Source organism: Accipiter gentilis, chromosome 19 (genome assembly GCF_929443795.1).
Source record: "Accipiter gentilis chromosome 19, bAccGen1.1, whole genome shotgun sequence".
NCBI classification, from domain to species: domain Eukaryota; kingdom Metazoa; phylum Chordata; class Aves; order Accipitriformes; family Accipitridae; genus Astur; species Astur gentilis.
The window spans coordinates 1281535-1424778 of NC_064898.1; the positions used below are offsets into that span (position 1 = coordinate 1281535).

Here is a 143244-nt window from a genome sequence, read left to right on the forward strand (position 1 = left end):
ACAATGGCTCTACCTTCAAAGGAATTTCTGGGCAGTGATTCTGCTGCAGAGAAAGGTGGGAAAAGTTGCAATTAATAATATTGCTGTTTTCAACAGTTTCAACATCATAGCATATATTATTTCCCAGTCAGCATGTTGGCATTCATGAAACATCCATAGGTACTTAGCTCTGCCTAATTTGGACACTACAGTATGTTTCCACTAGTAAAATGAACATGACAAAGCACTTGCTCAGGCCCTCCGGCAAGTTGGCACTGCATGGTGTGCAACCAGGCCAGTAAACTCACCACCTGCCAAAACTGAGTGACCTTGTGCTAGATGCCACATAGGTGGCAGAGACCCAGGCATAGAATGTACCTCTCAGAGCTTTGAAGTTACCCCTACACCTCTCTAGCATGTCATATAGGCCACACACCCCCTCATCTGCCCCACACAGTGGATAACTTCAGACCCACAGATGCTCTCAAGTGGGCAGTTATTGAGCACACTGTGTCTTAGCATGCTGCCTCTGGATGCTCACATTCCCAAAGCTCCTACTGCTTTAAGTTTTTGTTACTTATATCCATACCTGACAGCCTCCTGTGCTTTCTCAGGCTTGCCTTCTTGGTTGGGGCCAACAAAATTGTTAGTCAGCAGATGCTCCACAACACATGCATCCCACACCTGGTTCTGGGACTCGGCAATGAACCAAAGAAAACTGCTGTTGAGGCCCAGACCTCCATGCCAAGGCCAGTAGCAACAAGGAGGGTCCAAGACTGCTACACATTACCTCTTAAGAGAGGGGAGGTCTAAGGTCTAAAAGACTAACACCCATTGGCAAGACTACATTGTGCTATGGGTGGGATGACCAGTAATGAATGAAGAACCTCCCCATACAGAGGGCCACCTTTGAAACTCTCCATGGAGAATTGGCCCTGGATATCCAGCCTGAGACCATCACAATCCATCAGCCCATCCCAATGGAGAAAAAGATTGTCATTCTTCCCTCTTTAGAGCCTCACTACCCCAACTCTTGCCAAATACTGGGTAACCAAATTAGTTTCAGAAAGCTTCCAACATGCAGGAAGGTGTATGAGATTGCTAAGGCTATCAGCTACATCACCTGTACATGACTACTATGTAGCAGCAACACTTGACATTTACGTTGGCATTTACTTTGGCATAAGTAATAGGACAAAGATGCACTGAACAAGTAACTTCTTAAATTGAGTGTCCTGAAAGACAGTGTCATGGGAAAAGTAAAATGTGAGAGCCAAAAGCCTTAAAGCAACCGAGGTTTCAGAGGGGCAATTTGGTCATAGTGAGACACAGGGCAGGCCAGCCAGGCCTGGCAAAAAACAAAGGAGATGATCCTGGGCTGCCAAGATGCTATAGAAGAAGTTGAATAAAATCTATGATAGCAAATAATCAATTGGTCAGTGACTCTCTTACAAATCACCTCACTGATTTATTTGTCCTCCATTTCTACTGGAACAGCAAACTGTCTTCCAGAGACAATGCTGCGTCATGCAGCTGTTTCTCCTCTGTCGGAGCTTGTAGTGAACAAGCTCCACATACAGCACATCAAAGTATACATTTAATCTGGTAGAATTCAAGCTATGAGAAATTTACAGGTCATTTTACAGTGTTCCTCACAAACATATTACAGAAAAGGGTCTCTGCCTTTTCTTGTCACAATATATATCACCCTTCATGCTGACAGAGACAGATGAGTTTGTTCTGCACCATCTTACAGTACTGTGAAGAATTTAGAAGAGTCCACGTTGTTTTTTCCGAACTTTAGTTCACCAAGACAAATTGAAAACGGAAGGCTGACAAATCCCAACACATAGTCAAAAGGATTTCCTTTGCTACAGACTATTGACAAATGTGCAAACCCATCACATTGCATTCTCCTGCAAATATCAGTATCAGAGCTGCTCAGACACATAACAACTTCCATTGTTCAAATTTATCAAGTTCTCTAAGGGTGAGATTTCTAAAAGAATAATTAAGCCAAATATCAGGAAAGAATCTTAGTTGTTCTGGGTAAATACATGACTGCATACGTGAAACTTTAAATTATTGACTTTTTCAAAAACTTAGGGAAGGAGGGAGGGTTCACCCTATGAAAAATGTTAAAAAACAAATACTAGCAGACATGTCAAACCTCTCACACCCAGTTTAACACTCAATCTTCTGGCTCTGCCATGGTCCCTTCAGTTTTTGTTTTTGCAGCTTCACTACTCCAGACCCCCACATGTCAGATGTCACATGTCACCCTGACCTGGGATTTGTTGACTACTGGTCTGGCAAATTGGCTGCTGGGCTGGTACAATGGCAGGGAAGCCAGGAGCACGATCCCACTGCATGGCCCAGCAAAGCCGGGAGCATGATCCACTACGTAGCCTCCTAGAGCCATGCACTCTTCACTGTCAGCCCTTCCCTGCGGCACCCCCAGCACACATACCATAGAGCGCACCTACTCCAAATGCAGGGGTGCGTCCCTCCTGTGATGCTACATGCACAGCAAGGAGCTGGTGCTGCTGTCGCTCACCCCCACTTGCGGGCACACATCCATAATACAAGCCGACATCAATCTGACAAATGAATCCTGTGTGTCTGAAGTCTGGTCACTTGAGAGAGATGGTTTAGAAATTTTAGACGCTGATCTCATAGCAAACAATGCCAAAGGAATGAGTGTGACTACCAGTCTCAGGATGAACACTAATTTCTCATGTGTTCAGGTTTCCCTTTCTTGTCACAAGGTGGAGCTAGCTATCTCAGGCTTATAATCAATACACCACGAAAAAGAACGTCTCCTTTCTTACACCAGAAGCAATACCAAGCTCCCCTGTCTGCCATCCCCTGGCTTTGATATATACTGATGTGGTCAGTGTAATGAAGCCTTTGTAGAGGTTTGCCATGAGTCTTGTGGCTCCCTTTTGCTTTAGCATGCATGAATTTTACAAAAAGGATACTATTAAAGAGCAGAATAAAATAATGTTAATAAAGTATTGATCATGTGCTAAGTTTTATTCATTCATAACAAGATGAAATAAGTCCTTCTAACCAGCAAGTAAAGAGCAGAAGTCCCGGGGTGTCAAGACTGGGTGTCAAGCCGTGAAATGTTATGACAAAGACCTTGCCCATCCTTTGGATTACAAGCCACTACCATTGTAACCCATTCCCTCAAAATGCGGCTGAGGAGGTTACATGACTGGAATTAACCCTTGTTCTACAGAACAAAGAAATGTCCCTTATACCTGTCTCTGATCTTCTTTAAGTAGACACTTAAAGCTTCAACAGCAATTAAATAGAAACTTAGAGTTATAAGGATTAAAAAAACATATTGGTTGATTATTTTGTCATTGCTAAATCAAGCGATATAATTTTATAATAACCATGGATCTGCCAAATAGGCCTACTTCACCAGCATTAAATACAATTGATTATTTAATATTAACTGAATAATATATATAACATCTTTTAAATCTCTAAAATTTAGAAGCCTCTGACAAAATTTTCACTTCTGGCAACTTCTTAAGAGATATCTTCCTAGCTGATTTTTAACCATCTACCTTAGCAGTACAGCCCTGACCTCTAGTGGGTTGAGTGAAACAGTCACTGCAGTCAGGATAACATGCTAATTTGGTTTCATAAATAATTTTATTTAAAGCTGCAAAATGTAGAAGTTCCAGCAAAGCCATAAAATCAGCCAAGGGCTAGCTGTTTTATTAAACAAATGAAAATTAATTACAGGCCAACAGCAGTACCGTGTTTGCCTTATACCAACGTCCATCTGACTGATGAGGTGTTTATAACATTCAGCAGATGAATGCTCATTCCCATTGGGAGCTCTATATTAAGTACACTTCATTATTAGTCTCTTAGCTATCTGCATAGTTTGGTTGACTTATCTTATTTTAGTCAACTTACATTTTGCCCAAGAGATATCTATTATTGGATTCAGGAAAACAAATAAGTCAGGTTAGGGATAAGTACATTGCGAATTTTTTTATAACCTAAGAATATCTCATTGCTGCGAAGACTTATGAACCCCTATTACATTCAGTGAAAACTTAACACTTCCATGATACACTCCAGACTTCAAAAATTAGGGGTCTTAGGTTTCCTGTTATTTTTGTCCTACAGTGAAAATTAAATCCAGAGCTCTGAAAATATCGCTGCAATGATTTTCCAATGAAATATGAGAGGCTTCCACATGAAGACTGCAGAAAATACGCAAGACACAATATTCAATGTAGCTGTCTTCATCCAGAAGGCCAAAAAAAGACAAAAAGTGATGGGAATGAGGGCTGTCGCAAATTCCTGACACAGGGTAAATGATGTATGGACGGTCTTAACAGGAGAGCTGCAGTTAACTCTGCTATGCTCCTCCCCATATATCCTACAGCCTCCAGCACAGAAGTGCTAATGAAAGCACTCATACAGTTGCTTCTCTTAGTCACATTATATATCTACATTAATGTAAATAATGTTGTTCTGATTTACCATGAACTAAGCAAAAGGGAATCAGACCAACCTAGACAGACAGAACATAACAAGGATATCATTACTGGAATAAAATACAATAAAAAAATAAAACAAAGATACCACTTACAAAGAGTCACAAATGTGCTGCACTTTCACATCATCTGTATATGTTCAAAATCCAAAGATGCAGATATGTCTTCCAGACTCTGAGTACTGCAAGAGAAGACCAACAAATCTTATTAAGTCTGGAAAACTCAGCCAAAGCAGGTCATCCAAAAATTAATTATGTAGAACTGGTACATTGCTTATTTATTACAGAAGCGGCTCAATAAAAGATGCATTTTCTAATCTTTGAAGAAGAAAACATCCTTTTACTACCATTATTATAGATTAATTAACTCAATATCCACATCAACTTTGTTCATAATAGAAGTACATATATATATTTATATTTTTTTTGCCAAATGAAGAACAATTTGACAAAAATTTCTAGGGATTTCTGAGGCTGTTCTAAATTTTGTTATGTTGAGATTCTTGCATTCAGACATCATTGCCTTAGAGGATCCCATTTTATTTTTCCAGTATGGTTTGCCATGGCAACTTCACTGTTTAGTAAAGCCAAGTTGACTGCTATGATCTGTCATGTTGTACTAACTGGTACTGGACAAATTCTCTCCCCTGAAACACTCAAAATGTAAGAGATGGTTTAAAGGCAATCCTCCCTTTATATGCTAGCATGCTACAGTCCATTACACAAGCTTGGCATCATAGACTCATACTTAAATTTTCAGCTGTATCTGTATTTCCCTAAGTTCTCCTTGAAGTGCCCTCAGTGCATACTTGAGCATAAAGCGAGAATCTTTTTCACATAATGATAAGGTTTTTACAAAAATGGGCAGGAAAACGTGACATTGGCTATATCAACTAAGCCTTTGGATAGGAGGTCTTATGAAATGTGTAGCTCTCCTGCAGCTACTTGAGTCACCATTTCTCTGCGGTGAATCCCTCTGGGACTTAAAGGCATTTGGCACACTGGCACAGAGCTGCTCTCAAAGGCATCACCACACGAGCCAGCTGAATGCCTGCTCAGGTGGGCACTGTGCAGTGACAGAATGTGCAGACAACTAAGGGCTGGCATCATGGTCACCATCTAGACCGTGGCAACAAGAACACATTAGTGTGTAGTAGGTCTCTCAAAGGGGATGATGATGTTGCTGGGCAGAAAGGGGTTGCCTGCCCGTCCCAAGTGAAATGTAACAAGAGTTCAGAAACACAAGAACTTGCTGCAGATTGCCACTCTGGTGATGAGCCAACACACCACAACATTGCTCTAGGCATCAGATTAAGACGAGATGAAATGAGATTCAATTTATGCCTGTATTTTGCCATGTTCAACTCTGCCTAATCCTATTAAAATACAGAAAGTTACAGACTTAAGCAGAATTCAAAAAAATATAATTAATCCTTTCAAAACAAAGCCTAGCTAACAATGTAGCACTCTCACATTCCCAGTGTTCTTCAGATCACAGAAAAAAGTGACCAAAAAAGGCTTCCATCATGACAATTATGTTCTGATAACTTTTATAGTTACTGGGTAATGTAAAGCAGATGGTATACAACACAGAACTATTATAGAAAAAATCAGGTTGAAAGGCAGTCCAACTGCCTGCTCAAAGGTGGGCTAGCTCAAAGTTGGTATAATGTAGCTGCACAACTGCTGTACCATACATCTGTTAGGTGCCTGGATGAGTCCAGGAAGACCTGCCACCTGCTCCTGGAGCAGATGGTATTCTGGCCATCTCTTCTCTGGTGTTCGGGAACAACGTGGGTTCCTACCAAACCATTAAAATAGCTTTTCACATGCTGAAATTAGGTGCCCATCTTGTTTATCCCCACAGCTGAAGAATATTGATCCCATCAGAGGTTTTTATTGTATGTACTGAGAACCTCTGAGAGACTCTAGGCATCATCAGCAATTACGATTTCCAACATTTTGGCTATGCTCTGAGTGTGAGACACAGAAGGGCTGAGAAGAAACCAGTGCTGAAACCAAAACAGTGTCAGCACCAACAAGTTGGAGCACCTGGGTGGTCCTACAGGAAGAACTCCACTCTTTGGCTAGAGCTCCCTGTGTCTAAATTTCCTTGAGTTTTCAAGTCACCCCTTGTTAGGATATGCCAGCACCACAAGGTTAACAAAGGCATTGAAGGGTAGTGTTAGGGGTAGTCTTTCGTATAGGACTGGCTGCTGAATCACAGGGTAGCGCATTTGCTCATTGCTATAATCAAATAAACGGTGATTCAGCCAGAAGTGCTAGGAAGGCCTGGGAATAACAGGCAACCAGTCAGGTAAGTGCTGTGCCCAGGGACAGTATGTGCAATGTGTAGTGTAGATGTGCCTGGGAGAGCTTGGACATACTTGGACGCAGAGTATGGATACCGGGAGTGCATCCCAACCAGGAACCCTCCTGCCAGGACACCCATAGAAGCAACCTAACACAGCACTGTAGGCATCTCATGTGAACCCAGCAGTAATTTACTTTAGTTGACCCTCCCGTCCATGCTGAGGGACGATAAATTGAAAATATTTTTTTCCCCCAATTCTTATTCTTTTAGGAATACAAATCCTACTTTAAACTGTTTTTCTAACATGATGAAGTTTCAATCCTTTATCACAAAGATATTTTATCAAGTAATCCTGATGTTTGTTAATCTGTAACAACATATTATTTAATTTTGCTTGCAGACAGATCTGATCATTGTTAGACAAGTATCTGCCAAAAACAATACAGGCATTATTTAACCTCTCTGGAGGGAAAGGTCACGGTAAATTTCTTCTCAAGCTGCCTCCAATCCCTTTGCTGTTTACTATGTAATTCAAAGAAATTTCCAATATGTACTATGCTGTAGCCATTTTATTTGATTTTACAGAAAATTGAACATTCCAGCAAAACAAACAAGCAAGCAAGCAAACTCCCCCAAAACAGGCAGTCATTTTTTCACTTTACGAACAGCAGGCTTTTAACGCACTTTTAAAATTAGCTTTTATCACTTCAAACTGATGGTTGTTTGCACAATGATCTGGTGAATCACCTAGCAGCTCTAGCAAGTTACCCAGAAGCAGCTGCTAAACCACTCACAATAATCTATGACAGGGAAAAGAGGCTTAAGTGCTCCTGGCATCATTCTTCAGAATAATTCCTGTATACTTCAACTGGGCATTATGAAAACACAAGAGCATTATGGCTGAGTAAAACTTACATTCAGCCACTGCACTTACACGAAGCAAAGCTCCCCCAGCCAAGCGTCCACCGTGGCTTTCCCGAGTAATCCTCCTCTACCGCCGAACCGCTCTCACACTACCCACCACCCAACCTCTCCTCTCTGCCCTCGCAGAAACCGGTTTCCAGAACGCCGGGCGTCACACACCAAAAATCATCAGCTATCCTTACGGCGTAACCCTGAGACGCAGGGAAACCTATTCAGGCCCCCACGACGCCGTTCAACCTTCGGCTGGCAGAGGTACCCAGGCACTTTACTACCACTAAACCCTACGGACTCCTCGGCTCCGCATCCCATCCCATCCCGTCCCGCCTCAGCCGCCTCAGCCCCCTCAGCGCCCAACGGCTCCCTCGGGCGCGAGCGGGGCCCGCCCTCCCGTCTCCATAGCGACACCGCCGGCCGCTTCCCGCCCTCAACCCGCCCCGCCCCGCCGCGGCCGCGCTTGTCCCCGCCCCTTCCGGCACGGAAGCGGCGGGGCGGAAGCGGCCGCGGTGGGCCGAGGCGGGGGCGGATGAGGCGGGCGGCGGGGCGGCAGGGCCCCCGCGGGAGGCCGACAGGTAACGGCGCTCGGGCATCGCGGCTCTCCGGCATCGCGGCTCTCCGCCGCCCGCGCCGGGGTCAGGGGGCGGTTGGTCGGGTGGCGGCGGGCCGCGGCCGGGGCTGGGCCGCGGGAGCTGGGGGCTCGGCCTGCGCCCTTCGGCCCGGTCGCGGCGCGGCCTTGCGGCCCGGCCCGGCCCTTTCCGGTGGGGCGGCTCCGTCCGGTCGCTCTCCGCCCTGGCAGGTTAGGCCCGCGGAGGTGCGGCTGGCCCGGCTGTCGGCGGGGCCGGGGCGGATCGCGGGCCGCCCGTCCCCCGCGGGGCTCGCACCAGCGCCTCGCTCGCGGCCGAGCCGGGCGCTCTCGGTGTGCCGCTCCCGGGACCCGGCTGCAGCGGCGGCGGCGGAGGGGCTGCCCGGGAAGCAGCCGGCGCCTCGGGAGGCAGGGACGGGGACACCGACACCACCACCACCACCCCCCCACCCCCTCCCCCGGCCCGGGCCATCCCGTGCGGGCTGCTTTTCGCCCCCCGCCTCACCGTGGGCCAGAAGGCAGCAGGTCTCAGCCTTGAGGGGAGCTCCGAGTCGTCCTCCGTGGGGGTTTTGTTGTTGTTTTTCTTCTGTTGGAATCGGTTCCCCGCTGGAACAGCCGAGTAAGGCTCAGGGAGGCGTGAGGGAGCAGGCGTATGTCGTCTGAAATCTAGGAAGGTGTTTGCCGAAACCAAGGCTGATGCGGAATGTAATATTCCTGCAACTTAAAGTTATGTGTCGTGGAGTTTAAGTGAACGCTTCAAGTGTAGTGAGGCACTGTAATGTTCCGTTGTGAAAGTAAAACCGACTTAAATTTTCACGTCTCTTCATTGGGAATGATAGGAAGAACAGGGTTTAAAGATTGGGGGGCTTGAGCTGGTGTTTTCTTCGTGCAACTGTCTAGCTGAATTTAAAAATGAAATGGCATAGGGACACAGTAGCTGAGGGCAAGGACATCTAAGGAAGGTGCTAGTGCCGTGCAAATTTTATTCAGTTCGTACTTGACAGCCTACTGTGAGTCAGTATTAAACTGATATCCTAAAATAGTGCTAGAAGGCGCTGCTAGTGGAGGTGGTGTCTGTGGAGCAATATCTTCATAAAAGCAAAACAAAAAACCTAGTAGGGTATGCTAAATATTCTGGCTGCTTGCAATTAAATGTTCTAGCCTTCCGTGCATTTGTGGATGTGATATTTGGGGTGTCTGGGTAGACTGCTGCAACAGAGAAGAGTACTTGGCTATATAATTTCAATTATATGCTTATTGTTGCTTTAATACAAATAATGTAAAACGGTTGTGCATAGTAGTAGTCGTTAGAATAGGAACCTCTGCACTTACACTGAATGGAACTTTTTTGTTTCTACTTTTGGAGGAAAAGACACTATGAAAATGAGATTTAAGTACAATTAACCACTGAAAATGTCGTATTTAAATAAAATGCTTATTTAGTTTCTTAGTAATTTTTTTTCTCCTTGATTTTTTCAGTACCCCAAGTGTGACCATAAAATATGATTCTTTGCCTGCTGCATGAAACTTCTTAAGTACTTCTTTTGCCATTTGGTCACTGGCTTCAACTACAATGGTAAGTTATGATTCAGAGAACGTATTTTCAGATCCTTTTGCTCTAGTCTGCTAACTGTTTGGCTGATGAGGAGAATGCCATTAATGTTTTGCATTTTCTTAAAAAAATAAAATAAAATTTTGCTTGTCACTCCTGAGTTCTGATATTTCTTTTCAGGGATGTCTTCCTTTGTAGCTTGTGAGTACTTCTAAACACTTAGTCACTGTCCAGTGCATGGTAGGAATTATCATATAAAGCTAGTGGTGTGTTTTCAGTCAGGACTGGTGTTAGGCAGTTGGGTACGTATAAATCCTGCTTCCGTGTAGTATTCCTCTATTCACAGGTGATAATATTGCCATGGATTTTTACCTAATGTCAAGCAGTCAGTGACTGAAATCATACAATTATCCACTTGACTTATATAGAAAGCATGAGTATTTGACATTTTCATATAAACACCTAGACACCTGAAAATTTAAGTGTTCTTTAGTGGCAGGCTCTAATGAGTAATAGCACATCGTTAAGTGCCTTTGTTTTTTTTCAAGAACAGGTAAGGAACTGTAGGTGAACGGTAAAAGGCCTGAGGCTTTTTTGCTGTATACTTCTTTGTTGTTACTGTAGTATGTTTTTCTCCCCTGAATTCTATTGTAATGTATGAAATAACTGGTACTGCCATGTATTGGACACGGCTCATGTGCCTTCTGTTCCTTGAGATTTGAGTAAAGGTATTTGCTTTCATGAACAGCTGATAGGGATGGGTTAAACTGAGGAAACAACACAAATATGTATGTGGGAAGAAGTACCTATTTCAAATGTTTCTAAGCTTTACCGAAGAGTGGAGGATTCTCCAAAACACTTCTGTATTTTAAGAGAGTGGCCTATTTAAAAGGTTCTGGCTGTGGAGATTACATGTAAGTTGTTTTTTTAAGTAACAGGTTTTTTTACTGTTATTAGAGCTTGTCACCAATACATTCTTAAGGCCTTTATCCACCTGCCACTGAAGTGAATGCATTAGTTCTCTTCACTTACCTGGAGTTGAATCAAGCCCTAGGTGTTCTCCTATAGGACTTCAGTTCTTAGTATTGTGTTCTCTCTCCTCCCTGCCCCAAATCAGTTTCATTGTCTGGTTCGTTTAGCAGCTGCACATTATTCTCGGACAAAGTAGGTGTCACAGCTAAAGTAAGTGCCAGAGAAGGAAAGTTAGGGGCCAAGGGAGACTTTCTCCTTTTTTTGGCACTGGTGCTTGTTTATTCTCGTTGTCAAATACTTGTCAAATTTTAGTCCAAGAACTCTATTCTTATCGATGAAGCTCTTTGCTCTTCTTGATATACATGTATATGAACCGCAGGTATACTGAAGTGAAAGACATTGCAAGGAGCTAAATCCATTAAAGTAAATGCTATTGAGTATACTATGCTATGGGATATAGAGAAGCTTTTGCAGATCCTGGTGTGTCATCTTAGGTTTGGGCACACTTCTTAGCCTGCCTTGGAGGAAATCTGGAGCGGAGGCTGTATTTGCTTCTTAGGCACCTAACAGTATGACATGAAAACTCTTCTCAAATTGTATTGTGCGCAGAGGTAATAACATTATGAGCACAAGGTCTTCATTTCCATTTTGTAGAAAAATAACTGTACTAATACTTAGGCACCAGCTTCTGAAAGTTAAATGTTTTCCTCCTGGACAACTGTTCAGGGGTACTTTGGCCTAATCTTTAGTTGAATTAGTAGCCAACTTAAGAAAGGAAACCAGATTTTCTACTTGTAATTTCTAATTGTTTTGGTTAGTATTTGTTGCTGCTTTTGTTGGGTGTAATTTCTATTCCTACTTTTAATTCTAATTGCCTTTTTTTGTTCTAAGACTTCATAATTTAGCCAAAACCTTGCAAGTGTAGACACTTGGTAGTGGGATTAATTACTGTTCATGCAGTTACATCAGGTTTCGGCTGCTAAGTTTAGTATGTGCGAAAGAATGTTTGAGCCCATCTTCTAACTATAAATTCATATCAGTAGTAATATCTGTGGCGTTTTTTATGTATGAGGATGTTTAAACAGTTAATGTAATTTCTAAAAAACTCTTTGTAATTCTTGCAGCAACAAGCTTTAGAACTGGCATTGGATCGTGCAGAGGTAAGGAGTAGACAAGTTATTTGTTTGCATATAATATATTTGTCTCACAGTTAAAAAATAACAGTTGTATTTTTATATTTCTTCCAAAAGGCATGTTATGTAAATATATATGTGTGTATATAAATAATCACCCATACATATAACACTGTTTTTGCAAAATTCTCACTGAAATTGCTGTGTCACGTATTTGTCTCTTACACATTGTACTGAGAGCATCATCAGGTGCAACAATGATAGACTATGCAGGACTTCAGTTTTCCCCTTTTAAACCGGAAAATCTGTGTGCTGTGAAATAAGCAGAGCTGTACAGAGACAGCTGGTGGAAATACGACAAAATCCTGTTTGTATTTTTAAGGGTAGCCCAGTTAGAACAAAGAGGCAAGTGCCTTCATGTTCATGTTCTTTCATATTGACATCTGATATAATGGTTAACTTGAACCCTTGTGTAGGAAATACGTGTTTCTGTGGGAGAACCTCTTTTCATTGAAATTCTGAACTAAGCTGTTAATCAACATAGTTCAGCCAAACAATAGAGGTTTGGAAAAACCTTGTTAAAATATAAGCTACATTTAATGTAGGGTGATACCTTTCTTCTTCCTTTTAAATTCAAATATATAATATACATGTATTGTTTTCTCTATAGAGCTGTGTATTATAAATACAAGTGTAAATGCAAGAGACAAGAGGAAAATTAAACTTCCTGAAGTTGGTTTTGTCAGAGTACTTGCTTTGTAAATGTTGTTGAGCCAGTATGCATGAATTTGATTGTATCTTAGCATGTTAACTTCAGTATGTTACCATGTTAACTTCAGTAGTGTTAACTAAATATAGTAGTGTCACTACTACGGTAGTGTTATTTACTACTGTAATTAAAAAACATGAATGTGAAATCAGGACTTTGCATGCAACTCGTGCCATAGCCATGAAGTGCTGTGTTTTGCAGCTAGATTGAGCTGTGTCCTTGTTGATGACTGTAACATACACCAGATCATGTTTAATATACTTTTGAAACAGTCATATACCATAACTGTTAATTGCTTTCTGTATACATAGAACACTGGTAATGGTCTGAAGTTGCATGATAGCTAGAACTAAATTTCTTTGTAATATATGGGTTTTTTTGGCTTACTTTTCTCTTCTAGTATATCATTGAAAGTGCCCGTCAGAGACCTCCCAAAAGAAAATATTTATCCAGTGGAAGGTAGTAAGAATTTCAGTATTTAGTTTTTAAATAGCATTTCTTTGATTTAATTTTGGTTACATTTTAAGCTTTTTTTAATTTCAGAAAATCTGTATTTCAAAAACTCTATGATTTATATATAGAAGAATGTGAAAAAGAGCCTGAGATAAAGGTAAGTGGAAATTGCTGAGAAGCTTTTCATTGCTGTCTAAACAGGCAGGCTCAGAAAATACTTTTTAATTTCACTTAATTCCTTTGTTAAAAAAAGAATAGACTCTGGTTACTGTAGTAGTTACATAAGGCTAAGACTACAGGAGAAATTATTATTAGGATCTTTGTGGACTAAACTGTGTAATTTAATAACATCAACTTAGTTCAGTTCGAATTAAAAACAAGGTGATGGGAGGGCCAGTGACTACCTGGTAGCCCTAAATCTGTTTCTAAAGGTGGTAAAAGTAGAATGCTGGCAGAGGTTTGCAAAGACTGTGCTCTTGAGATACTTTTCTATATATGAAAAAAGAGAATTTCAAAAGAATGGTCTAGAATGGAGATGTGTATATAACAAGTTTATTAGATAACAGTACTATTAAAATAACTGAGTGATATAATATGAATAATAAGGCCTAGACTGCCTTGAGTGACCTGTTCATTCTGACTTCATCTTGTGTCACTGAAGTCAATTGTGGTCAAGTTCAGGGCCAGTGTCAATGCCATGTGTGTTGTTGGCAGTATCACTGTTTCAGAATCAATTGCTTAGCATGACTGCCATGAGGAAAAAAAACAGAATTTTTTTAGAATCTGTGCTTTGTTGTAAATTCAGATTTATTTCTCGGATAACTGATGAACTGCTAAGATGTTTTGTGGTATTTTTTCATAAAGTTATCAAAGAAGCTTAAGCAGGCTTAGCAACAATAAATCTAAGGTGTAAGAGGGTCAAGCTACTTTGCAAAACTGTGAATATGAAATGGAATGAGAAGAACAAGCTGTGGAATCTGCTGTATTCCTGCTTCCCAGGGAAGTAAAAACCAATAAGATGACAAATGGCAATGAGATATTAGTTACTGAGCACCTGTAATTTTTTGGTGATTCTGATGTAGTTGGTTTTATTTAGCATATGATGCTGATTCAAATCACAAACGTGAGTAAGGTGTTAAGCAAATTACAGGCTTGAAAAGATTAAAACATCAGTAGTGAATGGGTAACTAAATATTTGAGCAGGGAGAAGATGGGCTTGCTAGACTGGAATCTGGAAAAAAAAAAATAGGATTTTAATGCAATTAGGTGTTGCTAAAGTAGAAGGCACTCAGCAAACTTACCCCACTATAACAAAATTAAAGTAGTGAAGAGAGTTATCACAGTGGATGAAGTGGATTATTGCTGTTCTAGATTTGAGTAAAAATTTAAGTTCTTTATTGAAGGAATGGAAGCTTATTATGATAGAAAAATTTGTATTTAGAGCCCGTATTCACTGAGCTAAGATGTGGATAGTTAATAGCTCTCTTGGCCGTATGTTATGGATTGTAATTATTGAAAATTGGAAGCTCAAAGATCGAGGTGCAAAGGTTAGAAGATAATGCTATTGTGAAACTTCATACATGAGCATAGGACTGTTTATTTGTCTCTTAATTTGCACAATAAAGCTGAAGAAGGAAATAGTATTTTGACTAGAATTTGGCCATTGACTTGAATGTAGCTTTTAAAGGTTTTAGTGTACAGAACTGTCAAAGTTTCTATTCCAGTATTGCAACATTTTGATGGTACAAGTTGTAATTATGTTGTCCACTCAGAAGCAATTTTTAAATCGACAATATTATTTTTCAGTCTTAACTTGCTCCCTTTATCTTGGCTCTTGTAATACTGTGTCTTTCCCATGTTCTGGTTTTCTGCCCTGCATTTACTTGGTCACTCATATCCTTGTTCTTGGTGTTCATAGCGAATACCAGATTTTCCACAGTAATTCATGAAGTACTAGTTAATTACTTGTCCTCTATTAGTCCAGTCTGCCCAGCTTCATTACTTCTCAGTGTCTCTTCTATTTGTGCATATGCACAAATAGAGAGAGAACCGAGTATGCTGAAGTGATGTTCTAGAGCAATTTGTTTCATTTGGACTCTAGGGTGCAGTATTCCTCTACCTAAAAGTTGAAAGACATAAAAATCAAAACAATAATTTTGGAAGCAGTGTTAAACATGAATGTGGAAACAGACCTGGTCTGCAGGCTGGAAGTTCTATGCTAGGCAGGTAAATCTGAGGAGCTCCACTAAAAAAAAAAAAATAAATTAAAAATTAAAAACCACTTATCAGTTGCCTATTCTCAGTTGGTGCCTTCTGACAACTGCACACAGTAGCATCATTGTGCAAGCATGAAAACATGTCAGAGTAATGAAAGTCATTTGAGTTCTGTGTTGGACTATTGCCAAAATAATAAAGGACGTAGAAGCACTTTCACAATGAAGTAGCAGATAAGAGGTACACTGGTAGCTGTGGGGAATGAGTAATTATGATACATGAATAAACTAAATAGTGCCAAATAACAGGGGGGGGGGGGGGGTGGTGTTTGTTTTGGTTGGGGTTTTTTGGTCCTTGATAAATCTTTAATGGTGATGCATGATGTACAGGGTTGGATGTATTTGGGAAATTGTATAAAATGTCGTACTGCATGCATCTTTCTGTTCTTGAAGAAAACGTAACTAACTTGCGTGTGTAAGCTGAGGAAGCAATGGACTGTAAGAAGGCACTTTAAAGCAAAGCTAACCTCATTAGGGTGAAACAAGCAGGCTTTGCTCAGACTACAGTATTCCCTGAAGTTTTATCTCAACGACTTACCTTAGGTGTGGCTTATGAAACTGAAATGTTTTCTTGCCTCCACTACAGGGGCTGCATGGCCCTTGTATTTGAGCTGCATTAATACTAGTCTCTATTAGAATGGCAGCCTAAAGATTGACACAGCCAATTACATCCCAGTAGAAGTATACTTAGTTATGAGTTGCAGTCTTCTCTCAGGATCTGATTTCGGTTCAGCTAGGTCACAGAAATCTTTAGGCTTCAGTTTATTCCTTGTATTTTTGTGATCAAAAAATGATGCTTCCTCAAGTTGTCTTATTGAGTTGCATTTTATTTTGCAGTCAATATGTACAAAACTCTGCTTTGCTTTTTCTGCTTCCTGAAAGAACAATGCTTAGCATCGTTCATGAAGTTGATTTTCAAATAGTTAATAGCTCTGTTGAAGTTGAGACAAAATTGTACCTTCCAACGTACGTCTTTTATGCATTTGTAAAGTGGTGCTGGGATTAATGAAACATGTCCAAAGTCAAGGGGAGAGCCTGGGGTGGTTGTTTTGGATTTCCATTTCACAGAGATATACTAAATAGCTACAAAAACTTTTTTTTATGGAGGTGATCTGTTTATTTTAAGTTTTTTTTACTAACTTTTCAGTCATAAAGGTAAGTGGGAAAATTCATCTAAGGTGCTACAGTGAGGGACAAGAAAAGCAGTCACAGTAAAGATAAAATCATTGTTTTGTGTAACACCAGTGCACCATTGGAGTAGATATTAAAATCAACTTTTCACTCATAGCCAAGGACGGAGGAGTAACAAACAGCATAAAATCACTACTTCAGTCTTGTTAGGCAGGAGGGCTCAGTATTCTTTATTCAATGGTAGCCGTCAGAAGTCACTGGAATTGAAAAGAAGCACCCGTGCCTTCTCTGTGCTGCTGCCCAGCCATCACGCAGTCACTGCGGTGCGTGTTCAGGAGGGGAGAGACCTGCTTTGCTGTGGGTGAAGTTGGAGAGGGCTAGGAGTTTTAGCTGATGAAACAGAGCAGTATAACTGGCCTGGTTGCTTGGTATCTGAACTGTGGCAATACACTGCAATGGACGCTTAAGAAATGTAATACACCTCAGGCCGCTCTTTGATCTTTAAAACCTTTCCAGCAAGACCAGAGCTAATGCTTAATACCAGCTCCGAGCTAGTACCTCTAATAGCTAGCTCAAACGAGAAAGCTGATTTTTGTAGTCATAAAAAATCTTCATGCTTAGTGAAATGTTTGTACTTAAAATGCTAATTTACTCCAGTGTCTTGCAGAGGCTTTATATTTTAACATGTGCTTAGAATATGTCTTAAGAAGTTCAGGTCATATGAATGCAGTGTCAGACATGTTCTTATGTCTGTTTGATCGTCCTCTCTGCTTTCCTTTACGTGTCTTCCCCCCTCAACATCCTAACCTCCAAAAAAATGAAACAAGCAAAAAAACCAAACAACCCCAAGCTGTAACTGGCTATTATTGAACAAAACCTAAAAATTAAAAAATAAAACTAACATGTCCTTCGCCAAATAAATTTAAATTAGTGATGTGATTAACTCAATTTAATTACATTTACAGTTGAATTACCATTATGTATTTTGCTTGTGAGGTGTTTAAGGAGCAGACACCTTCCATAAAATAAATCTCATGGCTATTTCTTGAATGCATAGACAAATTTATGGGGGGAAAAAAGACGAATTATTTATTTAGAAATACTCTGAGTGGTTACTAGTTAGTATCAATTATTCAGTACCTGTATTTTGGATCAAACAATGCCCTTAACTGAATGATCCCTTTTCTTCAGCTCATGAAAATAGTAAAGTTGAATTAGAAATGTTAACAGTATTATTAGTAACAACTTCTAGAAGCGGTATTGATTCTGTCCCAGTGATAGGGGAATGGAATTTTTTTTAATTGCCTTCTTTTTTTTATTTTTAAATATAACTTTAGTATCAATAATTAATTTCTTAACAAAACCTGATGATCCTTTTTTAAGTCAACTCTTACAGAATTCTCATATTTCTTTCTGTCCTAATGCCATTGCATAACTAAATACAAAAGCATTAATCTATCCAACACTGGGGGGGGGGGGGGGGGGGAATACAAAAACTTTTCCATCAAAAGATGACAATATCTCAGGTTTTAGGAGAAAAGATGTCAGAGTAGTTGAGTGTTGACTTTGCTCTCGAATGGTATTTACTGTACCTCAGGCTACTTCATACTGTGTCTAAGTGAAAGCCCCGTAGCTATCTCCCCTCCTCGGTGATGTGTCTGCAGACTGAAGCAGTGCACGTGCAGTCTCCTGTTTCGGGGGAGATGTTGGCGAAGGTTAATAGGAGCTTTAACTGAAGAACGTTTCGCATACAGGCTGTATCTCCAGAGTCCTGTATGAGGAATTGGCTTTCCTGAGCAGTCTCTACCTCTGTTGTTGCCATGATGTGTTTTCCCCCAATCTCCCCTGCTCTGCCAGTTCTTTCCCTGTTAATTCTCCAGGATTTATGTCCTACTTTGTCCTTTTCTTTGTGTCAGTTTCCACAATGTCTAAACTGTAAAAGCCAGTAAGATGTAGTCGTCATCATTTGTGATGCATGGGGAAGAGTTAACTTTGGGCAATGGTTCTAAAACTGCACAGGAGGAGATGGAAGAGATTTTCCTCCTTTTTCTCTGCATACCTGTTAAAATGATCTGTTGGTTTATATTGCTGTGGGATTTGGGGTTTTGGTTTTGATCCTTTTTCTTGTGGTTTGTTCCCCTATAAGTAATCATTCTGCTTTCTATCTTATATCTCCGGAAAGACAGATTTGTTCAGAAAGAGATAGCTCACCACAACTTAGGTGTATGTGAAATGAGTAGTAGGCAGGCTTAGTAGAGCGCTAGGGTTAACTTCTAATGAATGGCTCATCCGGACCTGGTATTCAGCTATGAAATCTAGCCTCCAACCAGAAGGTGTAAAATTATCTGACATTTAGAACTCATTGTTTTAAGTTCTAAGGGGCCTTTAAAAATGTTTAGATTTGCAGTATGTTTACGGGGTCTTTGAAACATACTAATTAATTTTAAAAATCTGTTCTATGTGGAAAAGATCATTCTTACAGTAAAATAAGGGAATAGTCTCTGCAGCTGCTGGATCACATTTCAGCAAATACAGACAAGGCAATGTAATTAAGAAAACTTCCAAATGCTGTAATTCAATATTTTACTTCTGGAAATAAATAAATAAATATCTGTTTCTGGTAGGAATATTTGAAAGTACTAAATATTTTATTGTTGTTGTCAAACAATGTGTGGTGTATAAATGATGCTTATAGAAATGACACAAATAGTAATGCACTATAGTTTTACAACATTGTAGATCAGGGTCGTTCTTGTTAACTGTGTTGTCTGTGGACTTATAATTCAAGGGGGTTTTTAATTTAAATGACTGGGGTTTTTTTAATCTGTGTGTATAAGTATGTATAATAGTACATACTGTATATACTCTGCTGAATACAGCCCAATTAAATTTAACTGGGCTCGTTTAGATATATACTTCAACATTAATCTAAATAGTACTCATATTCTAGCAATTGTTTTTATTTCTACTGATTACTTGATAGTATTATGTTCATGAGCAATGTTTACTTTTAAAGCAGAAGCTGAGGCGAAATGTGAATTTACTTGAGAAGCTGGTTATGCAGGAGACGTTGTCATGTCTGGTAGTGAACCTCTATCCGGGAAATGAGGGTTATTCACTTATGCTCAGGGGAAAAAATGGTTCAGGTAATATTTTTGCTCTTTAATTTTTAACAATACTCAGAATGCTCTATAGTTAGAATGTGTTGTTGCTTACATTTAACTGTTTTACTTCTAATATCCCTTGTGGAAAAAAAACCAAAATAAAAAACCCAAACAACTGTACTTGAACTAAATAATTACATAAAGCTGTGAGGTGCTCAGAAATGCCTCTAACAATGCAGCATAAATCAGTAAATGGGAGTCTTTTCAATAACCTTCCATTCTCCTATTTCCACTTAGCGTCCTGAGTTGCTTATCTGTGTTTCTCTTGCTTCAGGTTCCTTCTCTCAAATTGTTTCTTTCACTGCTTCCTAAACCTAGGTCTGACTAAAAGCATCTGTGTTCCAGTTTGGTTGCACCTTCATGCCACTGGTACTATTACGTGCAATAAGAACATACAGTACATTAGCTGGGAGCAAAAATTTTGTCCCATTGAGCTAATAAGGCATGTTGCCTTTTGGCACAATAAGAGCAAAATCAAGCTCTGGGAACAGAAATGGATGTAAAAATGAAAATGATGCAAAAAATTTGACTGTTTGTGTAGGTTTCCACCGGCCCTGCTTTTTCCTGTGGCAAACTTGTTTTAGATTTCACATGGTTAAAGTTTGAACTTTAAAGGGAAAAGAAAAGCAATGTGTTTTGTTTAAATTCAGATTCTGAGACCATTCGGCTGCCTTATGAGGAAGGAGAGCTGCTTGAATATTTGGATGCAGAGGAACTACCACCTATTTTGGTTGATCTTTTAGAAAAATCTCAGGTTTGAAAGTTTCGTTTTCAAAAAGAACTTATGTTTTGTACCCAGATAGGCCTTGATTTTTTGATTGCTTCACATATGTGATTCCAACCACAAGACGTAAAACACTTGTGCATTCGGAACTGTAATATTTAATGTTCCAAATAAATATTTTATTGATACATAGGGAAAAAAAATGGGAGAGAAAGGGATAGAAGAGAGATTGTTATGGTTAAGGCTACCAAACAACTTCAGCTCTGCAAAATGTCCTTTGTTCTTTGTCATTATGAAATATTTGGCATGGGAATTTCTTAAAACTGCATTGCTGGCATATGAAAACACTACATTTGAAGCCTGTATTTTAGGTATGTCTAGGTATGTAGTAAAGAACACTGGTCTGATGAAATTAGTGATTAGTTTTATTCATAATGTCACTGAATTTTATATGATATATAACAGACTCCTTTTTGGAGGCAGGTGCTGAGGCAGATTGGTAACTATTTATTTAAAAGTTGGTTCTTTTGTTTCAACTAGGTTAATATTTTTCATTGTGGATGTGTCATAGCAGAAATACGTGACTATAGGCAGTCTGGTAACATGAAATCTCCAACATACCAAAGCAAGCACATTCTTTTGCGTCCTACAATGCAGGTAAGAAGTATTTTAAGTCATTCCTCAGTGTTATGGTAGTTCCTGGACTGGATATGAACTACTACTTAACATATGTTGTTAAGATATCTTATTGTTTAAGTTGAAAGCTAATTACCATTATGTCATCTTCTTCAGACTTTAATTTGTGATGTGCATTCTATAACAAGTGACAACCACAAATGGACACAGGTGGGTTAGCAGTTATTTTAAAACTTTACAGTGATGTGGTAAATGCACAATAAAATAAAATGTATTTGAATTATTGCTTAATAAAATCTGATCAACAAAACTGATTATATATTAATTCAGACTGACAGTGATGTTCATAGTGGTGCATGGTACATTTTCCAGAGAGCTGCTAAATCAACTTGGTAATAACATCTACCAACAAGATGCCATAGAAAACAATAGAATTTGCTAAAAGTTTTGTAGAATCAGACCTTAATTTTTGGTAATGCAGAGTGACAGTATTGGAGTTACTCTAACTAGTTTACCTCACTTCATTCATCTTCAGCATACAGCCCCAGAACAGCAGTTGGAGTCTAATGACACAACTGTTCCTCTAACATTATTTTGCTATTGATACTGTTACAGTAAAGAGAATCCTAAGTAACTACGGTTGTACATTTATAGTTAGTTAGTTAAGTGCTGAATAGTATGGTTTGCTCAGTGTGCTTGTGTTTATTTCAGAGCCACAATCGTGCTCAAATCCATTTCAAATTGTAATCTAAAGTCCCAGGTAGATCATCTTTATGGCACTGATTACCAGTCCATCAGTATAAATCACTGACAGAAAATGGATTTCATTGCTACTAATACTGTGTTTAAAACAAACAAACAAAGAAAATACAAACAAAAAACCAGAACATGCCCCCTACTTTTCAGAAGGATTTCTTTTTCTATTGGAGGACCCACCCAAATCTCTGTAAATCATAATAACAGTTAGTGATACTTAACTGTTGAATATTTTCTTTTGTTGACTATCCACACGCAATTTTTTCAGTTTTCTTTAAGATATTGTGCACATATACATAGGTATGTATCAACTTAATTAGTGTAAAACTCTTTATATTTTTACACTTATTAATAGCTGTGTATATTACAGGAGGACAAACTCCTACTTGAGAGCCAACTTATTCTGGCTACAGCAGAGCCTTTGTGTCTTGATCCTTCGATAGCAGTGACCTGTACTACAAACAGACTCCTGTACAACAAGCAGAAGATGAATACTCGCCCCATGAAACGGTAGTTTTCACTATGAAGCATGTTGAGACTTTCTTTGAAATTTTATGAAGTGTTTCAAAGAAAAATATAAGTAATGCTTTATGTGAAAATTTTGCTTCTCGTATGTAAAATCTACTTAAATATTAGGAATATAAGGAACAGTCAAGAAATTATATCCTATTTTTAAGTGCTCAATATTTTACTATATTTCAATTAGTAGTAGATACTGTAATAGGCTTATTTTTGTATATCAGAAGAATATGTATATAATTCTCTTAATACGTTATATTGCAGTTTTGATTTTGTCTTTTTTTGGCATAATTCATATGTAAGCTGAGTCAGATGGCGGCTCAGTAATGTAAAAAATATAAATGGGTATGTTGCATATTGGTCTCTGATTTTTTTAAAAGCTATGTACAAGTTTAACCCTGAATGAGGAAATCAAGGGAATTATTTATATGCTTGTTGTTCAGGACAAACAGAAGTGTAAGCATATTAGAATCTTACAAAACTTAAAAGTAATGCGGAATGCACTACATACAAAACATTGAAATTGTTTCACTTCTGTGCATGGTGGTTCACTTTTTCCACAAAAGCATGAGATGGTTCATGTTTGTTCCACGAAAAGAGTTGCACTTGCTATGTAGAATGAAAATGTACTAATGGTCTGTCAGAATTACTGAAATATTTAAAATTAGATTTGCTTTGAAATACTATGATAATATACAACCAGTGGTAATGTCTAAAAAAACTATAAATAGTGAAATTGATCAAGTTGTCCTTAACATTAGAGCTTGGTGGTCAAAAAAACATTCCACTAGAAAAATAGGCAAAGGTGTTAAATGAATGTCCAGAACAGCATTGATGTACCAATGGGTTTGGCATGAGATGAAGAATAGAGGGTAGTTACTGTGTTTAGAACTTCATAGTTACGGAAGCAGTACCCAGATCTTTTGACAGAACTGGAATCTGTGATAACATACAAATATTTTAAGCTTGGCAACTTCTCACTTACTTGATTTGACAATGTACTTCAATTATGCATTTCAAAAATAACCCCATTCTTAGTGCTGAACAGAATCTAGTATTTTTTTTAAAAAAATACAAAATCGAGAGTTTGAGTTGTACAGTGTAATCCAGCATAGCAATTTTAAATTAATATTTCAGATGCTGTTTTTCAGCCTCAGGGTAAGTAGCATTTCCCTGCGTATTTTTGTGTTCATACACAGGCAGTGGGGAATTCCATTTTGATGATTTTACAAGCTTATCTGTCATTTTACCATAGGTGCTTCAAAAGGTACTCAAGGTCGTCTCTGAACAGACAGCAGGAAGTAGCTCACTATTCAACTCCACCTCAGCTCAGACTACTTGACTACTTACAGAAAAGAAAGGAGAGGAAAGGAGCCCAGCAGTATGACCTCAAAATTTCTAAAGCTGGAAATGTAAGTGTTCTGAGACATAGGTGGGTATACTTCTAACTACCCGTTTAAAACATTTAAAACATTAATACTGCTTTTTCATCTTCCAGTGCGTAGATATGTGGAAACAGAACCCTTGCTACTTGACTGCACCTTCTGAAGTGGATGTAAGTCCAGTTGTTTCCATTAGAAATTATTAGCAATTGTATTGAACATTGTATTGTATGACTAAAGAGTATCCAGTATCAAAGAATGACCTTTAAAAAATGGGAGTGACTTTAAAATTTGAAATTATTTTTCTGTCCTGTAAGGTATAAACACAAGCTAAACCACATTGGAATACATTGCAGTTGTAACATGATAGTTTGGATGAGATAAATGGTGCGAACAGACCCTTAGTATTGTTCATCTGTGGGTTCAGTGAGCGCATATCTATTTGAAGTTGTCTGATAATATAAAAAATAGAAAAAGAAATGAGGTAAAGAAATTGTTTAAAAATTAGTCGCTTCTCAACTTGGTAGAAATTCCTCTTTTTTGACATGTTATGATACTATGGGACATATTATTTTCAGTAGTTTAATTTTTTATACAGAGAATTCTAGCTGAGAATTCTTCTGATCACTCTGTGCATTCTTCTCTCAGGGACAGTCACATTCTTGGTTTATGGCACTGCCAAAACACGCACTACTAGCATACAGAAGGGACTTGGTAGACTAGACAAGATTGTAGCTTTGGACTTAATAGGGCTGGGAAGAGTGCACATTATACATGAAATGGTGATGCTGTAAGTTTGTACAAACCTCTCTCTTTGCCCTTCAACGGTGTTGTACCTGACCTAATCAGAGTCTTTAGGAGTTACTGGTATTGTGAAATTTCTTAATGATTCCACGTTGCAGGCAGTGATTTCAATCTGTAGTCTTAAGCCATGTTTCACACTTTTTGTTAAGGTTAACATAGCAAATATGGTGTAACAGAATAAATGGGAAGTTCTGGAGGTTATCCAGTTTACTTTTCCTGAATGCATAACACAAAGAGGGGACAGTATACAAAGTATCAGGCTATCCTTGTCTGTTTGTTGCACTTACTTTTTAAGACTGTCATGTTAGCCACTGTTAAAAAAAGAAGCTGTACTAGATTGACTTTAACTCTGGCCCAATATGACTACTGTTCTTTCTTTTCTGATACCTCCATGTTCTTTAAGGTGGAAAAATATGCCAAAGTGGAAAAGTCTATCAAGCCTGATGACTCTCAACCAACTGTCTGGCCAGCACATGTGAGTAGTTTAGACCTTTGGCCAAACTTCTCTGTCTCTAGTTAAAATGCCTCTTATTTCAACAAAATCAGAGGAATGTAAGAATAAGCTTCCCTCCCCCAGTTTAATTAATCTTCCACGTGTTATATAGACACAGAAAGATTACCACAGATACTTGTAATTTCATACAGTGCAGCATGCATGTGATCAGTCTTGTAATTTCCTTGGGTTTTTCAGAAATAAAAGGAGAAGCAACTTTAATCTCCCAAGTAACATGTGCTGTTACTGTATAGTAAAAAAAGCATAATAATTTACAGGAAGCAGTGCCCCACTCAAGAGATTGCTTTCTTAATCAGATACTCAGATTGATGGAAAAGAGCTTCTGTTAAAATAAAAATGTTAAATTTGGAAAGAGATTAAGTAATATTAAATACCTCTTACAAAAAGCTCTTTCTGCAATGTTTAAGTTGAACCTTAAGATTTTTGGAACAAATTACATGATTTAGTAAGAAGTAGTCATTTGATATAATTAGCTATAAATAAATTCATCAACTCTTTGTATTGGAGGCAAGATACTATCTTTATTAACAGCATCTATCATGATGTCTTTGTAGTTATTAGCAAAAGTAATATTTTCCCATAGAACTTAATCTTCATCTCTAACATTTTACTTGGAATGTGGGTTTTTTTGCATTGTCATAACTTATTTAAAAATGTTTCTATATATGTTTACCCAGTGTGCCTTTCCATATGTAGCATAATTGTTTAGGGTTTGCAAAATTTTTGTATTTTTAAGAGGAGATAAACTCTTTTTCCTCTCGTCCCTTTAGATAACTTCCTCTCAAATCACTTTCATTTTAGATAATGCACTGCTTGTTAGAGAGTGTTACTTACCTTTCTTATAAAGCGTTTCTTGCTGTATTGTATAGAACTGGCATATTTTACTAGCTGTTTCTGTTATCACTTGTTTAATACTTAATTAGTTATTTTCTTCTTTTTAGGAAATAAAAGATGATTACGTGTTTGAATGTGAAGTTGGTAATCAGCTTCAAAAAACAAAACTGACCATTTTTCAGTCTCTTGGCAATCCCTTGTACTATGGTAAAATTCAGACACTCAAAGGTGATGAGGAAAATGACAACCTATTAACTCCATCACAGTAAGTTACATGTTCTTTTAAACTGTACTGTGATCTGATAGATGAAGGAAGACAAACATTACCTATCATTTTCAATCATAAAAATACTCTATAGCTAGAATTCAGATTTAAGAGCTCTGTGTGAAAAATTCAGCTAATGAACCTAACAATTTTTTAACAAAAAAACCCAAACCAAAATGTGTTCAAGCAACTGTATCTTAAATATGCTTTTATGCTAAATCTGCATGTTCTTTTACATTAAAGATATATTGGGGCGGGGGGGGGGGGGGGGGGACGACAAAAAAATGCAACCCACTCAAATTGTGGAGAAACCGTGTAACATGGTTAGCACTCTTTTTCAGTATTACTTATAATTTTGATTGTTCTCAAAATTTGCCTGATGCTGTGAAAACCTAAGACTTGATTATGTTATGTTTACCCTTATGCAGAGAAATTTAGGCTAAATAAACAATGAAGAAAAACATGAGCTCCTAAGAAGCTTCATAATTTTGAATTGTTTTGAATCTGCTGTTGTTGGCTGTGGTTCTACAAAGATCCTCTGTTCTTGGCTCTCTTTGTTGTGTGTACTAGATTCTTTGCATGGAGGAACCTGTGCAGCAGAGTAGACGCAATAAATTTAAGGCAAGAAGCAGTGAGCCTGAGCAAACTTTAGTTCTGTTAATGAAAGTTATTTTTATTGTCTAGTATATAATTCCTATCTTATTTTTTATTAAAATCTTAAAGTCGTCTTAATACTTAGCATGTTTTATCCCTAGACTGAGCTATATACTGGGGTTTTTTCCATCCTGTCATGGTTCAACCCCAGCTGGCAACTAAGCACCACACTCTCTCTCTCCCTGCCCCCCTGCGGTGGGATCAGGGAGAGAATGGGAAGGGTAAAAGTGAGAAAACTTGTGGGCTGAGATAAAGACAGCTTAATAGGTAAAGCAAAAGCTGCGCATGCAAGCAAAGCAAACCAAGGAATTCATTCCCCACTTCCCATGGGCAGGCGGGTATTCAGCCATCTCCAGGAAAGCAGGGCTCCGTCATGTCTAACGGTGACTTGGGAAGACAAACGCCATCGCTCCAAACGTTCCCCCCCTTCCTTCTTCCCTCAGTTTCATACACTGAGCATGACGTCCTATGGTCTGGAATATCCCTCGGGTCAGTGGGGGTCAGCTGTCCTGGCTGTGTGTCCCTGTCCCCCCTAACTCCTTGTGCCCCCCCCCAGCCTCCTCGCTGGTGGGGTGGGTGAGGAGCAGAAAAGCCCTTGGCTCTGTGTAAGCCCTGCTCAGCAGGAACAAAAACATCCCTCTGTTATCAACACTGTTTTCAGCACAAATCCAAACCACAGCCCCATACTAGCTACTGTGGAGAGAATTTACTCCAGTCAAAACCAACACATTCTTAGTACTGATCTTCCTTAGAACAGCAGTGCTAGCTTACAGTTGTGTAATAAGGCTGGAAACTAAAAGGATTTATAGGTGTTAGATTCCTGGTGTTTTTTGGAAATCACTGCTCTAGTCTATTATTTTTAAGACATTGCCAGTTAAAGTTCATCAAAGTTTGGATACTTCCTCAAGTATGTCATGTGAAGTGAAAGGTGCAGAAGATATTTTTGTTGTTCTGCTGCAAAATAAAACAATGATATTTTTTTTGAGCTAGAGAATCAGAGGTCTGTAGTGTTTACAAAAAAAAAAATCACTGAAGTAATAAGTTTGCAAGCCACAGGTATTACGCAAAAGAGAAATGCTTATTTAGGAGTTCTGGAAAATCATGAGGGATCAGAATTTGCGTAAGTGAAATCAAGCAATGGAAACTAAGTGTTTCTTAAAATATTACAGATAGGGCTGGTTATGACACTTAAGTTTATATTTCAGTGTTAGCATATTGATACGTTGATTTATATGTAACTTTTCTCTTGTACTTTTTACAGTAGCAATTCTGTAGCAGTTACTTCCATTTTTTGAAAGTACAAAATGCAAAACTTCCATATTCTGCCTCTTAATTTGTAGGTAATTTACTCTTAAAGGAGACCATATTAGACTATGTGTGTATATTTTATATATAGTTATGAAGCCAAGTTTGTATTTCAAGTACTAAATAATACCCAGTCTGTTAAATGGATATGGTATCTCTTATTTTCAGCAGGTCTGAAAAAAGAGCAGCATTGACATTCGTTCAAAGTTTTGTGATTATAAAAACATGTTCTTTTAGTCCAATTAATGACTGAAAATGTATTATACGTTTTACATTTTAGGTTCCTTATTGGTTCGAAGACTGATGCTGAAAGGTAAATTAATATAGTATGTACATCCATTTGGCTTGATGTCAAATAATGAATTTTGTTCCTTTTAGCCATTATGACTGCTAATGTTATGGATACAGGTGCAGAACAGATGAGGAAAATAAGAGGAATTAATCATCATAACAAGAATTAAGATATAGAGTGCAGTTTCTATATTTAACAAGCAAGGAAGAATAGAGGAAAGCAAGTATGTCAATACAGTTTATCCCACTATCTAAATTGGAAGTGTGTTGTTTCAGTTATTTGCACAATTTTTCTTGATTACACAGGTAGTAATAAAATTCCGAGAACACTTAGCAGGAATTTCATCTTGACATTTTGTATGGTAAATTGGCAATCACAGAAATTGTTCATTTGAACTTTAACTGTAATCTAGGACTTAGGTATATGCAACTTATTTTTGTGTGTTGTGCATTACTTGATTCAGCTTTCTCAGAGAAGCAAGTAACAAAACAGTTTTCCAGTATATTTTAGTTGTAGAATGATTATGAGTAGCGATTCTGGGATGACTGTAAGTATTTCTCCAGATATTTGTCAATGCACATCACATTAGATAGCTGTGTTTCTATGAAGGTTTTGTGCCTTTGTAGGAGACTTTGAGGTGATGTACATGCCATAGCTCTTACTCAACTACACCCTCTTCTTATGTGCCTGGCAGAGAGATGAGTCCCTGATTTGGTCAAAAATCAGTAATAATGTTCTTTGTTCTGATAGATAACTTTGATCAAGCAAGTCTTTGCTTATATTCTCTCCTGCCTCCTTCGTGTTGATAGAGACTTCTGCTGTTTGTGCTGTAAGCTGAATTGGGGGATTGCTTGGCTGAAAACTAAAATATCAGTAATGCAGGGGTCTAGTTTTTAACTGGGATTGATGTCCTGATCGTGTTTCTTGCTGGGTTGCACAAATCCTTCTATCAGAATAAGCAGTTGGGTTTCAGGGACTAGGACAAGAAGAAACAGCAGAGGAGGAAGGAGGGCAGGACCACCTTTTTGATTACGTAGCGTTTTAATACCGATTTCACTGTAACTTTAAGGCAGTGTAATTGCTGAAAAAAGTACACTCTTTCCTCTGCCATGTATCCTGGGGCCCTTGCTTATGTCTGCATTAGTCATGTAACAGCATGTTTAATTAGTGCTGCACCAAAATAAAGTGTAGATCAATGCATTTAGGTGTAAGCTAATCGAAATGTTCTAGCAGTTTTTCATTGAGGATCGGTCTGCTTGAGTTTAAGTGACAACAGGTCTTCAGCTTGATTTTCAAGTCTGCAAGGTCACTTTGTATATTCTGCTCATGTTTGTGAAGTATTCCCTCAACTTAGTTCTCTCAGATTAGTCGACGTGTAGTATTTGATTTGGAAGAACAGTATTTTAAAATTGTTTGCCTGATGCTATTGATCCTTTAAATTCCTGGATACATCACTGCTCATTAGTCTTACAGAATAAGACCTGGCTGTCCTGGTGCTCAAAGAGTGATGACTTTTTGCTGTGATGACTGGTTTTTGGATGTACATTCGGTATGGACCGCTTAGTTCAGCCCTTGCTTTCAGAGTCCTCATCTGACATAGACCTCAAGTTAAAGGAAGGTCGACTGTTCCACAGAGGACACAGCTTTAGAAAAGATTTTGGACCCCTGTGAAGGGAATGGGATTCCCATTGACTGACATCCCAAAGAACTGCAGTTGCTTTTGGGAAGGGAACTGTTCTGTCTACTGTTTGGCACATTCCCCCAAAAGTGTTTCTTAAACTTGTTTCTTAAACTGTATTTTGTATTAGAAAAAGACAGTGGTTAAAAGAGAAGTTAAACAGGAATAAATCTAAGAAGAGACTGGGAACATAAAGTAGAAAGATATATAGAGATATAGATATGTTTTATATATGTGCGCCTCTATTTTATATAGATACATACTTATGTATGAAATACATGACTGTAACGTATACAATTATGTGTTTACACATACGTATCTACTTTAGAAGTTCAAAGTTGTTAATCTCTTTATGTCCTCATTGTTTGTTTCAGAGTGGTGAACCAGTATCAGGAGTTAGTACAAAGTGAAGCTAAATGTCCTGTGAAAATGTTTCATAATTCAGGTGGATCAGTCAATCTTAGTCATCTTTCTCCAGGGAAGGAAATGGAAGTGAGTTTGTTGAGCCATACGTTTTTTTATTTGCACTTGATTATTGAATTATTAGAAGAATTTTTGCTCTCCACATTTAAAAGTAAAATAACCTAAAAATTTCTGAATGAATTTTTAAATGCTTTATTGTCATAATCATTCAATGTGAGTATATTGGAAAAGTTAGAGGAAAGCCCTTTTGTTTTCATTGTTCAAATGTTGTGTATTTTAGCCATGTCTCTTCCCCCTGCTATGTATAGTTTAGTTAGCTCCAAGGTTGTTTCGTAGCATTTTCCCCTGTTCAGATGAACCTTTCACAGAGCAGTACAGTACAATGCAGCTATGCATTTTATTTTACAGGTCAGTAAACATAGAAGCAGATGTAGTAGCTGAACTTCTTTTACTGTTAGACATTATTAAAATTATTTTCTCTTTAATTTGAAGAGGAAATCTTTTAAAAAAAAAAAAAAAACACAAAACAAACAAAACCAAATCCACACCAAAAAAACACCACCAAAAACTTTAAAGTGCCTATGTTTGCATGCACACATCCAGCAGAAATGCCTGCATTGCCAAGTTCTCATGCCTGTTGGCATTGCCTGCTTGTTTCTTCTGGCTTTGTTGGTCAGATTCAGTACTCAGTGTTGACCTGTATTTAGGCCTCAACTGGCAAATTAATTTTGTATCCATTGGGCTGTTTCCTGTGCCACATCTTTCCCCTAAATACTTACTGTTAAACTGCAACAACGCTGTTCTGAAAGAAGTAGTTCTTGGTATCTGCCAGAAGAACAGCATGCAGAGGCCAGCAGTTGCAGAAAGCAATATGCACGTATCTGTAGGTGTGTATAGATGTGCAGATATATGCATGCACATGCATGTATATATATGTGTGTGTGTGTGTATGTATAAAAATTGTAGAATAACTTCAGGTGGGAGGGTACTTCTGGAAGTCATCTTGTCTGGCTGTCCAAGCCCCCACTGAAAGCTGGATGAAAGTTACTCAGGTTACTGTATTTAATGATCTAGTCCCCTTCTGAATGGGGCATTAGTCTTTATTTTCAGAATGATGAAAGCAGATTTTAATAGTAGAAGAGAAAGGCAGCCCTCAGTTTTCTTCAAAAGTTTCTTTTTTATAAGCAAGCAATTAGAAGCATGTAGGGGGTGTGCCTCTTATTACTGAGAATCAGTGGAAGCTCCGCTCTCCAAGAAGGTTGATTTCAGCATAATCCTGAATGCTCTGATTTGTTAGTCCATGCACATCTGATTTTGGCTCCAGCATTGAAGTATTCCATTCACTATATTGACAGCCTCATTTTCTAGTTTCAGCAGTTTGTGGACTGTATGTTTTAAGCGTTACTTTCATTTATAGGATACCTGCTTTGTAGGTAAAAAGATATAGACTATAACTGTAAATGTGTTTCACTGTTGAGTCTTTTGATGGTGTCAGCTATTGGAATTATGGATTTAGGGTATGTTGTGAGTGGCTGAGAACTACAGACTTGATTAGCTGAAGTTAATTTGTGTTCAAACAGCCTGATAAGTCAGCTATAACAAACAAGAAGGGAGCACCTTTCCTCTAAAAAGATTAGTGACGTTCTGATCCCACTGCCGTCAATGGGAAAATGTGTATTGATTTCTGTGCATTCAGGATTTTCCTGAATGTATATAAATTCCTATTCCCAGAACCAGGAAATCTGATCCTGTTCTTTAAATCCATCTTGGTTGGAAATGGCAGATATATACAGATGGTAAATGAATGAAACTATGTAATTTTTCAAGATCAAATTGTCCTTTTATTTAAAGTGCATCTGTCACTCTTGCATTCGTGAAAATTACAGAGAAGGATGTCACAATTGTGGAGACAAGTGAAACGCCTTAAATTTTTTAAATTTTTTTCTTGGTTTAAATTTTACCAGCGTTTGCAAGCTGCTGCTTGATGGTTGATGGATTTTATTTATCTCAAGAGAGTTGGTCATAGGTTATGTTTTTAAAATAAATAAATAAAAATCTGAAATGTTTGAAGATAACTTTGTAACAGTCTTGAAGTCTAATACAAATTAATTGAATTGTCTTTTCTGTCAAATATGTGGAAGCTCACATTATTGCTGTGGTAGTGTTAACTTCTCTTTCCTCCTAGCAGCCAGAAAGTATATCAGGCTCTGTTCAGTCTTCAGTATTGGGGAAAGGTGTAAAACACCGACCTCCTCCAATCAAATTACCTTCAAGTTCAGGAAGTAGCTCTTCAGGTAATTATTTATTGACTCAGGTGTCTCCTTTTTATGTGTTCTGCCTGTTGTAAAATTATATGATATCCCTTTAGTAAGGATTTAATTTAAAAAAAAAACAACTCAGTATCTTATATGTGAAGAGTATTTTTTTATTTCTGATTATATTGTTCACAAAATTGTATCCTAACAAATATTCAAGTTAACATGTACTCACAGAACAATAATGTATTTTAATTATGTTCTTTCAGGTAATATTTTTAGTCCACAACAGTCAAGTGGCCATCTAAAATCCCCAACTCCTCCTCCTCCTTCCTCTAAGCCTCCTGGTCTTTCTCGGAAACAATCTATGGATCTTAATCAAGTTAGCATGCTCTCTCCAGCTGCCATGTCTCCTGCGAGCTCTTCACAAAGTGAGTCACGACCTAAATTCTCCATTAAATCTTAGGCTTTTGCATAAATGCTTCCCGAGATAAACTTCTTAACCTGTGGAATGATGAAACTTAAGTGTATAGTGTACCCTAAATTGTATAAGTTGTGCAGCTCTAGGCAGGTCTCTTGTTCACTGTATGTATTTTATGTTTATTGTAACTGTGTTCGTTTTTTCTGTATATATGTATGCACCCTCTGTGTATACGTTTTAATACCTTTTATGCAATTAGTATGATCTCCTCATTTCTGAAAGGCTGGTAGATGATGTGATGAGATAAAATTCCAAAGTGTAGATTTTTTTCCTCCAGTGTAAAAACAGTATGTTAGATCAGTTTGCCTTTACATAATTTAAGCATCTGGTTTTTTAAATGTTATAGGAGCTGGTGCAGTTGTATCTCTATGTATGTATATAATCTGATCAGTCCCAAGGTGGTGATACAATAAACGATAAGATGATTTTTTTAAAACACTCCTACACTGTTTTACAAATCATTGCTGATTGCAAGTGTGGTGGTGATGCTGGTGATGATAGCAGCATATTCTCAGGTGTTAATGTAAATTTCAATAATAAGTGTCATCCTAGTTTAAGTATTTTCATTAACACTGACAGGATCATTGTAATCATAGCTATAGACCATAAACATTTTTAAAAATATGTATGCGTCTTGAGACATGTCGTGAACAGATTTGTACAAAGAGAAGTCATAGCTGCAGTTTTTCATTTTTTATGAATAATTGTATACTGCACATTCCAGTATCCTGCACAGTGTTATGCTTTTTGCATTAAATAATTTAAAATCTGGATAGCTCAAAAGGTGTAACTTTTCTGCCTTCTTGTTTTGCACAAAGAAAAAAAGAAAACTTATAAAAGTTTTCTTCTAACATATTTACTGTGTTTTTATGTTAGTGCTATGAATTGTGTAAATCTGCTGCACACAGTTGTTACTTTAAGGGTCTGGTCACAACAGCTGGACATCCACATTTATTTCCTTTCTTTCTGCAGGACATGAAAGCTAAAAAAAAAAAAAGAAAAACAAAGAAACACCTCAAGCTTTTGGGGGTTTCTGTTTTGTTTTTCTATTGATGACTGTGCTTACTGCATCCACAACAAATATAGCTATACATGCTACATTTAAGCAGAAGGAATTACACAGTAACTTTTAAAGATGCAGTATTATCCTCTGGTTCTCAAATACTAAAAAAAATATTTTTATTTGATCAAAATTTGGCAAGTGGGAGCTTAGCTATCTGAAATTTAGATTAACCTCATCATTATTGAGATAGTATGTGTTCTTTGTTGAATCTGTTGTTTTCCATGATATGTTTTTAACACAATGCTATTGTGCAGGCAGTGCATATAGACTATATGTTTAACATTTTAGGGAAAACATTAATTAGGTTAAACTGGTCACTAAGAAATTGTTTTACTCTGATTTAAGTATTGCCCAATGGAGTTGTGACTCTATGATAAATTATGGAAGGACTTAATGGAGGATACAAACCGGTGTATGGCTTAAGGAGTTAACCATGGAGAATGGGTTTTCTGTGTGATTATACTGCATCCTTAACGAGGACCGTGTGCTGCAGCACTCGTGTCTTGTAGAAATTAACACTTGCAGCCTAAAAAATGGAACAAATTGTCAGTGCTAAATAAGATTCCATTAACCTTATTATACCAAAAGGACTGGCCTTTTATAACAAACTAGCACTTTTTATTTTTCTCAATGAGCAGGGTCTGGAACTCCTAAACCATCTACTCCTACTCCAACCAACACCCCTTCATCGACCCCACACCCTCCTGATGCTCAGAGCTCAACTCCTATTACCCCTTCTGCCACCCCTACTCCCCAAGATTCAGGCTTCACCCCTCAGCCCACTTTGTTAACCCCGTTTGCTCAGCAGCAAATGTCTCTGAGCCAGGCACTGCCTGTAATGACTATTCCTCTTTCCACCATGGTAACATCCGTTACTACAGGAACAACCTCCACCCAGGTCATGGCAAACCCTGCAGGACTTAACTTCATCAATGTAGTGGGCTCTGTGTGGTAAGTTTTTTTTGTTGTGATGGTTTCTTAATTTGCCCTGGGTGGGTTGGTCGTTGGGGCGGGGCGGTGGGGAGAGTGGGAGTGCTACGGGACTGTCCAGCATCCATTAGGATAGATATTTTTCAGGATCTGCAATACAAAAAGATCATTCACTTTGTAATTATGAAGTGAAGAGCCACTAGAAACTACCTGTATTTCTCAAATATAAGGCACCTGCTATCAGAATATTGAAAAGGTCTATTACGAAAGACCTCTATTGCTTTCAGCTTTTTGGATGCAGACAGTTTAATTTCATAAGGCTTAACATCAGTTTAAGTGATTTCTGAGGTTCTGCCCTTTAAGTTTGAAAACATTTTTTGTTAATCAGAGAGGAGGTGGAATATCATATGCAGAACACTCTAAGTGAAAAATGGAAAGAGATTTGATATTAAGGTTCCTATGAATGAAAGGTTATATGTAAAATACAAGAAAACAACAAATCTGTTTTCTAACAATTTAATCAAACATTGAGGTTAAACATTATTTGATTCTTAAAACTCATTTTGTGGTTTAAAAAAAAGAAATGCTGCTATCAAGAATAGATTGTGTGGTATAACATGAACTGCTTTTTAGGCTAAATGAAATTGTGATCAATATAAGATGGTCAGTGTGAGACACGTAGTGCGCTTCAATGCAAGTGTCAGACACTTGAGTTACTCATCCAAGGTCTTCAGCAGTTGATCACTGTTGATTAATTAGAATTTTTTTAATGGTGCAAAAAGAAAACACAAACCTGTTCCTTAACTTTTTTGTTATGATAGTACAACTGTTTTGAAGACTGTTGATCTTTCAGTATTTCTAGAATAAAAAAAAATTGTGTTTTATCTTCCATAGATTATACCCAAGAAAAAAACATGTATATGCCAAGAATGTGGATTTACGTATTTGTTATGCCCTAGGCATAACAATTTTTAAAGCTGCCTTGATGCTTTATCCATAATCCCATTTACAGCAAACAATTGATTTACTCGTCATGAGACAGAGGACAAAAATTTATTTACTTACATTTACTTGTGCCACTTGGGTTTGATGTGTTGTCTTTCCTCTTCTACAGTGGAGCACAGACACTGATGAGTGGTTCAAACCCTATGTTGGGGTGCAACACTGGTGCCATAGCCCCTGCAGGTATAAATCTGAGTGGCATTTTACCATCAGGTCTGGTACCAAGTGCGCTGCCTGCTGCAATGCAGTCTGCCTCTCAAGCAGGTTAGTGTGAATAAGTTGAAAAGCCACCCTTCAGATAGGGACAGTGTGAAAACATACTGTGAGAACAATGGACGAAAGTGGCCATTGTGTGAATAGATTGTGTATTGTTGATGGCTGGAGCTCAGGAACAACATACCTATTTTTGCATTCAAAGTGTAGGCTATGTTTGAGATTGTTTGTTTGGTTTGGTTTTTTGTTGGGTTTGGTTTTTTTTAGGAGCTAGACTGGGGAAACTTACTCTCAACCTAGATTGTTTGGTATGCACAGTAGGAAGTTTGAGAGAAATTCTAAATTCAAATGCAACTTTGATAATGATGACTGCCAGAAAAAAAGGCATGACTGAATGTAGAAAGAGGCCTCACTTTTTAAATGTGCAGGGCATTTTATTCTGTCACTGGTACTGCTTTATTCTAGTAGGACAATTAATTAGTTCCTTATTGCCTTCAAATATATCTATATAAATCTGTGTGCCTCAATATTCATTAAAGCAGGATTTAAATTCTTAGTTTATTTTTTCTGAACATATAATTAAAAAAAACCCCTAATGTATGGTTATGGAATCAGAATGATAGAAGAGACTTCAAGATTTCCATCCCTTACACTGAGACAGTTGAATCTATCTAGACCATACTGAACCAATGTTTATCCAAACTGTCTTTAAATACCTTCACTAAAGATTCCCATCTTCCTTGGTAGCTGTTTGGAGTAGTTCATTATCTGTACAAAATGTTTCCTCCTAATTACAATGCATCTCCTTAATTGCGAATTAAATTTTTTTCTCCTATTCCTTGCAGACATGAAAAATAGTTGTTCAACCTTTCTCTTTACCTTCTAAGTATCAAACACGCTGTCATGTCCCACATTTGTCTTCTCTTTCTGATAGGTCGTATTTTTCAAACCTTTCATAATCCTGTCACTCTCTTCTAGACTGTCCAATTTGCTTACATCCTTCTTAAAATGTGATAACCAAAACTGGACACAAGCCTGAGCTTGGCTGATTTACCACTGTGGAGCACAGCAGAATAAATGCATCTCATCTCTTTCACAACATGCCTGTTAACATTTCCCCAAATGAGGTCTGCCTATTTTTTATCTGTATTTTTTGCAACAGCATTACATTAACATAAGAATGGCTTTACTGGTTTAGGCCAAAATCCATCCAGTTTATATTCTGTCCCTGACAGTCGCAGCTAGAGGATACTTAGGAGAGAGTTTAAGATGAGGCAAAAGTGTGAAGTGAAACATCCCTTGTATGCAAGTGTACCTCTTCTGGCAATCTGCAGCTTTGAGACTTTCTCAGCTGAAGACTATCCACATGGATCTTTATGCTTAATGTCCCATGCTAGACTTCTAGTCTGTGGATTTATCTAATTGGGTTTTGAACCTGTTTATATTTTTGGAATCTCTGGCATCTTTTGACAGTGAGTTTTATCAATGTAAACTGTGTGAAGAGGTTCTTTTCTTCTGTGTGTTCTGTGATATGGATGATTTGGCTATGTTTGTGACCTACTGTAACTTCTCATGTCCTTTCTTGCTGTATAGACACAAAGCTAGTTACTCACAATTTTATACTTGTTCATTTGTCTTTTTTTTTTAGTTCCATGTTGTTGGATTTTGGACCCTTTCTTCAATTCACTAGGATTGCTTTTAATTCTAATTCTGTCCTTTCAAGCACTGTCAACCTTTACCAGTTCAGTGTCACAGATTTTTACGTGCAATGCTGTCGCCTACATAACAGATGGGAGTAGTGAGCTAAGCTAGGTCCGTGGAAAGCCTCTGGGGGTTCTGTTTGACAGCCACTGTTTTACTGGAGCGTTTGTACCGGTCCTATATCCACCTCAGAGCTTACTACACGTACATCTTCTTTTAGCATAGCTTTGAAGAGTGCCATGTGGAATAATGCCAAAAGCTCTAGAAGTCAGATGTCTTGCCAGAAGCCCTTGTGGGAGTGGGCAGTTGCTGAGATTTTTGGGTGGGATTGTTTTCTGTTAATGATTGAGAAACTGAGAGCCTGTTACTTCATTGAGCCCTTGGATATTTCTGGATTTACTGTACAAACAGTAAAACTTTTTAAAGACGAAAGAATCACTGAAGAATAACTGCTATGATATTCTCCACATTCACCTTTGTGAAAATGCATTAACAGGTTATAGGTTACAGGGTACAGTGTTTAGTAGCGATACAGATTTCTTTCTGTTTAGTCAGCTCTCTTTAACTGTGAATCTGGATAATTATGAACTTACCAACATTATGGAAAATGCAACATTGTATTAAGTATAAAATTTACACTTGCCATTTTTCCAACTTCCAAATGTTTAGAAATAATCCCAGTGGAAAGGTGTATTAATTGCAATACACATATATAATTAAGTAAAGACTTCCTACTAATAAAAAGATGTTTTCTTTAACAGGCAGCCCCTTTGGTTTGAAAAATGCATCAAATCTTCGGCCCTTAAATCTTCTACAGGTAATTGATACACTTGGACACAATAATAATGATAATTTCTTATATTTCTTTAGAGACATGTTTAGTGCTGCTTACTGCATTGCCCCCCACAGATCTTTGAAGCCAGTTGATCAGACAAACCCTTTACTACAAATTTTAATCACTTATTTAAAATGCTTGGAATAAGAGAAAAAGCTACTTCCATAAAGAAATCGGGTGGAAATTATATTCCTAGCTCACAACAAAGCAGCTAGCTCTCAGTAACAATCTAAAAATGCAGACATTTGAATTCAAGAGATTAATCCTAAAATACAAACTTCTATTTTCAGGAATTGCTTAAGCTTTTATTGCAAATCATTCTTTAAACTGAAGTTATGATTATTTTAGAAGTACAAAACAGTACAGGAGAATCATTCAGGGGTTATGCATATAACACTTAAAAGTCAAGCTCAACATGTGCAGGTAGGTGCAATAATGGCTTTAAAGAGCTTCTGGTATGCAAATAGAAGTTCATGTAAGATAGGGAGTTTAGAAGGTCTGTAAATGTTTTCTTTCCACTAAGCATATGTACAGATAGAAACATGCACAAAAGTTGCTTGTTGTCAGAGCTCCATTTAAAAGCAGAACAGGGAGTGTTTGTGGAACCAGCTGGAGTTCCTGGATCTTGACATCAGCTGCAAGTTACAGGTGTGGAATCGCAGCTTCAGTGTTCTACAGATGTTGCACCATGCTTCAAAAAATACCAGTAAAAGATCAGCTGTAGCTTTGCTACTTCCTCCTCCAACTTCTGTACACACTCCAGAAACATGGAAAAGGGCAGGCACAGGAGGCAGTTATGCCAGAGTAGAGCTTTTCTATAAACTTAAATCACACAAATACAACCTTTCAAGCTACCTCTGCCATTCATATAAGCCAAGAATAGTTTGGCTGAAATCAGTGCAATTAAAGCTGGGGTAAGGGAGAGGAATCAAGATTTGTTTCATGTTTTTCTGCATCAGACCTTGCAGCTTGTTGATGGGAAGCATCTATTAAACTTCAGTGGAATATTTTGAAAGTGAAAATAATGTACAGTGCTTTTGAAGACTAGCCTTTACAATTCCAGTATCAGTACAATCTCTACTATTTTAATTAGAATAATAAAAATGTGTTTTCCTGTGGAAATACCTTGCTATAATTTAATGCAGGTTTGTTTTCTGAGCATAAGGCTTTTTCACAAACAACCGCAATTGTAAACTGATTCATTTTAAAGGATTTAAACAAAAAAACCTCCAAGGAGGAGGTCATTATTGATGTCATGTTCATCCTCGGACAGTGGGGAAACTCAGCAGTTTGGTTGAAGTGTGCTTTTTGTTTTAATCTTCAACAGCTTCCAGGTGGTTCATGTATTTTTAACCCACTCCAGCAGGAGCAGCAGCTGTCACAGTTTTCTCCACAGCAACAATCTCAGCAGCCTACAACCTGTAGTCCTCAGCAACAGGGAGAACAGGTCTGTGCTAACAGCCCTCACTCTGGGGTGCGTGGATGAAAGTTTCTCTTATTCTCCCCATCTCCACAAGTAAATGAGCCTTTACCTGACAGATGTGATGCAGAAGGGAAGGGAAGTCTTCCTGCAAAACCTTCTCAAACTGCGGAGACTGCAGTGGCTTTGTTGCCGTGGCTGGAGCCTGGGTTATACTCCTTCATTTATATCCTGTATAGAAGAGCTATAACAAAACAACTGGCTAAGCATTGTCTAACTCTAGCATGAAGAGAGCCAGCCCACTGTACAAGTGGTGTAAAATCAGCTTAGTGTTGTCCTGTTTGTCATAACTAGCAGATACATCAGGTGAACAGAGAAGAAACACAATCCAAATTACTGCATAGTAACTAAAACTTCTTACAGTGCTGTTATTTGCATTATCCTCACTGCTGTAGTTCAGCAGAATTGTTCTCTTCACACCAGAGAAAGTTTCAGTTGGCTTTAAAGCTGTAATCTTAAGACATTTGCTCTACTACTGCCTGCAATTAGTGTTAAAGGCTTTAATCACTGAAGGAAGTCTAAACTTGATAGAGACCAAGCTGTCTGTTCTCAAAACGACTGATTTGGAGTGGTTCGTTCTACCTGGGCCTAAAAATCTTTAGCAGCACAAATGCAGCAATTTGGGAAAACCAGCTGTTCTGCTTTTGTGTTCTTTATCTTTTGTCTTCCCAGACATGCAAGACTTCTGTTTACCAAATAGTCTCTACTGGATACTCAGTTTGTCCTAACAATTTTGCTTGTGCTACTGTAGGCTGTCCATAAATAAGATGCCTCTTTCAAATGTTTTTATAGTGTATAGTCTCCTGTGTCATGGGCCTTGTTCTGGAATGTGGGACAGTTTAATGGGAAACTTTCAGATTTGTTCTCAGAATCCAAGTGTCAGTTACTAGTTAAATTGCTAAAAAAAGTCATGCACACTTGTACTATTGGGGTTTTTTTTCTAGACATTGAACTTCAAGGGCGTTTACAAAAAGGCTGATGTAAGCCTAGTCCTTGTGGCAAAAAGTTCTTCTGGAGGAAATCAATCTGCATTGGCTAACTTGCCCTAAGGAACTTCTCTCTTACCATACTTTATAGGCCAGGGTCATTAGCTAAAATGAGCTATTAGGAATACTAGCTTCCTTAGCTTTCACTAAGGACAAGAACGTATGTGTTCGCAGTGCTGTAATCCAAGTGCTTAGTGGAAAAAACCTAAGCCCAAAAAGACCAAAAATTTTCTGTGCTGTCAACAGAATATATACTTTCTCGTCTCATACTGAGGGTTTTCCCTAAAATGTTGGTTCTATGACTCTTTAAGTCTTCTTTAGTCATCTGTATTGAGATGATGTCATCTTTTTAATGTGCTTGGTCAAGTTTACCTAGATCTTAGTGGCATTATTTCATATGGTTATTCTAAAGCAGCATTGCAACTCCTGGAAATGCACCAGCTCAAAAGCTGTTTTGAGTTTTTTGTTGGGTTTGTGGGGTTTTTTTCCTGACTGATAAGCTATGCAGTTTGCTTGAATTACATAATAACACTTTCTTTCCCCACCTTATGAATCAATGGATAATTTAAGTTCTAGAAGAGGTCATAATTCAGTACCCTTTGACGTCAGTGGACACTAGATCAGACTCCACGAATTCCACTTGAGTGACTACTGTGAGAACTACTCTGTTCTGAAAATAAGATTTTAAAAGCAGGGTTTGTATTTTTTATGAAATTAAGGAGTGTGTGGCACAATATGAACACGCAAATGTAAGTTTGAGACTTCTCACATTTTGACTGATGAGGACCTTTGCACATGGATGGTTTCAGGTGTCACCTGAAGACTGTGGGGTTGGGAATGGGACAGTAAATTGTCCTAAGATTACAACCATCAGCTGTACTCTCTGCTGACTGCAGGGAAGTTGACAACTACATGGGACTTCTGCTGGGTAACGGGCACAATACCATTTCTGCCAAAACAGAGCTGGTTTGGGGCATTCGACATCCATCTGTTCCACTTTAGTAGTGACTACGTTGTAGCTTGTATCTACACACACTGGAAGATGTAGAATTAAATGGTTTTAAATGGCACTTCAAAAGTTTGCCTTTACACTGGCTTTATTTACTTATTCACTGATACCAAAGTTTGGTAATAAGGATCAAGCTTTTCATTTTTGCTAGGGGTCTGACCAAGGTCCATCCAATCAAGATCAGGCATTATCTGCCCAACAAGCTGCTGTAATTAACCTGACTGGAGTAGGGAATTTTATGCAACCTCAAGCCACAGGTATGTGCTTGCTGAGCCTCCTTTTGTAGTTACATGTGTATGTTGATAAATTCACACTGAAATGAAGTTTGGTCTTAAAGAAGTCTTACATTAGATCAAAACAAGTTAACTATTTATTATCGGCACATGAATTATACAAGAAAAACTGGACTTCCAAAGCATGCGCTTTTCTGCTTTGTTTGGCAGTTAAGTGTAGTAAATCCATAATACCATGTGAAAATAAGTCACACTTGATACAAAAAGCAAACGTAGGTAACTTCCATGCCAGACTTCATTGAGGAATGTTTCTTTAACTGTGTGCTTAACATCCACTATGAGAAACCTCTTTGTGTCTCCACAAGCACTTCATAATCTAATTATGTTCTAACGAGGAGTATGTATATCTTGTATACTTGATTCTGCACTGTTTCCAATTTGACTCTGAAACTAATTCTGTTGTTCCCCCTTTCCTGTGACACTCTATTCCTATGTCTTCCTTCCCTGACCCTGACCAACTCGACCTGACCTCTTTGACCTGCCTGCTTTCCCCTTCTCCTTTCTTAGTGTTGTCTCAGCTTGGCTCTGCCGTGAACAGACCTGGGCAAAGCCTTCCTCAGCAGAGACTCCAGCTCTCTTCTGCCTTACAACAGCAACAACAACAAGCCTTGCAGCAGCAGCAGCAACAGATACAAGTAATCCAGCAACTTCACTCTGACTGTGTTTAACAAAAAAAAAAAAAATTTAAAAATACAATTCTCAGCTCCAAAACCAAAAATCTTGCCCCTTTGACTTTTTTTGTTTTGTTGGGTTTTTTTAAACTAATCTCTTTATGGTCTCGCAAATGAAAAAAACATGAATTTGGCAAACTGTATCATGAAAGATTTAAAATCTGCGGTTCTCAGCTTGGAGCACTGAATTTATTTTTATTCACTTAAGCCATCCACCTTCCTGATTTGCTCACATTCAAGGAGTGCTTGTGGCACGTATCTGAATAAGCTCTGCCAGGTGCCAATAGATTTCAAAATAGCCTGAATGTAAGCACCTGCAAGTTCAAATGTAGCACTGCTACGGTCAGTACATGGAAGCAACAGCTCTGGCAAAGCATTCCTTTAGCATTCTGTCATTCAGATGCTTTATGAAAATATTGTACTATTTTTTTAGCACACAGTCTCTTCTTTGATACAGAAAATATGTACAATGCACACACTGAGAAGGTATTATGTTAAAAATGTACTGTGTAACCCAAACATTCACTGAAGTTGCTGAGTTACTGCAGTTACTGCAATGGAGAGAAAGGGCAAAGAAACAAAGCTGTCCAAGTACATGTGTAAAGTGTTCCATGTGCCCTCAGCAGGCTTCTGTGCCACTGGTGCTGCTTGACTGTACTCACTGCCCCAGTACATGGTGTGTTCCTTTTGTCAGCCTGGTGCCTCCTCATTTTTTTTCTTTTTATCCCCCCCTGCCCCCTTCCTCTCATTCTTCCTGACATGAAACACAGCTTTATAGTCAACACTAACAAGCTTTTTCTCCCCCTTCTTCATGGCAGCAGTTGCGATTCTTGCAGCATCAAATGGCTATGGCGGCAGCAGCAGCAGCACAAGCAGCTCACCTGCGTCATCAACAGCATTCAGGCAGCCACTCAAAAAGTAAAAGAAAAAGAGGCACACCAGCCCCTCCAAACTCCTGAGACTTGCTTCCCACCCACCCACAAATTTGATAATTTTTTTTCAGATAAAAAAAGGAGAAAGCTTAACATCAAATTCAGTGTTTTATATTACTGGTGGGGAAAATGAACCTTTGACATTACACTGAAATAAATGAACTGGTTCTGGAAGCCAACCCTACAGATTTTGTCTGTAAAGCAGCTAGAGTCTGGTTTCCTTAAGTTAAATTTTTTTAACAGAATGTTTTATCTTGTATTTTTTACCACTCAGCAGCATTGTACATAGTATAAGGGTGAAAAACATTTTAGAAAAAATGAGCTTTGTAAATGTAGTATTGGTATTTGTTTATTTAGTATAAAAGGTTTGTGAACACTGTAACAAATACAATTTTTACGAATCCATTTTTGAAAAGATCTCTCCTTTTGTTCACTTGGGCTTTATACTTTTTATTACTTTGTCTATCAGCTTCTTTACTTCTTTCTGTCTTGTAACTGCTCTGGTGATACAGTCCTGAAGCTTGGCTCCTGTAAGAGGACTTCCACCTAAAAATTAAAGGGAACAATTTGATTTTCTACTTGGACTTCAGTTATGTATCTCTAAATGTGTTTTCCACATGAGAGCATTAAGTAATGCAGCAATTCTTACGACCAGCAACTTTCACCTGGGGAGCATACAGCTTCCCCAGCTCCAGCCTCAGGCAAAGAAAACAGAAACAAAGGAGAGGTAAAATCCACCCTTTGCTGTATGTAGGTCAAGTTGGCATTTCTTTTTGCACTCAGTCATGCCACATTTTTGAAAATTAATTTCAAGAGCAAGTAATTTAATAAGTACTGAGGCAGACAGTCTGTTACCACAAAGCACCCACATTTTACAAAGAAGGTTAAGAAAAGATTATCATCTCTATAGGTTCCTGTGTAATAAACATGGAAGTACCTGGTTTATGGACAGAACATAGTCTGCCTTCATCATCAGTTACAATAGTTACTGTTCCAGTTGCTAAGTCTTCTTCTTCAGCAGTTGGATCAACAATGAGTAATGTGCTTGTGAAAGAAAAACATACACGGACATATTAGTATACATTGCTCCATTAACATTACTGCAAAATACGCATAACTTACTAACTCATATTGTGGTCTTACAAAACAGTTGCAGGTGGATTTAGTGCTCAGGCTTATCTGTCTTCTTACCAAAATGCACCAATTTAAAAAAAGAAAAAAAAAACAAAGAATGGGGGAGATTCCACATATTCAAGTGCATATGTCTGTTAAAACACTAGCTGTTGAAAATACAGCTTTATGCCCAAGTTTCATAGATTTGTAACACCCATGTATTGCAGGAAAATGCCATTAAACTGCCATTTGCAGTATGCAGTCACTTATTTGGTAGTTACGCAAAGACACCGGCATCGTTTTTAGGTGTAGGCTGCACTAATCTCTACCAGACCTCAACGCAAAACTCATTTCCAATGGTAAATTAACCAAAGGAGTTCTCAGGTTCTTGTCAGAGAACTTACTAACACCACTCAGACTGGGAGTCGTTCAATGATGGATTTACTGGGTTCCTTAAGGCAGCCAAAATAAGCTGTCATAGATCACATGATGCGCATCATTAAAAGAGATTAAATAGTGTTATTTTTGAACCATTTAGTAAGTTAGAGCAAACCAATGGAAAAAAAAATGATCTAAACTACAAGCCAACTTTGCACAAGAAAAACTTGAACTTAAATCACTGTTCAGCCTTAGTTTCTTTAAAAAATAATAATAATTAAAAAATCACTACCATTACGAACATTTAGCTAAAGTGCAGGTATCATGACAGGAAAGACTTCAGCTGAAGCTTTCATGAAGTCTCAGTTCACACTGGTAAACTAAAATTTAGTACTGATGTCATCAAACTCAATTTAGCAGCTGGAGTACACCTATGCTAAGTGATGTTTATGACAAGTTGAGGGGGAAGTCAGTAGCAAGGCTATAGGAGCTGATATAAAATAGGTGGAAGGGTAACAGGCTTTTTCAGTTTGAACTCGTACAACGCATAATTGAAGGTTTCTGGGTAATTTAAAGCTTCACCAATAGTTTCAGATTGCCATTTAATAGCAAATGCATAATGAAAACCTAAGTCCTTAGCTACACTACTCAAAAATACTGCTTTATTAATGCTACCCACATCCACCGTGCAGCATCAGCCCTTTGCATGACACCACATGGAGCATTCAATGCATCAGACATTATTTATGTACAGGTTGGCTCCACGGGAGCCAGCTGAGGAGCTGCACAGCGCTCTGCACCAGTGTTCCTCACCCATGGCTACACTACCCAGCAACCCAGAAGTTTTATTTATTCAAGGAGGGCTCTTGCGCAGAAGAAAAATGTCTCTGGAAGCCATTTAAAGCATATTATTTAGAGGGCTGTGTCAACAGCTGTAGAAAAACTAATAAACCAGAACTACAAAAAAAAAACCAAAACCCAAACCACACAACACAGGCACACACCCCCCCTCAATATTTAGTTTTAGGAACTAAAGGGAGACTTAAGTAACTTGTTTGATGCAAGAGTTGGTTTCAGTGAAGGGAAAAAAGCCCAACAGACTGAAAGCTCTCTTCCAAAGGCAATTTTTTTGTGTATTGGTAAGTATGGGTGATTTGTGTGCAAATAATACCCTACTGACAACTGTCTAACCACCGTGCTGTCCAAACCCTCTCAGTCTACATCAAACTTCAGACCCACAAGAACTGGTATTAAAGCAATTAACAGAAGCACTCTAAAGTACTGATAACTTTCTGCTTTGATTCATTTTGGTAATCACTTGGTCAACATTTGAGTTTGGTGTTCCCCCCCTCCATCTCATGTTTGAATGAAGGGGCCTAGTAATCATCTCTGTGAATACAGATTAATGTGCCATAAACCCCTGATGTCTCTAAACACACCTAAATCTTAAATCAGATTCATGGCACAGCAAGCAGCATCTTATTTGTCATTTTCTACTTTTCAAATGGATACCACCATAAATAACTGCATTTCTTACAAACAGCAGCAGAACACATACTTAACGTGCTTGGACTAATGAAAAGCCAGTAAACAATTTCAGGTGAGGAGTCAAGTTATCAGATGTGATTATTCTGAGTTCTCATAATCAGATTCTTCACCTTCATGAACAATCACTTAAGAGTGCTGGTTATACTTCATCTTGGGTAATTATGTTTTCAGCTATCCAGAGGTTCTGTTGTTCTAACTAACTAGACTATTACTTCTTTCTTACTCTGTTGACTAAATCCTTGGCATAAGCTACTCAAAAATTACCATCTTTTCTACCTCTTATTTACCTAGGCTTCTGAAACATTAATTGCATTGGTAACATTCTTTTGTCTCAAAGATGCTGCAAAAGCATAAACCAATACCTATTCCCATACTTTCAAGCATGTTTTTTAGGTTGGGAACCAGTTCTGCTTTAAGTCACAGGAAGAAGTTGGACAGACTTTGCTTTGTTCTGCATGCTCATTCGTACCACAGAACTACAGGGCAGTTCCACAAGAGAGGCCCCGGGTTTGAGATCGAGTGCAGCAGCGCTGCCTGAGCCTGCGTGCTCTTCACTAGCAGCAGTGCACAGGAAGCGCAGAAACATCACTGGTAGCATCCTCTGTCCTCCACTTCTTTTATAGACACAGTTGCTTTCGTAAGTACAAAACAGTTACGAACTTACTCATCAAATATAGCAAATGACGTGGCAACCGGATGCTTTCTGATAATCAAAGGATTCTTCTGTTTTAAATTGACTTCTGATAAACCAGTTTCTTCATTTATAGTAACTGATGGCAATTGTACTGAAGAGATGAAAAAATGACAATGGTATAATATTATACATTGCAGCTTTTAGTAGGCCTAGAGATGTCCAAGACTACTGAAATATTTAAGCTGATCTTTCAAGCCACTGAAAATCAGTCAGAAGAGAGTTTTGGCTGTATTACTGGTGTTCTGTACAAAAACATTCTTGAATTTGAGGAAAGTATTTAGCTTGGAACTACCCGTCCAAGGAAGTATTTAATTTTTCTCCTCAAGGTAACATTCTTCCTTACACAGAACCATTTTCTGCTTCCAAAATGCCATACAATTACAATACTTTAGAGTCATATTTAACAATTTTCCACCAAAAGCCTACTGGACATACAAAAAACAGGAATATGGTCTCATCTCATGAATTTTATATATCCACAGAAACAGTGCAACCTCATCTTCAGATAACTCTTGCTCTGACAACCCATACAGTGTTGGAGACAGGAAAATCAAGAGCAAAGTAGCTATAGGAATTCAAAGGCAAGCAATTCACAGTTAGAAAAGCAGGCATTGCTGTAAGCTTCCCTTACCACCTCCTGTGTGCATTTATAACCCACACGTCTGTGAATAATCAATCCGTATCTTGCATGCATGAAAACAGTTTTTTCAAACTATAATGCATTAAGCTAGGAATATTCTCTTGTGACAAATATGCAAAGCCCCCCAACAACTTATTGTGCCTACGCAAAATACATTAACAAGGTAAGAGCCTGATCTAGGCATTGAAGTCATTTACAACCACTGCCGAAAGGTTCAGATCTCTGACACAGAAGAACACATGGCAGAAGAGCTATGAGTCTTATAAGAGAGCAATAATATGCATACAGAAAGATCCCACTCCCCAGGTGTTACACATCTATGGCATCCATACCATCATTGCCACTTCATATTTGCGTTTTAGTAATTCAGCATTCAAATGACAGGAAAAAAGCAGTCTTAGGGAATTGTAAACCAGCTACCTATTCATTATAATTCAAAACTAACATATTTCTCCAAGCAACACTAATCAGAGCGTGTCTCTTGCTCTACAGAAGACTTACCATTTTTTAATGCTGCTAACAAAGCAAAGGCACTGGCATCCAAAATGTTTCCATCGTAGTCCAGACATATGATATCACAGTATAACACCCAAGCAAGCTATCAAAAAAAGTTTGCATGTGTGAGATAGTTCAGCAGGTAAGCAAATGACACAATATCTAAGAAAAAGCTTGGCACATGAACAAAGATACTTATTTCTATCATACGATTTTTACATTTCAGATGTAAACTAAGCTATGAAGACTAAAAAGCAAAAACAACAACAAAACAATGTATAGCCCCAAATACCTTCTTTAATGTCTCAACACTGTGATCTTGTTAGCATGTCCATCTTCGCTTTGAGATACAACTTACCTTGCCGTTTGCAACACACAGATCTTCTTTCGCTATTATCTGTGAACTAAAATAAAATGAGAGAGTAAACCAGGAAATAGAAAAGTGTCTTGCAGCGCTGTCTGTGTTTTAAATGCATTAAGATGATTCTTACTTTTCAATCACATCTGCAATGAACTGGCTTGCTGCTTGAGCCTCTTCACCAGGTGGTCCAGAGCGAAACCTCGTTGAACAGAGGGATGGCAGTTCTACATTTGGAACTAGGTAGCAAGAATCATTAGTCATAAAACTAAAGAAAGCAGGTAATGGGATATCAAAAGTAGAAATAAGACAACAGACAGTCTTAATATCATTTTATGTACCTCAAATGAGAGGTAAGACAAGAATTTTACAACCAAGCCTTCCTACTTCTCCCCTCAAATATAAAGTTACGCATTAGTTTGTATTAAAGAACTTGTAGTACCCTGTACTCAGAAACTATATATTCCATGGAGAAGCACATACTCCTAACTACCATTTTCTGTTTGTTATCCTACTATGAATATCATGACACACACACACCCCCCCCATCCCAAACTCTTCTTTAAGTGTTAAGTAGATCAAGAAACAACAGTGTTTTCATCTCACTGCCTGACTTTACTGGTATGCTATCTGCTTTTCATCAACCATTAAAAACCTGATGCTTTAGACTTGAAGCAAAAACATGCATAAACATTTGTGAAAAAACTCTAAGCATAATCAAGTTCACTGAAAACAACATACTTTGGAGATGCCTTATAAAAGGGGGATTTAGTCTAAGCTTTCAGTTCCACAGAATTATTTTATTTCAAAAGAAACTCCAAACCGGAGCAAGGATGTACCCCTGAGACTTCTACAGTTCTCCGAGAAATAAACGGGGTTGATTTCACGGTCTTTAAGAGTTAAATTTTTTGCCTACTGGGACTTCAAGACAAAAGTTAATGTGCCTTTGCACAACCTTGCATGCCACAATCTTTTATAGATGAACTACCTTCCCCCTCTTAACATATGTACTTCCCCCTGCTGCAGGCTTGTTTTCAGCCTGGCCTGGAATCAGCAATAAGAAGGTAGCTTTATATGGAAAACTCACAAGCAGAGCAGGGGGCATTCTGAAATTTCTGAAGCACCACTTCCTATATGTCAATTTGGAAACTGATTTGAAGGAAAGTGATACGATTTTACCCAAAGTCATTCTTTTAAGAAGTCTTCACAACACACTCAATCTGTCCCATCATTACAGCCTTTTAGCTGAAGCAATACAAGATCAGAGTAAGATCCGTACGGAAAAGCTTACCAATATATCCCTTGTTAGCAGCATCTACTGCGGGTGCAGCAAGTTCCTACAGAAAAAAGACAAAAATGAAGAGCTGAATTTTGTACCAAAAGACTTTCCAGCTATTCTATCTAGAAATGGTCATTTTCTTCCCAGTTATCATTACAATGAGATTTACAAGAGCCATTTTTCATTGGTCCCTGTCTGTATTTTTCCCATGGGAAAACACAATACAGGGACGTGAATTGTTCCATGGCAGGCCAGCAGTCAAGCTGAGGCTACAAGGCACTTAATAGTCCAGCCAACTAATTACCAATGCACTTATTGATCAATATTCAGTAACTCTTCAATTATACGGCTTTTACCTAGAAATAACAAAGACTTTATTTTTGTATGTATCTTTCCCCATACACAATACACACCACAAAAATACATGTTCTCAGACTACACAGGCAGGATTAGACAAAGTATATATTAACTTTCACATCTGAAAGTAACTCAGGTGAAAGACTGTAATTGCGTCTGGCATATTATTGTAACTCTGCAGGAGATTCATTCTAAGCACAAATGCACAAGTTCAGCTAACAGCTAGGTTAAAATAAAAAACAACCATACCGCTTTAACTCCACAAATCACTGTAGTATTTCCTAACTTCACCAGGGCAGAACCATCCGCAGTTGTAATTGAACCTGAAGAGAGAAAGTACTGTTCAATAAAATCTATTTTTCCATTCAAAGGGCCTTAAGTAACATCCACCTTCAAAAACTGTTTACTTTCCATCATTTTATACTAAACACAAGCTAGCAAAGTCTTGATGAATCCAGGGTGGGAACAGAATTTCTCTATTAAACAGTCAATCAGACAGAACCACCTACAATAGTTCAGGCTGGAAGGGACTGATGGAGACAGCTTATCTGATCCCCCTGCTCAAGCAGGGCCACCTACAGCCAGTTGCCCAGGACTGTATCCAAATGGCTTTTGAGTATCTCCCAAGAATGGAGACTCACAATGTCTCTGGGAAACCTGTTCCAGTGCTTGGTCACCCTCACAGGCAAAAAGTGTTTCCTGATGTTCAGAGGAAACCTCCTGTGTTTCAGTTTGTGCCCATTGCCTCGTGTCCTGTCACCAGGAACCACCAAATAGAGCCTGGCTCCATCTTCTTTACACCCTCCCTTGAGGTATTTACATACATTGATAAGATCCCCCCCTCAGCCTTCTCTTCTCCAAGCTGAACAGTCCCAGCTCTCTCAGCCCTTCGTCACAGGAGAGGCAACCCAGTCTCTTCATCATCTTCATGGCCCTTTGTTGGACTCCTTCCAGTATGTCCATTTCTCTCTTGTACTGGGAAGCCCAGAACTGGACCCAGCACTCCAGATGTGACCTCACTAGTGCTGAATAAAGGAGAAGGATCACCTCTCTTGACTTGCTGGCAATACTTTACCTAATGCAGCCCAGGATAACATTGGCCTTCTTTGCAGCAGGGGAACTTCTCTGGCTCATGTTCAACCTTGTGTCCACCAGGACCCCCAGGTCCCTCTCTACCAAGCTGCATTCCAGCTGGACAGCCTCCAGCATATATCAGTTCATGGGGTTGCTCCTCCCCAGGTGCAGGACTTTGTGCTTGTTCAACTTCATGAGGTTCCTGTCGGCCCGTTTCTCCCTGTTTCTGAGGTCCCTCTGGATGGCAGCATGACCCTTTGGCATATCAGCCACTCCTCCCAGTTTGGTGTCATCTGTAACCTTACAGAGGGGACACTCTGCCCCATCATTCCAGATCACTAATGAATATGTTGAGAAGGACTGGACCCAGTTTTGATCTCTGGTGTACTTTTTTAAACCAGAAACCATAGATGGTTACTGTAAGCCCACCTTCTGGCTGACTTACAGCAAGACCTCATGGAAGGCAGCGTTGTAAAATGGAAGAGACCTGCAGTGTCAAGTTTGAGCAATAATCAGCAACTCTTCCATGGTGGTACGCAAACCTGTATTTTACTTTCAGAAATTACGATGTTTAAGAAAGGCAGGTAAGGTGCTGCTGCTCACTGCATAAGAAGCATCTTGCCTCTGCTTGAGACAATTGCTCATCAAGCTTAGAATAAAACAGAAGCCAGGAGTCACCACCTCTTTCTAGATGCTAGGGCATCAATTTTGCACTGGTCAGTTGCCATGGTTTAACCCCAGACAGCAACCAAGCACCACACAGCTGCTCGCTCACTCCCTCCCCACCCAGCGGGATGTGGGAGAGAATCGGAAGTAAAAAGGTAAAACTCAGGGGTTGAGGTAAGAACAGTTTAATAGGACAGAAAGGAAGAAACTAATAATGATAATTGTAACAATAATAAAATGACAATAATAATAATAATAAAAGAATGGGAATATACAAATAAGCGATGCACAGCACAACTGCTCACCACTTGCCAACCGATGCCCAGTTAATTCCTGAGCAGCAATCCAGAGTTTATATACTGGGCATGATGTCACATGGAATACCCCTTTGGCCAGTTTGGGTCAGCTGTCCTGGCTGTGCCCCCTCCCAACTCCTTGTGCCCCTCCAGCCTTCTCACTGGCTGGGCATGAGAAGCTGAAAAATCCTTGACTTAGTCTAAACATTACTTTGCAACAACCAAAAACATCAGTGTGTTATCAACATTCTTCTCATACTGAACCCAAAAAGTAACACTATACCAGCTCCTAGGAAGACAATTAACTCAATCCCAGCTGAAACCAGGACATCAGTGTATGCCCAGACACTGCCTTCAGCATCTGTAACATATGCTGCTGATCTTAGAAGGAGACAAGCTTCCATGACCACCTAAATTGTGCTGTGCATATCAGCCCAGGAGCAGAACTGAGTAACAATGCTCAAATGTATTACTGTACCATGCATTCTCTTTAATGCTTTTTGAAACCATAAATAAAAATTCTTCCTCTTTCTTGTTTCAGAATGCAAGCACCAAGAAAACTGATTAGCAAGTCATTAGTGACACTAACTACTATAATCTGACACTAATATTACCTTCCCCATTATTATTATTCCAAATAAGCACTTGCCTATGTTGACGGTGGTTGCCCGGAATTCACCTAACTCCCTTCCATCAGGTCGACAGTTCTCTTTCTAAAAGAAAAATAAATAAAAAAATTACAAAGTTCAAATCAGAAAACATTTTTCATTACACAAGACACCAATATTTATGCTATACGAGTTCATATAAAAGAGTATTCTCTTTTTAGCAGAAATACGCAGTTACAAAAATGCTAGGGAAAACTCGATCACATTCTAGCAAGTTTTTCATCAACTAATAGGTAGTTTGTGGTTGTAGGCCCCCAAGAAAAAAAAATAAATTTATTATCATTTATTTAGAAAATAAATATAACAATAGATTGATTGTCTCAGTGTAAGTACTACAGGCTAGATTCAGAATATCATCCAAAAATGAATACTCAACAATACTTTAAAATAAGAGCTTCTACCTGTCTGCACTGTTTAATTTTGTAGGCAATTCCCCTCCCCCACCTAGTGGAGCTCTTAAAATTAATGTTAGAGTGAACTAGAGAAAAAAAAAAAATACCCCCCCCCAAATAAAAACCCCAATGTTCAAATACTGTCAGTCAGAAGCTGTACAATACCTGAACCTTAAGTTAGAAATTGCACCAATTCACTATCACGTTAGATCTGAATTATTAGTCATCACATTTCAAGCTTCTCAAAAGCAAAGACTTTTGGTTCAATTACAAGAACCAAAACTGACTGCAGTAACACTGGACCCATTTCTAAGTCAATACTACTTTAGTAATGGATAGACTAATTTAATATACCAAAAAGTCAGCGGTTTTACTTCACAGTTACGGTCAGCATGGTTAGCAGCAATATTCTGTTAGTCATTTTTAGTAGCATCTAAGAGCCTGGTCTGACAATTTTGTACTAGACAAACCTGCATCACCATCTTGGTCAAGCTTAACTAGCATTCCTTTCGAGGACAACAGAAGTGTTTATCCATCAAGTTGAACAGGGATACAACCCGCTGCAGCATCAATGCCACAGACAGATGGAAAAACATGTTCTGAAGAGCATGACCATTTTTTCCCCTGCTCAGTGAGGTGGTTTTTCCCTTCTAGTTTCAGATTTTCATACAGACAAATTAGAAAAGCAGAAGCAAGCAAGAAAAAATTTGATTACAAGCAATTTATACATGCATATTGTGTTTTACTCACCAAAAATCTTCTGTAATACTCCAATGGTTCCACCGTTCTAAAACAAACAGAAAGAGAGGTTCACATGCAAGCTCCCAAGTAGGAAAGAGAGAGCAAAAAAGATAAGCAAGCCTGAACCTACAACAACAAATAATTTGAGAATCAAGATGACCGGCAAAACGGTTACAGGAAGATGAGGAAACTCGAAACTGATCTAACAAAAAGATGTTTTCCTACATCCACTTCCAAAATGCTTCTTTCTTACAAGGAACCTGCCTGCACATACACCAAACACAAACTACTAGCTTTCACCTCAACAACCTTGACTACTTGTTTTAATTCAAAAGGAATGTTTATTGAGACAAGGGTGTAGAATCTTTCTGAAGAAATACAGCACGGGTAATTTTATTAGAGCGTCTGAAATATTTGTTAGTTTAAGGACTGTATTCAGATGTACAAAATGGTTTAGAACTATTTTACAGTCTTGAAATGTTAGTTTTTCTTAGAAACTTTAAGAAATTACGAAATCAAGAAATATGCTTCATGCAGTGCTTCAGCTGAGAAATAATTAACACTTATTATTAATTATATATTACTAACAGCATTTGTGTATTAGTATTTTAAGCACAGAACGTTAAAGTAAAAAACACTCATAAAAGCGTCACTGATATTTGAACAAAGCCTTCTCAATTTTGTTAAAAGTAAGCACTTCTGAAGAAAAAGGATAACTGGAAAAGTCAAGTTTTCTAAAGGCAAACTAACATAGAGAGGTACCGCAACTCGCGATGGCAAGCATCAATTAACCCCTGTTGGTTCCCCATACGTTGGTCCTGTACTACTGGTTTTTAACTCAAACACGTGGCCTGTTCTCTTCCAATTCATGCAAGAGCACTCGCTAAACCTTGTTTCCCACGTTTAAGCCCTAAACCTGGAAGAAGCAAGGAGACTGGCACAGGCTGCCCAGAGAAGCTGTGGCTGCCCCATCCCCGGCAGTGTTCAAGGCCAGGTTGGACGGGGCTTGGAGCAACCTGGTCTAGTGGAAGGTGTCCCTGCCCATGGCAGGGGGGTTGGAACTAGATGATCTTTAAGGTGCCTTCCAACCCAAACCCTTCTGTGATTCTACAAGGAGCAGCTATAAACGGGAAGCCACTGGACTCCCCAGTTTTAAGCTCCTCATAACACTTCACTAAGCTCGTCCTGCCTGTACCTCTGTCCTTGGAGGGAGAAGGCCGCCCTCCTCCACGTCTAGTGCCGCAGGAACCCGGCACGGTCCCGGCCGGCCGGATCTCCGGGGAGCGTCGGGCCCAGTCCCTCGCCCAGACCAGGTCCCCACGGAGTGGATCCATCGCTCAGGGCCTCGTCCCCCCGCGGGGACGGAGGCACCGCAGCCTCCCCGGCTGACCACCCTTCCCCACGACCCACCTCCCGCCCCCGTCCCCGGTCCCGATCCGGAATCGCGTTTCCACCCGGCCCCGCGCTCACCCTCCCTCCCCTGCCTTCTCCACACGCCGCGAGGCAGCCGAAGGCCTCACCGCTCTCCGCGCTTCGCCATGACTTCGCCAGGAACGAACCCAGCCCGCCCGCCCGCCCGCCTCCATCTCGGGGCTCCGGCCCCCCTCAGCACCCCGCCGGACGCCCCTTCGCCCGCCCACCTCTTTCCCCTGCCGCGATACCCCGAGGCCGGAGCCCCCGCTGCCCGACGCCACGGCCCCGGGGCCGCCTGTGCTGAGGAGAAGCTCCGCGGGCCGGTCCCCGCTACCCGCCCGCGACCGGGGCCGGCGTTACCTCAGCCGCGGGAAGCGGCGCCGTCACGAAAACGACACGGCGCTGGGGCCCTCTCCCCTCCGACCGCACGCCGCGGCGGCGGCGGGGGAAAAGGGCTCCGTTGGGGGAGCGGGGGAGAGCGGGCGGGAACGCCCGGCCGCAGCGGGACGAGGAGCGAGCGGGGGATCCAGGGCCGGCAGGCCCTTCGCTTACTTGAAAGCCGTCGCCATGGCGGCGCCGCTGCCGTCCCGGATGTGCCGCCGCCTCCCGCCCCGCCCGCCCGGAAGCCTGCGCCGCGGTCGAGACGGCGAAGGCGGCGGCTTCGCTGTGGCGGCGGCGGCTGCGCTCCCTCCATGGCGCTGCCGCTGCCCCTGCCCGAAGCCGCGGCCGTCCTGGCCGCCCTCCTCCTTCTCCTGGTGAGAGCCGCGCTACGGTCGCCGCGGGAGCGGGATGGGGGGGGGGGGGGGGTCTGCGGGGCGGTAGCGCGGGGCCGCCCCGGCCCGTCGCTGCCCCGGCCCGTCGCTGCCCCGGCTGTGAGGGACGGCGGCGGTGGCGCGGCCCAGGGCCTGCAGCGGGAACCGGGCTTGTGCGGGGAACGCGTCGTCGCAAGGCGGGAGGGGGGGGTGTTTGTGTGTGAAACGGCCTGGCGGCGAGGTGGAAACGGAGCGTTTCGTCCCCGTCTGGTAAAATACGCGGGTAAGAGCGCGGCAGCCCTGTTCGCCTCGGAGCGGCCGAAGCCCCCGGGGAGTTTTGAGAAGTCCCGCACCTGGGCGGGGAATTGCGCTGCCCGCCAACAGTACCGCCCGTGCGGTGCTCCCAGGTAAAAGGTGCTCCAAAAAAAAAAAAACCCCAGGCTCTGCGGAGTTGTTGTAGCCACCTGTAAAAACGGTCAGAACCTCGGTTTTGCGAAGCACGTGTGGCTGTGACAGGTCGCGAGCCGTGCCGCTGGTTTCGGTGGCTTTCCGCGGGTTGGAGGCCACGCTGGCTTGTGTGGTCGGGAGACTTGGGGAAGGGGCCGTGGGCTCGGACGGAGCGTCGGAGACTTCTCCGCGCTTTGAGGTGGAAAACAGCGGCAAGACGATGATGCTGACGTGGTCGGAGGAGGTGAAATGGAGTCATCAAGCGGAACGAGGAGGTTTTGGTCCTGTGCGGTTTGGTCAGCGGATGAAGTGCTGCACCGTTGGCCCACCTCGTTACTGAAATACCAGTCGGTGGCCCCTTACAGCACATTCAACAGCTAGGTACACCTTTAGTAGAATGCTTAACGATTTTTCTCACTGCTTTTTCTTTTTCATCACAGGTCTGCATGATCGCTCATCTAACTGCCAGAAAAATGCCAACCCTTCACCGACACGAAGAAGAGAAGTTCTTTGTAAATGCTGAAGGCAGGAAAGAACCCGTACCAAGTATACACGATCCCCCTACAAGGGAACTCTCTGTTGTTGTGCCTTCGTACAATGAGGAAGACCGGTGTAAGATTTTTCTTGTCTCGAGAAAAAGAAGAAAATCTATCTGTTGTTACTCTAATAATGCGGAGGTCAGTTTATGTTAGGAGTAGATTCTGGCAGGCCAAATTATGTATCTGACTTTGGACACAGTTTCCAGAAAACAGTCCAAGTACGTTGAATTTCAAAGTTAAGACACTATGTAACTTGATTTCTGCTGCTAAAAATAGCATGGGGCACTTGTAAGAATCCTCTTTATTTTAATGAAGTCCTGCAGAATGGCTGCTCGTTGCCCCTGTAAATGCTGTAAGGCAAGAAGTAGAAAAAGGCTTGTAAAATTGATTTGAGAGCTTCCCACTCTGTAAACAACAGCAGCCGCTTCAGGCAAGCAGAAAAAAAGGATGATCTCACGGGTTTCTGTTTGACTTGGCCATATATATGGTATATAGAGTATGGCCTTTAGTACCTGATACTAAACAGTGAAGGCTTTCAGGTGCGATAGAAGTAATCACGCTCTAAAGCTGTACTTGGGGTTGATGTGGCAGCACGCATTGTCGTTCCTTTTCTTGGTGAGTGAAAATACTAAGCTGTTTAGGATTCCATTAAGAGAGCTGTTGACAAATAAAGTGCATCTGGGCACAAGGCATGTATGGCCCTTTCTCAAGTCCAGTGCATTCCTCAGTCCTGGTTCTCATACACCTGTTTTCAGTAAGCAAGGTCTTAGTATGCTTCATGTGATTTTCATTTAGTTGTCTCTCTCTCTGGAGATAGAATAATCACCAGAGATGTGCTCAGGAATGAACGTATACTGCAAAGACAACCATAAGGTTGAATGTCTTTCTAACCTGCAGATAAATCAGCTGCAAAAGTAGTGCCTGTTTGTTGGCTGAAGCGTCATGGCCAGCAGCCTTAGTAAGAGGAGGGATGTTACTGACTAGTGTTAGGAAAGTCTTTTGTTGCCTTCTCTGTCAGCTTGCTTAAATCGATAAAGTCAGTACTGGTTTGCAGGGTCAGTCATGGAGAATGATTATTTTTTTTTCCTTTAATATTCTGTAGAGAATTACGTATTTTAAAGTGGAAAGTTGGTTCTTCAGAAGAAATGTTTTTATCCTGTCTTAACATTTGTGATTTTCTTCAGTGTTCTTTTTTGCATTCAGAAAGGACAGGACTTAGAGTTGCAGGTGCTAAGCTTGTTTACTGAAGGTGGTGTTGTATGAAAGAGACAATTGCTCAACTTTGCTTTGTGGTTGTTTTCAGCTTGCTTCTGTGGGTGCTTTGCGTCTTATAATCTACTAACTTGACCTCCTCCACCTTTTCTCTAGTGCCCCTTATGATGGATGAAGCTTTGAATTACCTAGAAAAAAGACAGGTATTTTCATTTTGCATTCAAAATTTTATTTTTCTATGTACTACGTATAAAAAGTCAGTGATCTATTCACTTCATATTTTCATGTACACTAAAACAGTATTACTTAGCCACTTAGAAGTAATGCTTCTGTCTCTTACCAGTTATTTTCAGATTGAATGCTGGAAGGTATTTTTAAATTAAACAAAATTTTAATATACTACTATATGATGAAATATCATTGTATGCATAATACCTCTCCAAGACAGAGATTAAGGATTCACCATATATTTAGCTTTCTAAACTAAATCCTGGTTTGTTCCAACAAGTTTCTTTCTTAAGCATCTGATGCTCAGAGAGCTGCAGCACCTCCCCTGTGAAGACAGGCTGACAGAATTGGGTTTGTTCAGCCTGGAGAAGAGAAGGCTCCAGGGAGACCTTACAGCAGCCTTCCAGTACCCAAAGGGGGCCCACAAGCAAGCTGGAGAGGGACTTTTTACAAGGGCATGTAGTGACGGGACAAGGGGTAACGGCTTTAAACTGAAAGAGGGTAGATTTAGATTAGATGTAAGGAAGAAGCTCTTCATTGTGAGGGGTGGTAAGGCACTGGAACTGGTTGCCCAGATAGGTTGTGGGTGCTGAATCCCTGGCAGTGTTCAAGGCCAGGCTGGCTGGGGCTTGGAGCAACCTGGTCTAGTGGAAGGTGTCCCTGCCCATGGCAGGAGTGTGGGAACTAGATGATCTTTAAGGTCCCTTCCATCCCAAACCCTGTTCTGTGATTGATTCTATGATTCTGTGGTCTGTCCTTCATTAGGATTTGTTCTCTGAGTAAGAAGCCCATTGTGAAGGTTTGCAGGTTTTGTTTCGTTTGGGTTTTCCTAACAGTGATGATGTTTTGAGCTTTCATCTTTTACAACTAAATTGATTTTTCAGTTCTAGATGGTAGCTGAGGAAAACTATGACAAGCCAATGTAATGGAACACACATCAAATATGGCAAAGTTCTTTAATTGTGCTATCTTAACAAATTTACTACATCATATTGGTGTCTGTTGGCAGCCATGAATGAGTTAAAAACTGCTAGGGAGAAAAGAATGCTGATGTTTGAAAGACCTACTACCTACTTAAGAAACGGAATGAAATGCGTTATTTCTGTTTTTATTTTCAAGAAACGAGATCCTTCATTCACTTACGAAGTAATAGTTGTTGATGATGGTAGTAAAGATCAAACTACAAAGGTAAGAAAAAGAAGTGTCTTGCCAAGTAATCAGAGGTGTGGATTTTTGTACTGCATTAGTGGTATATAACAATGTTTTGCATTTGTATTTTGGTACTCGAAGTAGTTGACAATTACAATTCATGTTTCTGAATACTTTCTGTCATTGTCCTGTATGCGTTGCAGATGTCACATACACGCATGCATACACATATAATTCTTTTGCAAATACTAGTGTTCTCGATTGGCGGCTGTGACAGCCATTTTCCTGTAGCTGAGATTCTAAAAATTCTAATCTTAACTTCAAGAAATTTCATACAAAATATTCTACATGTGCATAGTGATGTGAATATGAACTTGAGGAAGCTAAAAGGCCTTTTAAAATAGCTGATCTGTACTGCGATTGAGAGAACAGCTGATATGTTGTCTAGCTCTTTCCCGTGCCGTTCAGGGCATTGTTGATTTAAAAATCCCCATGCCAGTAGCAGTATTTTCAAAATAGTTCTGCATTCTTCTGCTTCGACTTTGATGTATGTCCCTGGAAAGGAAGGCTGGCCAACTTGAGGGGTTTTTTACTACTGCTTGGAAGATGTTTGAGTTGGCTACTAAAATGAATGCTGCTTTTTTCATTTACTTCCCTTAAGCTTGTCCATTAAGGATTGCTCATATATATTTTTTGACTGCTTTGCATTCCTTCTAGTATAATTTCTAATTGAGCACACTATGGCCATGGGCCTCTGCACTTACAAGGACTTGAGATAACCTTTACTAAAAATTAAGAGGAGAAAACTCATGCTTTCTCTTTCCCACAACATGGAACAAAATGTGCACATCCCTGCAGTGTGAATAGGATTTTAGATCACTGTGAATTTTTGTTTAAAACCACAGATAGCAGCTAGACAAGTGAGAAATAGGTAGCAGGAGTAGAAAATTATTTTTCTTTGATTAACTATTGGTGTTGGTATAAAAGGTCTGTAGTAGTATGATATATATTACGTTAGTATTGAGGTTTTTGGACTTGGGTGAATGGGGTTCAGAAGTGCTTGGCGGAATATCCTGTTCTTATTGAACATGACTAGCTTCTTCAGTCTTCTTCTGTTGACTGTGAACTGGTTTTTATTTTCCCAGACAGACTCCAGCAAACACTGGCAATGTATTTGTGCCGACTGAAGTGGTTATAGCTCTGTGCTATTAATTTTTTTTAAAAAAAAGGGTGAGCAATTGTAAACTTCTACCTTGATTCCTGTTTTTGTTTTATGCTGGTTTTTTGTGTGTCTATCAGGTTGCAATGAAGTACTGCAAGAAATATGGAAGCGACAAAGTGCGAGTGCTTTCTTTGGTAAAAAATCGAGGGAAAGGAGGAGCAGTCAGGATGGTAATTGACACTTTCATCTCCTCTGTCTGAACTACCTGTGCCCAAATATGCAGAAGATAGAGCTGTGCTGGTTGACATCTTTAATTCAGTACAGTAACAAAATGATTATCAGAAAACTGAGTACAGGTTCTATAAATTAAGGCAAAAACTCTTTTCAAAATAAGCTTATTTTAGATCTTGGAAACAGTATTTTCTTGCGAGGAAGATCAATAACAATTTTTTTTTATATGAGAATTCAAAAGAAGTGTTAGACTTGAATTTCTTGTTCCTGTTAGTTCCACTTAGAAATAGGCTTGCATTTAAAAAAACCAAACAACCCAAAAAAAAATCTTTATGGATTAAAGTGAAGCTTTTGTAGAGAAAATACAGCTAAATTTGCAAACATTGCTTTCTAGGTCATATTAGTGGTTTTGAAAATGGCTAATGAACAAACACTCTCATCCAGCAAAATTTGTGTTAACTGAAGCCCACTGCTATCACCCGCACTTGATAGTAGAACCAGCACAATTTATGCTTTCGCATGTTAATTTTCACATAGATATTATCATAAAAGCATTACGTTCTAAAAATAAAATAGCTGTTACACATTTAGAAGGAACATTTTTTCCGAAGGTGAATGACACCTTACTTTTTATGAAAAAGGATGGTATCACTTACGAGTTATCAGTGACTGTCTTTATCAGCATTATAGGCCCTATCTTTAGTATGTCAATTTAATTTTTCTTATGAAACATGAGTAACCATAGCAATTGGAGAGAACATTAAATTAGAATGTGTGGAACTTTTGTAAGGGATATTATTTTAAAGTTATTCCAAGAGAAGGAGAGTGATTCTCTGTGTGATATATTTTTACACTGCAGAGTGTAGATTGGATGTATATACTACTACTACTACTTGACAGGTTTTTCCGAAGTCACACATGCTTGGTTACGACAGTACTTTTGGAAAACCCACTGCTAATTGTTCTTATGTCTGGACCCCTTCAAAAATTGTCAAAGATGTCTGACCAAGAATATGGCAAAACAAGCTGTGAAACCTGTGCATCACAAATGTTTTGCAGTGATACTGTGACTTGAGACTTATTTCTCAAAACTAATTTATCTCTTGAATTCTCTTGAAACAGTGTTAGGAAAAAAACAGCACTGCATCCTCCTTTCCATAGCTCAAATGACAAAGAAAAGCTACCCAGTGCAGTGGCAGCTCCTAATCACTGCTTCTTTGTGCTCCCCTTTGTAGCTGACTGTAGCAGCTTGTCTCTCTGGATTTTGGGGTTGTAAAGCTTTTCATTTGCAAGCTTCTCTGGAGAGGGATTGTCAGCCTTTTGTGTTCATGCATTGTGTCTCACTGTGGGACACTACTCAGTGTGTGAAGTCTCTAGCTGTTACTACAATATAAATTGTTGTTAGTAGCAGAATATTGACTTACCTGTTGTGTTGAATATTTGAGATACTGCTGTTCTAGTTACTACATTAGGTTTTTGGAGTGTCTTGCAGCTAGCTTAAGACGAATACTGATTTCAAAGGTGTTGATTTTTATTGACTATTTTGTTCGCAGGGTGTCTTTAGTTCTCGGGGGAAAAAAATTCTTATGGCTGATGCAGATGGAGCTACAAAATTTGAAGATATTGAAAAAGTAGAAGAAGGTCTAAAAAATCTTCAGCCATGGCCTGTGAGTATGAATTCTCATGGTTTTAGTTTAACACACGTGCATATAGATTGATTTTTATAATTCGCTTCAACTTGAGGTTTTTGAGATCTGGTTGAAGATCCAGGTGTAAGTCTGAAGACCTAGGTGTAAGCTTAGAACCTGTAAGAATGGGCTGTCAGAGGGTAGCTTCCACAGAGTCCTTACCTCCTTTGCATTCACTGTGCCTATTTCAATGCAGTACATAGTGTTCTATTTACCGTTCTTCCTTTGAAGTTGTTCTACTCTGTATAAATACCATGTGTTGCCTACTCAGTTAAAAACCAATTTTTTCTGTTAACTGTTTCGTATTTTCTTTTTATCTGATATCATCCTCTATACCTTTAAGGATGCATCTGAATTTCACCCTATTTTACAGAGATTCTCTTTTCTTAGAGTTGTTAGTTTAATGACAGTATTTGGAAGAACTTTTATTGTAAATAAAAATTCAAAAACCTGTGGGACGAGAGCTCCTCCCTGCATAGTCATTCTCTTTTTGGGTGCTTGACTTGAAAGAACTGAGGTTTATTTTCCACTTGTATGCAGATGAGTGAGGTACTTGTAGCTAGTTTCCCGAAGTGCCAGAAGTGATGTGCAGGCTTCCAGCAGGAGCTGTGAGGGATGCGCCTGCGTGAAGGGTTGCAGTCTGCAAGTGCAGGGCCACAAGTGCGGGAGCTGCTGGGCAGTGGTGTTTCCTTGATGCTCTCTGCTACTAGGGCGGCAGCAGCTGCTGGTTCTCCAGCATCAGTCCTGCACTTTCAAATATAGTAGATCTGAGAGATTTCGTGTGAGAAGTAGTGGCATGAGAATAATTTTAAACCTTTTGTTTTGATCTCGTCTTTTGATTTAATTTGAGATTTTATTCTTTGGCTGATACCATGGCATTTTATTTGTTTGAAGGTACATCAGTGCAACAAGTACTTTATTCTGTTCTCCCTTCCATAGTGCAATGTTTAGGAAAAACATACATTATAACATTAAATGCCTAGGAATGCTGAATGCTTATCTGTGCTGTTTAACACATTTTTGGTATGCATATCTCAGAGAAACAGTGTAAGCTAAATCAGACCTGAATAAATTGCAGCAATTTGTATGCGCCATATGCAAAAGTAAGACCCTTTAGATGATCTGTTAGTTGTAGAAAAGACTGATTTTAGCCTCAGAAACTAGCAGTAGAAAAAATGCAGCTACAAGAAGCAGAAGGTACACTGCTTTGAAGTTATACAGTTCTCAGCACAAGATTCCACTGATTCAGAAAATGTTAGCTTAAATAATATCTCTTTAATTTTATTCCTGTGCAGAACCAGATGGCTATTTCCTGTGGTTCTAGAGCTCATCTGGAGAAGGACTCAATAGCAAAGGTTTGTTTCCATTTCCTGCTATGTACTAATACTCAAATACTTCCATTATTCAATTCTTCTGTACAGATTTTACAATTAAATAATCAATATTTTTAAAAGAATGGAAGCTAACAAAAAAGGAAAAGCTTCTCATAAGTGTAGTGTGTGCTCCATCATATGTAAAGGATGTGTTCTAGATTTCAGGCACTTTGAACTGGTGTCAGTTAGTGTTCCAATTTGTGGATTTGATTTTCCTAGTTGAGAACATCTTACAAGAAGAGCTTCTAATCCCTGACAGAATTGGTAGCTAGTAACCAGTACTGGGGCTGGACTGGAAGGCAACCGCTGAGTTCATTTTTATTGATTCCCTTCCAGTGCAAGAGCTTGATCTGCAGATCTTTAAACCTGTTTAAAATAAGTTAGGGATAATTAGCAGCAAACTGTTTGAATAGTATCTGAATTCGTGGGAAACTGTAATTTTTCCATATTACTTATAATAAAATTTTTGTTTTGATCACACAGACAGTACTGTTTTGTGTGTGGCTCTTGTGGAATAAACAGTGATGCATAGGAGCACGCTCTTATCTTGCATCTGGTTTTCTGATGTCTTGGCAGGCAGTAGTTGACAAAGCACAGGCATGGAACTTGTATTGCAACAGACGCATTGCTGGACTAATTTTTTCAGCATCATTGGATGTGCTCATCATGTTGAATGTTCTCAAGAGTAAGCTTTGTTTATACTGATGTTTAATGCTTGGAATGATTCTAAAATATATACACAACTACTAAAATAGTTACAAAAGTTCAAAAGAAGTTACACTGGTAATGTTCAGTCCCTGGTGAATCTTTTAATCTTTTCTTCTGGTTTATCAGGTAGTGTTGGAGTGGTTCACTGGAAAGACTGCTTGTAAATACTGCTGCGTGTATGCTGGCATCCTCACCAAAAAAAAACAAATCCAAAACCACCATCATTATCAGAAATTAGGATAGATCTTTGGCATGGTACTTGTGTGCTTGTAGTACAGAATATACCATTTGCAGTTATTTGTTAGCTGTGCAGCCAGCGTATCCTGGAATTGTTGCTACTACATGGAGACCATGTAGCTGATAAATTTGAGCTCAGTAAAAATGCTTCATTGTGTGGTCAGGTACTGAATATAGATAAACTTTCTTCAGTGCATTCACATTTCTTTTCATTTTTGAAGGTCTTGGTACATGATGGGGGGGAATTGGGACAGGACTTTATCTTTACATGCAAAAGTACAGTTTTTAGGATGTGTCCATCCTTGGCTTCCTGTTTCTCCCCATGTGTGTGACTTTTTGATAAAGGAATCACCAGCTGGTTAGGTAGTACTGCTCTGTTTGAAATATGTAGACTATTTCATCACCTAGCTGTCCTTAGACTGGAAAGGAAAGACTGCCTTTACAACATTGGAAAGAGACAGTCGTGTAGTGCAATAGGTATAAAAAAAATTGCAGAACAATCTTTGAGAAGTTGGGATTTCTCTTTGGGCTTAGTGGCATCTAAAACAGTAGAATGAAGCTGTGAAAAGCAGCTGTGTGGGATTTATTATTAAGACCAGAATTTCACCCTTGAATTCAGTCTCAAGACATCAAGAATTCTGTTCTGCCTCCAAAATTGTTAATGTACTTTAATGAATCCCTAATATGACATGAATAAATAGTCCTGTGAGTGATGAACATAACCAAAGAACTCCTCTCTGTGAAGTAAGTGCACAGTTTCACTGGCTGACAGTCATGCAGCCTCTTAGAGCTTCCCTTTTGGGACTAGTAGCCTTGTGTTCCTACTCACACAGTGGTTCATCTTCACCAAAAGAACCAAAGAATCCACACCGGATCCACCATTAACCTTGGGCTAGAGCACTTTTCTGAGAAGCACAAGGTATGAGTTCGAATTTCCTTGAGCCAAAGGCTATATTACATAATAAGCTGAGTATCTTCTCATTTTTCAAGTGAGGTTTCAAATTATTAGCTTTAAAGGCATGTCTTATCACCCAGAGATGCTACCAGTTAAATTGTTGGCTCCTAAAGGTTTTGCACGGTATTTGGTTTGCAGTCTTCATTTGCACCTAAATTCAGCTTAAGACCAGCAGTGAGTTCAGAAGCCGTTTGTGGATCAGAGTTCTAGTTGTTCAGCAGCTGTCTTGAATAAAAGACTAGAAGGGCCCTCTGCAAACCCAGAATCCAGCCTCTGGATTCCGTGGACAAACTTACCTCTATGATTATGATGTCAAGAACAAAAGTGTAACTGAAGAGTAGGCTGGGAGAACATTTACCAGGAACATAAAATACATTTGTATTTTTGTTTGTATTGCAAAAGAATAGAAGAGGTGACTCTGTAACATTGCTGGAAGTATAAAAATACATATTTTCTTGCACAGCAGCTGTTACTTTAGTCCTGTTTTCATTTGGTCCATCATATGCTGCAAAAAAGTGCTTCTTTCTCTAATTGCATTCCCTTAAGTGCCTTAACATGGTGTGTGCAAGCTCTGGAGATCATGCAGTCTTGAATGAAAGAAGTGGGTGACAAACAAGAGATGCTTCCATTTGGTTTTTTTTTTATAATATAAAACTTCTCCCCCCCCCCCCCCCCCTCATTTTTGTGTCAGAGTAGCAGCTGGAACCTGTTTAGTTTTTAGTGTGTATTCTTAAGAATAGCACTCTTTATGCAGTCCTGCTGGCTTATTCTCCATTGTTTGTCCTAGTAACTTTTGAATTTGTTGGACCTGTTCAACTAATTTTTAGGAAAACAAGAGGACTAGATAGAGGGGAAAAAAATAGCTTGTAAGTGTCCGGTGGAATAGAGCATGTAGCATGCCATACCACTCCTCCTTCACTCTTCTTTTCCTGGGGGAATTGCCAGAGAACCACGCAGAAGGTACTATGGCTGTCCCACTCATTAATTGAAATCTAGGTGCAGGTTCCTGCGCCACTTAATAAGGCATTATCCAGAATGAAAAGCTGCTCTGAATTAGAGAAAGCAGAAAAAAGAACTTGGGCTTCTCATATCTTAGGCCAGTGTCCTAACCATGTGCTTGACTGGCAAGTCTTTCCTTTTCAGCTGTACTTTTGTTTCCCTGTAACAATTGAAAAGTTCTGGTTTTATTCCAGTGCAAAACAAAAACAGTTTACAAACTTTGAAAGCTATCATGAAACAGGACTTTTGTCCCATAAACCAGCTCTGTTCAAAAACTTCACTCATCGCTTAAATGAAACCATCTAACTTCTTGCCTTTTGTCCACAGCGCTCTTACTTTCGAACTCTTCTTATGTATGGGTTCCACTTCCTTGTATGGTTTCTCTGTGTCAAAGAGATCAGGGACACGCAGTGCGGATTTAAACTTTTAACCAGAGAAGCTGCCTTGCGGACCTTCTCAACTCTTCATATAGAACGCTGGTAAATTCTTTCTTTTTTGGTGGTTGTTTTTTTTCTCTAATTGAACATGGTTTTGAAAAAGTAATTTTAATATTGCAGCTACTATGAAGCCTGTGATGTCTGTGTATAGGTCGTAGCTGCTCAGTTTAACCAATTATAATACTACTTGCTTGGCAATTTAGATTTCTTGTTATGCTAAAATATCCTGGTATTTGCTAGGAATTCTATTTTATTATCAAGATATACTTTACGAAATAGTTGAGTATTTAATTTTATTCTTTCTACTCATGATAATAGGGAGAAGGGGAACAGATGGGCTTACTAAGTTTTAATTTTAAAAGAGCATCCAACATAAACTGCAAGAAGGATTTTAAGACTATGTTGCTGAGATTTTGAGTGGCAACAATTGACTCCTTGACTCCTTGCAAGTCCATTTTACTTTGGCATGTGGTATAGAAAGAGTTGTGTAATACTGAGAAGTAGGACATTTTTGTTTTGCCTTGTCAGAGCAACTGGTAATTGATTAGGGGACTAAAGAAAAAGAAAATCCAGAGAACTCTTCTGTCCTCTTTTCACCTCTAAAAGAAATCCCAAATGAACAATTTTTGATTGTGTTGTAATCTCCTCCCTATTTCTAAGAGTCCTTTCTCCTTTTACACATATAAGCCATGCAAGCAGAGTAAGAAATTGAGAGAAGCTTTTATAATAATAAGGAAAGTTGAATTACTAATCCTATTCAAAAATTTTATCAGCATATTTTTATGCATTACAACCTCACAATTCAGTGCTGTTTAACTAAAACATTTTACCTAAAATCCATATCTGACGTTTGTAATTGCTGAAGGCTTAGTGTGAAATGCCTACTCTTGGCTTATTTTCTTGCTAGACTATTTCATGAGAGAACTACCAATAGATCTCATTGACTGTCTCAAGACAGTAGAAAATGATGCATAGTCTTTGAATTACTTTAGAGCTCTCTTTCATTATAATTTAGCTAGAACAGTTCCCTTATGAGAGTGATACGCAGTCATGACTACTGTTACGGGACTGAAACGCTTTTTCCACACAAATACCATAATTTCTGTAAGTTTCTTACACCACAATTATTGCTGAAAAGGATGGTGACAGTCCCCACGCTTAATTAAGTATAATCAAATCTTTTCAAACTATTGTCTTCATCCAAGAAAATCTCTCACGGGCTACTGCTTGCTGACAGGGAACAGAATTACTGAACAGTGTTCTCATACGAAAATGTGTGTAATCCCGCAGTCCGAGTCAATTCCAATACATCTAGTTTTAGGTTGAGCTTTGGCAGTGATATTTGAGCTATACTGCTCCTCCAGAATGGGGTTGCAAAGGTAGTGTTTGCGTGCTCAAATCTGATGCAGAACGTGAAGCTTCTGTTCAATTGAATCTGGAATTGTGAGCAGTCAGCGTTCGCAAAATCACTTTCCTAGCTGAGTGGTTTGCTTATTGCCTTAAAGAAAACTATAGCTGAACCAGAAACGTGATTTCTGCTGCTACCTACAAAACCAAACTTAATCTATAAAGTTCTTTAAATTTCATATACCAGAATTTTCTAAATACATGGTTAAACATGTATGCATAGCTCAGAAGTGCACATCTCAAAATTACCCTATTTAACTTCACTCTCTAAATGAAGGGCTTCAAGAAGTAGTGCTGGAAGAAATTAATGAGGATAATCAGTTCAATCTGTAGAAATGCAATCTTCAATCTTATTCTGTTGTAAACGGAAGATTTTGAATACAGTTGTACTTATTGGGTGGACATATTATGTAAAATGTTCAGGTTTTTTACTAAAAAAAAAATCTTAACAAGCTTTCTCTTGCTACTCAGATTATTTAGCAACAAAGGAATGAAAGTAAAAAAATTGTGCTGTACATTGTCATCTGTACCCCGTTATTCAGGAATAGAGGCAGTGACAAAGGGATATTGTTAATTTACTTTATAGTAATTGTATTGCTGGTGTGGAACACACTGGATCTTCAGGTCTTGATGTGTTAATTCATTGTGCTTATATGTGCTGCTATAAAATTAGCCTTCTATTCTTGCTCTTCTGTTTACAGTAATCCATAAACTAATCCCCTAAGTGTTCTCCTGTTTGTGTGAAATTTACTGGTTAGTGATGAAGAATGTTTGTTTTGTTAGTCAAGAAAGGAATAACTCAAGTTCATCCAATAAACAGCTCTTCAGATACTTCCAAGTCACTGATTTGCCTGAAACAACAACAGAGTTTATTTGGTTTCATTTTCTGCCAAAACAGGCAATATATTATCTACTTTTATCCTCCTCTGTCTTTCAGGCAGTCCCTGTACTTCCCTGCCTTTATTTTCACACTTACTAATTTCAGTGAAATCTGACAGAAGAGTAGAGATCTCAAGATGAAAAGCTTTGGCAAGTTTTGTGGCAACTGAAAACCTAGCAGAGGAGAGAAATTCAGATTATTGCCACTGCTGAAGGAAAAAATTACAGTATGGACTCAAAAGTTGCTTATCATCAGCTTCATAGATAGCCATTCAGCATGTGTAACTGGAAGCTAACGTTTCAGTGCACAAAATAGCACTGCCCCTTTCCCAGTTAATATTTGTAACGCCTGGAAAGAAGACTGGGAGGTGGGGAGGTATAAGCATGTGGGGAAAGTGGGTATATTAAAGGAAATGGTAGTCATAAGTGACATGTCTGCGGTGTGCAGACATTTGGGATAATTGCAGTAGGAAATGATGCAGGTACATCAAACATTCATCCCATAGAACCATACGTTGTATGTCGTAATGTAAGAAACTGAAATAGCCCAATAATGGAAACTTCTTATTTTAAACAAAACTGGCCCCTGATGTCTTTCCATTGCATAGCATGTGTGTAAAAAGAAAAATAAAAACTGGTTAGACATTATGCCATGGAGGCTTTGTACATGTCATGAAATGAAGATGTAAGAGGAAGAAATAGTAGTCAGTATTATGTTTCTGCTGACTTTGAACAATGGTGAGTCCCTAACTGGGTCGCAGAACAACTTCCTCATACTGAGACCATCAGCAGGGGGTTGCAGAGAAACCACTCTCTTGATATTGGACAAAAGGCTCTGAAATCTGGGTTTATTACCACCTCTGCATTGGGGCTGCTTGACATCTGAAGAAATTAATTCTCTTTGAATCTTAAAATCCCCCTAGTGAAGTGCAGCTCTGTTAGGTATTGAAAGAAGAATTCAGTTCAGCATGGTCAGTGCTCAGATATTCTGGTAATAATGGAGGAGAGTGCTGGGGAATATTTGACAAACAAGCAGCATTTAGTAGGATAGAAGCCATCTGAGAGCCAGCACCCTAGTCCTTGGGTCTGTCGAGGGCTGCCCCACTGCTGAACTGGAGCGTGTGGCCAGCTGTTGAAGAGTATGCACACGATTCAGTTTCTGCAGAAGCCTCATCTGTCCTACCTGCTCAAGTTTTGTCAGGCTCGGATTTTTTGAGGTACTACAGCATTAAGTGAATTCTTATGTGAGGACATAATAAATATTTAGACTAAACATTAATACATAACATATTTACTCATGACGTTAATATAAAATGGCTACAAAATTGGCTACCTGATTAATTCCTGCCCTGAGCTGTTAAGCTTGCTGCTCAGTTAGGATATAAATACACAAACACAATGGACAGGATTTGCTTCATTGCATCTACTTATCATCTAACCTGCCTTCTTAGACAATAGACGGGACAATTTTAGGATATAATTCACTTCATCCTAATACAGGCCTCTAAAATACGCCAGATGAAGTGCAGCTGACAAATGCCTGTTTCCTTCCCTCGACTATAAAGGAACTCTAGGCAATTTGTGCAGAAAGAGCTATCGCTCCTGTAGGTGACTGAAGTTCAGCAGGGTAAATTCGACTCATAGCGTAGTTGTAAGTAGGAAAAAACGTGTCAGGTTGCTGGTGCCTGAACTGCATCAAAAGGATAAACTATTCAGTAAACCCTGAAAGAAAAACTACTGAAGCAATTCTGTATAAAAGACAGCTCATTTTCTGGGCTGTATAGGCAGCGCCTGTTGTTTCTGTAGACAAAAAGCCCCGAGAATTCTTCCTTTCGGATAAAGGAATCCCATATTGTCTCTGCATACAAGAGAACACAAGTGCTGAAGTAGCAGTAGGAGACTGCCCTGAAGTGCTGGATATTGTCAATACTGCTCCAAAAGGCAGAGCAGTACTTACTCAAGAAATAATACAGGTTTTATTTCTACGTATCTCAGCAGGCTGAACTCAAAGAGCAAGTGTTAGGAGTACAGTCCCTTTCTTGGCAGCTGAACATCTTAGACTCTGGTAATAGATACATCAATGTAAACAATATAGCTATCCTGCTGCTAGGTTGGAGGGGCTGAAGGATTCCTAAGTTTCCATACTTGCATAGCTATGAGAGACACTAAAAATAAATGCATATGGTGTTTTCAGTGTTTCACCAGCACCACCAATAAAATGGAATCTTGTGTTTCCATATTTACCTTTTGTATGAAAAAGAAGGAAGAAAATCAAGACCTTCCTTTATATGATCTTATGTGCATCTTTGACAGCTTCAACATTAGTTTAATCATAAGGAAATAACCCAATATCAGCTGCATTAAGAATGAAAAACTAATTGCTTAGACCTCTACTTTTTTTCTGCTTTCTTCATGCTCTTTCCATTCCAGTTGACATTGAATTGAATAGCACCTCTTTAATGTTAAAAATAACTAGAAAACTGAGAAAAAAACTGAGAAAACAGTTTTCTTCTTGCTGTGCTGAATTTGATTTGTAGATGCTTATATTTAGGAAATCTTAAAAGCAAACTGAAATATACAAGGAAAAATACTGTTTTATCATTATGATGATAAAGATCATGTAACACTTCTTAAAGAGAAACCAAGATGTTTCCCAGAATATTTTGTTATTCTAACCCTGAAAGTTAGAAGGCATTTGAAAATTAATAGAAACTGGAAACTGTTTGTATATTTGATACTAAGAAATCATGCTTACATCCTAAACTAGCTTTTTTCTGTGAGTATTCTCGTTGACTTTTTTTGTTTAACTGTCCTTTGGAGAGCTGGCTGTGTATATACAAATACAAACCAAACGTTCTTCAAATTTACTTTCTAAATAGCAAAGTTTTGATATTAGTTTGAAATGAGAGCAACCTTTTGAACAGAGAGCATATGCTTTGCATTTTAGGTTCTGAATCTGATTACACCACTGACCTATTTTTCTGAAATGGATGCAGCACATTTTTTAAATTAAAAGTTAAAAGAAAATTAAAAGGGATATTTTAAAAACATAATAGAGAAGGTTGGAATTACTCACTTTCAGACTCTAAAAGCATCTACAGTCTTGACCTGAGAAATGTAACTGTTTATGTTAAATTTTAATGCACAGGAGGAAAGCTGGAAAATTAAATGGTCTCACTGGCAGAATTTTCCTACCCTAAATTTGGTCATTAATTTCTTTTGACTACAAAAAAAAAAATCATAAATTTTCTTCCAGTTAGAAAATGTCTTTCCATACTTAGGAGAACTAGCATAGCAGCAGATACTGTCCTAACTGGAATATTGATAAAAAGAGGGGAAATTCAAAACATAATCCAAGTTCTGGTTTGACTGACATACTTTTGTAAAGTGGCAATTTATAATGATATTGCATAACTCAGCAGATCACTGGTTAGATCAAATCGTTGCTATTACTTTTGTCTATAAAAATTGCCTTGTGTGCTGAACAAGCCGTGCTGTTTCACATTTAAAACTTGAAAGGTCAATATAAAAAATTAATGTTTGTTTCACCAGTTTGTCACTAATCTCTAAATGTGAGTCTCTGTAGAAAAATTAGAGAAAAATGAGCATTCATATTGTTACAGGGATTTTTTTTCCACTCCTTTGGCATTGTAGATGGACACGAGCAGTGGAATGAATTGTTTTTTCCTGGTTGTGTGCACAACAAGTAGAATTGTTTATGAACATCTAATCAAAGCAGAAATATTTTGCTGCTACAACTATGTCTGTTTTGTCTTGTAAAAAATCCTGCTCCTGGCAGACATGTGGACTTTCAAAAGCCCCAGTACAGCTAGAGCAGTACTGGCAGTCTAACCCTCTTGACATCCTATTTTATTCTTAGACCTCTTTGCCCATTGCAAGTTTTCTCTGCCCATTAAGAGTTTGCTGGAACAACATATCTTGGGTGTAGAAGAGTCCTAAATTCCAGTTAAAACAGTATAACTGAAGGCCTAATTTTGATATTTGAAAGACTTCATATTGGACCAGCAAAAAAAGTGTCCTAGTGCAATTTTAAAATACAGAACAATTAAAATACTGGATAGATATTTTATAAACTGAGGCATTTTAAGCACGCGGTTTAATTCAATTAAACACCTACCAACTTGGTATTCAACTGAATTTTAGCCAGCATCGTCTTAAATTGTAACTTAACCAAAAGTAGTACTTAGCATAAACACAGCCATATGAAGCTTTTCTCTTTCTGTATTTCACACTTCATGTTTGTGTTAATGAACACATAATGGAGCCACTATTAAAAATAGTTGGGGAAATCGTTTGCACCATCTATTTTGGGGCATCTAACCTTGGATACTTAGCTTGGAGCCTGAATTCATTCAGGCTGGAGCCAAACGTAGGTATTCTGAGCTGTGTGTCCCCTCCCTAGAGGCACCTACTTTCACTCGCGGCAGCAGGATCCATTGAAGTACACGGTGTGAATAATTCCCTGCTATAACAGCGGTTCTGTCTGATGTTAACTAGTCACAAATGGCTTCACGTCAAAACACATGTATTGCACTCACCAACTCATCCACTGGTGTTGCTTTGGTCTCCTCCAGGGTAGGCTCCAGCTAACCCGTGCTTAAATCCTGACTATGGAAACTTCTGTATGGCTCTTCTGTACCATCTGGATCTGGTGATCTGCAGTATGGGCGTAGTACTATCGGTGTATTGAATACACTGCGATCTATATTCCCCAATTAACTATTCTAGTATGTGTATGAAGTATACTGAAAGGTGGTGGGGAGCAGGGCATGAAAAAAGGTATCCCAGCAATATGCTACAGATGTCATTCTCCTTTCAGCTTTGAATAGGGTTTTTTTAATTTCAGAATATGTTCACTGTTAAGCAGATTGCAACCACATGTAACAATGTTGGTGTTCAACCTGATTAATTCCTGTGCTTTTAATCTTTTACTTTGAGCGCTGTAGTTCACCGAACTATTTATTGTTGTTTTACTGTGATGTACATGCTGACATTCCAGTAATCGGTTGTCCGTAGGAATGGTTGCAAATAACTATTAGTTCACTAGGCTAATACGTTATGAAGTAATATTTTTAGAGCAGCTCATATAGTATAATTAATCAGACAATTATTCTGTCTCTTAAGATTTTTAGTCAGTTAAGTAGTATTACAAAATTAGATTTAGTCTTAATACACATGACTCATAAACATTCAAAGGTAAATACATGGGGGGGTTGGCTTACAAATGTAAAATGTCAGCAAAAAATTAAATGATACAACTTCAGTAGAAGAGACCATGGCATTATTAATAAAATAATATTTAAAGAAAATGTTTTCATTTAAAGAAAACAGTGAAATGGCAAGGCTGCTTGGAGCAGATTCAGTTCACTGAGATAAAAAACCCCACATTTATTCCTGTAACTTTTTTTGTGACAATTAAAAGGCCTGTGTCCTAATCAAAATCAGATTTACAAAGTGGTTCTATATTCCCTATATGCAATAACTATAGTCTCTGTAGATAACCTCCATATTATGCTGCCTTTGCATGTTTTAACGCTGTCCAGAGTGGTATCACTAGCTCTCCTGTAACATCCACGTGCAGTGCAAGTTCAGGTTGATGTGTGTTTGGTGATGATTTCACCAGCAAGCCAGTGCGCTGTGGTCTGTACTTCAGTGGGAACCTACATGTATGTATCATACCTAAGGGCACGTTTCAAAGTGGACTTCTGTTGTTGCATTCATTAATAGTTTTGCAGAAATGTACTGCACTGCTTAAAAGGAGAGAGTGGCTTGAAGTAGAAGGAAATAACATCTGAACTTGGCGAGAAACCTGCTAAAGTATGTCTTTTTGCCTGCTCTTGGATCACCTGTCTGTCCCTTTCTACCCTTTCTGTAGTGTTAAATGGTGTTACCAATGACCTGAATTCAAGCAAGCCTTGAAGCATGAACAAAAAATGTTATTTTTTTTATTGCATACATTTTCTTCAGTGGCAAAAGATTTTTTTTTCATTTCAAAAGAAAATTGTCTTGGACTTAGCAATGAGAATTTAAGGAGATTCTAAACGTACAAAGTTATTGAGAGAAAACGTGGAATAGTGTTGAATTGTACTTGACTGCCTCACAGCTGCGTTTTCAAGACCTATGTAAGCTGGTTTGGAACATCTGTTACCAACATCCTTACCAACAGCTTGGATAAAACATTTCCAATTCCTTAACCTTCAAGGGTTAGTTCCCTGGGAGAAAAACTCTCTGTTTGAATATATATTGAATCTAGTAGAAATCAGATGTGGATGGCCATTGACAGTTTTTTCTAATACAGACTAGTATTTTTAAAAAGCTTTTTACTGGGGGGGCAGGGTAGGGCAGGGAGCAATTTACCTTAAATTCTTAAATTCTAGATGTTCTGGAACTTATTTAAGGAACAAGAACACCCCTACTAGCATTTGAAGACTACAAAGAGAGGGGGAAAAAAGACCCAGCAATCAATAAATCTAAGAAATTTAACCAGGATCTTCATAATCGTGATTTGCATTCACCTTTGTCAATAGCAACTACTGGTAGTTTCATATGCTGATTTCTACATGAGCATTACAAGCTGTAGTTGCCAAAACACTTTTCTAACATCAAAAGCCTCGGTGTCTCAGATCCAGAAGGCCCACCAGAGCATGCAGTTGCAAGCATGAAACACACAAACAATTCTCTGTGCAGAGAACTGAGAGGATTAAAGTGTATTTGAGACAAACTGGGCAGGGAGGGGCAGCTGACTTGGAGCAGGATCACTTCCCCAATGCATTTTGCTGCACAACCTGCAAACAATTGTGCCAGTAAAAAAGACAGATCTCTCAAGAGGGTTTTTGTGTTGTATATTAACGGTCACTGGCTACAGTGCAGCTGTTGTTCAGGTTCTGTTATGCACAGTAACATAAATCATTTCTCACTTCTGCGCTGCTGCATTTAGTCTTGACTTAGAAACCATCAGATCAGTGTAAAGCCGCAGCAGGTAGTTGTCACCTGTGATGAAACAACTAGAGATGTAGATTGACACTGCACATTTGACTCCTTGGTCTTTAAAATGTTTAAATCATGACTGTGGCAGAATGAAAAGTGAGCAGTGGTCTGAACACAGCGTGACCTATACCTTCAGAAACAGGACGGAGTGAAGTATTGCTGTGTGTATATTGGCTATGTTCTGAGCCGTTCAGTTGGGGAAATTCATTTCCCTTTCATGTGCTTCTGACCTGTAGAGCATTGGTGTCAACTTCATAACTGAACACCAACCTCCTTAAATCAGGCTAGGGATTTAATTAATAGTGCCACCATCTTTCTTCTGGAAATAAGTGTGACTGTGTTTGCTATTTCCTGTTCTTCTTCAGGGCGTTTGATGTGGAACTTCTTTATATAGCTCAGCACTTGAGAATACCTATAGCAGAAGTTGCTGTCAACTGGACTGAAATTGAAGGTAGGAAAATTGTTTACATTTCTTGTAAGATTCATTATGTGTCAATCCAGAATAAAATATCCGAGGGTCTTCCCATATTTTACCCAGTTTTGATACACACCACCTTCTTTCCAGACAAATTTTGAATTTCATGTCCTTGCCAGCCTTCTGCTGTGGCATGGTACAGGAAGAATGGGTGAAGGGGTAGCAAGGGAGAGAAACTCTGCACTCCCACTGGAGACAAAAGTAGGTAGTTACACTGCTGGGACAAAGCACTACTTCAGCATGTCCTCTTGCTGTAATGCGTTAATAAAAATATTGCAATTATAAAACACTGTGCAGGAAGTCTGACCACTGTTGTTTATTGATTCCACTCCATTTCATTGTGTCTTGCCTTCCAAAATTCTCAGCCCACCTATTAAGGCTTCGTCTAGGGCACCCTCTCTTCTTAAGATATGAAGTTCTTTCAGACCCGTAGGGAGGTCTCTCTTACTGCCAAGTATAGTTCCATACATACTTCTTCATAGCAAAGCCAGCTTCAGAGGTACTGCTTGCTTCTGCTCACTTCCTCACATCAAATGCAGTTCTTTTTTTCCCTTTCATGTTTTTTTCTTTTTTTAATCTGAATCTCTTCTCCTCAACACAACCTCTGAACAACAGAAAGTGTAGTGAACTGCAGTGGTGATGAAGGGTGCAAGTACAGAACATCCTAAGCCAACTTTATTAGAAATGTTTTCTTTTAATGCAGTTCCACATATGTATTGCACCTAACACAAATGTTAGCAGAGATGGAACAGGGCTCGGTTTCATAGTGTGGGTTCCTTACCTTGCCTGAAGATTGGCATGTTCATATTATTGCTGTAAGACGATGTGGTGGTCCTCTTCTCCAAAGTCGCTAAGAAATCATTGGCTTAATTATTGGTATTCAGGTTCCTATTTACATGAAAAAAGCCTTGTCACAGAGAGGACTATGCATCTTGTGACATACGTGGAATTACTGTGTTGCTGGCAAACTAGAATCCCCCACATGTGGTATAATGTAATTACTATAAAGCAATAACTTTCGCAATATAAATTTTTATTAATGTTAAGGTCTGGGTTGTGGGGCTGAATGTGCTGAGAATGCAGAGGTTCATGACTACTTAAATTTGTGTCTTGCCAATGCTCATTTTTTCTAACAACATCCTTCTGATTTTCTCTCTTCATTAATCACAGGTTCTAAGTTAGTTCCCTTTTGGAGCTGGCTGCAGATGGGCAGGGATCTTCTTTTTATACGACTGCGATATATGACTGGTGCCTGGCAGCTTGAAACAAGAAAATGTAATTAGGTTATTTACATTTTCCAAATATATTATTATACTTAATGGAACATGAGAACAGTTTCAATCAAGTGAAGTGGTGATGAAAGCTGAGGTAATTCTTCATTGCTCCTATTGTATGTTTAATTTTTGCAGCATGTACGTGTTCTGTAAGATTGTCAGCAGGGAATTTGTACAATGTTTTGAAAAGAGAAAGCATTTCCAAAAAGATTTTCTTATCTGGTAATCAGGTTTTACTTTCTTAAATAGTAGCTTTAACATGTCTTATCAATCACTCAAATAAATATATCTGCTTTTGTCTCATCATACATTTGGAATTTCCTTATACATATAAAAAAGAGGCACTCTATACTACATTGTGCAATATTATGTTGTGAATGACGACAGCCATTTTTTTCTGTAGTATCTGGAAATATATGGCCATATTGCAACTTGGAATTATCAATCATGGTTCATGTTGATGCATGTTTAGATTCAGTGTTATGGGAAACATTAATGGGTTTTACTGAGTTATAACAGTAATATTCATAAGGCTGTTGTAAGAACTTTCAGTAGTCTCTTGACATTCCAAATGTTTTTGTCTGAAGCTGAAATAGTTTGTCTGAGATCAAACTGCAGATCGTCTCCAGACTGTAAAAGGTCCAAGAGAAAGCACACTTCATTTTAAAATGTTGTCTTTTATAAATATGTTTTGTTCATATGTACTAATTAATACTGCATGCTCAAGGCTAGGACTCCTTGGCATCTACAAATCTGTAGTGAAAAGGTTATACAAAGCTAATTCAGAGCATACAAAAATGAGACCTGAGACCTGATGTACATTGGGGGCCTGTGCATTATTAATGCCAATTTTAAGTTCTCATGCTTCAAATGAGATCAGAGAGGGTCTTGAGTCTTTCTTAGTCATGTCATACTCTGTTACAGTACACGAGTTTCAATGGTGCTTTCAAAACAGTTGTGGATTGCCAACAAACTAAGCCAATCTTTCTTTCGGAAATGTGTACAAATTTGAATGAATGTTATATGGTTGTACTTTGACATATTTCACTGGTGATTTTTCTTATTCCTTCTGCTATATTGAGTTGAGTTTTGCTCATGTTAGGGTTACCTCAGTTTTCTATAAATTGAAGTGTTGGAATAAATTCTCAAAAAGTATCTTCAGTTTGATTTCACAGGCTTTATTCTCTTGCCTAGTCCACACACATCTCTCTCACTTGTGCAGAATCAATCACATGACTCCTCATTGCCATTGCTAGAATAAAATACCAGCTTCTCAGTTTTTGTAAAGTGAATTTCCCTCATCAAACCCAAATAATGATAGCTCTGCCTATAATTCATTAAAGTTGCCAACCAGTTCTCAAAAGCGGATTCCTAAAATTCTCCTTATGTCTTACCTTAAAATTGAGCTTATTTGAAATTTTAAACAAAATAGTTCACTTTTTTCAAATGATGAGGCTTAGGTCATGCATTATTTACAGAATAAGTAAACTTCTGGTGACACCTTCTTTAAAAAATTCTGCTTTTGGATTGGATGCCAAAGCTTGGAAGGGGGGTGCTAAATTTATGATTTATTTTTTTTTATTAATTTGTGCATTGTCTATAAATTTTTTTTCAAAACTTAGCAGATAAACTCTCCAGTAACTTTCTCCTTATTAAGCAATCTCCTTTAGCAACTGTGCATATGTCAGTCCAGCAAAATACTTGATATCTTCCACCTCAGAGATGCAGAGGTAAGGCTAGATTTACCATCTTTGATTTTTGTGGGGTTGGGTGCTAGAGCTTGGTGGCAGGGAATTTTCTTATGCTTTCAGTGGATTTGAGCCATGGATGAAGGTCACTACATGTCTTCATAGCCCAGATTCTGCTCTCTGGCTCTGAGGCTGATAGACATGACACCGGTCACATCCATATGCCTACACCTGCCTTCTCAGATGCCTTTCAAAGCAGACTGGCTACATCTAAGCTGTCTGTTGGAGATAGTCCGTGGCCTGCACTGACTGCCACACTATGCCTGAAAATGTTTTGAGAGCAGGGATAGGCAGCTGTGGGACACACGGCACAGTACAGTTTACTTGTATACGTATAGCCTGACACATTCTGTTGCAGTGGGGATAATGGCCGAACTGGGATGAAAAAAACAAAAGGAGTAAACTGGGACAGAAGGAGAATGGGGAGAAACAGAAAAGGAGACTGATCTGGGGCTGAGATTGAAAGCCAGAGAGTGAAATGGAAGATGGGAAGCACTGAGACTGCATGAGGAATGAGGATGGAACGATGGACTCGGCAAAGAGACTGGAACAAGGGCATGGGGAAGGAGACAGATCAGTTAATGATGGAAAAATGGAAGTGGTGTTAATGAGGGAAGGGGAAGCTGAAGGGGCTCAGTAAGGCAAGTCCTCCACAAGAATAGGGTTAGGACAGAAATTGTCTAAAATAAGTCAGGACTGAGGATCTAGTGATATTAAGAGTCTGGGCTGAAACCCAGGAGCTCTTTTTCAGTGTTTCTCAGTTATTATTTAACCTCTACAAAATCCTTTGGCAAATCATATCTGATCTTCTTTCTGTGAAGGTCCATAAAGAGAATAACTGGCTACCAGTATCAGTTACTCTTCCAGACCTGGTCACTGAAATCTGCAGTAGATATACAGGCTCTGATTCTGAACCACATGAAGGAGCAATGGAATCTTTCATAAAGAGATGGGTGATGGTACAAACCAAGTTTCAATGAAAGCTCACTTTTCAGAGTTGGAAAGCCAGGTATGAAGAACATAGGAAACAGAGGTAGCTTTTCTGACTTGTTTCCACACTGTATGTTCTATGAGAGGAGATACCTGCTTATGTAAGGACTACTTTTCCTAAAAGACATTTTTAGTGCATGGAACTGATTCAGGAAACGGTGAGTTGTATGGCAAAGGCAACTTGGTTGATTGGCCTTCTGTTTAGAAAATGGAAGTTTGGATAGAGTATTAAAGGACAGGATTAAAGAGAGGCACTATATTCTCCTTTATCAGATAAAGTTAAAATAAGACAGGCATATGGTTCTTCTCCTTCTTACCCAAATGGTCAACACATTCAAAGAGGGTGTTAGAGGTACAGATTCAGTTTGTCTATTGTTTAAACCCACATCCAAGCCCACATCTTAAGGAGTGGTGAAAGAATTCCCAAACCCTTCTGCAAACACTTCAAAGGGATATTTGGACAGTTCAGTGATGTAGATATGGCACTATCCCTATCTTTCAGCAGATGAGAGTTAAAAAAATTGAGTTCCAAGTCTGCCATAGTGTGTTCTGGGTTGAAGCATTATCGGTTGTTTTTCTGAGAACTGTTTTTCTTTGTGTGGAATGATCTCAGATCTGGAACAGTTACCTGCACTTGTTGAATGAACTGCTTCAAGCTTTCTCTGAAGCAGAGGCAGCAAAGGAGACTTACTTTAGCTGAGAAGGATGGTTGGCTTTGCCTTCTGTCACTCATGTAGTGATCAGAAGTCTTCTGGGTAGCATACTCAACTCCTTGTATTTGCAGATTATGAAATACAAGACACACAGGCTGTCACAGGAGACCAGAACTCTACCAGGCACATGCTCTAACAGAAGGTTAGACTTAGGCTTGATTTTAGGTTTTTGCTCACAGTCAGTTATCAGCGTTCCTCTAAATGCTTTTTGGTCGGGTACATGTAAACATCACACTCTTGAAGTGAAGGTGCACCTGCTTTGTGGATCCCAACAAGAAGCAAATAACAGATTAGCAAAAAGTGGCTTTCACTGTCAAAACTAAAGTGCTTAAGAGCCTGTCCCTAGTGAAATTTAGTACACCTAAGAAACTCTTGAAGTTTTTAAAGTCCATGGCTTTTACATGTCTTCAGGTCAGGCCACAGCAGAGCAAAGATTTTGAACACTGTCAAATTTCAGTTTGGGGTTTGAGATCTTAAGTCCACTTGTGCCTTGAGCCCTGTATCAATAAGTAGGTCAACATTAACTTAATCCAAATATTTACTGAATGCAGAGAAAAGGAAGCGCAATGACAAGTATGCACTGAAAACTATTAAGCAAATATGAAGGATGATCAGGTATTTTGAAAAGCAGCTACACAATGGCTATGAATTATTTAAATAAGAGATAACCACATGGCAGAGACCCCAAATTACAGTATTAATTACACAAGCAGCAGTATCTGACATGAAAACATTTTATACTAACCTAAGAGGTTTATAGAAATGTCAGAGGCAGAGTGATGGGAAACACAACTCATTTAGAATTGCCAGAAATCAGATCCTTTAAAAGTTAACATATCTAATAGAAATCTGTATCTGTCAGAGATGAGAGATGCCCAGTGTTTGTATGAAATACATATCCTAACAGTCATTCACATCCTGATCTTTCCCAAGCTTTACCTTAAAAGGAAGAGTTAGCTGTTCTTGTTAAATCCATAAATTTGTAGATACTTAGTAGTTACTCAGTTAATCTGATTTCCAACTTTATTTAATTTATTACCATTATTTTTCTGTGTAGCTGTCTGAACCAATGGGAATTTTGGAATCATGTATCTTGATTTTCCCATGAAGATCACATCAGGTGACAGAGGTTTTGGACCAGACCCAATATGTGACTTAAGAAGTTAAGTATCAGGTTCCCGGGTGCCTACGTTTAAGGTTATTGGAATCCAGAATCCCGAGTGAGGCACCTTTTACCTGCGTGAAACACTACACATCCCAGGCCAGCCTGCTGGCTTCAGTCAGAGTTGTCTAACATCAGCCTGTTCAGCACGTGGGAAGATCTCTGCTCATTGCACAGCCAAGAACCCTTTTCTTAGGGTAGGAAGAAGTAGAAGCCTTTCAGAAAACAGGTCTAAGCTTTCCCTTAGCAGCGCAAGAGCCTGCTTACTAGTCTGCCGATTCAAATCTGTATCTGAGAAATGGGAGACCAAGAGTAGATTCCCACACTGGAAGGAGATCAAACCTGTACGTCCCATGGAGTGTTCTCTAACTACTTTCTATTTAAGCTGTTGCACTGGGCACTGGTGTGCATAAAGCCCAGCAGTGAAACTTAACCGCCTCATTTAGCATATCACCCACCTGAGGGTGAGGAAGACCTGGGTTCCAGCCCTTCTCTTTGGGATATTTACTGTCTGTTTACTATATATTTACTATACTTACTTAGGGTATCAGGTGGTATATTTCTTGAGAGCTCTACTCTCCTGTGTGTTCCTTCACACCCAACATATCTCAACTGTTGCAGAGCGATCCCAGGATCAGTGGAAGATTCTCTTAGGTAACGTCAGAAGCAGCTGTGCTGGTTTAATTGCACAAAGCTGTGAAGAGGAGAGTTCCTGCTCCCCCTGCACCTGCTCTGGGGCTGCTTGGAGTCTCTCTCAAGCCAGTTCAGCTCGCTAGAATGGCAGGACACCATCTTCCACTTGTTCGGGTTTTTTTCCTTTCTTTTCTTCTGAGAGAGTTTTCTGCCATTTTAGTGATTTAAAATGTCTCACTGAGTGGTCCAGCAGGCACAGGGTGCAGCAGCAAAAGGAGGACTTCCCCTTTCGACAGCTGTGAACTCACTACAAGCTTAAAGAATGACCTGTCACCTGGAGGCTAGGACACTTTTCTAAGGTAGGAAATGTGAATTGAAATTCCTCCTTTTTTAAGCCTAGACAAGACCTGAGGTCTTGTTGCCTTCCTAAAATGAGACCTTTAATTACAGAGCTCCAGCAAGAAAGTCCTGGCTCTGTCTCTTGATGTATTCCAGAGCCTGCACTTGATTTTATGGAGTGCCACAACACAGAATGGGAAGCTCAGCTGGAACATTTCCCGGTAGTTCCTACTAGGAGAAAGGCTGATTGATTCACATTTGATGCAGTTCTACTTAATTGCAGAGACTGTGTAGAGAACCAAGTTCTTCTGAGCATGTGTAGACAATGATTGCAAAGCCTGTCATGCAGACCAGTGCTCTGCCTAACTTGTCCTCACTCTTCTCTTTATAGACCTGCAGAGATACAGAAGGTCTCCTCATTTGTATTTCAGTGGAATCTTAAACTTTACTATCTCTTCCTACCCTTGCATTTGCAGGGGTGACCCATGGAGACGTAAGTCTTCTAGATTACTCACTGTCCTGCATGACCCAGCCCTCTAAAGACCCATCAAAACAAAGTAATCTCACAGACTTTGCAGAGGAAATAAAAACAAATAGAGAAAATCTACATGGTAATTCTGCAACATTCTTACCAACATCAATGCCTGCATAGTTAGTGCTTTCATAAAGATAGATTTCAAGTTTTAAAAATATTTTGATATCTCTGCACAAAAAACTTACCTTTCTGACCACTTTACTAACACTTCATAAGAGACGTTTTCAATGGGCTACTTAATATCAAAGAGTTCTCTTCGAAAAACACACACAAAAAAAACAAGTTACTGAAAAACATTCAGCGGTTTACACAAGTTTTCTTCACTGTTACCATTTCTGATCACAACCCAAACCAACAGCAGTGCAAAATCCTCACAAGCCTTTTTTTTAACTCAAGTTTCAGATATGGATTGGAAAAACCAGTAGAAATTCTCTCTTTTTACTCTCAGGCATGTCCTGATGCACAGTATGTTTTCTGTGACAACTCTAGCAGTTGACTTAATATCCCTAACTGGCTTCAGTGACACTGCAGCATTATCACAAAGCCAGGTAACTCTTAAATGAGTAATAACACAGCTTTAATCAGTTTTAATCTATATAAAGTACTCAGAGATCACTACTATGAAGTATAAGCAGCCAAACATAGAAGACAGCTCCGGTTCATTCTGCAGAACTGTGTTCAGTAACACATCAATTTACAACTCTCAAAGCTGCTGTGCAGACCCTTCCACCACCACCAATGCAGAGGAGTCCAGGTTAGTTTTTCACCATGGGGAATTAAATTGTTTTAATATGTATAAGCACACAACGTCTCCAAGCCATTGAACAGTCCCAGCCAGTAGTTAACTTGAATTCTCTGCTAATGTTTAAGGCTCTGGAGACCTATCCATAATTATTTATGTACCTGTTGTCCAAGTGTTCCTTGAGTTCACAGTCATAATGCTGACTGCAAACTAAAAATAGTCAAAATGAAGAGACAGGCAAAGACAGAAGGCTGCAATGAAGTTTCTGTATCTCGGTGTTTATTACTTAAAATAACATCTAACCTTATTTATGATCCGTTTATGTTTCTTAGGGATGCAGTGGCATGTCTGTTACAGCTCAAGGGGCATGAATTAAAATAGTGTTCCAGCATTGTTGAAGGCTGCAACCTGCCAGCTGAAACGTAAGTTATTTACCTCTTTGGGATAGGGATTCAGAGGTTAAGAATTGCATGCTACTATGTTGTGCTGATTGCGTTAGCCAACAGCACATAAGGGAGTCTCAAGCACACTAGCCCAAGGGGTCATCTAGGCTCAGGGGAGAAGCTACAGACAAACCTTTATTTCTTACTGGAAAAAGAGATGGTATTTTTATGTGACCAAGCTTAAGTAATAGTTGTGAGATCATAGCTGAGAGGGGTGTGCTAGAATATGATTTCATTTAATAGATCCATCAGAAAAGAAAGACCTAACTAGCCTCCATTTTCCTGGATATTTTTTAATCCATTTTTCTTAATACTGTTCATCAATCTGTTCAACTGCCCTAACTGCATAATTAGATGTTTCCCTGGTGTAAAAAAAAAAAGACAAAAACAAACTTTTCCAGTCACACTTGCTGGGCACAGTCTTCCAAGTACCAGTACAATTTTGCAAGTAATAGTGAATCTGTCTGTACATTGTCCATCTATCTGTCAGATTCTTATACTAAACACACAGACACACACAGCTTTAGTATGTGCCTGTTAGTGCAAAAGGTAAATCTTTTTTTGCTAAAGAAATGTTCTCTGTGTCTCCCATTCTGGAGAATGAGATGAACTCTTGCTGGATGTGGAATCCACTGGTAATAGCACTCCATACCTGACAAATGTAGGACACCAATTTTAAAAGAAAGAAGTCCTTTTAAAAGAACTGTCCAGCCCATTTCAAACCAGCAGCCAGGTCAGCAGTAGATCTTCAATGCACTGTAAATGCATTTGTTAGAAATAATCTGATTTATTTGAGGAAAACAGCAGCAAGCAAGCTGCAGCAGCACGGGGTATGGGTCAGCTGGGCATGTTGGCCAACTGCAAAGTAAGCATTATTACAGCAGTTCACCAGGCCCAGGGGAAGTGCTTCAGACTTGCATGGAGGAAAGCCACATTAGCAGGGAGTTGTCCTCTTCGAACTTCCTGCAGCTCCCAGGTATGACATTAAGGCCTCCTAATTCTCATACCTTTTCTAAGGACACAGTCAACCATCAGTGAGCAGTATTCAGTCATAAGCTCTCTAACAGGCTGTGGGGTGGTTATCCTTTGTCTACATTTACTCTACCACACTTCGCAGCATTCCCATGCAAGCAGCAAATTATAGAAATAACTTACTCATACTCACAGTCACTTTCTACGTGTACTGTTAGTATTCAAGGAACAGCTGCAGAGCAGACAAACATCCTCCCAAAATGTGGCTTAGCCACAGGTGATCCTTCTTACCTACCTGACCTTCACTCCCTCTCAGGTCCATGCCTTTCCATCAGTCAGGCTCTGCCTTCCTTGGGTCTTTGTGTTCTGCTGTCAAGATCACTTTCCTCTGAACTTTCAGCAATTTGTTGTTTTAGCAGAGTGAACTTCAATATCTAGACTGAATCCAAGCCTTTGTCGCTGCCATGTTCTGTACAATATTCTTTAAGAATGAGGTGACATTAACTTTGGAATTCCCATCTGGTTTTTGCCATGTTCTGATGTTTCATCTGGGGTTATTCTGAAGCTGTACAAAGATCCCATTACAAAACAAAGGGAAATATTGAGTGTCAGCGTTTGGACTGGAGATCAGAAGAGCTGTGTTTGAACCACAGGATGATGAAGAATCATTGAGTTTTGCAAACAGTTTTGGCAAATTCACTTTGCATGGTCTCTGGACAGCAGCCTTCCGCATGTGGGACAAATCTTTATCTTCCTATCTTTGTAGAATTTTAGCTAATTATGTCAAGGACAGGCTTCATCCTGTAGCCACATTACAACCTCAGTTGCACAGGCTGTCATAAACCACCCCCCTGCATACTCTCAGTCATCTGCTGTCAAACTAGGAACTACGTCAAAACCACAAGGAATTTCTAACTCTTTTTGGCTGACTAGGTCTGATGCCATTTAAGGTCTCAACAACAGTACTGCTGATAACTTTTGTATCTTGTTGCCAAAAAACAAAAACCATATCCATGGCCATCTTCCAGTCTTTAAGCCAAGTCATAGGTTTTGGAAATGGTAATCAACTATGTCAGCTCTTCCTTTGGTAGTTTTACAAGTCTGGCTAGGTTCTGCCTGGTTGAAGGTTTCATAATAATGAGAGCTTAAGCACAGATGAGGTTAGAACAACCTTTACTGTTTTTTAATCAAACAATAAAATTCTGGTCTCACAAAAAAGTTTCAGATGTTATGTCTAATTTTACTATTCTTGACAATTTATTTTTTCAATAAAATGCTTCATAAGAACAGGAACAGAAGAAAAATAAACAGTTTTCTGCAGGAGTACTGCAATGGGACTACAAAAAGGACCAATTATTCTCATAAAGGAGACAGCAAGAAATTTCATTCCAGTACTTGCTAGAAAGACAGAAAAAAAGAATAGGTGACTGCACAAGAATATATTAGATTTAAGCAACTTCTGTGTGCTCTATTCACATTTTCATGCATTGCCTCAACTTCCATGATACTTCTGAAATTCTTACACCCGCACCTGTATCTGCATATAGTGCAAGTGATCCCATGGCAAAAAAAATCTGGACCTTTTCAGTTCATTTATCAAATTAATTAATTATTGGGAAAGACTGTTTACCAAAATGAATAAATACAGCTAGACAACTTACTAGAGCCATTCATCTTTAAGTGGTAAACAAGTAAAAAAGAATGCTGTGATTTGTCTGACCCTACAGAAATACTGCAGAGTGGAGATGTTACGATTTTGTCTACGTGTGTGATGTTTGTCTTTCACATACTTGCCAGTGCCTTCCTAAGCCTCATGCTACCGAAGGAAGAGCTAACTTCATATCCTGGACATTGCCTTCTTCAGACAATAGAAGAGGATCATGGTAAAATCCCAAATACAGGCTCACTGCTCAGGTATCCTAGAAATTAATTACACCTGAACAGTCATTCAAAGGAGGGAGAATGTGGTCACGTCGTACACTGAGAAGATCCAAGGAAGGAAAATCCAGTGCAGGGCCAACTCCATTCCCTGAAACCATGGATGCTCTGCCTCTGATACTGAAACAGTTTCAGAGAAAGGAGCAAGGGAAGGTTGATCTTGCTGCGTGCACCCTCCCCCATCACAAAGGAATTTCAGGAGTGGCTTGAACAGACCTGCATGTTTAAGGGAATCTAATTTTACATATACTGATTTCTCTGGGTTGTAAAATAATGAAGCATTCTTTCTATTCCTGGCTACTTCTGATTCACTCAGGATTATACAGTATATCAGTCTAGCCCTAATCTGGAAGATGGGCATGATAATTTATTTACCCTCAAAAAACCCCTACTGAATTTTCCAGTGGTAGGGCAAAAGATTTTAATATGTTAGAATGGAAGCTTCTTGCTGTGAACAGCAAACATTCACAGGGGGTTATGAAGTGATTTTGTTGATTACGTGGGACCCCAATTACCCTGCCTGCAGGCTGCACTAAAAATCCTGGGGTTTTAGCTCCTTTCCTCCTAAGGTGTTGTCTATTAATGTAAGCATTATGCATATAACTGTAGGTGTGCAGTCAACACCAAGCAATTACATTCCCTGCTTTAAAGAAGTTTCATTATGCACAGTGATTACTTTGGGGAGAATACCATCTTTGCTACTAAGTGCAACTCTAAGGCATAATATAGTTGCACAAGTTTGAGCAATGTGCAAGAGCTTTTATTTTTCCATCAAGCAAGATGTTTGGGGAGAACATTTGCAGAGTGGTCATTCACAAAGCCACTACTGCGCTCAGTCAGATATTTAAGAATTAGGAAAAGTCAGCAAGCATATAGACTGCTATTCTCTATTATTATAGATAATAATTGACAAGGACCCTAAAAGTTTCTTAGGAAGCTCACATTCCTAGCTCTGCAAAAGGTTCAGTCTTTCCATGTTTCTGCTGCAGACTTGTCAACATTTTGCCCCCAATTTAATCTGCATTTATATTCACTCACAGTTGAATCCCTTGCAGTCCTTCTAGATAGGACTGTGTCCTGTATAGATTAATTCCTAACTCTCGAAGAAGAGGATAGATCAAAGTGAGTAATGCACCTAAGATGGCTGTTGCCTTTGTAGACAGGAGGACACTAAAGAACTGCAAAAGAAATTGGCTCACACTTTCCAGGGCTTTGCTTAACACAGCAAAAAAGCTTATAGGAAACATGCACTGGATGTAAAGTCAGTGGCAAACATTGTCTTTCATCTGAGAGATAATGTAAATTAAAAAAAAAAAAAAAAAGATGTATTTGTCATTTTGCTAAGATGCAAACCTGCCGTCGGAATGTTATGTCGCAACACACAATTTGTGTTTGATAAGTGCCACTAAGTCAGAGGGAACAGACCATGCAGAAGAAGGGTTTGCAGAAGAGAAGTTTCACACAAACTCACCAAATGCCAGAACAGAGCCACAACATGGTAGTGCTACCAGCATTTTTTTTTCTATTGTGAGGCATTATACATGCACATAGTATTTCAAATATAGATGTCATGTAGTAGATGATTGATTACATTAGTGCAAGGCTTCTCAAGTTTTATGATGCCATGGCTTTCTCAACAGCAGGGAACAGTCACTCTTACAGATCTACTACATTTTTGCCAGAAAATAAAAAGCTAATGATTTGATATATGAATGCCACAGAAAGGCACATGATTAATAGCAACCAAGTAATAAAATCGTTGCTGACAAAATATGTCCAATGAAAAGTTTAAATCTTTTCCAATGAAAAGTTTAAATATCCCCTTGGGAAAGGAGTCCTCAGTCTTGTTCCGGTGCTGCAGAGGCATTTCATTCAATGGCTTGTCGGGCAAGTGTTGTGAAGCAGTTCCCAGCACGTCGACAAGAACCAAGACTTCCCTGTCTCAGACACATTCCTCTGTAAAAAAGCAGACTGTGTACCTCTCCACTTAGTCTGTGTCCTCAAGAGCCTTGCACTCTTTGCTGAACAGCAGCCCAATTTCAACAAGAGTTCAGTGACCTCATGCTAGACCTTTCCATAGCTCAGTGGCTATTTCAGAAAGGAGGTACCATGGATTAAATTCCTTCAAGCTAAGGAGGACCCAGAACCCCTCTGCTCTATTTTCCTGCAACCATTATGTCGCTGTGGTAACGCAGTCCCTAATTCCTGCCTTCCTCAGAAGGTCTGGTGCTCAGTCTCCTACAAAGAGGTGCAAGTCCCTTGCGAAGGCCTGAGTCAAGTGCCACTTGGAGCACACATTTCAAATGTACCATGTGTTTTCTAGCAGCTGACTCCAAATGGCTTTGCTCCCACATGCATTAAAAAAAAAAAACAAACCAGAAATTGTCGTGCAGAGGCATATGGAGCTCCCATACCATCGAGAGACAGTCACATCACTAAGCCTATGTAAGGTTCCCCTCCTGCTGTAAGGTGTGGTCGCGATCTTCTCGTCTGTCGTCCTCGTCTCTTCCTTCATGTCACTACTGCACAACCACACCTACATCAGCATGTTGTTCAGCTGAATGCTAACACATTTGAAGCATGCTTCATTTTCAGCTGGACCTTTTACCCATCAATCTCCCCACATGGAGACTCAATTATAAATGCCTGTAGAAGGGAAGGAACAAGAAGGCACAGCCAGGGAAGGTGGGACAGTCCCTAAGGACAGCAGCCCTGCCTTCGTCAGCCATCAGGGAGCTGCACACAGACTCCATCAACCCCACTGTGGGAGCACCCAGTCTTGTCCATTACGAAGAGCCCAACTGCCTACCTTACACTGGGAGAATCACCCTGCCGTGATCAAGCACCTACTTTTACGCTCAACAACTTCCAACTAAGGGGCTAAGACAGGCAGGGAGAACTGTTACAACTGCCATCAGAACTTTACCAGAAGGGGATTATACAGCCATGTTGTGGAAATGAGATCCATTCCCCAACTCTTCATGAAGGCGTAATTAATTGGGAAACCATTGTTTTGCGGCATAAGACTAAAAGCAACAGAATGATCAGTTACTTCTGCTAGAGAAAACTAGATTGGGAGTATCATGGGAAAAGAAAACAAGCTGAGCAAGGAAATTTTTCCAAAATATGCTCAGTCCATGGTCTCATTTCTTCATCCCCTGAAGAACCACTGTGAAGTAGTTGTTTATCGTAGTCAGTCATAAGTCTTCGCAAGATACGCCATACAATAACCCAGTAAATGGCACCAGCCCACTGGAAGTACCAAATAACAGTAAAGAAACCTGAAGGGAGAGATTTCTTCAGCCGAGGGGAATATGGGCCAGGTGACAGACTCAAGCTTGTGGAGTGGCTGCCCCCACCAGAAAACTCCTGAGACTGTCCATCACATAGTCAGCTGGAACAGAGGCCCCTAAGCCAAGGCAAAGATCTGACCTGACATCTAGAAGTGGTGGGTATCACCACCATACCCTGGTCCCTACCCTCAGGCTTTTCATATTCTTAGCATCCTTGACCCAGTGCCATCCCATCTAGGTCCAGCTAACTAGGCTTTAAAGGGGAAAGTAGCATCCAGTTTTCATTCTGAGGCTTTTGATCATTCTGCTTGCTCACATCAGTTGGCCTCCTGGACCTGATACAAGAGGGTACAACAAGCACTAAGTGCCTGCCCCTCATATTCCCATCCATCTCTCTTCCCAGCAAAGCCCCACGAGGCTGCATCCACCCCATTACCGGTTAGTTGTAGTGCAAGCAGCCCAGATAAGAATTACTGCTGGCTACTCCAGTAGCCCTCTGCAATGACTGCCACTCTCATTGCTGGAGCAAAGCCCACAGCTGCTGCTGCTGCTGCTGCTGCTGCTGCTGCTCTTCCCACATCAGGACCTTTGAGTCTTTATTTCCCTGAACTGCAGCCTCCCAACCTGCATTCTCCACCACCTGGAGGCTGCTGGGCAAGACAGCAAATACCTCACCCGTGGTGGTGAAGAAAGTCTTCACTGATTTTATCTAACCCCGCAGGAGAAGAGAGTAGCCCTGTCCGAATACCAACAGTGGCACAGCAGGCTGTTGCCCCATTTGCACCAGAAGTGCCACCATTCTAGGTATCTCTCCATTTCCCAGGACTTCCCCACACAACCTTCAAAAACCAAGTAAACCGAAAATCACTCATCCCCAGGAAGCCTTTAAAATCTGCCAGCTAGGACATAAATTCCCATGCCAGTTTCTTAACACCTGCAACCTAGTTCTCCGACACAGCTGGGCTGCTGGTGGTCTAGGTCATTGAAGGACCGAGATGCCTTAATGCAGGCTCATCTCAATACAGGCTAACGTACAAGCTGAATTAGACATACAGCCCTTAGTACAGCAAAGGGTAACTGAGTTCTGGCACTGCTGCAGTATATACTAAACAGAATACATCTTTGCCTGGGACCTGGTGTTTTACACAGTGTTGTGATTTGTTATCCACACCAAGGCAGAGATGCCCAGACCACATCACATTTTCTCTCTCATAAGAGCTTAAGAACTCTGGCTTCCCTAAATGTAAATGGAGAGTTTGAGGAAACACAAGCCTTTGATGTGTGTGGGGAGATGTAATGCATTTAGGCAGAATATTTTAATTACGTGAATTACAACAGGATAGCCTGCTCTTTTTCTTTTTTGCATGCTGAGTCATTTCCACTTGGACTCTGCAAACACGGACCCATGCACTGAGTGTTTAAGTATTTGGAATAAACTATTAATGCTGCGCTCTAGCTTTGGCAAGCCTTAAGCAGAAAAAAAGAAATCGCTCCTTTTCTTCTTTATTTCCGTGTGCTTGTTAGTGCCTCCTTTGGAAGCAACTGGAGCTAGTTGAACGTCCCAGTTTGAGATACACAGTGCCAAGGGCCAGTATGCTGAAACCAGTTCCCAGGGACTGAGTGCTGAAATGTCTCTGAGGCTTTCAGTTGCCATACAGTCTCATTTGTGTACAAAATATGGAGAGATGAGTCAGAGTAATTTCTTGCCCTTTATGAAGAAAACCTGATACCTTGTGCATAGTTGTGGTATTTCTATACACAGTTTACATACTTGCCACCAACCTATTTTTATTTTGCTTTTGAGTCTTTTTCATACAGTAATTGTTCTGCTGAAGTCTGTAGCTAAACGAGGTGTTTATTCAGCATCTGTGCCTTCTAAATATTTACTAATGAAGATCTTTTTAAAAACTTTTTCCCTCAGCCTGTTCACTAGGCAGCGTAACTTTTTCCATTTCTTTGATCCTGAAGCCCCCCCTTATTTTTAATTATTCTTCCCTTGGCAGCTGAACGAAAATGTGGCAATATATACCAAGCCCTTCCCCACCCCTCCAGTTAAGAGAGATACCAGTTGTAGATCAAAGAATCCATCAGAACAAACTGCTTCCTATGCAATAAGCCCTCTGTCTCTGGAATAAGCAAGTTTATCTTCATTGTGCATTCCGATAAGATGTTATTATAGTAGTGACTTTAATTACATTTCTCATTATTACATTAGTGTGCAGTAACATAGGGTTTCACTGAATCTAAATGTGTTAGTTTGTAGAATATGGTGCCTTTAAGTCTTGTGATGGAGGGAAGTAAATGTTCGGAAGCCACAAAACAACAAAAAAAAAAGGTCCATCTTACAGTTGGGCAGATGTCCCTGTGGAAGGAATGAGGAAATTTTTCGTGAATATGGACTAGAAGGTGGAAAAAGATGAAAAGACATCATAAAAAGTCAACAGTATATACACCACCATACATCCCTGTAATGCAAATGTGGTAAGATTCTAGAAAATAAGTAGCTGCTTTATGACTTAAGGAATAAATACTTTTTTGTCCAAAATTTATATAGTGATATACCTAGAGGTATATTTTAGTGGCACGTCTTTAAATGTTGATCTGTTTTCCTCCATAGGAAAACAGCTTCTTCTCCCCCTATTTCTTTTTTTTTTATGGTAAGACTAGAAGCTCTAAGACTAATGCGCTATCTCAAAGTATTTTGTCTTAGGCATTGATTGGGTTAAAAACTGTAGGTATAAAAATATTCTTTAAGGTTTGTACATTTTGGATGTCTAACAAATAGTCACTGAACTGATACAGAGTAAAACAGATTTTCATGTAACTCAGCTTGTCTGATAACTTGATTAAATGTGAGGCCTGGTATTTGGTGCCAGGTGATTCCCAGGGGAGTGAATTTATCACATGCTTAGTCTTGCAATCCTTACTCAATAACTGCTTCTTCATCAATAACTTATTGAAAATGGTGGTAGTTCCCATGAACTGCGGTCAACTTTAAATCAGGGCATAAATTACTCTTTTGGGTTTGTGTGGTGCTGAGTTTTTTGGTAGCAGGGCAGGAGCTGCAGGACCAGCTCCTGTGAGAAGCTTCTAGAAGCTTCCCCAGCTCCAAGCCGGACCTGCCTCAGGCCCAGGCCGAGCCCATCAGTGATGGTGGTAACACCTGTGGGAGAGCAGATTTAAGAGGGGAACCTGCAGTGAGTGGGGGAGTGGGACGTGAGAGGAACCCCTCTGCGGATGCTGAGGTCAGGGAAGGAGGAGGGGAGGAGGTTGATGCCCCTGCAGCTCGCGGGGAGGCGGCAGGCTGTCCCCCCCAGCCCGTGGAGGGGAGCGGGGGAGCGGATGTCCCCCAAAATGGCCGCGGCTCCCGCGCTGGAGCAGTCTGTGACGGAAGGACTGCACCCTGTCTGTGGAAGGGACCCGCGCTGGAGGAGTCTGTGAGGAACTGCAGCCCGCGGGAAGGACCCACGCTGGAGAAGTTGGGGAAAGGGCTGTCTCCCGCGGGAGGGAGGGAGCCCATGGCGGAGCAGGGGCCGAGCGCGGAGTCCTCCTCCCCCTGAGGAGGAAGGAGCGGCAGAGACAAGGGGTGAGGAACCGACCACAGCCCCCGTCCCCTGTTCCCCAGGGGGAGAGAATCGGGAGTGGGGCTGAGGCGGGAGGGCTCCCCGGGGGGAAGCTGTTCTCGGGTTGGGTTTTGCTTCCTCGTAGCCTTGTTGTAACTTGATGGGTAGCAGATTACATGGATTTGGTTTCTTCCCCAGGTTGAGGCTGTCTTCTGCCTGTGACCGTAAGTGAGGAGTGATCCCTCCCTGTCCTTGTCTAGACCCACAAGCCTGCCTTTATATTTTCTCCTTATCCCACTGTGGCCGGGCGGGGAGAAGTGAGCGAGCGGCTGCCTGGTGCTTTGTTGCCAGCTGGGCTTAAACCATGACAATTACCAAATGCATCTCCCTTGGAAAGGCGCAGACCTCCAAACAGACCATTGCTACTGGTCCTACAGAGTAGTAATAACTTCATGATCTCCGAGGCCACTACTGTTAACGTATTTGCAAGGAGTGGATTGGAGTGGAATGGTTTTCTTCTCGGAACCCCTAGGCAAAATATTCAGTCAGTCCCCAACTTGTTTAAAAGCAAACACATGGTAAAATGATGCATTGCTTGACCCCTGTTGCTTGAAGCAACTATAAGTTTATGAGGCTCTTTTTACTTCTGCCAGATAGTGAAAATACAGATAAATCTGATCCATATAAATCAAGTTTTTAATTAAAATACAGTGGGTTTTCTAATACAAATGGCATTTTCCTTTCCACTCACTGCATCCTGCTTTAATGCCAACACTGAACAAATAAGCTGTGCTTATCAGTCCAATGTTCTTGTCTGTTAGATATCATAGAATCATAGAATGGTTCACCGAGGTCTTTTTCCTTCTCATTATATTTTGAGTTTTAAATAGACTAGTTTATAAAGATGTCTTCCCCTGCCCCCATCCGGAAGGCATATATACTGTCTTTGTTTAAACCATGGGAGTGTTTTAAAATAAAACATTATTAAGGATGTGTTTGCCATCAACATTAATTGTGAACATCTTTTCATGTTTTCATCTGGAGAGAGAAGGCCGAGGACACCATTTAGTGAAAAGAGTTTCAGATGACATTCCGAGATGGGCTTTCTCTGAAAGTAAAACACATCTTTACAGTCTCTGTTTTGAGACATTTGTTAATGAGCTTGCAAGTCCATGAACGAAGGGGAAGAAAAAAAAGATAATTTGCCTGTTGTTGTGACCATTCTTTTCCCTTTCTACAGCAAGACTATGAAGAAACCACATAAGTGTGTGAGGATCCAAATAACCATACCTTCGAAATAAACACAACACGCAAGGGCTTTTTAGGGATTACAGCTGCAGTGTGGCCAGCTTATGAAGATAAAACATGGTGAGAACTATTAAGAAGTTCACAGGCGACTAACGTAACACTTCCATATGCCCATCCCTTAACATTACAAAGACAAAAGTATTTTGTTTCTATTTTGGACCAAACTTCTGTAGATGGAACTGTTTAAGCTGAGTTTCAAATAGAAGGTGGCTCACAAGAACTGAAATTAGCATGTTAAGATGACCCCACTCTTAATATTTCCAAAACATGCTGATCTTCATACCTATTCTTCACTGATAACATGGCCAAGTGAAAAATCTCTCTACGGATTCACTTTTAAATGTACTTCCAGAAAGGGTCAGGAAGGATATCCTGTCAGGTCACTAATTTCTTGTGAAAAGTTCTGCTCACTAAGGGTGGCTTCCCTAGCCCCCAAAATTCAGCATCTAACATGAAAGGAACACGTTAGACTCAGTCTTGACTGGTAGAGAAATCTGTCACAAAATTAAAGAGATTGCTTAAGTGCAAGGTATTGTGACTTGATTGCATTTGTGATGTGTGACCAGAAAATAGCTCAGACAGCTATACGTGTTCTTGGTAATTTAAAAAAAAAAAAACCCAAAACCCAACAACCAACAATCCAGTCTCACAAAGCTGAAAACAGTTAAAAGCTAAATCAGCTGAAAAGAAAGAAAATAAATAGAAAAGGCAATAATAATTAGGAACTGCTTAAAACATTCTAGGATATGCTTTCAAAACCACAATCCAACTGAGAACGGAGGCTATTCTGGTTAACAGAGAACAGACAGACTCAGAAGGAGTATGAATGCAAATACATGCTATAAAACACAGGAGCCAAAAAATAAATAGAGATTTTAGGAAAAAAAATAATAATGGAAACAAAAGGAGGAGAAATCCATGGCTAGCAGAATTAACAGTAAGAAAGGAATTAAGCATCCCAGAAATTCAAGTAATTCAAACTGGAAATGATAGGATTGTGAATAATAAAGCAAAGACTTCAAAAAATATCTGGGAAAAAAAAGTTAAATGATACATTACTTATACTGCAAGGTAATTTCAGTGATAACTGAAGATGATGTTAAAAAGCACATCCTAACTTAAGACATTTTGAAATCATCAGATCCTGATACCTTGCTCTCAAGAATTTTAAATGTGTGCGTTGAGGAGCTCTCTGACTGACGCACACTTCCTCATCAGATTTTGGAAGACTAGGAGCGTTAAAGTGGAAGACAGCTAATATTATGCCAGCATTTTTAGAGATATATGGAATAGGTGGTGTAATTAGAGGTCTTTCAGAGCTAAAATCAATTCCAGGTAAAACAGTGGAACAGTTTACCCAGGTCATAGTTGCTAAAGAGTTAAGGGAGGACAATGTAAGTACCACTAGTCAACAAAAATATCTGGTGAAGTTAAAACTGAATTAAAAGTTTAGCTGGTAAAGGAAATGGGTTTGATATTACAGACTTTTCAGAGGTATTGAGCTTCACGCTACCTGACATTTTAATTAGGAAATTAATGTTAGCTGTATTGAATTTGTATTATTCTAAATTGATTAAAAACTGACTAGTTCCTAGCTCTGAAAATGTCACCATAAATGGGGAAAATTTTATCAACCTGATGGAGTTTTAATGAGGGCTCAAAGAGATCATTTCTTGACCTCACAGTATTTAACTATGTTTTTAACCATGATGCAGAACAAACTATGAAGTTGTTACAGAGAACTTTGCCAATGACACAAATGATGGCATTGTTGAAAAGGGAAGAGAAAAAAATCAAAGGGGTGATGCAGTTAGATTGTCAGTAGGGCAAGTGAGGACCTCAAGGTCACTCCATCCTTCCCCATTTCCAAGGAAGCAGTTCTGACAGTTTTTTGCCTAATCTGCTCTTCAGGGGGAGAGATTCCCCCACCATTCATAAGGAAGTTATTTGTAAACTTGGTGCAAGAAAACAGTGCATGTTTCTGCACACTCCAGGTAACCCTGAGTTCTGAGTCCACAGTTCAAATTTTTGATGTTAAGAATTTGGAAAGGGCTCAAAGAAAAGCCCAACAACTCTCAAGATGATTTAATCACCTTATACTTAAGGGCCATTCTCAAGGGTATGAAGGAAAAAGTAGCATAAGCACAGGCTGTAAAGGAACAGACATGTAGTAATAATGAGCTTGTAGACTCATGTAAAGATACAAGATCAAATTGCTAGAAGCTGAAGCTGGAAAAATTCAGAGCAAAGAAAGCCATTTTTCTTTACAGCGAGAATAAGTCTAACCACAGAACAACTTAGCAAGGCTTGTAATGGATTTTCCACCACTAAAGATTTCAAAATCTGTTTTTCCAGAAGATTTGCTCTAGATCAACCGTAGCTATTGGCTTTGATGCCAAAGTTCAGGGAAATCCTGGGACTTTTGGCTATGTGTGAAGTCAGAGGACAGTGGTTCATTCTTACTGTTTATTAATCTTTGCATACTGGTTCTTTTCCGTACTGCTGCTTTTCTTCCTAGCATCCTCAACAACAAGAAAACTGTTCAGGCTAGTAAGATAAAGAGTGGACTCAGATAAAATGGCCGACAGCTCATCTGATTCTGCCCAATGTTAGGTGTAAAGTTCAGAAGGTGAATTGAAGGCAGGGGATTACAGCAGTTCTTGAACGAATGCCAGCTGAGACTAAGGCACAGAAATATTTTAGTCAGGTCAGCGATTCAGTCAGCAGGGAAGTGATTTCTTATTACACATTTCAGCCAGTGCTGCCTAAAAAGAATGGAAACAGAATCCTTCTAGAGTTTGTCTTCTAAGGTTTACTAAGGCATCAACACTGTCATGCAAAAGGAACAAGAAGCGCAAAAGTAGGTTGTCTCTGTCCTCTTCCCTCACCTGGTCTCATAGTTCTGAGGAGGAAGCAATAGGCTCTGTCAACTGGAAGATCTTGTATTTCAAACTAATACTTAGCTAGTCTGGGGTCAATCCACATCTCTTGGAATAAAAAGACATCCCAACAGTCATATTGTTCGGAGCATCTCGAAGTCATACGCTCTGCAGCAGGGAACAAACTCGGCACAAATAACGAGACACTTAGCTGGATCTCAATACATTAAAAACTTTCGTGGATTAAAGTCAAGTCTTTGTAGGTGTATCAAAGAAAGGAAAAAAACAAGGGAGTCTATGCAGTTTGGGTATAATAAGATAATGACAAATTTCACTGGAGTTACTTAAAATTTATGTTCTTGTAGCTGAGAGCAGAATTTGCCCCCAAAATCTTTAATCACAAATAATATGACTTCATTCTTGTGCAGCTGCTTCAGCAGGTACTTACATACACACAGTAACAAAAATCTTTAGCTCAGTTACAGTGCTGGGTAGAAAATTATCCTTTCCAATTCTAAAAACTGTAGTAACCTGGCCAGTTCAAATGTTTCCCTGAGTCTTTTTTGGTTGGGAATTGAAAGTTACCAAGAATGTTTGAAGTTCATTTGTCTACATCACAGTGTGCTCATTCACTTCTTGACATCCCTTACAAATCTGGATGAAAAGTGCCATGAAACTCAATGATAAATTTTAGATCTTGCTGGTCGTCTGACCCAAAAGGGACAGAATCCACATTCTGGTGGCAGTACATGAAGTCACTCAGCCTGCTCACCTCTGTGTCTCCCAGTATTTCTGAACTACTGCTTTACAGTCTTCTCAGGTGCTCCCTGCTACTTGTCCACTTTATTGCTGATTCCCTTTTTTCCTTCTCTCCCTCTAGGCATGCATCTCCAAACCTGCCTGCCTACCTCCTTCTTCTGCCTCTCTGAATTTATAGCTTGACTTTTAGAGTCTGAAGCAAAGAGTAGCGAGATGAGCAATTCTAATGCCTTTGCTGTGAGGGAACAGAGAACCCAGCTGCCCAGCACAGTCTCTGCAATGCCACATTCACCAATGTGTTGCACAAGGTTGCAGCTGCTTTTTCCACCTGTTTTTCTTCTGAGAATTAGCATCTGAAGCCACAAACATGCAGGAATTTGATGTGAGTAGCATGAAACATGTTTGTATGGAGCAAATGTTTTATCCTGCTTGTGCTGGAAAAGATGTGTGACAGAAGACACCCTGACAGTTCAAGTGTTTATTGTTAAACCCGATACGGATGTGTCCAAATTGCTCAGACCTTAGTTAGGATACCGAGATATCCAAACTGCCCGTCAATAAGAAGCAGGGTAGACTGAGCAAGCTCCAAGCTTCTAGACAGCACAAGCAACGTCAAACTTACCCAAACCCGAGGGTGAGGGGCTGGGGCTCGCCCACTCCTACCCTGGGAAGGGGTGAGAAAGGTCTGGAGCTAGGCATACTGGGAGGGCTTGGGCTCGTTGTTCACGCACCCGCTGGGGGAGTGAGATGGCGATTGCTGCTGCTTGAACAGTTAGCTTCTCCTTCTCGGCCGCGCTGCCCCGCACGTCTGACTCCACCCTGCAATACAGGAACAGCCCTTGCTTTCCAGGGCTCTGGCACAGGCAAAGCGGGCAGCAGAACCACAGCTATGTTGCTGTTCCCAAGAATCTGCTGCCAGAGGCAAGTGCCTGCTGTGTCTTTGCCTAGAGAAAGCCCATGAGGAAAATGTAACTCACACAGTAAATCCATGATACTGTGGCTAGAAGCCTTCCAGTGCCCACGCCAGCACACTTGGAGCCGTCTGAGGTATCTCCGTCACACAGCATACGACACTGCTGTTGTAACAGCTATTTCTTGTTCAGTGGTGGACAGTGCCAGTACTTTGCTGGAGCCCTGGAGCGGTACATACACAGAGCCGACATATTTACAGCTCTTAGGAACTTGCAGTTCCCTCCAAGTGGAAAATTCATGTTATTCTATGTGTTTTACACAGTTTTGGTGCTAAAAGAAATGAGAACCCTTCCTTCCCTTTTACAACTACATCCAGTCTTTAACTATCTTCTACATACCCTTTTACTGATTATTTTCTTAACAGAGCTATCCAGCATAAAAGACAAAATACAGACCAAAAAAAGGAGAATACTCTCAGATTTTGGTTTATGAGTAAAGAAGGTTGGTCTGTGTTTTATGGGATGGGATTTGAGAAGGAAAGTTACACTGAGTTACACCGTCTGCAGGCTAAGGGAGGGCGTTTGCACTTAGAAGGGACAGGATGGGAAATGAGGCACTTGAGAGGGATAATGGCAAATGAGAAATGGCATTAGCAGAGCCCAGGCGGTGCAGAGGAGTGACAGGTGATGAGTCACGCCAGCAGGAGGAGGGGAGAGCGGAGCCTCACAGGCTTTGAAAGCCATGGGGACGAGGATTTGGACTCAGGGATGGGTCTGAAAGTGTGTGGAGAGAGGGGAAAGGAGAGGTGGGATATATGAGCCCTGCTCCTGGGAAGACACGTGGTTCAATAGGTTTAGCAGATCACACGTAACACCAGCATATATTCAGCTGTTGTAGTAAAACAGCTACGCACACATGCCACATGATCTGAAATACAACTATATGCAAAAAAAGCATTCCCTGCTGTATAATCTGTAGTGTATCAAACTGAAGTTATATCCCCATGTGATCTCTTTTAGCTAGACTTCTTCAAAATGGTGCGGTTAAAATCAGCACCACACAAATATGGATGCAATTCAGTCATTTCACAAATAGTTTATGCCCTTTTAACTTGAAGCTCCTATTGAAGTAAAGATGTAGAAACTGACTGATAAATCGAGGCAGTGGCTCTGCCACTATCCCCCGCTGGTTGGGATCCCTCCAGTGGCAGAACTGGCATTTTAATTCACCCTGCCGACGAAGACGGGCTGGAGATGGCACGGCAAGCTGTGCACCGGAGAGGTGAGAGGATTGACCCACCTTGTCCCCCCACCTCCTTGCTGGCAGCAGCACCTGTGAACAGAGGCACGAGAAACTGGAGGTTTCCACACCTGAAGGAGATGCAGTGAGACCCAGCGGGTCTTGGGTGTGAGAGCCCTCAGGTTGATCATCGAGATCCACGCCTCGCCCAGTTACACACCACACCTCAGCCAAGTGCCACACCCTAACTGTCCACGTGTACAGCATTTGCGGTGTGACGACTTCAGTTCGTCAGTTAAAAATAAACAGCATTATGGATATAAAATCTCAAGTCATGCTGAGTTAGAATGTGTGACTGGCACTGTATAAATGCTTACAGTGATTTATAAATAACAGCATCTCTTCTGCCACTCATCTGTCAAGAAGTCTCCCGTAGGAGAAGCGAGACAGCAGTAGGGAAGCCACCAGTATTTTAAGACATTTTGGGCCACAGTGGGACACAGAGGTATTCGGGGCATTACGTCGTATCTCCCTTTCCACCACAAGGCTCACACGCACGTGCCTCCATAAATTTGCGCTGTGGAGCTCTAATTCCATTGTGGCTTTTTGATGTCTACTCAAACAACATTAGCTTTTCTGTCATGTTTTACAATGTAAAAAATTTTGGCGAAAATGTCAGCAGAATGGTATCTTTAATCATATTTATTGATTGACCTCAAAAGGCTCAGTGCAATTTAACTGGAACCCCTCGATGCAGCCAGGGGCAGGTTCAGCCGGTACCTATCCGTAGCACTGCCCCCAGCCCCAGTTTCACGAGTACCGTTTATTTCTAGTGTCCTTGGAGCCACTTGACTTCCCTGATATTCCTCCTTCAGCCCCTCCTTCTTACAGCTAATGCAATACGCTACGTAGCTAGAAATGGTTGCTCATAGGTAATATGAGGGTTTAATAGGTAATATCTGGAGCAGAAAATAGATCTGCTCACCAATAATGGCTCCAGTTTGCTGTTGTCTGACCAGTCCCATGAACCGATGGGACCATTCAAAAATCCCGTGCGGGTATTATGAATCCTATTTACAAATGTTTTTGTTGGTTTGTTTTTGTTTGGGTTTTTTTTTTTTTTTTGCGCTGCAGTTAAAAGCTACATGGAGGTCATATGAGCCCAGCTCACGAAATCGCCAGGAAGATCTTCAGGACGGCAAATTCAAGACGCCGACTCTGCCCGTCAGTGGGAGCCCGGCAGCTGGCTGCCATGTCCCCGAGCACGGGTGCCAACACCCGCCGAAGGGCATTTCTGAAGGAGACCCCACGCAGGTGACAGCCCTAGCGCGGGGTCCGGGTGGAGAGGCCGAGGGCGCGCCGGGGTAGACCTGGTGGCCCCCGCACGGCCCGCTGTGGGAAGGTGCAGCCTGGCCCCCAAATCCCTGCGCCGTCGTCCCGCCGCCCCAGAGCGGCACCTTCCCAGTCTCTCCCCGCAGCCGGGGTTTGTTCCCTGCGTCCCAAAATCCCGGTCGGCATCACCCAGCGCGGCGCGGGATGGAGGGGAGGGTGCCCTGCGCCCCGCTTGGCCCCTCGGGCCGTCCTCGGGTGCTCCGAGGCTTGTGTGAGGGGCCGCAGGCTGCTGAGGCGGCAGCGGGCAGAGGCTCTGCCCCGGGGCGGCGGGGGAGCCTCGCCGGCCCCGCACGGCCCCAGGCCCGGCCTCTGCCGCCGGCCTCGCCTTGGGCCGCGGCGGGCAGGGAGCGGGGCGTCCCCTCGGCGGGGAACCGCGGGGGCAGAGAAATGGCGGCGCCTGAGGTGGCTGCCCTACCGCGGGACGCGGGGCTGGGGTCGAGCTGCGTGTGCGGGACAGGGCGGGTGCGTGCGTGTGCGAAGGGCGAGTCGTGTGGCGACGGGCGCGCCGTGGGGTGAAGACTGTGAGGGGGGTGACCGTGTCCGTGTGCTGGGGGGCGGGCAACCGCCGGTGGTGTGGGGACGAGCTCGGGGAACGGGGAGGGGGGGGTGTGTGTCCACTCGCGTGTGCGTACGAGTGTGTCCCCCTGTATGCGAGCGCGTCCCTGTGTGCGAGTGTGCGAGCGCGGGGCGGCGCGGCGGGGGGGGCGCAGGGGCGGGCCAGCGGCAGCGGCGCTGCTGGCCGCGGTCCAGCCCGGCGCACTAATACAGCCTGGCGGCTCCCGCCTGACTGACGCCGGCCGGGGCTGCTGCTGCTGCTGCCGCTGCTGCTGCTGCCGCCGCCGCCGCCGCCGCCGCCGCTGCGCCCTGGCCCCGCCGCCGCCGCGCAGCTGCAGCCCCGCTCCCGCCCGCGGCGCGCCGAGACCCCAGCCCGCGCCCGGTGGCAGGTAAGAGCCGGGGCTCCCGGCCGCGTCCCGGGAAGGGCGGGACGGGACGGGGGACGGGGACGGGACGACACACGATCCCGCCGCCCCAAACTTTCCCGCCGGGGCTGCCCCGCATCCTTCCCCGAGCCGTGCCGGTCCCGGGGCGGCGGCGGCGGGCCGCAGCATTCCCCGGCCCCGCGGTGCGCCCAGCGGGGCAGCGGCGGCGGCGGCCCGGGCCGGTGTCGGCGGCGGTGGGGCGGTGTGCGGGCGGGGGCTGGGGCCGGGGCTCCGGCGGCGAGATGAGACAAACCGACGCCAGGACTGCGAGCGAAAAGGAGGAGCGCGGGGGAGAAAAACGCTTTTTATGGATGGCTAAACGCTGACAAGTCTTCCCGCTGTTAGGATTTCTTTCCTTCTCCTTTAAGGGGGAGGAAAAAAAAAACAAACCAAAAACCAAACCACCAAACCCCCCAAAAACCAAACCAACCATAAACCCACATGACACGTTTGGAAATACTTTTCCTTTCAGAGGTTATTTTCTGTTCGAGAAATCCCGCTCCTGGACACGCTCCCAGGCAAAACGGAGCAGAATTGCTGGGATTTGGGGTTGTATTCCAGCTACAAACCGGGACTCTTTTTTTTTTTTTTTTTTTTTTTTTTTTTTTTGGCTCCGAAGTTAAAACGTTACATGTCAGCAAGTAGCCAACGTTTCCAAAAACGATATGGCAAATTATGAATTGTTGTAATTTTATCTCCGTGCCCGGGCAGCTCTAAGGGGAGGGAATTCAAAGTTCGACTCATTTGTAACAATTCAGATGCTGTGCGGTAACTGTGTTTTCCTACTTTGATTTTATGGGCAAATTTACTTGATGCTAGCCAGGTCTACTTCAAAAAAAGAGGCATTAGCGGGAATAAAAATAAATGACACACACATGGATGCGCACGCATGCACATGCGCGCACTGTTAATTACTTGCGTTTTATAAATTAGTGAAAAAAAATTTTCAGCCCAGAGTGGTCGACTTCTCAGTGAATGAGCTCTCCCTTGGCAGAAGTGGGAAATGATGTGCAAGGCTCAGGAATGTGTTCAAGTTTGCGGTGATTTGGGAAGGACACTGCAGATAATGCAAGTTTCGGTACTTCGTATCTCCGATGCATGGAAATGTGCATCTCTATATGTGCATGTGTTTGTGTGGTAGGAGTAATCTTCTCGTCTTCAGGAGTATAAGCTGAAGAAAGAGCTGCAAAATTCTTCCCCTCAGCAATGGTAGGACAAATGTCATCACTCAAACAAACCTCATCCGTTTTAATCCAGCCAGACAACTCCCTTCTTTCAGATTTGATAAGTACCAGTGTCTGGCTGGTTTGTGTTTGCTTCCTGTTCGATTTTAAAGCAGAGGCTGGGGATGTTTGTGGTTTGTTTGTTGTGTTTTCTGTTTTCTTTTTGATATTGAGTTCAATTTGACATAGTAGCTAAAATAAACGTGCCTAAAAATAAAGTGAGTTGTATCAAGAAGGATATCTTGTATTATATTTACTGAGTTTAGCAGTAGTTCCCATTCTTGTCTGTCCTTTGTGATGGAGTTAAAAACATTTTCTTCTTCACTTTGTTAACTCGCACCTAAGCTGATAAACAGTAATTCTGCAAAAATGACTGGAATAAATAAGGGTCAAGTGTATTTTATCATGAATCCTTATGATAATCAGGATGTGTAAATTGATACGAGTTGGAGATAGAAGCTTTCATTTACGTGCAGCAGCTGAAACGAATACGTGCAAAGCTGTCAACTACACAACTTTGTGAAGAAGTTGAGTATTAATATTTTATTAACACACTTGCCCAAGGCTAAGAGGCACACACACACGTGCCAGATATCTGCAGAAGGTGGGGACATGTGTAGAGGAACCGGGTAGCACCTCGGGTTTGGAAGCTGCTCTCACTGAAACTGGTAGTAGTGCCCCAAGTTGTCTTCAGTGGGTACAAGAGGAGGCCTGACTCACTAAAACAGGAGTGTAGAGGTGTCAGTATCATGTATCACATTAACATCTGGACAGTTAATCCTCCTTTCTCTCCTTTTATTCTTTTACAGACTTTCTGCGTCTCGCATCTGAATCCTTAGCTATCTGCTGTTATCAGCCTGCGAGATAGTGTGTCATATAATCCTCTCTCCTGAATGCTAAAGTACTGTAATTTTGATGGCCAGGCTAATCTGTTTCTATAAAGTTTTATTTTTCCATTGTTAAATTCAAAGGACAATGACTACTAATTACAAGTGACCTCTAACCAAAACACTAGCTGGGGTTTATCACCGATGCTGATACTGGCCAAGAGTCATTCCAGCATCAGCAGTACTAGGCACCCCGTTTCAAAGAAACTTAACAGAATAAGGGGAGCCAGAAGGGAGAAAATGTGTATGCTCTGGGTAATTAGTCTGCTGCAAAAAAATGTAGTGGAAGTGTAGAGAGATTCCATTTGCTGTGCAATATACCCCTTACAAATAATAATTACAGGGATGGGGAAGAAAGAAAAAAAAAACATCATAAATATTTTAGCTGAAAACAGCACAGCAAAAACATACATAGGAAAGGTTGTTCTGGTAGACTGGCTGGTTTCCTGCTGCAGGCAGGTATAAAGAATCATTAGTGTTATTGTATATTAACAGCAAAAGATAGTAGTAACAATGACAATTTGAGAGAATCATTGCTGTCCTATTACTGTCTTTGAGACCATTTGTTGTAAGGAAGCATTAGACTCTGAATACAGTATAATGAAATTAATTTTTCAAAAATATCCCAAATTATTTCCCATCTTATATTTTGTCTATAATGTTTGAATCGTTAATACTGTGGAAATTTTACAGATGAAGAGGTGAATTAAAGAGTCAATGACTCTGTGTATTTATTATAGCAGCTGAAAACCTCGCTGTGCTTTTGCAGATGAGTGGATCTAATAGACTGCAGGATCAGAGCCCAGACGGAGATCCTGACTAATACATGCATGTGTTTAAATCGAAGCAGGTGAAACATCATCTGCCTAAGTTTTGTGCAGATACTTGTGATTTTTAGGCAGATCATTCTACAGGACCGCTTGCAGGTTTCTGCAAGAACTATTGCAGCATCGTAGACAGATCTAAGGTTGAGCAGTTTGCTTTGAGGTTCAGCTGCTCTGGACAAGGGCACAGCAAGGATACGGTGGAGGTGGACATGGACTGGAGTCAATTTCCCCGTTTATGTGGTCACCCCTACATAAAAACACAAAACAAAACAGAAGAAAGAAAATCTGATAATCGATCTCTGTTTTTCTGAGATGGCATTAAGATCGAGGTGTGTTTCTTACTGGGAGGAGAAACGCCTTATCTTTCCCTCATCCTTCTCTCCAGAACTTGTCTCCTTCCCACTCTTCTTCCTTGTCAGTAGCATCACCATCCTCCCCTCTGCCAACCTTAGCATCATCTTTGCCTCTTCTGTTTCCTCACAAGTCTTGGTACTCCCAGATATCTCTTGACACTTTTTCTTCATGTTACTTCTTACATTCCTCCTTCCTTTTGTCTGCAGCTGCCAAAGCATTAGTCCACACTGTGGCAACCTTCCAGCTTGATACTGCAACCTCGTGTTTCCCAACAAGCTCTTTTCTCCCACCTACATTCTGCTCCCAGTCAGCATGACCCCTGCCAAAATCCTGCGTCTTTTGCTTTCCTTTCTGAAACGTCTCCATGCAGACTCCTGTTCTGGAGTCTCTCTATGCGCCTGGTCTTTGTTTAGGCTTTGAAAATGTTCCCCACTTGCAGAGTTCCCCAGAACTATTGGCCTCAAACTCGCTGTCCACTGAAAGAGAGAAATGAGGAGGAAAGAAAATTAGCAGACCCTTGGGTCATTAACAGTTTGTTCTGCTTCAGGCTTCCTTTCACCCTCATTACCTGGCTACAATAGGAGCCAGATTGGCCATTTCTTGATAAGGGTTACTCTGTGTTTGTTTGGTCTGGCAGTGTACTCGGTCCTGCAGCCGTGCTGTGAAGAACAGCAGGCAGGGAGCTGGCAGTGGTGGTACCCTTTCCAAAAAGTCGTGTCTGCTAATGGCAAAGCTCAGTGTAATGAAGAATCCTTTATAACGCTAATAACCCTGCTGCTGAGGTCAATACGCTTCACCAATACTTACTCTTTTTTTTGTGTATTTTCTTGCTGTGCCTTTCCTTAACAAAAAAAACCCACTTTTTTTTTTTTTTTTTTTTTTTTTTTTTTTTTTTTCTGAAGCATTCCTGTGCAGCATTCCTCATCGGGAGGGCTAGTAGAGTTTTAGAAGGCCATCCCCATCAGGGTACCCGTATGACAGATGCAAAAATCAGGGCACCTGAGGGAAAACCATTTACCCAGCGGTCTGTGGCAGGATGCAATCCCACACGCTGCCCAGTAGGCGCAGAACTGACCGGAGGCACAAGCAGTTCACGTGGCTTTTAGAGACTCCCTTAGGGTTACTTGCTGGCCCAGCCTATCCAAACCTACTTGTCTCTGTCAAATTACTTTGGCCCAGCTGCCAGCGTGCAGTTTCTTACCCTGCAGCACATATGAGGTAGCTAATTTATCTCTCCCTCATCAACAGATCTTGAATTACTTCACGCAGGGCATGAGGCCTCCACAGGGACACCTAGAGTAGAGAAACCAGAATTCCTTCCTGTGGGAGGCAGAAGCCTGCGGCTCCCGTGCCTGCCCTGCTGCACGTCGTACAGGACTGATGCTGGGACCAAGGCTTCTTGGTGGTGACCTGCTTGGGAGTCTTGGGCTGGAGGGGCTGCGCGAGGCAGAGCCGACTGCTGGGAGGGGAGAGGAGGGGGAGAAGCAGCCCTGAAGAGATGGGGTATTACTCAGACTCCTGAGGTGGGCGTGCAGAAGAGAGATGTGTTTCTTTTAGAGGCTCGGGGCCCTATTTCTGCCTTTTGCTCAGTGTTTTCTGAAGCTGATTGTTAGCATGGCGTGTTATCTTAAATGCTGAAGAGAATCCAGCCCTCGTTTTATACTCCCAGGCACGAATGTAGGCATATGAATCCTGTTTAATCTCATAAGCAAGTGTTCTGGTTTACGGGGAAGCGGAGCACCCACATCTTCAGCAGAAGCCACTGGGAATGGCCAGCCGTCTCCTCCTTTCCCCCCACAGGAGGGAACTAGATAGACAAGTTCTTGCTCCTTTTGTTCTTAGTCCTGTTGTTGTGAAATAACTTCTATAGAGAGTCCAAGCATTTACAGATGCTTTTCATGGAAAATGCCTCAGTGCTGTTGCTTGGGAGCATTGGCCCCTAGTCCAAGGCAATCCCTGCCACTGAATCAGATCTTTACGTAGATAAAACACACTAATATTAGTGCTTACCTGTCCTCCGCACTCTTTATTTTTTGCAGTTCTCCAAGAAGTAGGGCCTGTGGATGCTCCACCCTTCCTCCCCCCTGCAGGGTTTCACAAGCCACTGAGGGCTCAATTAGCACAGATCACTGCGGGTGTTCATGCAGGAGAACCTATACGTCAATCTTCTTGCATTAGCAGTTTCCCACAGTGATGCACAATCAAAGCCTTTTAGGAAAAACAGATTTGAATGTTATATGGTTTGAGCACAATGAAATGCTAATGTGATTCCATGGAAAACTGCTAACATGATGTATATGGAAAGCCTTTTGCGTGTGAAGGGTATCATCCCCCTGTAGGCACTTGGCCGGGCTTTCTCACCTGGGGGGAAGGAGAGGTGGCCGGCAGTACTGCTGCCCTCTCTCCCGGCCCGCTGTCAGTCAGAGAGGAAGCTCTTCTGGACGTTCTTCCTTTTGAGTATTTTACTGAAGATCTTTATGATCTATCGATCCATATTTCACTTGCAAAGCTGCGTGATGCTATGTCTTCTGCAAAAGAAGACTGCTGTCTGAACACCGTAACTGAGTAGGTAACCCTTCAGGCAGACTTCCCGGGCGTCTGTCTCTCCCTCTGGGACCTTGGGTGTTAGGCAGGGAGCCGCTGTGCCGGGATACAGCCAGGAGCGTGGCTGCGGGTGCCCTGTCAACGTGGGGTGCTCAGAGGCAACGGACTCCCCGGTTAACTCCCGGTGCCACAGCTCATCTCTGACTTTGTGGCATGAGGTACCTGGCACAACTAGGCAGCAGACCTCAAAAGCATGAGATGCAGACCTTGCGTGGGGAGACCTAGGCGCCAGAGTTTCCATTGCCGGGATCAGACCTCGCAGATCTGCCAGCGGGAGCCAGCCTCCCATCAGTTCTCCGTATTTCCCCAGGAAATGAAGGTATTTGGCACCACGCTGAACCTCACCCAGCTGGCCCTCAAGTCTCCTGTTAGGTAGAGGGGGTGTGCTACCATACAACATGAGGAGAACATTTGCTTTATCCTTTTGCCCTGTGTGCACTGTAAATATATAGCCAGAGCTCCAAAAGTGCATTCCTTTCTAACAGCTTAAGACACTAAACTTTCAAGATAGGGTCCTATCACGCTTGAGTACCACATCCTTGGTGAAGTAATTGTTCTTTGGATGTATCCTTATTCACAACATCCTTAACATCTAACTCCAAGCAAATCCTTTTCCTAAAATTGGTGCATTGGAATAGCTCCAAGAATGCTAGTGATTGATAACGAGGATTACAGGATCTGATTAGTGTGGGTATAAACTTTAGGCCCGCAATGAAGCTGAAATTCTTTTCTAGTCCCCTTCTTCCTTTGTGAAGTGTTTGTTCTGGAGGCACTTGGCTGCGTGCTTTGTATTAGAGACGAGTCAGCGTTTATTTTAAAAGCAGGAATTCTATTTTTTGCGTATTTCCAACCGTTCCATTTTTAGAAGCACCGATGGGCTTTGCTGCAGTTTCTCTGGGAATGGTGGGTATGTGAGGAATGCAGGACCGACTGTCTATAAAATGGGGATAACCAGAGCCAAGAGAAGGCATTTTGGCCCCCCCAGGGCAGATTGGTGCACCTCCCCATCCTATCCCACTGCCTCCTGCCTTCTCCCACAAATACACCCCCATGGCATGCGTGCTCCTCAGCCTCTGGCTCTGCGGGAGGAAGGCAGCTGAGAGAGGGGCTCTTCCTCAGAGCTGCCGGCCTGAGCCCGAGCAAGGCAGCGGCGGGAAGGGATAAGGCAGGGGCTGGGTGAATGGGTCTGCCTCCTGCCTGCGGGGAGCCGGGCATAGGGCAGAGAAGAGGATGTGTCCCTGTGGGATTGCATCTTAGAAGCTTTGGTGTGGCCCAGCCAGGGAACGCGGTGTGGTTCACTCCATATAAACATCGCAGTCGCTGGTTTCCTTTAAAAATTAATGCCAAGGAAGGAAGTGCAGTCAAAGAGAGATCACAGTGATAAATTGGTCCGTTTTCATATTTTCGCACAGGCTTTGGTTGTGGTGGTTTTGTGGGGTGCCTTCAAACATTGTGGGAGATTTTTCAAAGGCAAAAATCAGTGAGAACGTCCAGCCCTCTGGCTGGGGTTTACCCTGAGCACCAGGATGCAAGTAGCCCAGGGGCCAAAGCCAGTGTAGCCACGTTAGCCTGGTGCTGCCCCTGAAGAGGGAGGCTCTTTTGCTCGGTCATAGTGGAGGACATAGGGTTGGAAGGGCTCATCTCAAGGGTTTTTCCAGACTCCTCTTCCTCTCTAAGGCCAGCGCAGTTATTCTTGAAGAAAACTGCGTAATCTGTACTCTCGGACCTCCAGCAGCGGTAACTATCCCAACATGTTGCTATCCTATTCATATGTTCTCCCTGTTTCTTCAAGTGGACATGAAAGGCAGATTGCCTCTGTCTTGCTTGCAACAGCCTTTTGCACATTGGCCTATTGTTACCAAGTCCGTGCCCCTCTGTTCTTCCCATCTTAAGTCACACTAACGAAAGGTTTGTTGAGGAATCTGTCGACGTGCTCACCCAGAGCGGTTCCACCGCAGGAGTCGGTATATCCCTTCCCAGTCAGGCATCGTGGGCATACCAAAAGTGAGCTGGGCACTTAATTTTCTTTTGTGGTGGAATTTACACCTCTTAAACACATCCACAAGTGTTTGGCCTGTGGAAATTTATGTAGCTGTGTTAAGGTGTGCAGCTTATATACTTGAATCTTTTCCTTCTTTATATCAAATGAGAATGTGTTATTCCTGTCAAGAGAAGCTGAACAATGCTGAGTAGGTGAGGTAACATCTGAGTGATTCCACAAGCTCAGAGGAATTATTTGGCTGTCCTAGATTTTTAGGCATTAGCATCAAATTTTGTCCTTATTTTATCCTGGGGGCAGTGAGTTCGCTGAAGACTCCACAGTGTGGGTGAGTGGCCGGAGAGGCATGAAGCGCTGTGAGATTTGAGCTCTTTGGTATTGATGGCTTCACCTAAAGTTTAATGTAGGAGGGCTTTCGGAACAAACTTGAAAAAAGCCCAAGAAAATGAGTTTCAGAAGTTTGCATTATTCATTTAAGCTTACAGGAATAAACAATGGGGTGTTGCCAGGGATGTGTGAAACGTGGAGGATAAATTTGAGTCGCAAGTACTTTACCTCCTATCATTGCAGCTGTTTTCAGCTGGAGCAGTCCAGGGTCAAACCAGGAAGAAATTTAGTTACTTAATTAAAAAAAAAGAACAACCTTCTTTACATCCCATTTAATTAAAACCCTGGGTGTTGGGTTCTGTGGTTGTGGAAGAGCTCAGTAACATTGTGATGAATAATTCATTCACAGTATTTTGTTGGGTGCAAAAGACTGTGGTTTCAGATAGGTTCATAACAGCACCCTTGTCTGGCGAGTCCCCAGCACGACAAGAAGCCCCAGGGGATCCCAAACGAAGCCATGGGTGCCACGAGTGGAACATGAGTCTCTTCAAGTGATTTACGTGCGTCAGGATTAACATGTGGCCACGGTTCCCGAGCCGTGAGCTGGTGGCCGGAGCGGCAGCAGCGGTAGCTGTGCAGCTCAGGCGTGCGCTTCCACGCCGCTCTTCGTAGCGAATGCACTTGTGGAACCTCTCGTGCCCAGCTCCCATCGGCTGTGCCTGCAAAAAAACCCTGGTGCCAGGATTGGTGCTTCGGGCTCGGGGTGTGGGAGCAGGCCCGGGGCAAGGTTGGCGAGGTCCCAATATATATAATAATATACTTGGCCCAAGTATTTGTAAACACACTTCTGTTTGTTTGTTTATTTTAAAACCCTTTCCCCTGCTAAGGTGTGGGAGATCCCCACGGCGAGTGGCAGAGACGATGTGACCTGGGAAGTTCTTGGCTAGCCCGGGATGCGCGCTGGCTGCTGCCAGCTGGGCACGTTGGAAACCAAATCAGGACTCGATTACACGGAGAAAACTCGCGTGCTTCTCTCCTCCATAGTAGGTGGAAAGTAACTGAATCAGTGCTAGGTAAAAATAACCAAGCAAGTGCGTGTTCGCAGCATTCCTCTTTGTGTTGTTTGACTGAAGTAATATTCTCCCTTCCAATTCTGTTGTGACTTAGCCACCGAGCGGCCGACTTCCAGCTATAATTGTCTCGCTACTCCATTTTCCAGCCGCGTGCATCTCCAAGAACCACACGGCTGATGTCTAGACGACCCTCTGAGAACTCTCCCTCTGTGGCCTTACTTAGCTGTTGCAGTGACACCGAGACTGATGATGTCAGCCATTTTTGAGAGCAAGAGCCATCCCTCTCCTGGCTCAGTTAGCCCAGGCAGGCGCTCTGAGCGGAGGCAGCATCTTGGAGCGTTATTCTGAGACCGAATGCATACACACATCTGCTTACACACATGTGCACAGGTACGCTTTTGAGGGAGGCTGGACACTGTGCTTTTATGCAGCTGTGTTTTAAGCCTCTTTTCATTAGCATCCGTGCGGTTTTCCTTTTTGACTTCTGCATAAAGCTTAGAGTGAAGTGTAACGAGGATTGGTACGATTCCCGAGCTGCGCCCGTGGGAATTGAATTGGAGGGAACTTCATCAGCGTGTTAGCCTGCGCAGGCATTCTGCTGAGGGGTGATGCAAGTCTTCCCCGACACAGTGGATCCTTTTTACATTAAATGCAATCTGAATTTCCCCAAAATCTTTCCATGGTGGAGGTGGCGGCATGCTGCCATGTGAGACACAGAGGATGGCACGTTTAATTTCCAGGAGCTATGGAACCCCCTCTTACTGACTTAAGCAGGACCTGGCTCCAGTTAGGAAACAGTTAAGCTCACAATGACGGTGTTTCATCTACTTTTCTCCGCTCTTGGTGTGTCAGGCTCTTTAGTAGCAGAGTGGAAGTTACTGCAGTGAAGTTCCTGGAGGAACACGGTTTTCCTATTGACCTAAGGACCTACAGGCTAATTCTACACTGGAGGGTGAAAAACAGTTTTAGGAGTATGAGAAAGTGTCCTCGTCCCTTTGTGTCCATGTTGCTGTGTCTTAGCCTAGCAGTCAATTCAGACTTGAGGTGAGACTCATCCAACATTAGCTGTATGCAGTGCCCGATTTTGCTTTTTTTTTTTTCCTAGATATTTCCTTTTAGGTGGAATGGTCCATGCCACGTACACGCATGTTTTTCTCAAGTAGGTATTTAGGGACTTGAGGTTGAGTAGGTCAGATATGAGTGTCAACAACTGGGACGTGTTTATGTGGCCAAGTAAATTCTACTGAAAGGCTGTTTCCGTACTAATAAATTAAACATTCCTAGTACTGTTCTTGGCCTTGAGGCCAACTGGGATGGAGAGGCTTACTTCCATGCAACTGCTGTCTCACCCTCCAAAACAAGGTGGCTCTATGCAGACTTCTTATTAGGAGTGACCCGTGGTCTCTGCTAACTCTTGTACTTACACACAAGAGTTATCTGAGAGAGTGCTACTGGCACAAACCAAAGCCATTCCAGATACTGTAGTAATAATTTATGCTATTGATAATCGAGTTCCCGTGCCCAGAAATGTTCCGTAGTGTAGCCATAGCTAAGGTAGGCACCTTATATTTAGGAAGCATGGAGCCAGTGAACTGGGCTGAAGGATTTCTAGTCCCACCTTCCAGTCCCACCTTCTCCTGCAGACCACAGAAACAAAAGGGTGGGTTCATGCTCATGTGCTACATGTCTTCTGCCTCTTCCCTAAAGCAAGCTTCGGACCTTCGGCTAAACTCAGCGATGGAATAAAGATTTACAGCATGGAAGATTGGCCATGTTTGGTGTTGACCAGTCACTTACCTTACAGATAGACAAAGCCTTCCTTGTGGTCCCAGAGGAGGGAATTGTGTTAGGGATGTGCCTTGAATGATACCCTACTCACACTCACGATAGCACATCATACTGTCGCTGAGGCAGATAGAGGTGACTAGACCAGAACTTCCATCATGGTATGGCCCAGGGCTTGATACGTGTGGTTGGGATATAGATCAAAACTGTAACAATTCCCTCCCCGCTGCCACTCTAAAGCAATGAGCATTGAGAAACACGGTGGATTATCAGCACAGAAAATACATCAAACATGGTTTTGAAACGTTTCAATGTTGGAAGTTTCCTGTTGGGTAAGCAGGTTGCCTGTTACAAAAGGCATACAGCTTAAGCAACTGCTCTCCTTAAAGATTGTTAAAATTAAATTGTGAATTGACATCTCTATCATTACAGCCCTGGAGCAGAGTGGCTGCCGAGGTATTTCATAATGGGGTGTCTAAACCTAGCAACATAGGGCTTAGTCTGCTGAATAGTATGCAGTATTATGTAATTTAATAACATTAAACTAGGATGTTCTGATAATAGTATTATTTGAAAGCTGTTTAGTTTATTTAATACCATTTATATTTTGTATGTCAGTTGATTTGGGGGAAAAAAATGATTTTAGAAGAAACTGGGGGGAGCACGGTAGGAAATTGTGCAATGTACTTTTATCTCAGACTACATCACATGGTCTGCAAAGCACGGCTTTTGCTTTTATATACATAGCCTTGGCGACTCTCCCACTAGCAACAATAGTGCTCAGACTCATACTGATGTCACTGTTGAGTTATTTAATTTGACTGAAGGAGATTAATGTGTTTATTTAAAACCTTGGTCAAAATGGAAAAGAAAATCTCAGGACAATACTTTTACGTGAACATGTATGTTTTCATATCTGATCATTGTAATGTTGCATTAACTTATCAGGAGCAGTTGTTTACACATGCTAACGCTCAAGAGACCCCCCCCCCCCCCCAGATAAGAAGTGTGAGCCATTTTCCTTCTCAGCTGGGAGCAGAGACTTTTACACCACTACTGGTCCTGTGGGTTTTCATCCCAGGCTCTCCTCACCTCCTGCTGCTGGTTTCAGAGCTGATCCACAGAGGTCCCGGCACTGTTTCATTTTCTTCGGCGAGGATGGGGTTTGGTGTCGCCAAGCAATGACAGCAGTGCAGTGGTGGATCTTCCCCAGGTTCTCACCGGGGCGGCGAGGAGAAGACACTTCCACTGCACGGGATGCCTGGATGGGGCTGGCGCTGGGCTCTGTAGGCTGAGCTTGCTCTCGCGAAGGCTGGAGGCTGCTTGCCTAAATTTTATCCGCATTATGTTTTACAAGCAGCTTGAGGGGTTTTTCCTGTGATAAATCATTCTGAACTTATTTCATTCTCACATATACCACTAAGTGTTTGGAATAGACTTTGGTTTTGACTAAGAGGCATTAGTAACTATCCAACTAAATGCTCCAGGTCATTGGATTTTTACTAATATAGAGTGGGGAAAAAATCTGGAATCTGAAGCTTCTCTTTGTGTAGTGGGACAACTTCGGGCGGTTCCATGGAATCGATCATGGATTGCTGCATGGCGTGAGCGAGGGGATTTCTGCTGTGCTCTGTCAGGAGCCTCTCCTGACTGTTGAGGACAACTGGACATACGCATAGTTTGATAATGTAGAAATTGCGTAAGGCAGAGCTCAGCGCTGTGGTGGTTGCCTGAAGCAAAGTGTGCCTGCTCTTCCTCCCAGTTTTGTAGTCCCTCTGTTCGTATTTTCCTGCAGCCACACACATTCACCAGCTCCTGGAATATGAATCTCTTGGGGGAATAGCAGCTGCTGCTGGGGCTTGTGACATGCCAAAGAGTCGCTTTTATGCTTTCTCTTCTGTGGGGCCAGGTGCTTCCATCTCCCTAGCTCTGTGGAAGGCTTTGGGGAATTTGAGCCCCTGCCCTCATCATTGCCACTCTTGTGGAAGAAGGGAAAAAGCTCCTTATGTTTACATGTATCTGGATTTCTCAGGGTGCTGGGCGTCTTAAAGGGTAACGCAGTGGGGCAGAGGAATGAGCATGAGAACAAAACAGAAGGGCTAGGAGGAGAACAGCTCTAGGCGGTCACTGGTCCTCAGCAATCATTGCATGTTGTCCAAGAGGCTCTGACGCCCGGGGCCACGTGTGCTTACCCCGCGGCGTGCTCCGGAGCTGTGTGGTGTTGAGAGGATCAGACTATGCCGAGGAACCAGTCGTTGGGATTGGGCTGCTGCCTCAATACGTTGTACCTGTGCCTGCGTTGGGTGTCCCCAGGTCCCCTTTGCACTCTTACAAGAGCTGTTGTGCATTTAAGGAAGCTGCAGAATAATATGGTTTGATTGCCCCAACACCGGGCAATATCTCTCTGTCTCCTCAGTGGCTGCATATAAGCAGTGCTGAGGACTATGATGTCCTCTGATGGGGAGCAAGAAGGACCCAAGTCCTCCCACAAGGGTGGAGGAGGGCAGTCATGGAGCTGCTTCTCTGGAGGCATCCATTTAGAAGCTGCCTCCACCTCCTGCTCTAAGTGCCCTCTGTATAGTTCAGACCTTTGGACTTGGTATGCACAGGGGGTCCATGAAGTATATTTAAAGCAGTAAATAGCTTGACATACAAGGACGTTCTTCCTCAGAGTTCCAGTCGGTGGAAATACGTCATTTTCAGCTAAAATTAGACTGGCTCCAGCTACGTTAAAAAAAAAAAAAAGAAAAAAAAAGAAAAAAAAAGAAAAACCCTCAAGAACTAAACTCTTTCTGTTGGACTTTGTCAGATGGAGCAAATCCTAGCAGAAATAACTCAGGATCTATCCAGCACAAACCGTGTCCAAAAGTCTGTGATTTTCATCCAGAAAACTATGAATTGTTGGAGACAGCGAACCAGGCTGGCGAGGCAAACAAGGTTTTTCTCTTGCACGTGAGAAAATGTAAATAAGCTTAGAGAATAGTGATACATCTTTCAAAGGCACTAAATGAAATCTGGAAGTAGTTGAATTTTAAATTAATTTTGCAGTTAATATTGCACAACTCTTGACAGTAGAGTGAGATAGGAGGGGCAGAGAGGGAGTTTAAATCGGAAAAATATTCTACGTATTACCTCCATAAAATTTGATATTATAGATTTAATTTCGTAAAAGATGCTTGAGCTGAACCTACAGCCACCAGCATTAAAACAAAAGGTACGTTTTCTTTTGTAGTAAGTATAACCCCAACCCTGCAACAATTTGCCCAGTGCGTTAAACTCTAAACACAAATTGAAGTGACTGGACACTTAAATGCTTTCCGAGGTCCAACTCTAAAATGAGTGTGGAACGTAGTGGGGAGGAGAGGCTTGGACCCAAAATAAACAGCAAAAAACAAACAGAAAACCATTGAAAATGAAATACACATTTTGAATAATTTCTCTTTCGAAAGATTTTATTGAAGGAACAATGAAAGGAGTGTGTGAAGCCTAACTATGTATTGTGTTGTTATTTCAGGCTTCATCAGCAGTTTCTCGATGCTTGGAAAATTCTGACACCCGCCCTGTTGGACTACTTGTAACCAGTGCCTAAGACTACGAAAACGTACGTGTGGAAGAACCTTTCCTTGAAGGAAGCGTCCATCTCAATACTGTAGAAAGTCTGTGCAAGCCTTGCAAGGCAGGAGAGCAACTGGTGCTTCCCTTGACGCTGGTGTGTCATCTCTGCTTCTTATGCACTCCAGCACCCCTATCAGTTCCTTGTTCTCCTTCACCAGCCCTGCAGTGAAGAGGCTGCTGGGCTGGAAACAAGGAGATGAAGAGGAAAAGTGGGCAGAAAAAGCTGTTGATTCCTTGGTGAAGAAGTTAAAGAAGAAGAAAGGTGCCATGGAAGAACTGGAAAGGGCTCTGAGCTGCCCGGGTCAGCCCAGTAAATGTGTCACGATCCCACGTTCCCTGGATGGGCGTCTGCAGGTGTCTCACCGCAAGGGGCTTCCCCACGTCATCTACTGCAGAGTGTGGCGCTGGCCTGATTTACAGTCTCACCATGAGTTGAAACCACTGGAATGTTGTGAGTTCCCATTTGGCTCAAAACAGAAAGAAGTGTGCATTAACCCCTACCATTACCGGCGGGTGGAAACCCCAGGTAATTATATCATCTGCAAATGATTCACATCTCTGTTAGCTCTTGCACTGGCAGGTCTAGTCTGGGTGCATCCCACCGAGTTGCGCTCTGAAACCTCTGAAATCTGAAAAGGCAGGCTCCATTGGATGGAAGGACCCTGAGTCTTTCCCTGCACGGTGGCATCACAGCTCCGGCAGCCAGGAGTAAGGAGGGAGTCGGGAGCACCTTGCCCTGGGGGGGGGTCTGCGTCCCCTCGGACCCCCGAGGGCACCCAGATCTTGTCCAGGGTTCTGAACGTGAGCTTCTTTTCCGTGGGTGGGGGTGCTGGCTGCCCCCCGAACCCTCCCCCTGCAAACTGGTGTCCATCTGAATGAAGTCTGGGCACCATCCTAGACTTGCCGCCCTGGCTAGATTTATGTCTCGTTGTCTGAAAACCGACAATCGACTCATGAATCCACAGGAAAAACCTATCACTAGCTCTGTCTTTAGAGTTGCAGTAAGATGGCTTGGTGGATGAAACCAGGTCAGTTGATTCTTCCTAAAATGCCTGGTGGCCTGCCTTCAGTGGGACTTACCTAAATGGGTAGTTTATGTGAAATAAGTCCCCCAAGTTCCCATAAAACTTTGAATTTTTCCACTGGTGATCCTCTTTAGACTGGGCTTGGTCAGCACTGAAAACTTATGACCCCACTGAAGGGTCGCTTAACTGGGCTTTGTGTCAATGAAACAGCTGTTAAAAAATTGTAGTGTTCAGTGTTGACTTCTATAGGCATCTTAGAAAGCAGGGCTGGCAGAGATCTTGAAGAATCGTCCTGTTCTCTGCCCCTACTCCCAAACCAGAACAAATTACCAGGTGTGTTCCTGTCAGATCTTTTTCTAATGAGCTCTAAAAATCCCCTGTGATAGAGGCTCCACAACCTCCCCAGGCAAGTGAATCTATTGCTTTGCTCTCCTTACAGTTCAAAATGATTTCTAATGTCTAACCTAGCTCTCGCTTGCTGCCAAAAATCACAGTAATTTAATTTACTAATGGATACAGTTGGTAAGCATATACTTATTATTCTGTGATTACTCTTAGTCTGGCATGAACTTTACTCTGAGGTGACATTAGGATCAGATAAGTGAACTGTGGGATGTTTCTTTTCACGCAGATAAAATAAGGGAAGGACATTTGTTAACATTTGTTAAACAACAGGGGCTGCTCCCTTTTCTGACAGTCCTTCCACTGCAGCGGAGCTGTCATTTTGAAGTTGTGTCTGAACTGCTGTAAACATTGTCACAACTAAAATTTTACAGCTGCTGTGAGTGGTGCTTGTTGTCAACAGTTTTCAGTGGAAAGAGCTGATCTCCTGCCTTCCTAAAATAAACTCTTCAAGAATCTAAGAAAAGATGCTCATAAAATACCCAATTTTGTGTATCTTTCTCTTTGAAGGCTGCGGTCTTTAGTGTCTTCTCGTTTCTTCTGGCGTACCTCCAGTGCAGTTGACGGAGTGTCCTCAGCGCAGCAGCCGATAGCACTGCACAGTGCCGTTTTCAGCCCCGGTCTTCTGCTCTGTTCAGTGCCAGCTAACAAACGCTAGGACTGGGGTAGTCCAGCAGCTGCTAAATGGCTGCCAAACCTTGTTGTTCTGACCCTGAAACTCAGGAGGTTTCAGCTGTGAACGTGTCTCTCTCCTCTGTCTGTGCAGCAGATTGGCTACGTCTCTACTAGTGAATGAGACGGAGCCAAGGTGCAGGTCTGTGTATTGCCGAACCGGTAGCGTGCTCCCAGGCACAGCTTTGACCCGTGCAGACTCACAGGGAGTAGCAGTTCTCTGGGTGCGGGGGTTAGCCCACAGAAGGGACTTTGGGCACTTTGGATGTGACCACCTTGCTTTGGAGGTGAAAGAGAGCACAGCTGCGAGGATGCAAGCTGCGCCGTGCCAGTTCTTCACAGAATTGTTCTGGGAGTTGCTCCTGGGCTGTTGTATTCACCCCTACCGCTCTTCTTACAGGGACAGCTTAGAAGCTGAAGCTTAGAAGTGAGTCACCTCCCTGCTAAAGACGAGGTGCAGCGAGGAGTACAACCTACTCGGGTGTGCTGGGGCAGCGGCAGGAGAGAGAACTTACACCACTGCAAGGGGCAGTAGTGCAGCTCCAGGCCAGAGGCAATTAGAAAGCAGTGCTGCAAGGAGGTGGTGGTGATGAGGCAAGAGAAGAAATGAGCTTCAAGAGAAAGTGGTAGCAGAGGGATCACCACAGAAAAGGCTGGGAGCAATTGATCTAGGTGCCGGTCTGTTTAAACAACAGTCCTCTTAACTACGGGAAATCTTGTGCATCTTGGCTGTTGGTGATTTTAGGCTTATGTGAGATTCTCTGAGTCTCATCCTCTGGAGCTAAAGAATCCACCCACGCAATTAGTCAGCAGTGCATTTTTTTATAAGCCACAAGCCAGTATTATTTTCATACAAATGTCCATCCTTTTGGGGCTTACTTTCCATCGCTGCAGTCTGTCTTGCTGAGTCAACCACTCTGTGACCAGATCCATTAACTTTTATTCAGAATGAATGAGTTGTGTCAAAGATGGGAGAGCCTCACCCTTTCTTTAATGGCCTGGCAGATCCCTAGGCCTCGATTACTAGAGAGCAGCTTTAAGCTCTGCTCTGAGATTCAGAGCCTGAGATTCACTGCCTCTGCTGTGTCCTCAGGCTGCCCAGCCACATCCTAGTCCTGTGCTGGCCAATACTGCACAGCTTATGCATAGCTTTTATTGCTGCTACCAGTGTCCCCAGCGGATTTCTTCTCAGGTCTGCTGAGCAGCAGGTGCTGTTTAGAAAAATGCAGCAAGTATTTCCTCTATTTGTGCAACACCCACTGCAGAGAGGGGCTAGGCCACCTAGCCTAAAGGAGGTAGGCATGGTGGTTAGGCTCTGCTTCTCCCTTCATTGCTTTGCCTCAGAGAGCCGGTCAGAAGCCTTGAATGGTTTGTTGTCACGAGACGCTGCAGTTTCAGAAAAATAGAGAAGCTGCCTAAACATGTACCCTGTTATTTTTATATGAGATCATTCATGTGTAGATACTGCAAATTCCAGTGTGCACCATTGCTGTAGACAGCAGGAGCCTAAATGAACTTTTGATTTAGGCAAACTGCTTTCATCAAGCCCGAGTAGGACTAAGATGTGGTAGCCTCCCTGCTGGAAGACCACCTGGTGATCTCCGTGTTGGCCGTGTGTTTGGTGTTTGCGAGTGGGCATGGGCATAGGGAACAGATGGATCTCACTGCAGGGTAGGTCTCCAAAGGTAGTGAAATCTGCAAAGATGGGCTGATGTGTGAGAAATCGCAGTGTGGATGTTGTACCTGGAATTAAACCGTGAGGCAGATAGTTTGCTTGCTAGCACCTGAAGTCACAGGCTCTGGACACAGCCAGGTTTCTGCAAGAACTGTTGCAGCTAAAGGGAACAGGAGAAAGCCTAGTGCAGGAAAGGTAGTGGCAGGACTTGGGACATGACCGTATGTGTCTTCAGTTGAACAAAGAACACCAACGCTTGGGCATGCATAGAAGGAAGGATCCGCCCCTGGCTCTCGGTGGGGAATAGCAGGTAGAAGAAAACGATCCCGTTGAGTGGAAACAACACAGGTGAATTATGAGGACAGACAGGTCCCAGTGTGCTCTGTCACTCAGTCTTGTGCCTCTGGTCACACTTCCCTCAGAGTGGTTGAGCCCTGGAGGGTGACATCTGTTACTAAAAGAACAAGGAGAACAAGGCCCTCTGGGGAATTTTTAGCCCCAAACAAGAAAATCTCTGAATTTCCCACCACCACAGAGGCTTTAGCCCTCTAGGCAGCCACAGAGCAGTCAGTGGAAGGATTGAGTGAGGTGGCAAAAACTGTACAGCAGAGCAGAAATTAAAAGTACCCTGGTCAGAGCTGGGAAGGAGTTCAAGGCTTGAAAATTCCTCTTGCTGACTCACTCAGGGCGAGTCAGAGGCTTTCCCTGGCAAGTGCTCTTCACACATCCAGATTCTCAGCTTTCATTTGGAGAAGGAGTTCCACCGAGTTCTCACAGGGCTGAAGAAAGCCGCTTCCTTAGCTGTGGTACCCGCAGCGAGGTGCCAGCCTCCCAGCGCTGCACGGCATTGCAGTACCACAGCTGTCCTTTGCTCAGCACCTCTGCTGGGTGCAAAGGGATCACCAGTTCCCCGTTTTCTAAAGCTGCTGGGCAGAGCTGGCTGAGCACCAGCAGACCTGGCAAGCGTCATACCAGTTTCATGGAGCAGCAGAGGAAAACTCCAGCAGCAGCAGCTCACAGCCTGGAGCTGCTCACGGGACCATGGGACTGGAGGGATCCAGCTCACCAAAACCCCATCTGCAGTGGCGGTACTGGTCTTGTCCCAGTATAGAGCAGGTGAACTGAGCAGTAAAAGAGTCTTTTTCTCTCCACTGGCTATGAAGAGATCCGTGGGGGACTGGGCAATGCATCTCCGATGTGGATACCTGTGTGGCTTGTATGAGTCCTGCCGGGAGAGTCTAGGAAATCCAAAAAGCTAAAGAAGTGGTAAAGAAGCAGAAATACCTTTCTCTTGCCAAAGGACTTAAGAGGGTGGCAATAAAATCTTCATCCCACAGGTAGCGGCATATCAGAGGCAGAAGGAAAGAAACTGGTCTCCAAAGCACCATCCTTGTGCTGGCCAGAAGCTAAACAGAAATGCATTGGGCCAGAAAAGGGCCTGCATATGGGCTCTTAACAGGTATCCCAGTGCATGTGTTTCCAGGCAGGTAAGAAGATAACTTCTGCGGTGAACGCCCTGTCATCAGTACAGTCTTTTGTATGTTTTTAGGGCTCAGTTCTCCAGTTCATGGGTGACTGGCAAATTCCCAAATGGTGTATGCCAGTGGACGGGCAGGAGTGTGGTTTAAGCCTGCCCCATATGCAGCATAGCGCTGCATCGAGCAAGAAGGTGTAAACCTGGCGTTGGTACCAGGCACTGCTCCTCCTCTCTGAGCAGTCGATGTGCACTGAGAGTGCACTCCAAGGAGGATGTTCCTACAGCCTCTTCTCAGGCTCATGTTTTGCATTATCTCTATATTATTTGCTTTATAACAATTACTCCATTCTTTCATTACGCTGGATAAATGAGAGTTTGCTGTAATTAAAAGGTGTTAGCTAACCTACCTAAAAAAAAATTGGCCTTACCTAGACAGAGCTTTTGGGCCCAAACAATATGTTAAAACACGTTCAAACCATATATTCCTGTCAGCATTTATAACCAAGAGCGCACGGTGCTATTTGTTTCCATAAGCTAGTAAGGATAGACTGAAAGATTACATGCTGCTGGGTTTTAGGCCACAGGAACTCTGGACACTAGGTCAATCGATACAAGCCTGCTGAATTGTTCCCGGTGTTGGGACAATTCATCCTTGTCACAATAACTCAAATTGCCTCCTTATCTTCTTCTCTGGTGGCTTTTAGAACTGCGTGATAGCAACTGGGGATTCATTCTCCCTACCTACGTTTAAGGCCTTAAGAGAATTAGGCGCTATGTGAGCTAGTAACTAATAGAGAAATCTTGGGGTACGTGAGTCGCCCATTGTAGGTGCTGTTCTCCCCCTGCGGACTACGGGCGACCCAGTTAAAGCCTCAAGTTGAACTCCCATATGCAGAACTATTTAGCAAGCCCGTTTGTATTCCAGCCTAGGGGCTGCATCTTCGCAGGTAGCTCACTAGTTGTGTTTTCTGAAGTGTTTTGACTCCAGTTCTGCTCTCGCTCCTGATATGTCAGAATTCAAAATAATTGGAGTCAACTTTAGGTTTCTCGGTGCAGCAATGCTGTTAACAGCACTGACAGTATGAGATGTAAGTGAAGAGATTTTGTGCAGAGAGGTTGTATCTTCTTTAGGCCAATTTTTACATGGATGAATTTGGATTTCAGTTTTCTGACCTGTGTTTTTCATGTCTTAACTACTGACCATTGACATTTGCCTCCTCATGCTAGATCTTTTCTAACTATATTGCAAGAGCTAAATTAATACTGCTGCAATATTTGAATTGCCATTTACATTTCCTTTTAAAAATCCCACTGTCTGGCTGGCAGCCTTGTCAAGTATCTGAAAACCTTTTAAATCTGGTATCTAGCTTCAGGTCTGTGCTTCCTTTTGCCCATCTGTAAAAAACTGGTAGTAAAATACGCAGTGTGTTGCAGAGCACTATTAATTGTTATCAAACTTGGCTGTGTTTTTGGCAAATCCTGGTGACAATATTTAGCAAACTACTGACATGTTCAGTCTTTCAGGAAGGAAGGAATAGGTAATTTTGAGAGGGAGAAATGTGCCACTTGCATTTCTGTAAGAGAGCTGTGTGCGCATGCCGTACCTGTGAATTTTATGGTACCTTGCTCCAGACAGGAATAAGTCCATATTTTGCATATGGAATTGCTGCAAATCTGGGAAAAAAAGGGTCCAAGAATCAGCTTTTGGACAGGCTTGTTGCCCTTAAATGTCTTGTATATAGACAACAATATTCGGGCAGCATGGAATATGCCTTTTTTTAACTTACAAAAAGATACACTTTCAAGAGTGCAGTTTTAACCAGATTTTTTCTGTTCTTGTTTTTATTTTCAGTTCTACCTCCTGTACTCGTTCCAAGACACAGCGAGTTTAACCCTCACCTCAGCCTCCTCGCCAAGTTTCGAAACACTTCTCTGCACAGCGAGCCGCTGATGCCGCACAATGCCACCTATCCTGATTCTTTCCAGCATCCTCCGTGCACCCCTTTTCCATCATCACCCAGCCACCTGTTCTCCCAGTCACCTAACAGCATCAGCTACCCCAACTCACCAGGAAGCTCTTCTGGACCTGGAAGTCCCTATCAGCTCACAGGTAAGAATGAGCTTTCAGACATCCTGAAATCGGTGATCCAGGTTCTTGCCAGGGCCTGGGGTCAGGTGCCAATTCTGCGTGCTCCCCGCAGGCTGTAGCTACAGGTTGAACTGTTGGACAGGTTGTATTTGGAACGTGATTTCTTATGACTGTTTCTTAGTATTGTCTCCCAGTCCTTCTGACGGATGCTCAAGGAAAAAGAGTTGTAGCCATCCCACTCCTAGAAGTGCCTGGATGAGATTTTGTGATTACTGTAAGGGGAGAGCTGAGGAGAAGAGCAGGTGTGCGGGGCCACATTCTGCCTAAAGCTGCCCATCCAAGCTTCTGATGCAATCCACAGAAAAGAGCATTTGCAACACATAAGTTAGGCACCTCTAATAGAGATGGTCAGGGTAGAGACCTTTAGAAACTCCATCAAGAGAGACAGAATAAAATGGGGAAATTGGTACGCAGAAATATTTTTTAATCTATGGTGATCCCGCTGACTGTATAAACTTCAGGAAATAAAGGCGTTTAACAGTCTGGCCCATTTCTTGGTGAAGTCACCAGGCAGATTCCTATGACTTTGGAACGTGTTTCATCAGCTCCATGGTTCCGAGGTCGGCAGGGTTATGTCGCTTAGGTGGTTTGCGTTGGGAACTCCTTACTTCGTACTGCTCTAATTACCTGATAATTTAACTATGCTTTTGCTGTTAAATATACCAAGAAGGTGTCGTGCAACACAGCCGAGAGCAAGCTTTAGTGTCGAAACACGGTTCAGATTCACTTCTGCACTTTGTTGTAACTCTCAAATAGTTTCAATGTTCTCAGCTTTTTCACAACGATTAATTCAGGTCAGAATCTTGTAGCTTAATGTTTTAATGTCTCAACTACAAAGCATTGAAATACATGTCCTTAATGATACGCCTGTTTTGATTTTAAGTGCAAGAAGGGTGTTTATTTTTACAAGGTATTTGTCGTATTTGAACCTTCTTTTAAGCTGGACATTTTCAACACAGTGTGATGTTTTTCCTTCCCTCTCCATTCATTGAATGGACCTTCATTCATTTCTTCTCTAGATCTGTACTTCAGATTAAAACACACTTAGCAACATTGAAAGATTTCAGCAAGCAGTAGGACTTGTTTGTCTTCTCCCATCTTTCTCTTTCACCTCTGTGTAACCAAGCTGGATTCAGTGGAGCTGGTCCTGACAGGTAAATCAGGCCCATTCCAACTATGTAATAACTATGATTCGTGTATTTAACTGAACTTGGGACCTTGCGAAGCTACTTAAAAATGGAAGTGGCTCAACCTGAGCTTCAGTATATCACAGCACACGGCATGCTGATAAGCATAATTTGCCTGCGTAACAATCAGGGATGGAAGACTATCTAAAGCAAACTGGAGTTACATCAAGAACCTTGAGTGGGATTGGTGTGACCAAATATAGATGTCAACGATGCAAATTTCTACATCTTATGCAACTGTCTATACTCTCTCTGTAATCAGTGGAGAAAAACAGGCACTCCTAGAACAAGATTCATTGCATCTTAAGGTATATGTCTAAATTAGCTGAGATGCACTGTGTCTACAGGTGCCTATTTTTCTTTAGTGGGTATAAGGAGAGCTTGTAGTGACTAGCTTAGGTGTAGACATCAAAAATACCTGTATAACCACATTATATTCTTTTCTGTGACTTGTACTCTCTTCTACTCTTTCTTGATTTTGTTTTACTCTTCTAGCTTGTTGCATTTTCTATGGGAGGGTTATGTCATCTATATATTAGAAATATCACAGAGTGTATGAAATTCCTAAATCCTGAACAATGCTTAAATAGAATAACATTCCTGTGCAGTACTTACTTGGAAGATTCAATGGTTGTCTTATGAGACAGTCGACATTTATCCACTCTACGTGAAGTTGCTCTGTTTTGAGGGCCGGCTAACAGACTCCGAACAAAAGAGGAGATTTCAACCTGGAACCAAGTTAAACCTTGGTCTTCTTAAGGAGACCCTTAGTCCTGCAAGCTTGTATATGGCTGTAATTTACACACGAGCCCACTGAGCATCTGTTCAAATGAATAAAACTACATGCTTTTAGTGCTTAGGCAGTGAATGTTGACATATACTAATACAAAAATGAAGTCCCTTTTTCTTTGGCTTTCTAAAGCCTCCTGTCTTTCTTGAGAATCCCCACTGTAGAGTCACCTTCTGTCTTCTAGCTTACTGTGCCATAAATGAAACAAATCAGGAGCTGGGCAGGTTGTGAGTTGATACTTGTTCTCCGTACTTTGTTATCACATCCATTTCTCTTTGATGGGAGACTGAACAAACCAGAAAACAAGGGCCAGCCTTCCCTTGTAGGACAGAGGTAAAAAGGACGAATCTGGAGGGAGTTTTGGCAAGTCTGATTTTAGAGTGGAAAGGCTTTCCATAGGCTTTTTTTATAGTCTGTGAAGAAGGAGAGCTTTCTCCCAGAGGATCAATTAAAAGTTAGCTTCTGCTCTTAAATCATCCTCTTCAAGTTTTAAATTTGTGAGAGAAGTCTGGAACTGAAGGATCAAACTATGTTACTTTCTTAGGGTAAGACCTGGTGTTAACAGAGAGCTTGACTGGACACTGGTCTAGGCCTGAGGCACTGTTGTGACTGTCCCTCTCTCTTTCAAGGGCAGCACGTCCAACATGACAGCCCTTCCTTCCCATCCTCCCTGAACATGTAATGGTCTTAATCTGGAGACTGAAGGGAGGTCAGGTTCAGATTTGTGCTCTGTTTCCAGCCCTTCTCTAGCTAAAAAATGCTGAAGAAGTTAAGTATTCACCAGTAAAAGCCAGGGAGAATTTACCAACATATTGATTTAGGTGTCTCTCTTTTCTTTCTTTCCTTCTTTCTAATAGTGGAAACTCCACCCCCACCTTACCATGCAAGAGAACCTCCAGGAACCCACAATGGGCGGTCAATGGATGCAATAGCCGAAAGTCAACTAGTGCTGTCTTTGCCCAATGGAGGTAAATCTGCCGATGGAGAAGCTGAAAGTAAATAACCGTTTGTACTATTCTTCAAAGAAAAACTGTTAAGCAAAAAAATTGTTATTTGAACAAGAAGGTTCAGTGATCTGTAGTAATAGGTTTCAGAGAGTTTTTCGGTAAGGCTGTGTACTAGACCCATCCATTAGCTGGCAGAATAGGTTGATTTAAGAATTCAGTGAATTACGTGCGAAGTTACAGAGTTTAGACCTTATTTGCATCCATGGACTATTACAGTTAGAAAACCGTTAATGAAAGCAAACACTGTTATCTACGTTGTAAAGACAAAGATAGCAAAGCAAGGGTGGTGAGGCAATATAACACAAGAGCACTATCAATATCGGAACAGATTTCTTTATCACTTTCAGTCCTGGGTTTCAAGTACTTTAAAGCCTTGTGGTTGGGACCTTTCTTACTGCCATCTTTGTATTAATCTTATATATTGCTGGCTGGCTAGGAAAGAAAAGGACATGTTCCAGGGAAGTACACAAAGAGATTTTTACAGAGGGCTGAACTCTTCGTCCTCATGTAAGAATGCTTTAGTGGGAGAGGTCATGGGTGGTCAGAGTAGAAAGGTCTGAGATCCTCCTCGCTCCCCTCAAAGCAACTTCAACCCTCTCCAGCATGGTCTCCACTACCTCCAGACTAGTAGAGGCAGGTGATGCCTTCACCATTCAAAGCCCATTGCTGCAGAGCAGCAAGGGGAAGTGGAGTTCCTCTGCTGGGTTTTCCTTTGGCTTCCTGCTACTCCAAAGGAAAAATCACCATCGTTCTTTTAGTCCAGCATATTGTAGTCCTAAACAAATGTCCTTTGTGGCATGAGGACTGAACACTGTGCACAGACATGCACATTAAAAAAAATAATGCCAGCCTTCTGAAACAGTGAGGAACACATGTTGTCTGTATCACAGAACTGGAGCAGAAGGAAGATGAGGGTGATAGTGCTAATTACAGATGGGTACACAGAATGGCCAGATAATAACTAGTTATCACACACCAATACTTTTAAATAAATTGTCGCGATACTTTAATCTCTTGACCATAGTTTACCATCCCTGATCACTGCCCTGGTGAATATTAGTTGGAAGTTTATTAGAGGTTATGCTCAGAGGTGCTCTGGGGGCAGGGAGGCTCACACGCCTGTGGTGGGCAGGCAGGATAAGGTTTCCCACTAATTCCTGTAGGATGAATGAGGCTCAGAGATTCTGTTACATTTTTCAGTCTTTCTCTGTCTCTGAGTTAGAAAATGTGGGCAGGGGTAGATCCAAAAGAAATGACCTTGCTGCATTTCTGCTCGTGGTCCCACATGGAAGCGAAAAGCCCCAAAGCACGCAAAAAACCTGGGGGCAGTGATTGATTACTTCTGAACTTCAGAGTTAGGTATTAGGCTGAAGGCTTGGCTCAGTTTTGACTTGATTTGAGCCCATCTGTCATCCCTAGCTCCTGCTGGTGTGCAGAGCAGATGTATCCTTTACTATTTTCAGTGTAGAGTCTGGGCCCTGGTTCAGCAAGGAATGTCAGCATGTGCTTAATTTAATGCAGTGGAATTATCGCTTTTAAGAACAAGTGGGACTCCTTGGAGGCTTAGAGTTAAGCTGGTGTACCAGCCCTTTGCATGTTTGGGGCTTCAGTCATAAAATTAAGAAGAAACAGAAGCTGCTGTTGAGGTAAAGCGTGACATAAGTGACTGTTTAGATGAAGAGCTGGGGAGGGAGGGAGGCGGGGGGATAGCAGAGAGGGAGGGAGGGAGGAAAGAAAACAGAATGCTTGTTTAAAAAATATTACTGAGACCTGAGCAGCTGATTAATTTTATTTCCTACAGACTTTCGGCCTGTTTGCTATGAAGAACCCCAACACTGGTGCTCAGTTGCTTACTATGAACTCAACAACCGGGTAGGGGAGACTTTCCAGGCTTCCTCACGAAGTATCCTTATAGATGGATTTACAGATCCCTCAAATAACAAAAACAGGTTCTGCCTGGGACTGCTCTCAAATGTAAACCGCAACTCTACTATAGAAAACACCAGGAGACACATAGGAAAAGGTAAGAGGAAATCCCTTCTCGGGAGTATTCAGAGCTTGAAAGAACGGTGCGTTGCATTAACAAACCTAGCTGATTTGTCAGATGTGCTCGTCTTAAAATCAAAGCTCTGAGATTACTTCTGAAACAGAAGAAAAGCAGCTGATTCTTTTCTGACTGGATAACAATCAGCAGAGTAGCTTCTTACAAAAGCTATTTACTTGGCCAGCGAAGAGAAAAATGGTGTTTATATTTGTGTGTTCTAATTTAGCAGTATGTATTTTCATTTTATTTATTAGAGCTTCTGGCAACTGGGAATATTGCCATTGAAATGCCACTAAAATGATAATTGCTGGTGCCTCAGGGCTGGTTCTCCTCCCACCAAATAACAAAGGGAGATGGATGAAACACTTAGTAGTTGAGTTACTTAGCTGAAGAAATCTACCAGAGTTGCCTTTGTAGCTTTTTTCCCCCCTACCAGTCTGATTCCCTGCCTTGTCAACTTCTCACCAGTAAAACTAAGTCTTGCATTCTCCCTCCAGCAGTTTTCCTTGTGTGCTCCGCTGCTGGGGTATGTATACCCTGTGCATGCAGGATCATACGCTACTGGTGACAAGTACGAGGAGACCACACCTGGGCATGCCTGGCCACACACACTCCATCCCAGATCACTAGGGCTGCGTAGCACCTGATGTTCTCCCAGAACTTAGTGCTGTTTCTGGTGGTGACTCAGAAGCCCCGTACCGGCCACTTCTCTGTGCAGGCGAAGCTTTGCCTGTTCTGGTATATCCAGTCTAGACTCGTGATCTTGCCAACCCAGCCTCTCACCAGTAGCTGCCTGGGAAAGGATTTCCCACTGGGCTAATTAACTCTAATTGTTCCACTCCTATTATCTTGTCAACCTCACCTCATTTCCCAGGCCTAGAGCAGTATTTTAATTGGCTCTTGATAGTCTAGTGTTGAATGACCGAATATGGGGAAGCTCTGAGACAAATGTGACATAGTTTTTACAAGGAACAGCGAACCTGAAGGCTCATGCAGGAGGTGTTGTACGTAGCTCTTGCACTTTTCTCCAGAAGGGAAAACACTTCTGGGTTGCACTGTGTCAAGCCAGTGTGATGCTACAAGGGTCTGTCGTAGTAGTTTGTTGTGAGGGGCAGAAATGAGTAGTACATCTAGTTCTGACTTACTCTGAAAATAAAGCAAAGCTTCTCTATCAGCATAAGCTGTCAGAGGGGTGTAGATCAAAGCTGAGCCCGGCCCTAAAAGAAAAATGACAAAAGATCCCAGTCAAAGCTGTCATTTGAGGATGTTACATCCTGTGACTTTCTGCCCAAAAAGAGGAAGAGACAGAATAGAAAGAACATGAGCTAAATGCTAATGGTCCTCATCCATTCAAATCTGAAGATCTGTCTTCACTGATTAAAAGTCCTTTAAAGTCGTACACTAGGAATCTGCCCAAGGGAAGGGAGCAGGTTGTCCAGAGAGTAGTTTAGTATATCAGAGATCCTTAATTTTACTGCTGCTCTTCCCTATTTATGCAAATCTTAAAAAAACATGTTCAAGTGGAGTAGAAGTGGCACCAGCACAGGCCTGCAGAAGAGCACAGAGCAGCTCCAAAAGTGTGTAGTTCAAAGGCATTCTGGACAGATGAAAGCTACTGAAATGGATACAATTGTCACATGTTAACAGGCGAGAAAAAAGAGTGAGTAAACAAGATTAGCTCAGTAGGATAAGGATATGTGATTGAATTGTCATCTAGTGTATCAGCGTGAAACGGTTTCCTGGAAATACCACATCAAAGCTAAAAACAATCCAGAACACAATGCAACATCTACTAGCAATTGGACCTGTTTCAGCAGTCAGACTTCAAGGGCAAAAAAGGGGACTTCTGATCAGAGTGTCTAAAAGATGTGGATGCTTAGAGACTGCTGAATTTCCAGTTTCTGCAGAGAGCAATGAAATCCCACTAAAACATGCAGACCCCTGATTTGGTCTTCTACAAATACGTATTCGGCTGCTTGGCTTCCTTGAGGGTGCTTGTCTCTGGTGAATGAATACTAGAAGAATGGAAATACACACTGACATTTCATTACTGCTGTATTTATTGCTTTTAAAAAGTCCACCAGGAAAAAGCAAATTGTAGCCTCTGCTTTCAGAAGTGACTTTGGTGGTTTTGTTATTGTAGTACACAGTTTGGGCTATGCCTTTGAAAGCATTCATTTTTTTCAGAAGTTGGGTTACTCAGCATACTCCGAAAATCCAGCCTTTAAAATTTTTCACCTTAGCACCCAGAAGCGTGATCACCCTAAATCAGTAGCCACACCTGAAGATTTGAAATGTGGTGAACATTTATGTCCTTATTCTTCTCTCCCTACCCTGTGTTCTCACTCCGTCTGTTTATTTCAGAAAGTTATATGGACTCCATCAAGGTCAGCTAGGACCTTCATGTTTTTGAGTCCTTCCCCTTTGTCCATCTTCCACAGAAGGGAAGGAGACCTAGGTCAAGGCATAGCAGTCACAATGTGCAGCACCCCATAATGGCTGGTGCCGTTGGACTGGAGCTGACGACCGGTCTAATGGAGCTGTCACCTCACCCGTGTTCCCAGTGCAATACTAGTTAGCGTGTGCTCTGAGTCACACCCCCTGCCAGTCACGTCTAATTGAGATCTCGTGGGTGCATAGAAGTAAAAGTCAAGTGATGGCTTGAAGACAGACTTTAAGGTTCCCGTCTGAGTCACCCTGGAAGTCTATGGGAGAGCGTATTTTTCCCAGATTCCTTTCCCACTCAACCTGCTTTTCCCTGAGCCTTTCCCACTTGTGTTTAGAGGCTGTTTTTGTCCTAAGGATGTGCTGCTGCCCCTTGCTGTCATGACCGCAGAATGATGAACAGACTGGGAATATGTAACCAGTCTTTTTCGCATGAAAGACAACAGGAATAAAACTAATTACAACTGAATTATTAAACGATAGTTATCACTAGCTTTGCAGGCAGTCCACTGAGACTCAGTGAACATGTGCATTTGTATGTAAGGATTTGAATGTTGTACCTGGGAATAGAGAGGAGGATTTTATTTTTATTTAGTGGTGTTTTTTATGAGAACAGAGTCCTTCCACGTCTCGTGGCCATGGGATGGGAGGGATTCATCTCACCTAATCTAGCCATGGGAAGGTGAATGTCTGGGCATCTTCAGAGGATGACTTGGCCTCCTTCAGGGTGTGATTTCATGCTCACGTTTAAGCAGTCCGGGTCCCCATTGCCACACTTGCACTGATGAAGATCTCGCTCAAACAAATCTTCTTTTGTTTTGTTTGGTTTGGTTTTAAGTTTATTAGCTGGTTCCGTTCCCCAGTCTGGATGGCTGCCCAATCCCCAGCCATTGCTGCCAGCATGAAAGCAGTTGTGGGAAGAAGCAGCAGGAGCAGGGAACGAGAGCGCCTTTTCAGCACCTGCACAGGCTTCCATCAGTTTAAGCTGGCACCCTGTAGCAGATGGAGTGAATCATCTGGTCACAGTGCCTCTCATCATCTATCAACTAGAGAAGGCATCTAGACAATTCTCTTACACGAGATCCCTAATTTTAAGGTTGCTGAATTGGGCTGAGATAAATTCTCCCACCAATTTTGGTATATTTTCATGCAAGCCCATATCCTGGGTGGGGGGGGGGGGAGGGCAGAGTCTTTGAATGGGTAGAAATGCTTCCATCCTCATTTCCGCAAGGCACGGTAAAAATTTAAGAGTTAGTAAGTCACTCGGGCACTGAAAAGTCCAGAAGGAAATTAGCCATTTTCTTGCTAAAGGTCACTTTGAACAGGATCTGATGAGTAAGTCACGTCATGTAAATGCAAATACATGGTTCTGATGTGGTGGATAAAGCAAAATACAGACAAGCTATTTTAAGTACACACCATGCTGTGTTTGAACTGCATGAGATAGGATCCTGTAGTAAAAAAATAGCGTGCAGTGAAGTGGGTCTTGCTCAGCGTGTATGTGCTCAACAGTGAAAATATGTTTAGATGTGTAATGCATAACAGATTTGTCAGTTCTTTGACAGTTTTGATCCATGCTTTGTATATGGTTGACATATGTTTATGTGTGTGTGTCTTGTCATAAAGTACTATGCTGTTGGGTTAAGGAAGTAAACGAACCTTCACTGAGAAACAAAGAAAAACATCACATGCCAAGACTTTTCTCCTAGACCAGTACCTCAAAATAGTGTTTATGACCATTTCTTCTTAATGTCGGTGGATCCATTGTATAGATACATGGATTTGCACACAGTTTACCATCTTTTAAAAGGCAATGTATAGGCACTGAGTGCCTGGAATGATCCTGGGCTTGTATGCCCACACCAGTAAAATAGTGAAAGAGTTACTGGTATAAAGTGTGTTGTGAACAATGGAGAAATAATACACATTATTTTTTTCTTTTTCAAGGTGTTCATCTTTACTATGTCGGTGGGGAAGTTTATGCTGAATGTGTCAGCGACAGCAGTATTTTTGTGCAAAGCCGCAACTGTAACTACCAGCATGGTTTCCACCCAGCCACTGTCTGCAAGATCCCCAGTGGCTGCAGCCTCAAGATCTTCAACAACCAGCTCTTTGCCCAGCTGCTTGCCCAGTCAGTCAATCATGGTTTTGAAGTGGTGTATGAGCTGACCAAGATGTGTACTATTCGAATGAGCTTTGTTAAAGTAAGGATTCTTTGTTTTCTCTTGCATTTCTGAACAGGCAAATCCCATCACTTGCTAGCTTTGGTGCAGAACTGGAGCCCAACAGATCCTTCCGAAGTGGGGATTTAGACACCCAACTTGCAAATAGCAATTCAGACTGCCTGTTTCCTAGTGTTGCCTTAAACTTCTAGGTGCTTAAAATCAGTAGCTTTTGTGGTCAACCTGGAAATCTCGTAGATTCCAAAAATCAGGTTTTCCATAGGCTTTTTGCGGAAAATAAGCAGAGATTGCACGGTGATGTTCCCCCATTGATTGCATAAAGAGCTCAAATTAGAGGGGCTTAGCAACATGTAAATGTTGTAGCACAAATCTTAGGCAGTTGGGATCTCTCCTATCATTACTGGTTTGCAACAGAGCTTGGTAGAGCCGTAGATCTGAAAGGAATGTCTTCATGTCTCTAGACTAATTTACAGTCTCACCATTACTATAGATTGGTGTATATGGTCTCAGTCAAGAAACACTTGAGTCCTCCTTCAGCCCCCAGTGAACCTGCTGGGAATTGTTGTTGTTTTCCACCTGTCTGATCCCTGGCAAGAGATTGTCTTAATTTCTGATGACATTCACTCTGGCCAGCCACACAACCAGAAGGGCTTCTTGCAAGCACGATACAAAACCCAAAAGAACATGTGACCTTCCCCCGTTATTTGGAAGAGACAGGAGGCCACCAAAGCCATTACTGTTTCCGTGTCTTTCATATCTGAACTTTGCAGTCTGACTGCTCTGTGTGTGATGTATCAGTCCTTGTGGGAGTTTCTTAAATCTTCTGAATGGCCTTCTCGCCAGAATAAGATCTCGACCCCCTTTAGGACTTTGGATTTACTTAGGTGCCTATTGCAGCATATAAACCCCAGAGAATGGTGAGTATTTCAGGACTGTTTACAGATGCGCTGGACTGACTTCCTATAGTGCTGCTGGGGAGAGCTAGCAGCAATGTTCAGCCTACAAACTAGAGAAGTTGCACCATTAGAAGCCAGTTGGTTCTGCTAGGTACCATAAGAAGTGGCTTGAGTATGTCCCTTTGTCTTGCAGATTTGGTTCTATACAAATGACTGAATCAATCTGATTGAATTCACATCTAAGATACTACAAAACTCCTTGAGGCTCGAGCCCAGTTCCCCTACGTTCTGCAAAGCAGATGAGTTGAGTCCCACACAGCTTTCTGGTCTGACTCTTTCCAGCCATCCTTGGGGACCCATCTCCTTAACTCTCTGAGAGCATTAAGAGTGCCCTGTAACTTCTCCCAAGGGTCCAAGCCAAAATCTCCCTGCCTGTGACCATGCTGTTGCTTTGTTCTTGGGAAGGAACTGACATCTTGCTCACATGCAAGCATTAGGGGAAAAAAAAAGAAAGCAAGACACCCAACAAACAGCGTTTTCTTTAATGGAAGACATGAATGGGCACGTTGTTTGTAAAGGCAGTGTAGCCAGTTACGCAGTATTTTCATTATCTCAGCAACTCAGGGGCAGTCTCTTTGATGTGTTATCTGCCTCCATGCCCAGCATGGCAGCAGAAATGGTGGTGTCGATGCATTAAATAATGCTGCTGCCATATTATCACCTTGCTTTGTTGAAATAATAGCAGCCGCTTAGTGCCTTAGGCACCAGAAGACCGGAGTGAGGAGTTATTTTGAACCCTTTCCCATGACCTTTGGAAAATGGCTATGCAAATCTCATCTAGGTTCTTCCTTCCTGACCTGTAAAGACCCTTTCCTGTACTCAGTCTTCTCAAATTACTTTTCTCCCAAGGCGTGAGCCCCGGTGCGTTCAGTCTGGGGACAGGTACGCCCCTGGGTGTTGGGTATGCAGCGCACAGAGGAGCATGTTGTCTGTCAGAGCACACACCAGGAGCCCCAGGTGCAGAGCAGACCTGTGGCCTCTCCCCTGATTCGTGTCCAGGTGCCGCTCGTCACCTACAGCCCGCAGGGCAAGCAGAGCCAAAGGGCTGGAGACCCTGCCTCCTACCCCACTAGTGCTCGAGCTGCTGGCTGGGAGGCGGGGAAGGGTAGGAACCGAGATGTGAGAAACTTGCCGGGACCGTGTCATCTTCTGGACATGGGACAGAGGGAGGTGAAGGTCCTGTCCTCTCTGATACCCTTCGTGTGTCCACGGAGCAGCTGGGAGGAGCTCAACCCTCAGGCAAATGTGAGTGTATCATCAGTGAGAGCAGACAGCGGTTTCCATCCATCGCTGCTGATAACCAGAGCAGGATGGCTGTTGTCCCCGCTCCACAGATGAGGCTGCTGAAACACAAAGTGGAGAGGCTGGAGAGTTTCTCCAAGCCGAGGTCTGAACCCAGCACCCTCCCTCACGCATTTCCCCAGGTCTCGAGGCTAAGGGGACGACTCAGCAGACTTGGCCGTTCCGCTACACAAGGCAGCTCAGCGCCCTGGGACGTGGCTAGAGCCTGGGCTGGAGAGAGCTGTTGCCCACAGGAGCTGGGAAGGGCTGGCAGGAGCAGCAGGACCCCTCAGCTGATCTCCCCCATGCCAGAAGGCACATTTCTGGTCTCCCCGTGGGGTGTCAGTATCTTCTTCCCACCATCTATGCAAAACACCACTGCAGCTTTGCAAGTTGTTCCCCTTTTTATTCCCTCTTTAAGAGAGCTCCACCTCCAGGTTCGTTTCGGCCCCAGGGATGCAGGAGGCTACCTGCAGCCCCAGAGTGATGTACGGGACGCACAGGGGGTCCGGCCCTCCTGGCGTTTCCCCTGCCGGGAGCTCCGGCCAACAGCCTGGGACGGCAGCACTGCGAGGGTTTGGGAGTTGCCAGCAGAAGGAGATGGGCAGCCAGCCGCACGTGCTGCCAGGCTCCTCCAAATCGGGCAGGTTGGGCTTGCAACCTGTAATTCCTATTCCTCCGGATTTTCTGTCCCGCCAGACAGCAGAGGTGCACCGACTCCTCTGACACTTGCCTTTCTGGCCGTGTATCTTCACTGCAGCTGAGTACTTAAGACTTCACAAACTCAGAAGTCTGACTGCGCTGATTTAAGGAGCGGCATTTTATGTAAACAATTCCAGAACGTTAATCTGAGGTGCCTACGAACACAGGCCCTTTCTAGCCTGATAAATTGCTGCCTCTTTAAAAGTACTCTTTGGGCTTTGGTGGGCCCATATCTTACTCTTCTGCTTTATTTCCACTTTTCTTCATTAAGTAGAAATGGATTTTACCCAGACCACTTATTATGGCATCTAGTTTTGGTGTCGATCCTAGTTTTGCAGCTGACCATCTAGAGAAATGGGTTCTAGCAGCCTCAGTTGTCCAAGCTGTTCAGCACTCTACAGTTTAGGTACCTTTGGCAGGCATCAGTCTTACTATGCCTCCATGTCCTTTTTTTCATGACGAGGATATCAACCCGCCTGACTAGCATAATGCTAGGTAAGGCTCAGCTCCTCTGATCCGTGGCCCATGAGCAAAGAGCGAGGCTCATCCTGCAGTGGGACCGTGTTTTGCACGTTGCCCGATGGAAATCTGAGTTGGGTTCTGGCAGTGAGACAGCCGGTGAGCTGCGAGACTTCGGGCTGTGACTTGGATGTCTTGTGTTGCTGTGAAATCAGGCCGCCTGCTTAACAAGCAGACGCTGTGCCCGCTTGAGGCGCGGGGACTTCTCGTTCTCTTTTCTGCCTGCCAGTACCACATCCCCATCTTCTGTCAGATGCTCTGTATCCCTTATCGCCCTGACAGAGCTGGAGAAATTACTGCAGGACTTCCCACTGCAGACAGCCAGGAACTCCCATGGGAAAAGAGGACATGTTCAAGGGTAGAAAACCTATGGAAAATGTCTATACAGAGGTTAGGTATGGTACAGAGGAACCTTGCCAGAAGTTTCCAGAGGTTCAGGCAAATACCTAGAACTTCTAGAGTCTCAGAGTGGTAGGATGCATCTCTTCCCATAAAGGAAGCCGTGCCCAGGATCCTCCCCAGTTCCTGTTAAAGTGTTGTGACAGGGCCTGGCCTGCTTTTTGTCTGTGCCAGACAGCAGTCTGGCACGCTTGCCTGGGCATGCCTCTGGGGTGCGAACAGCAGGGACCATTCCCCGTGGGCTGTTTGCAGGCAGCCAAGTTTGGAAACGGGCCTTTCCGTGCCAGTCGGTCTCAGCATCTGGAAGTGTGACTGAGCACTTTTAATTTCATAGTATGGAGTCCCTGATAACTGTGATAACAATGACCTTGAAATGGAGAAAAGTTTCTAGAGAGAATTATCCCTAGGACAAAGCATTAAATCTTGGGAACTTTGGCGATGGACTGCCTGTAGTTGTGTTAGACTGTCAGCACTGGAGTTGTGATTTAATTTTAAAAAAAAATAAAAGCCAAACCTCACTTTTCGGTCCTTTGATGCTTTTATAGGGCTGGGGAGCGGAGTATCATCGCCAAGATGTTACAAGCACGCCCTGCTGGATTGAGATCCACCTGCATGGACCGTTGCAATGGCTGGATAAGGTGCTGACACAGATGGGCTCACCTCATAACCCCATCTCCTCAGTCTCTTAAGAATCATCTCTAGAATTCCCTTAGGATGGATGCTATTGCAGGCAGTGGCTTATAGGGTTTCCAGTGAACAGAAGCTTCTATATATGTAGATGTATGTAGATGTAAATATATCTATACATAGTCTACTCTCCTTTTTCTCTTTTTTTCCATGCTACATTTTGTGGTTTCTAGTTACTCTGATGCCAGTACAATAAGTTTAGAAATTCAGGTATCTGTTCTCTAGTACAAAATAAGCCAAATTCCTGCAAAAGTGTCAAACATTTCCCGTGAGCATCTTCATTCCCCAGCCAAGCCAATAAACGGTGCGAATTCTCAGCACTTTCATGCGGATTCAGAAACCTGGCTGTAGCTGTTCCTAGTAGGTGAAATTCACCCCTCTGCAGGCAACCAAAGTCAGATCTCTACACCATTTATATCCATTTTACATCCTAATTTCAGGTCTAAAAGAGGACCTTAGATGGTGCACAGACTTGTGCAGAGAGATGACTTTTGTCCAGTGAACTGAAGGACTAAACTGCAATTCCAGTCTGTCTCCCTACTGCAAAGCACGATGGGGCAACAGATACACTGAGGAGCTGAGGCACCCCTGTCTCCCCTAGGATTTGGCAGGAGGAGAGAGCCCTCGGGACGTATTCAGCACTGGAGCCTTATCAGAGCATTCTGGACGCATCCAAGTAGTCTGATACTGTTAACGCAGTAGCGTACGGTACTGCTGCACTGAAAAGCA

General features: G+C 41.7%; 4 protein-coding genes across 29 annotated transcripts in view; 3 read left to right on the top strand and 1 right to left on the bottom strand.

Moving 5' to 3' along the window:
• The first annotated feature begins 8217 nt into the window (after window positions 1-8217).
• Window positions 8218-44842, top strand: SUPT20H (SPT20 homolog, SAGA complex component). Of its 21 annotated transcripts, none has more exons than XM_049823325.1 (25): window positions 8218-8314; window positions 9805-9901; window positions 11974-12009; window positions 13152-13210; window positions 13295-13361; window positions 19625-19754; window positions 20423-20526; window positions 21037-21153; window positions 21289-21342; window positions 22259-22398; window positions 23663-23819; window positions 23906-23962; window positions 24997-25068; window positions 26049-26206; window positions 28446-28478; window positions 30510-30627; window positions 32744-32852; window positions 33083-33244; window positions 34996-35308; window positions 36402-36553; window positions 38965-39020; window positions 40366-40512; window positions 42665-42770; window positions 43314-43441; window positions 44296-44842. In XM_049823325.1, the coding sequence occupies exons 2-25, from the start codon at window positions 9899-9901 to the stop codon at window positions 44434-44436; spliced, it is 2619 nt and encodes an 872-aa protein (XP_049679282.1). In that variant the 5' UTR covers window positions 8218-8314; window positions 9805-9898; the 3' UTR covers window positions 44437-44842. The 21 variants fall into 21 exon arrangements, with proteins under 21 accessions (XP_049679282.1, XP_049679286.1, XP_049679295.1 ...); XM_049823329.1 differs by having other exon boundaries at window positions 40366-40485; XM_049823338.1 differs by having other exon boundaries at window positions 35239-35308.
• On the bottom strand, window positions 44743-57137 carry EXOSC8 (exosome component 8). Its single transcript, XM_049823365.1, has 11 exons — window positions 57074-57137; window positions 55118-55154; window positions 53957-54020; window positions 51521-51594; window positions 50927-50972; window positions 49769-49874; window positions 49636-49681; window positions 49284-49380; window positions 48113-48233; window positions 45347-45453; window positions 44743-44955 (listed from the first exon to the last, which is right to left on the bottom strand). Exons 1-11 carry the CDS (start codon window positions 57088-57090, stop codon window positions 44840-44842), a joined length of 831 nt encoding a protein of 276 aa, XP_049679322.1. The 5' UTR covers window positions 57091-57137; the 3' UTR covers window positions 44743-44839.
• A 22-nt stretch (window positions 57138-57159) lies between these two features.
• Window positions 57160-80842, top strand: ALG5 (ALG5 dolichyl-phosphate beta-glucosyltransferase). Of its 5 annotated transcripts, XM_049823360.1 has the most exons (12): window positions 57160-57276; window positions 58161-58332; window positions 59628-59674; window positions 60819-60887; window positions 62148-62240; window positions 63795-63908; window positions 65225-65284; window positions 65879-65987; window positions 67081-67166; window positions 68529-68680; window positions 78298-78383; window positions 79578-80842. In XM_049823360.1, the coding sequence occupies exons 1-12, from the start codon at window positions 57214-57216 to the stop codon at window positions 79688-79690; spliced, it is 1164 nt and encodes a 387-aa protein (XP_049679317.1). In that variant the 5' UTR covers window positions 57160-57213; the 3' UTR covers window positions 79691-80842. The 5 variants fall into 5 exon arrangements, 4 of the variants coding, with proteins under 4 accessions (XP_049679317.1, XP_049679319.1, XP_049679320.1 ...); XM_049823362.1 differs by lacking the exon at window positions 62148-62240; XM_049823364.1 differs by lacking the exon at window positions 57160-57276 and having other exon boundaries at window positions 58314-58397.
• Window positions 80843-106102: 25260 nt separating this feature from the next.
• The window catches only part of SMAD9 (SMAD family member 9), a 37253-nt gene continuing 111 nt past the window's right edge, over window positions 106103-143244 (top strand). The window contains exons 1-7 of one of the 2 annotated variants that reach the window (XM_049823358.1): window positions 106103-106185; window positions 120815-121441; window positions 128019-128276; window positions 131150-131287; window positions 133101-133322; window positions 137736-137992; window positions 142374-143244. The exon at window positions 142374-143244 is cut by the window's right edge and continues 111 nt beyond it. In XM_049823358.1, coding sequence (XP_049679315.1) covers window positions 121030-121441; window positions 128019-128276; window positions 131150-131287; window positions 133101-133322; window positions 137736-137992; window positions 142374-142517 — 1431 coding nt within the window. In that variant the 5' untranslated portion in view covers window positions 106103-106185; window positions 120815-121029 and the 3' untranslated portion in view covers window positions 142518-143244. The remainder of the gene's footprint in view (window positions 106186-120814; window positions 121442-128018; window positions 128277-131149; window positions 131288-133100; window positions 133323-137735; window positions 137993-142373) is intronic. The other variant, XM_049823359.1, reaches the window with a different exon arrangement.

Bases quoted from the DNA above. Each gene is read 5' to 3' on its own strand.
- ALG5 (XM_049823360.1), top strand. From the start codon at position 57,214: ATGGCGCTGCCGCTGCCCCTGCCCGAAGCCGCGGCCGTCCTGGCCGCC. The intron at 58,333-59,627 runs GTAAGATTTTTC...CCTTTTCTCTAG, and splicing joins GTACAATGAGGAAGACCGGT to TGCCCCTTATGATGGATGAA. The intron at 78,384-79,577 runs GTAGGAAAATTG...CATTAATCACAG, and splicing joins CAACTGGACTGAAATTGAAG to GTTCTAAGTTAGTTCCCTTT.
- EXOSC8 (XM_049823365.1), bottom strand. The intron at 50,973-51,520 runs GTATGGTTGTTT...TTTTTTCTGTAG, and splicing joins TGATTTGTGGAGTTAAAGCG to GAACTTGCTGCACCCGCAGT. The intron at 49,875-50,926 runs GTAAGCTTTTCC...CTTGCTACCTAG, and splicing joins TGCTAACAAGGGATATATTG to TTCCAAATGTAGAACTGCCA.
- SUPT20H (XM_049823325.1), top strand. The intron at 25,069-26,048 runs GTGAGTAGTTTA...TCTTCTTTTTAG, and splicing joins CAACTGTCTGGCCAGCACAT to GAAATAAAAGATGATTACGT. The intron at 36,554-38,964 runs GTTAGTGTGAAT...TTTCTTTAACAG, and splicing joins GCAGTCTGCCTCTCAAGCAG to GCAGCCCCTTTGGTTTGAAA.